Genomic DNA, 112461 nt, shown 5'->3' with positions numbered 1-112461 from the left:
AGCGCCTTGCGGATGGTGTTGTGCTGCTCAGTAGTAACCAAATTATGCTTCATGAAGCATCACTTTTATTTTCTGAGGCCACCAGATGGCACTCTATGTTTAATAAAGGGCTGGAAGCACACTGAGTTGCCATTCCTTGAGCTTTTCTTGTTGATTAATCCAAGCGCGCCATCTAGTGGGGTCATGAAATGTAGCTTCACTACTGCTCAGTATAGAATGATGTGACGATTACTCATAAACCACACAAAAGACCATAGTAAACACAGGACTCAAATGGAACGTTTTGGCATAAGCTTTTAATGTTTTTATTAAGTTTTCTAGGTTTTCTCTTTAAACTGAATTTGTTTGCTTTTTTCCCAGTAGTTTTGTGATTTTTTTTTAAATAATAATAATTATTATTCATCTGGATTTTATTTATCCTATCAGTAAAGGAGAAGAGTTGCTCAGGTAAATCAGCATTCACAGTCAAACCTTCATACATTTTAACAACAGAACTGTTTTTTTTTTTTTATAAGTCTCTTTTTCACAAATGCTGTTGAATTATTACACCTTTTTTGTTTCTTTACATGTTTCAAAAATAGAAAAGGTAAATAATAAACATTCCATTGAAATATATTTTATACAGTTCTTGACTCTATATTTTGTTTTTCCTCTCTCCAGTGTAGTGACAATAAAAATTATATCCAGCATCAGTCTTACCATAAACCCCTTCGTTAATGGAGGGAAGCCTCTCGCCTCTCTGTCTCTGGCATCCTTCTTTCTTTCTCTCCAATGGACACATAGCAACCGTTTAAGCCTGCTGAGGGGCCATCAACCAATCAATTGATCATCTGACTAATCAACCGTGTTATGGACCCCAGACCATCCTTCTAAGAGCTGTTCAAATAGCTGCATCTGGACTTATGGCATGATTTAAAAATGACTTAGAGAGAAGGCACAGCAAAATGAGCAGAAAATAACGGAAACTTAAAATGAAAAAAAAAAGTTATCCATTACCTCAGCATCCATGATTCAGTGAAAAGTTATCAGAGGTGAAAGGGAAGATGACCCAAGAATATACTGAGGAAATGTTATGAAATAAACAGAAAAATGAAAGCTAACTACCAAAACAAGCATCAAAAAGCCTTGACGCAGGTGCTCTGAAGCTTCTGGACTCTGGATTGGACTCATGAAACTGAACCCGTTTGCCTCCAGAAAGTGATCACATGGGAAAAGTGGCTTTACCGGTGAAGAATGCCCATGCTGCACAAAATAAGCACAAAAATGAAATAAAATAATAACATTTTTTAAGTTAATAAATGATTACGGAAAAAAAAGTTTATTGTGTCCTACACTGTGTCTTCTAACCTAAAAGAGAAAGGAAGAGAGGAAGACGAGAACCTTTTTTGTTTTGTTTTGTTTGTTTTTTTAAACTGTGGAGAGGCTTCCCTTCACATGGCCATTTGCATTAAAGTTAAAGTCATCGTTTTAAAATTTCCCACGCATGCATTTAGAATTCATCTCCAAAACATAGGATAGAAAAACACAAGAACAAGGGATGCAAAAAGAAGCTTCTTCCTCAAAATAGCTAACAGGGGAGGGGAGGAGGAAGAGGAGGAACGGAGAAAGATAAAGAGAGAGAGAGAGAGACAGAGAGAGAGAGAGAGAGAGAGAGAGAGAGGAGAAGTGAGGAGCATGGGATGAGAGGAGGAGCGGTTGCTGCAGGAAACACAGACTGGAGTTTTAGAGCCCAACTAGCTAACTACAAACTGGAACAAAACAAAATCTATGTTAAGCATGAACGTTCATTCTTTACTCCTCTTGGCATACATCTTCTGTAGGTAGATTTATTTCTGTTTTTCGGCTATCTAACCCATTTTCTAGTACAATGTAGGCTGGTGGGTAATTCTAATTTATAAGCTTTTGAGAGGTCTGTGGGATATTTGGCCTATTTATAATTTGAGGCTCAACCAGTTTATCAGGAAAATGCAGGCTAGTAAGGCTTTGCTGACATTAGGTAGCCAAGGTCAATTTAACTTATAGTTCACTTACTAGCTTTTCAGAAGACTGTGAGATAGCCTGTTATTTACAGTTTTAGGCTAGCTAACCAGTTTATCAGGACAATGTAGGGTAGAAGGGCTTATAGCTAGCCATGCTATCTTTGATTAAGGTTCCACTTCTTTGTTTTTCAGAGGACTGAGATATTAAAATTTCAGGCTGTTAAGTAAACAGTAAACTTGGACTATATATGCTAGTAGAGTTTAGCAGCAACTAGTGGGTCATGACAAATTTTACTTAAGATTCACTAAATAGCTTTTTAGAAAACTATGAAATATTATTTATATTTTTAGGTGAGCGGTAGCTTACCATTGTTTTGACAATGTAAGATAGTAGAGCTAGGTGGAAACTAGCTAGCCATGGTCACTTTCACTTAAAGTTCACTTAGCTCTTCAGAAGACCATGACATACTATTTATAACTTTAGGTTAGCTCACCAGTTCAGACAATTTAGGCTGTTAACCTAAGTTCCACTCATTAGTTTTTTGAGGACCCTGAGATTCTATTTATGATTTTTTTTGAGGCCAATTTTAAGTTGTGCTCAACATATATGTCAATCAATGTGAGTAGTTAATTTTAGCATATCTCTACATGCCTATACTGTCCAGACTGACTCACTAACTTCCCTAAAATAATACAAGTTGGTTTTAAATTTTAGGTCTTAGCTTGAGTCTGGCTGCTTGTTTAAATGGTAAATCCTTCAGGCAGTAAACTGCTGCTCTGCATGTGTTCAAACTTTTCTACGTGTTACTTTTGACCAATTCCAAACCAATGATGTCACGCCAGGTGTTTTTCAACGGCCATCTTGGGAAAATAAACCACTGTGTCATTCTGGATGTGGCCAGATGTATAACTTTCATGAAAGTTGTAACCCACAGAGCAGCAACCATTTCTGCCCCATTTATGTAATTCACCACCCAACAATCAGAACGTGTAAACAGGCTTTTAAAACTCCAATCAGCATTAAAGGGGCTTGTGACAGCGGGCAGAGCAGCTCCTCTGCATCTTGTCCTGATATGTTTGGTCATCGTTTTGGGTTTCAAGTAAAGTTGCACTATTGGTTAGCTCAGCTGTCAGATTTTTCACAGAGGTGTGGCTTCACTCAATTTTCACAACACACTTCCTTTTCTTACACACAGGTCATTTATAGACAAACATGCACATTCTTAGACACATTCATACACACACATAACCAAAACCCTAAAAAAGACCCTATACCATTATTGCTCTGTCCCCACTACACTGCAGTGGAAAAATGAAGGTTTCTTTTTGTCTTACTGGAACTGCACTGCCATCACTTCCTCTTCTCCTTCTCCAACTGTCATATCCTGTATCTATTATGACTTATTTAGGTTGGTTTCTGAAGCAACATGCCTTAGGAAATGTGTGGAAGGAAAGGGGTGGATCCGATTGTGATGCAGGGCTGCACCCATGTCCTATGAAACATTGAAACATTTCTGTTCTATACTTCCAAATATCAAACAAGACATTGACTATCTTTGCAGTGGCAGCTGCTCAGTTTGCTCTTGCCAACTGAGCAACAAAGATAAGCTTCACAGGTTTCTAGAGGACTTACAATTTTCCAATCTTTCAATGTCAATAAACCATTTTGCAAGTTTGTTCTTGTGTGCTTTCTTTTGTAAAAAAGGGAGCATTTTCAACTTCTATGCATGATATGATCTCCACTCATGTTAGATTTTATAAGGGACACAGACTGAATGGGAACAGCACAAGGACTGCAAGACAAAGACCCAGAAGAGCATTTGGTTGGACCATCAGGGTTTCCATGAGGTCTCAACCAGTCAACTTAGTCTTAACAGAATTAATCTTCATCAAACATTACAACCAAAATCTTGAGAAAGACTGCTGTCAGCTGAGCCTGTCTTGCAAACTGTAGTTTTAAAGTTGCGGGTGCAATGGCAAACACTATCAAGTCACATAATAGGAATGGGAGGATCCAGCCTTTTGGGAGCTTGAGCTATGCTAGAGACTAGAAGTCAAACTATCTTGGCCTCAGCTATTTTACTTTTTGTCACCCTTGTTTCTTTAATCTGTCTCTCCAAAGATTTTCAACAAATTAGGGAAATATCCCTGTACTGCTTGCCTTTAGGTAGAAACAAACAAATTTATGGACAATTCTGATTGGCGGTATTGTCTGTTAACATTGTTGGCTCAATCACATACAGTTTTATTGCTAGAAAAATCTTTATATTTATCTTCATGTCTACAATAAGAGGTTAAAGTCATGGTAGAAGTCCCCTTGTATCATTTACTCTGCAGTGACATATATTTGGACATCTATAAGGGCTGCATTTGCCCCCCTGACTAAACCCCCCAAACCCCACCTGAGACACATAACCAGTTGTTATCCAACAGCACAATGACATAAAGCCTTTAGCCCAACTGATGTGTGCATAGGCTATCTTTATGTTCACTGCATGCTCGAATACAAAAGCATTTATCGATCCATTCTTATCATCTTCATGATCATAACTGCATGTGTTACAAAACACAAAGTAATTGACATGTAAACCAAAAAACTGCAGTTGTAAGAAAATGTAAAAGAAATGCTAACAGAAACAAAAGCAACAAAATTAATGACACTGATAGAAGTGGTGTTTGCCTTGGTATAGCTACAGTACATTACGTAGGTAGGCTATTGTTATTTTTGACATTTCTTGAGCTCAACTTTACACCTTTAGGAAGACAAGTGATATCAAACACCAACTGATTCCTGTCACATACAGTACCAAATAAAAAAAGAACACCCTGGAAGCAATGACATCTAGTGCAGTGTGGAAGGACACAGTGTAAACCAAAAGGACAGAAAAATCAACTTCCAGCTTTAAGTCTTGTTGCCGGGATCGACTGAAATGATCATAATGTTCATTAGAAACTATTATCTGAAACTTGAAACCTTCCTGAAAGTACATACTGCAGCATTAGAATATCTCAACATTCCACCTCTCAGATTTTTGATACAGTATATTCCTGAGATAGGCCCTGTCTCCTATTTGATTTTTGGCTCCCTGGTATTTGTTAAGACTCCCCCAGAACGATACAGAGAATAGTATGCATGTATAAAAAAAAAAATCAAGTGTGATGACATACAGTGATTTTGATGGATAGCAAATCATAACCTTTGTGGTCCCCAAAATGCACAACATAGTGCAAACCAAACTTCATACATAACCAGCCGGGGAATTTCGTATTTTTCAGCCCTGGCCCTTCAAGTTATCAGGTTCAGGTAGCATGGCTGAATACGCTGTAAATGCTACAGTGATAATCTCTGATTTTGATTTAGGTCAGTGCCTGACCTAAGACACAATAAAATAATACATACTGGATTGACTTTGAATTATGGGGGGAAAAATATTTCCTACAGTTGAAGACTTTCAAACTTTAGAAGTATGGGAGTACCTAGGACTTTCCAAATCTGCAATTTGTCAAACAGCTTTTCTGCTGTGTTCAGTAATAATGTAAAAACAATCAAAGTTGAAAAACCCGCAGAACAAAAAAGTTTTTACTGGCAATCAAAATGTTTCTTATTTAAAACAAAGGAGCAGACCTGGCACATCTTGCATGGATTGCCAGTCCTAGCAATAAAAAAACTTAGGAGTTAGGTTACAAGATCAGAGAATTTAAATCAGTACAAAGAATATAGGTCTTAAGTTAGATCTTATGGAAGTTTTTTGTCCCCTATTAGGCCAGCAGTGTGATGATGGTTGAACACGTTCCAGTACATATGGCCAGGTTTTGTGAGGGTCCAGTCCAAATGTCAACTTTTTAAACTTGACAGCCCCAAGTGAAAATGGTGAAGTATAGCTACTGAACTTCTCTGCAGGAGAATGCATATTTGTTTGCAAATAGCAAAATATGTTTGCTTTCTGTCATTTGTTAGAATTAGATATATATATTTATATATATTTTTTATATTTTGGTTTGTTGTTATAACCTCACTGTATGTCAGCCACAAAATAAAAAAACGTACACACTTGGATGGATTATGAGACATTGGGCACCTCAGCAAAGACATGTAAAAACTCTACCGGACTGTCTGAGTCTTAGTGTGTTTGAGTGTCTTGGTAATACTTTTGTGTCTCTTTGTAGTCGCTTTGCTTCTCTTTGTTTTCATTTTGCTTCTTGTAGTCTTCTTATGTGTCTTTGTAGGAGTTTTGAGTCTCTTTGTGGTCTTTTTGTGTCTCTTTATAGTCATTTGGCATCTCTTTGTAGTTTTTTTTGCATCTTTTTGTAGTCAATTTGCTGTCTTGTAGTTGTTCTATCTATGAAGCACTTTTTGAGTCTCTTTGTGGTGGCTTTGTGTATCTTTATGACTATATTGACTAATATGCTTATCTTTTGTTGTTTTGCTTCTCTTTGTAGAATTTGTTTTAGTTGCTTTTGACATTTTTTTCAACTGTCTCTTTTTGGTCATTTTGTGTCTAAATTAATATGATCAACAATCCAAAGATGATATTGGCCACTTTAAACAGGGCTCCTATCCCTTGGGTCCCTATGGCTATTCCCTGCAGGCCTGTTTCATAATCCATCCATGCCGACAAAGATTCAAATAATTTTAGCGAAGTGGTTGGCCAACATGGTATCATAAACCAAATCCTGCTTAATACAGAGCAATAGAAATCAATAAAACAGCATCAAAAATGAACATTAATGCTCATATGAGACAAATAAAAAAGACAAAAGAGGAAAAACCAGCACAATTTACAGCATTTGATAACACATCTGTCTAGTACCTGCTAGCTTTCAGTCCACCCAAAGTGCTTCTGCCACCTTTGAAGGCATTTCCATCTTCCTGCATATTTCCTTTTGTATATCTAATTCATCTAAATCTGTATAGAGAATGTAAGAAAAACTGTTTTTCCCACAGCCAGCAGAATGTCCTTTCTTCTTATTTTTCTGGTGATGGGGTACTTGGCCAACCCTTTTTGAACACACAGAGCCAAGATGGCTGCCTCTCATCCAAGGGGAACCACTACCAATAGTAGCTACAGTTCATCCATTCATACTGCTGGTCTGACAAATGAGCTGCACACTATACATCTGTGCCTCTTTTGCTCCTACCTTGTCTCATCAGGATGTATTAGCAGGTAACAGATATAACCTAATTAGAGCAGCCTGTTGTAGGTCTTTGACTACGGTGTTTAAATACGACTTGCGGTTATTGCATATTATCTCACAAACTAATTACTAAAGTCTTTCTAATAGGATGACTTTCAAGGATAATGCATTGATACGATATGGTCTGGTTTTTATGCAAATTGTGGTATTAAAAGCCAAGGAGATTTCAATATTGTGATGTGTTATTTTGTACTTTATTTAGTGAATTATCACATTTCAATGCAGTTACACTTTCATGCAACACTAGAAGAAAGTGATTATTTTCCTGGTCCAATTTCGGAAACAAAAGCATGAAAACCTGAACGATAAGGGATGTTTAACTAAGCAAGAATGTGGCTGCATTCCAACTAAATCAAGTAGAATTAATAATTCACAAATCTCATTCATTACACAGGTGAATCCCATGTTCTCATGTATTCATGTGATTTGCTGGCAGAGTCAAAGGGCAGAAATGGTAAAGCTACAACATGTAAAAGCTCCTGGAGCAAACATTTGCAGATGACACCCTTTAATTTACTTTTAGTCATTTTAATTTGAGGTGATATATTTCCATGAAGACTTTAAATCTTTTGATTTTGTCTTTCTTTTTGTTTGATCAGGTCCTTGGCTACCATTGAGAACACAGAAGTTATATCATCTGTATTTGAAATTAATGAGGAAATTCATTTATATGTATTGAGTTTTTTTATGGCTGATGCTGATATTTTTTGCCTAAATGTGATGGTTTTTAGGCCTTAATTTCAAGACCGTTCCTGCACACAAGCGGGGTTACAAGTGTGTACAAGTGTGTATGTTCAAAAAGAAAACCAAAGAAGCCTGCACATTGTCCCATTCAGTCATAATGTTTCATTCCTCAGGCCTTCATCAGGCAAAAATCATGCAGATAAACTGTTTGTCCGATTTTATTTTATTTTATTTATTTTTTTGGAGGATTCTTTGGTTTACTTTCAGATTGTTTTTTGGCAAAAACTTTTTTATACCCTACATCAGGCCACAACGTTGGGAGGTAACATTTAGTTTTATATCACTTAAAAGTTAATGCAAAATGTAGAGTTTTTCTTTTTCTTTTAACGCCTGAAAAAAACTCAAATAATGTTGGTTGGATATGGACTTTGATATTTCTTAACTCCTGGCTATGGCCTTGTGTTTGTTCATACTTAAATGGTACATATCAATTTCATTCTAGGCCTATAGATTGCAAACTGATTTTAAGATTATCCCTAACAGCTAACTGATAATAAAGAAGGGAAATTACAAAAAGCAATTGGTCGTTGGTGAAATGAAACAATTAATTTTTAATCTGACCTAAACAAATAGTGGAACTACAGCCCTGGATGATGAGGCAGCCATCTTGTACCTTCTTAGACCTGCCTTGACCATTGTATGGGTAACAACCTCCACCTGTACCTATCCCTGACTTATCCTTGACCATAAACTTTGGATGACCTTTCTATACTTGATAGTGTGGCATTCTTGATATCAAGGTCAAGAAAAAAAAAAGGGAGAACAGACATTTTCAGTTCAAACACACTGAATCAATGACATCTCTGAGTGGACAGCACAGTTCAGGTCAACATCAGTTGGATAGTCCTGGGTCCACATTGTGACACAGACACAAGCAGCTGCCATTGGAGAGAGTTACGTATAAGGGTTCTGGTAAAAGGCTACAAGAGGAAGAAGAAAGGGAAGAAGAGGAGGAAGAAGAAGCAGAGTAGCAGCCAGGTGAGAAGTTGAAGTAATAGTAGACAAACTTGTAGTAGCAGAGTAAATACTTGCAGAAGTTCGGAGGAGTCTTCTTGGATTTCAGAGGGGGTGGGGGTCTCCTAAGGTTTCTTAAAGAAAACAAAACAGGGTAGATGTAGCAACCCTTTTTTTTTCTTAATTATTTGTGTTTTATCATTAAAAACAAAATTGATAAAATCTTTTAAACATAATTCTACTTTTCTTTTGTTGTTGCATATAACATAATTTCTCTTAAATGTTCTTGTTTAAATTCTCAATTTCTAGCCCTGTTATTCATGGGGGAGATCAGAATGGCTTGCAGAAGTCATGCAGAATATTCATGCTGGTAAACAATGTCATAAAAATGCATTTCTAATTTGCAATCGTTGCCATTTTTTGTCCCTAGAATAGTTGCTCGAAGATGTTCTCCCGCTCCTGCTGAATACCTGCTTTCTTTAAAAAGCCTCTATCTTCTTGCCCCACATCTCCAGAGGTATAGTGTATGGTCTGCAGAATCTCCCTCTTTCCCTCAGAGGGGGAGGGAGCTCCTCTTCATCCATCATGCCTTCTGAGAGTATTTTGCTGCAGAAGATGCTGTTTTGCACATATTAGCAGCCAGTTAGAGGGGGTTAAAAAGTAGCTTGGGTGATGATGACTTTGCATTGACATTGCTGCATGAAAAAAAAAAAAGAAAAAGAAATCTATGGTCTCTCTCCCCCTTTCTCATGGTCTCCCTCCATTCTCTCTCCCCCCTTTTTTAATCCATCCATTGTGTCTTTGACTGTCTTTCTTCAGGTTTTAATTGGTTTCATTCATGCCATGCAGTTTTGCTAAAGAGGAGGAGCAGCAGCGATGCTGAGATGCAGGGATGTGGGGGGGGGGGTCAAGATACTGTAAACACTCAAGAGGGAAAGAGAGAGTGAGAAAGAGAGAAAGAGGGTCAATCACATCTCTGTTTTTCATCGACACCTTCTTTTCTTAAGCAGATGTTATGGCCAGTTTCTTGTCTTTGAGGGCTTTTGTGAAACCCAAACTGGTACGATCATCCATGTGTCCGTCTTTGGGTTCATTCCATCACAAGGTGAATAAAAACTGGCTCTTTGACAGTATTTAAACTCAGCTGAACAAGAAGTACCAAGATGTCAAATGTCTCCTGGAAGATCTATCAAATTCAGTATCGGGATTATGTCAAATATACATGTGATATGGCTGATGTTTTCTGATATGTATGAGTAGATTTCAGCCTGCTGTTAGAGGTCCTGTAGCTCAGCAGAGATCAGCAGGGCAGCCCGGCCTGTGCAGCCCAGCACCAACACTGGATCGGACTCCGACAGAGCCGTAAGACATCACAATGGACCACCCTCACCTTGCATAGTGCTTTGAGTGCCAAAACAATGGCACCTTCACTGGAAGTCAGCAGTTGTCAATGAATCTTCTTGAAATTAAGAGTAAAGCAACAACGCAACTAAAATAGAGGGCATCCTTGTTGCATGGTCTGCAGATCCATGTTTGTCACGGCCCTCTGGCTGCTACTCTGGGAGCATCCATGCTGTGATTTGCTCTGCAAAGCAGCTCAAAAGAGGTGGAAATGTTTTTCTCTCCCATCTAAAAATAGCTTATATGCAATCGTAACCATTTTCTTCATCAGGATCGTCAGCCAGGTTGCATTTGAATGTGTCACACAGATGATGAAAATGTTCAGGTCAGAGTGTCAGTGATGGTTTCCGCCACCCGTCTTCTTTTTTCTCTTTCTCTCTATCTCCCTCCCTTTTTCTACAGTGAATCCCGTTGGGGGGTGGGGGGTGAAGGAGCAGCAGTTTAAAGTTTATAGATTTCCTCTTCTTGTAGGGAAAGGGGAGGGGGGGGGGTTTAGAAACTCAGCACTGAAAGGGAAAAAGAAAAGAGAAATTAGTGTGGAAAAGAAGTGAATAAGTACCAACTCTTGACGCTCAGACACCAGACCATGGCATAGAGTTTGATGGTACCCTGATGAAGGCTCAACAAACTTTTTTCAGAGTTAATGTTAAACCAATAAAAAGATCATCAAAACATCATAATCTAATTGAAAACACTGTGATTGATTGAACATTTGGTAAACTTTTGATTTTACTATATTCAAACCGTTTTTTTTTTGTTGAAGACTTTTAGTGGATTTAGTTACACCCAGGTCTGGTGCAGTTCAAGGTCAACGGCCATTTCACACAAACTGTTAGTCAATAAAATCATGCTGGTGGATAAAGTAATGTTTTCTTTTGATTTTTTAAAGAATGGCATCTGTGTATTTCTTGAATTGATTGCACCGGCTGTTCATCAGTTCAAACCTAGCGTATTTGTAATGAAAGTGTTTAAGGGTTATTTTAAGCATCACTATATTAAAGTGTGTTACTCCTTGTGAACTGGTTCTTACATATAGGAATAGTTAATAATATTTACATCCACTAACTGCTGGGTAGAACTGTTGTCTAGCTAACTAAAGCAACTGACAAAGCTAACAAAAGTCTGCTAATATTTGACCCATTTAAAGAGTAAACCAGGTAACGTTGAGTATGGTCGACATATATTAATAACAATGAATTGTTACGTTTTTAAAATACATTTCATAAAAATAAGACAACATATCCCAAATTATAAACATTATGCTAATAATATGACTAAATGAATGAATAGCGTTGGATGCATGCTCAGGGACGGCATGTAAATTTCCACATGCTGTCTCTATGTGCATGGTATCCTTTCAAAATAAACCTCCATGTTCACAGGAAACTTGATTTTGTTACCAATACTATTTTAGGTGTAGGCAACAAAACAGCTTGGTTAGGCCTTGAGTAGCCTTTGTAAAATAATTTAAAAAAAACGTTGACACAAACACTGGTCCTCCGACTGAAACTTCTGTGTTTGTTTTACCCATCACTCCCTCCCTATGTTTATTGTCTCGCTCTTGATGCTACGTGATTGCAGTGGATAGGTTTTACAATGCAGTAACATAAAAGCCTGGTGCGTATCATAGAGATGCTAAAGGGTGCCTTATGTGTCAGAATCAGACGCCAGTGGACGCTGACCAAGCTGCCTTATTTTAAACCCTGGGAATGGGAACGGGCTGCTAAAACTGTAATTTTTGGAAGTTATACTAGCTTGTGATGCTACAATGACTCTGTTTAACTGTTTAAATTGCTTTTGGACAGCAATATAAATGTTTGCTAGCAACCAACTTACAAATTGCTAGTTTTTTTACTAGTTAAGACATTTCTTAAGCTTTAATGGCACAACAAGTGAATCATTACTCTGAAACAAGTTGGTCGTTACTGAGAACTTAGGACGGACTTTTCAGTCAGTGACAGATTAATTAATAGCTGGTGCAATCCAACCCAAATCTATTGGTGTTGGCCGGTCAGATTGTTTATCACAGACTCACATTTTACAACTGACATGGGACCAATTTTACATATGACTATTAATCCCCATATCAGTTGATTTAAGGAGATAACATAAGCAAAACAATTATTTCACCCACCATCACACAAAATTTAAATTTAATCTTTTATGCAATTATTTTGATTTCCATTTCCTCTGCTGAAAATGATTTGATATCTTTCTGAGGTCCAGTGTGGAACCACATCAGATACAGGCCTGTTTCCCAAAAGCACCTTGGTAAGATCGACTGTTTGTTGGTATGCAGTACATCGACAATTTTGTCTTGTCTCAAGTTTGACGAAACAGTTTTGGTTCAAAATCTGTTTAATATCTATTTCTGGAGCTTTCAACCACACGTCACAATTAAATTAATGATTAACACCTTATTTTGTTTGAAGCCCATTATACCTTTGCACACCTTGCCACATCTATTCATGTGTCACATGTCTATGCATGGTCGTAAGTTCCACCAGGAAGAGATTTCTCCTTTAAACTGTTCAGATGTTTCATATGAATAATTTTTCAAGGCTTAACCATTTCTTAAAAACATAAAAGACTGAAGAAAAGTCCAAAATATACATTTCAATTTTGACATCTAGCTCCACCTTGACCAGCTACAACAGAATTCTACTTATACTTTAATGCATAAGCAATAATAATCTATTAATGTTACATAAAAAAATATGGCAGTCAAGGGACAGTATTCTGCAGAATGTGTACTTTTACTTTCAATACTACACTTGTCATGCAGGTCTTTAACTTGAAATAGAGTATTTCTGCTTTGTTTTATTGGTACTTTTGGCAAAAGATCTTTCATCACTGACAGGGGATAGTGACTGAGCCATCTATACATCAACTTGGCAAACTCCATCTGCAGATGAAGACAGTGAGATGTGGTTGAAGGCTCTTGACTCTGGGAAAAAGCTAATAACCAAATGTGGAGCTGATTTTTTTTTCCAATTGATGACATATAAGACAATAAATACAAAGCATGGTGCTGTAACTGCGACCATATCCAGACTACAGACTGAATCACTGTGATGTTGCATCAAAAAAAACAAAAACAAAAAAAAAACAATAATCACTTCCAGAAAGATAACTAGCCATTGATTTTATTTGTGGATATGTGAAATCTGCAAACTTGTTTGTTTCTGTTGTCATTTAATGTACCTGCTGTGTTTTTTCAGCTATGTACTTTGGTGCTTTGTCTTTGAAGAACACAATCTACCAATACACTAAGCAACATATTACTGTGGAAGGGGCCACAGCAAAACATATTTTAGCCACCTAAAGAAACCAATATGAGTTCAATTGTACACCATATTTTGAATACTTTTGCTCCTTTACCTTACACATAAACCAATCAAGGCAGTCATAGAAAAATTAAAGCAAAATTACTGTTTTTGTGGATGGAGTCTCGTGGTTTTGAGACAACAGCTTTGGCTACCCTTTCGGAAAGAGCTGTCTATTGGCAAGGTAAGGCTGTGAGATATTCTAAATATGGTGTACACTTTAACTAAAAATGATTATTTAGATGAGGCTTTAGGGTAGCTAAAAAACTAACCAATTGGGGCAACGTTTTTTTCACTGCCATTTCATTTTATTTATGTGAAACATTTTTTTTTTTTTTTTTTTTACCCGGAAATTACTGCACTGAAAACATTGTGATTCAGTCAATATAATATTGTCTTTTAACTTACTGTCTATACCAAAAGTGAACCATAATGTCAAAAGATTTAATCCCACAGATGCTAGTGGGAAAGAGGTCATCGGAGATTCTTTCAATGGGATTTACAATGTCAGCCATTGTAGGAACCCTTCCTTCTTTAATGCACAACTTTCCAAAGAGAATCCAGGTTGGGTCACAAATGTGTACACTGAAAGACTTCTACAATGGCAGACTGAGTGTTCCAACCCTAAAAACTAGTTACCAGTGGTGCTCAGTAAAAAATTAGTCTTAAACTCCCAAAATATAATACTGTACACCAAGGCAAGGAAATGATAGGCCAAACACACCACCGAAGCAAAGAAAAGACACCACTACAAAGCTAGCTCAGCCCAGCCAGCATGCAAGTACACAGAGCTCGAATGTGACACACTAACGTTTCTCTCTGTAACTCACTCACACAGATACAATCTACACAAGTCCTCGGGGGGCTGCTCAGTCCTCTGATATAGTAAATCTTTGGATGCTAATTAAGAAACTGATGAGACATCAAGGACACAAAGTTTGTGAAATCAAAAGATGTCAAAGTTGAAACCAGAGGACTGCTGCCAACCAGGACTGGGCTGAAATCCAGACCAAGAGCTGAGAGTGGAGCATCTCAGTTGGTGTGTCCTGCATATGTACAAACCAGACCTTGGCCAAATGATTTTAGCTTTTTGTTTCATCCCACTTGAGCTTAGACCAGCAGGGTTTGCTGTATCCGGTACATTTATTTTTAATTCATCTTGCTGTGGCGCAGTTTGCAAAGTGCAATTTTTCTGCACCTGTGGGGGATTAAACAAGCTGTAGCTGGTGTTTGACCCAGGTGTGGTTCACACTAAGGCTACACGAAAAGAAAAAAAAAAGGTAAGGAAATAGAGTGCGGCTCACAACACAAAAACACACAGAACATAAAACAAAATGTCACACCAACACAGAACCACACACAGGTGAGGAAACACAACACAAAGAGCAAAAACGGTGCACAGGAACAACAGTGAGGTACACATTCTTACATGGAGAAGCGATTTTGCTTCTTTCTTTCTTTCCTCCTCCTCATCACCACACTTTTCTGTCTTCCCCAAACTTTTCCTCCTCCATCTCCTCCCTCTGATGCTGCTCGGCTGACAATCCACTCAGAACACGTCATTTCACAGCACATTTTTCCCCTCCTCCCCTCCTACAATATATCACTGCAGTCTTTTTCAGTCATTTAAATGTCCGTTCCTGTCTTCCTCCTCGGTGAAATCCAGTGTCTGGCAAAACCTTTTTTTTAGGTGTGAAGGTGCTCCAATTTTAGTCATTTCCTTTTTGGTTTTTGCTGTGAGAGACTTGAGGATGGGGGGGGATGGATGGTGTGCCTCACAGAAAGAGGGACACAGTTTTTGAGGGTGGAAAGATGAGTGAACGACACAAGGAGAAGACAGGAAACACAGTCGGACAAGGAAAGCAAAATAGCATTTTTGAAGGCGGAAGCCACAAAACAGAGCACATGGCATTCACAGGGACAGAAAAGAGAGGAAAACTTTTTTACTTTTTTATCTTATCTCTCCTTTTTTCATACATACAATACATCTTTGAGGAAGCATAGGTGAACAGGGGCACAGGGGGAGAGATTGATACCTGAGTTGTGAATGGATGGAAAGGAGAGAAACATGGCAACAAGGGACAGAAACTATAGATATTTAAATGAAAAATTGTTTAAATTCTGAAGGGTGCCTCTGCAGTGTGGTTTCTCACAGGATGGTCAATCTGACTTTTACAAGGCTCTTTCGGGGCTAAAAGTAATACAAAATAGCAAGTATGTCTTATATAACAAGCATCACTGAAGCAAAATCAATCCCATCACTGGACAAGTACATAGATCCTGCAAAACCTTGGGTTATATTTAATCATTCAATTTCCATGTTTAAAAATGTGTTAAAAGTACTCTCTGGCAACATAAAAATGATACCAAAGTAAACTCAACAAGAATCTTATGTCTTTGTGGACACAGAAATTAAGTATAAAGACTGAGGAGGTCCACGTAGGGCAGGTGGGCAGACAGAAGCGAAGTGGATGACTCACATAAACATAGACTTTTGACCATAAGTCCTATGTGAAACCAAAAGTCAACACAGTTATGTGACTTTAGTGTAACTATGCAAAGCACCCTACAGAGGTACTTAATATAGCTACACATAGTAAGCACATCTACATTACTTATGTCCCATGCATAGTTATTTTAACCAAAAGCACAACCTTTTTCTAACCTTAACCAAGTACTGACGAAACTATGCAAAGTATGGAAGTTTACATCACTTACATTCTGTACATAGTTATTTTAACCAAAATGACAATTCCTAAAGTCAGTCCAAGTACTTTTGTTCTCTAAAGCGAACTAAACTGCGATGGTTTCACAAACTGTGACTGTTTACAATAGACTTTACATAGGTATTGTTTTAATGTTGCCTGCACTGAATTTCACCATATTTTGATCCCACCACCACCTAATGCTTTCTTACAAGGTCATGTACATTTTAGGTATTTATGTGCAACTGTGCTGTAATATCTACACATTTCAAAAGCATTATAGTTAAGGTTGAGAAATGATCACTGTTATCGCAAAAAATTGCTAATGTGAGGATTAGGCAACTAGTATACTTGGTTAAGGAACTTGAGAAAGAATTGCATGTCAGTTGACAGGATACAGACTCTAATCTTCTGGATGAAAGTCTAACACGCTGCCGCCCATCCAGTGCTTTGACCTCCACACCCTTACTTTCTACCAATGGCAATGTCTTTTTGCCTTTTTGGCCATATTGTCAAATCAATCTTTGACTATGAAACCAACAGCCCACTGGTTTAACCTAATGACTTGTTTCAACAGGAAATACATCCCATAAAGAAAGTAATGATAGTTTTTTCATGAGGACTTTTAGTTTCTCCAGCATTTTCAACGGATTTTGCTGTTGATACTGGACTGGCCAAAATATAAGACGAGAGAATACAATTAAAAAAGTAGGGATCGTGTTATATCCAGGGGATAGACATACTTATGCATTTCATTGGGTAGTTTTTAAATTTCACTTCAGTATTGTATCAAATTTGTATCACAATTGTATTAAAAAAATAAATCTCATTTTAAATGAAGAGACTATTGTAGTTTCCTACAGGGAGTATTGCATTATGGATTGTTTGTAACCTTAATGTTGCTAGACTAGCGAGGTTCTTTGAGTCCATTTATAGTGAGTCTTTTACAGTCAGTCAGGGACATTCGCAGAGGGGACTGTAGGGACTTTGTGGACATGGATGGACAGTGACATTTATGTCACCAGGATAAAAGCAAACACTGGCTTACATTGATACTATAAATTAGCCTATTATGCTTACATGGTGAGTATTCTTAAATAAGTGTTCATTCAGTCATGTTTGAATCAAACTAATGAAGGGATTGGGGGTGTATTGGGTTTGCTCAGAAGGGGCCCACAATTCAGTTTTGCCCAAGGACCCTTGTTGGGTAAATCTGGCCCTTATCCTCCTCTTTTGTGTAAGCTTGTATTGAATCTTTGCATTCTCACATTGCAGAGGTATCCTTCTTTTTAACTCATTGCAGTTTAAATGCAAGTGTAGCGAATAGAACAAAACAGAAGGAAATGAAAGATGACATCGGCAGGATAAGGTCACAGACATAATGAGGAAGCACACGAATGGGACGATGGAAGGGGTCATTTTGGTGAGGAGGTATCTTGGGAGGACAATGGTCTCTCCTCTCTTTTGCAGAGGAGGAGTTGAGAATAATGGAAGAAGCTGGATTTGTTTTTTTTTCATGTCTTAGCATTAGTTCACAGTTACTGCTTCTTTTTGCATATATCTGATAAGCGCAGGGCTTTCAGAACAGTTCTCTGTGAAAAGAGAAGCAAAAAAAGAAGAAAAAATCATAAGCTACGATTGTTAATATGTTTCTCTTATAAGTCTCTCAAGTTCGATAAGAAAGCAGCTATACAAGACCTACTAGAAACGTAACCCCTCCCCATCCTGCAAAAATAAACTTTCCCACCCCCTCCCAGCCCTGTTACAGTACCTAAACTTGGTCTCTTCCGACCAATAGCATCATAGCATTTTGGCATGCATAATGTCAGCACGTCCCACGTCTTCTAGCATTCAAAGAAGTGAACCTTTTTTTTTTTTTTTTTGTCCTGCATGCTTTGTTAGTGCATATGTCTGCATCTTAACACACACATCCATACACACTCTTAGTGGTCTAAATGTTATATACACATTCATTAAGCTTGAGACTAAAATCTTATCAAACCTCCTCACATTATTAATCATATCAGTATCGTTATTGCTTGCAATGGAAACCCATGCAGATTCATATACAACGCAAACTTTACATATGTACAACATCATGACAAAAGCGACCAATCAGCAGTGGCTTTGAGGAAAGTGACAGACGCACTCACAACAAGTGGACGTTGGATAGGGGGATGAAGAAAGGATGAAATGTTGAGAAACAGGTTCAGCGGAGAGATAGATGTGTGTGTTTACATCTATGTTTGTATGTTTGTGTGTGTGTGTATATGTGTGCCTACAGTGCATGTCTAATAGCATTAGGGGTTAAAAGGATTTTCCATCTAGGAATATAATCCTGAACTTCCAAAGGATTCAAACTTCTAAATAATTAATTCCTACATGATACAAGATTCTAGACTTCTGAAAAAAAAAGCTTATTTACTTCCTTGCAGACTGAGATTATGGATCGATATAAATCTCATGCCTGTGTGGTACAGAGCTAGAACCAGGAGGCAATTATGTAAGCTTAAAACTGGAGGCAGGGGGAATCACCTAGCCTGTCCAAGCACTTCACATGTCTTGTTTACAAGACATACAGGGTTACAGGGTTTCCCACACAATAATTTATTAATAGCAGATTGCCATGATTAAAACATCCGTTGCCACATTTTAATTTTATATTTTTGGAGCTGGACCGTTAGTTAGGTGCACCATTATAGTACTGATTGGTTATTGACTGCACCACACTCTTGGAGTGTAGAGTGTACTCTGGGCACAGGCGGAGCAGCAGAATGGCAGGCGCAGTGAAAGTGAAACTTAACTGTTCATTATGCTGGGTCAAAAAGTTGATGCAGTTGCTCCTCTCATCCATTGATGATCAGCTCTGACTGGATCAACAGATCAATTAACCATCCTGCGACTCAAATAGCTCCTGAGAGAAAAAAGAACCCATGACGAGTTCTTCAAAAAGATGGACAATTGTAATTCTGTGGGAAACACTTCTGTACACCAAAAGTTGGAAATTGTGAAAAATGACAACTTGAGGTTTGAGAGTTACGAGCTAGTATTTCTTGGTCAATAGCAGCTGGGATGCAGTAACTTCCTGAAGTCTTGTTGTTACTGTAATATCACTCATTTTTACATTTCTGCTCTGTACATATTAAACAAATGAAAAACATCATACAGTGTATTGTTTGCATTTGGACAGATCCTGGCAAGCTAACTAGTTCCCCCTGTCTCCAGTCTTAAATCTCAGCTGGGCTAATTCCTTTCTGGCTTAAGCTCCAAAGTAGCATATAGAAAGTATTTTTCCCCCAAATACCACACTAATTGTTTAAATAAACAATAACATACTCCTCAGGTAAAGTCTCATTTTATACTCTCACCTCCCAACACTCCCAACTTGAATGTAAAAAAGTAACAGTTGGAGAAACCTCAGCGTACAGAAACTTTCCTCCCAAAAAGGCATCTTTAAGAGACCGAAAAGTACTCTATGTCTTTTGCACCATTAAGGCTCATTTATGCTCAGCATTACATACAGGAATGGACAGAGTGTTCCATACATACATACATACATTAAGAGCTAACAGATACGGATGATATGGAGGATTACACTGGAGATCAAGGAGGCAGGGTAGCATAGTTCAAGTGAGATACGACTGTTGGAGACAACAAAGACATTTAAATAATGCCAGAACAGAATGAATCGGTGAGAAATAATAACGTATTGCAATCTATATTGAAATAAGTGAAAGGGATTGTCTGTCCTTATGTCAGGATATATATGGCCACACAGACCTCCGCCTTACAACACTGCCTTGCTTTAAAGGTACAATATTATGACCCCAACGTTGCATCATTTGTTGTTGCGATAAACTTTTGACTATGCCCTCTAGTGCCATCTACTGGCTGTATATATGCCCTCATAAAGGACGCATGGAAGTAGAGGGTAGTGACTTTTTCGACATTTGAAATGGACGTATCTATTTTTGGACATTTGGTTTAGGAGTATAAATGAGTCTTAAGTGGTTCGTCAGGCACACTGCCTTTAAACAGTGTTTAGTGGTTAATGATATTTTTTTTCTCTATTGAGAGTATAATGCAAATCAAAAGGAATGATTTACTGCTGGCTGAAAGCTCTCTGTTACTTTCTGCTGGGAGAGAAGCAAGGTGAGAGTGAGAGAGGAGGACAAGGGACTTAAACAGATATGAAATATGATATGGAAGATATGAAACTTAACCAACAGACACATAATTGCTGTCTAAAATAATGAAAGTCATTGACATTGTTCTTAAATCAATTACATTTCAGCAACATCAAAAAAAAATCCATCATAAAACAAAAAGGAAATTTATATTTAGGAGAAAAAAGCTTAATAAACTCCTTAAAAAAAAAAAAAAAAAAAAACTACACCCACTGACAGAGAGATGACATTATAATGTGATCACACAGTAAATATAAAAACTAAACTGAAAGAAATATTTCTTCCTTTCTTTCTTGCATAACCAAAAAGAAAGAAAAAAATATTCGTCCATGTTGACATTTTGTGCATCTTAGTACAGAGGTAGATGCAGGTCCAGGCACACACACACACACATAAACACACACATGCAGACACATTAAGATCCATGTGCACACTCATGTGCCGCAGATACAACACAACTGAAGAGAAACACAGTTCCAACCACCGGTGTCGCATCTATCTACATTGCATATTTCTATGTTTGTCTCTGTTGTCATGTTCCCTCTCTTCTTCCCTTGTGGCGTTTGCCGTCTGCTCTTCTTCTTCTACCATGGGCTGTCGCTCCAGTAGCCGTTCACAGTGCCTCCTACTGAGCAGCCGCAGCCGAAACAAAGAAGAGGTGGACGGACAGAGTAGGAGGGGGCAGGGAGGGGGTTGGGGGTTCAGGAGGGGCAAAAAGGGAAAGAAAGAGAAGCCAAAAACTAAAAATATTGCCACTGGCTGCTGAGTCACACTGGAGTCAGTGCAAGTAGTAACGCTGTTGGCGGTGGTGATGGTATTGGTGGCGGGATGACTTGAGGAAAAACCACACTTCTCACTCTCAAGCTGAGCTGCAATGTCCAAAACTTTCCCGGAAAAAGAGAAAGCCAATCACCCCGCCACCTTAAAGATACTTTTGATGATTTACTTTTTTCTGAGAATGCTGTGAGAAGATGTATATCAGTCTCTTGTCTGTGCATTAAGAACGCAGCTGGAATCAGGATGTTGTTAGCCTAGCTTAGCATTAAGACTGGATGCAGGGCAGCTAGCCTTGCTCTGCTGTTCTTTGTACTTTTAGCACATTAACACCACCTAAACCACACATATTCCATGTTAAGACAGAGTCTACCAAGATGTTTCCCCCTGCTTTTTAGTCTTTGTGCTAGGCTAGGCTAACTGCACCCTCATGCTACACTGTAAAAATAAATTATTTTGTTATTTGCTTTTAAAAATGAGTGTGTGGGCTGCCTTCAATTTCTAAGCTGACCTAATTTGAGAAGTTGAGGTAATTTTGTAATGATTCCAACTTGTCTCCTCACATTGAGTCAACTTGAAGGTTTTACTGCAGCCCAGACACTAACTTTTTAAAGGTTAGAAAAACAGATTACTTATGGAGTGATTAACACACAGATTTAAGAGTGGTATCAATCTTATAATCTCACTCTCAGAGAGAAAGCAAATAAGCTTTGTCCTTAACCTTAACTTGTGACGGAATGAAAGCACAACAGAGAAATGAGAAGTGATCATCCCTTTCTTCTGACTTTGCAGCTCAGCCTTTTGCCAAGAGCCCAGGTGAGAGTATATGAAGAGCAGTTGAGGGGTGATGGCATGGTAAAGATCAGACCCTACTGCTGTAGTTTCCATAATGCCTTCCCTGGAGATCTTTGTGAGGCTAAAGCTAAAAGTTCAGTTGTTCACCTACATCTTTTTTGTCTCATTCCCTGTCGCTGTTTTTATTGACTTATTTTACAAAATATATCTCATGCACCAGCTCTGCAGTGTTGAGTGACAACTGAGTCAATACCAGCTCTGCTCCCCTAGCCATCCCATAATCCCCTCTGACAGTGATTCCCAACCTTTATAGATTGTGATCAATTAAAACAAAAATGCCTTAAATTTCTCCAATTAGGGCCTTAGCTAAGATAGAGGTCTGAGGTCATGTTGTAGGTCATGCACAACACCACTGTTAATTCTGGGAAATGGGAATTTCTGGCACTTGGTGGATAAAAACACTGATTCTTATAATAATAATAATACTAATTCACTACTTTCAGGCTAATTACAGGATTGTACATTAATTACATTATCCTGAAATATTCATTATCTATGGAGCTTCCATCATATAAATATGGACTTAGACCTCAACAGCAGCAAATTAAAACAGAAAGAGATCTTTTATCATTTCTCAACTGCTGGTTTATCTTCCTCAGGTTGGGAACCACCGTCTTATGTCCTGCATCCCACCTTGATAGATGCATACACGCTTCTTAACAAGTGTTCCACCGCTGTCCATGCTATAAAAAAAAAATTAAAAAAACATAATTTTTCGTCACATTCTCCTGCAGTACATCCTGCAAGTCTTTAGGGTCTGAGGAATCTGAGGCCTGAGGAGGAAGCAGGAGAAAGAAGGAGGGGATGCTGCTGCTTTCATTGGTTGACTGATGATATGACCTAGGATCTATTGAGACTCCCTCTCTCCACTCTCCCTGTACTAAAGAGATACACTCAGAACAAACACAGTTTGCACATATGTGTAACAGAGGTTGTTTGATCTCAGTGTGACACAAAGAACTGACCATCAAAAGCCTACACAGCTTTTTTCAAAGGTGCAGAGGTGCTACATTTTGGGGTATTTCCTTGACTTTAAATATACAAAAATGTCTTTTTTTCAGTCTACTTGAAGGTATAGCGTATGTTCTTATTCTGGGGATTCTCATGTAAAAACATGCATGCTGCAGTAATATGTTAGTGTGTGTGTGTGTGTGTGTGTGTGTGTGTGTGTGTGTGTGTGTGTGTGTGTGTGTGTGTGTGTATGGGTTTGACTGTGTGCATTCTGAGGCTTTATATTAGAAAAGTCGCTTATTCGTAGCTACTCTTAAGTATCAGTCTTAAAGCATTGAAGTGCAAGTGCAGTGTCGAGATACAGGCAAGAAGTAGCACAGGGAAAGCTAAAGGTCAACTAACTATCATATCAGTCTAAACTAACCTAGACTCTATCCCTGTTAGTAAGGCAGGTGTGTTAGTGTGTGTTTGTGTGTTTTAAAATACATTTGCCTAAGCGTCTATCTCAGCTTTATCCTTAAGGTTTAGCTATTCTGTGGTTTTAAAATAGGACCCTCTAGTGCCTAGAAGAACTCTTATTCCTTGTTTCTATCAAGAGGAAAATGTGATGAATGGTGATGAAAGAGCAGCTAAGATGAATCAAATGTCCATGATGCACTCCTTCCAAGTTGATGCTTTTTTTTTTTTTTTTTGCATGTTCCCCAGGAAAAAAAGAAGTATTGTTGCTGTTGTTGACATTTTGTTGTTTGTTTTTTGGCTATGCTACAAGATGGAGGGGATGGGGGAGTGGCATCGCCTAAGGCCCGGCGGCTCGAAGGGCTCGAAGGTGGAGTTGGTGATGGGGGTGAGGCGCAGCGGGGCGCCCGTCATCCCGGAGATATTATTGAGGCTGCGCGACTTCTCATAACCCGTGGCTACATGAAGATGACAAGCACAGGTGGGAGGGAAGAGGTTAGACCGGAGATATGGAGAGTCATTCAGATTAGCAAATGAAACAGTCAGCATGAATTTTCATGATGTGGTAAAAAATTGTAATGAAGAGAATGTGTGGGATTAAAGTAATTAAAGTAATGTGATGATATGTCGATGTATGTTATGATTGCATTGCACATCAGAAATTGCAAATATAAACAATTTGTTACAGTTACAAGCATTTGTAAATGAAACAAAGTTGGAAAAGAAGAGATAACTCAAAACGAAACCAGCCCAAACCAAGTAAAATATTTAAGACCAAAGGAGGAAGTTAGAAAAAGACGGATAGACAGACAGACAGATGGACGGAGGGACAAACAGATGGACAGACAGACAGAGACAGGACAAAACAGGAATATTGGTTACGAAAATCAGCTATCAGTTGCCACAATATCCCGTAGACACCTATAGGTGGCGCTCTGCGGCACCGCCATGAACTGTGTAGGGGAGGGAGGATGCACTAGTCCAGTGGACGAACACTTTGATCTGAATACATTGTGGATGATTTTCTTTAATACTTGTACATCCACTGGACCACCTGCTCTGGGATTCCCAAAAGCACATCAGTGGTGGTACTCTTTGTTCAGGAACATGAAACACAGCCAGACTGGGTGGTTTAATGATTTCTGGGAAACTCAGAGCAAGTCAGGTGGGTAAATCATCTGGAGCTGAGCGCAGTTAGAAATACACACTACCCTCCACTTCAATCTTAAAAAAAACTTCACTGACGAGATTTTGATCTCAGAGTCCAGGTGTTTTAGCCAGTCTACCAGTATGAACAGACTGCTAACAGGGACACGGTCAGTTAGACAGAAAGACAGACAGACAGACCGACTGAAGACAAACCCTTCTCCAAAGTCAGGGTCAATGTGTTTCTCTTCATTTAGGTGGTAATACTGAACATTTTTGAAAGCCTACAGCCACGCTAGCTCTGTGCTTTGAGCTAATTGCTCATAGCAGCATGCTTAGTGGACTTAATGTTTACCATCTCTTTTAACATGTTATGCTAACATTTGCGAATTAGTACTAAACACAAAGTAAAAAGGCTGAAAGGCTGAAGCTGATGGGATTTTTTTTTTTGTTGCTGTTGGTTTGTTTGTTTTTTTATGGTCAGGTAAAGAAACAGGAAGTAGCACAGCGATGTGATATTTCAGCATGTTGGATGAATTTAATTGCCCGAGAATGTGGTGAGACTATCTGACTGGAACATGCCTTTCCCAACTTTTAAAGAAGAGGCCCTGCATAAAACTTGGAATACATTGATATATGACTGCTCATCCTCCATGAATTTGTGTTATAGACTGTCAGTTACTTGATTTTTTAAGTTGTAATGTGGTATAGAGACCAATAGCAATATATTGGCTGAAATTCATGTACAACCCAATCACCAGAATTTTTGTTTTGTTTTTTTTCTACATTGTACCTCTCTGTAAACCACAGATATGTTACATTTGTAAATTATTTAGTTGTGGACCTTGAAACTTTATATGTCTTAACAAACACTGTGGTGAAAGTGTGGTTAGGTTTAGGGGCAAAAGCCACTTATTATGGTTAGGAAATATCAAGTTTTGGCTTAAAACATTCATATTTGGAGGTGAAAAATATCAATGCCAACATTTCCGTCTGGTTTTCACATTAACATTGTCAACAGTCAAAATTAAGGCAGCAGGGACAAAGATATTCCTTGTTGTAGCAAAAAAACGGACGCTATAAATTTAGTGCTGAATATTGTTGCGGCTTTCAGAGTGCAGCCGTGCAATGGCCATGTTGGAAAAATATTTCCGGCTGGGTATCTTGTACTGCAGATCAGCTATTTTGAGCAGTCTTTTGAAACCCTCATTTTCCATGGTTTTTGTGGGAATCATATCCATGGCCAAGTAAAATGTCACTGCATCAGTTACCTATTTCCTTACTTGTCCTGTCATATGGAGTGCCTTTCTCAAATACCTTCATTAGAGTTGTTTTTCTTGGCTGTGTAGCCTCTGCCTGTGTGAGTGTAGCTGCTGCTGATGCACTCATGTGATATTCCCTCACTGTTTTACTGTCACCATACTCTTTCGGGTGTTTTCTTTTGAGGTGGTTAAAAAGGTTTATTCTGTTGCCATCTGACGTGCAACTTTATCTGCAAACTTTGCAAAGATCTGTCATTTGCACTGTGTCGGTTTTGGAAAATTCATACAGGTTCCATATTACTGATGTCGAGCTTTTTGTGGGGTCCAACTTCTCCATGTTTTCATCCATGCTGCTACATTTGATGTAAAGGGTAAGGGGCTACTGGAGGCATGTTTGAGCCATAGAACTGCAACTGAGAATGTGCACTGTATCACGACAACAGTTTCTCTGTGAACACAGATTGTGGAGACATTTTAACCATTCTTACTGTATATCATCATATCGCACAACCCTAGTCCAAACTGTGTAATGGCAACACTCTTTATTACCATACACATCTTCATTGTATGCAAACGCATTAATATATCTAAGTTAACCCTGAAAAAGACAATGATCTGGCTGATTAACTTAGACAGTTTTTTATATTAAAAATGATTCATATTTCATACAGCCAGAGAAATACTTAAAATGACTTTCTTATTCCTGAATGACTTTGTTCAGTAGTCAAAGACTGAGCTGTCTTCCTAAAAGTCTGAGAAACCCCAGTGTAAATGCAGATAGTGGGGGCTCCCACAGGGGGTGCTGTACTGTGATGGGCTCAAGAGTTAAGAAGCAAATCCATATATTTTAAAGAATCTGTTGTGTGAGTGTGTTTATAATGGAATTCCAAATGAAACAAGAATTAAAGCACTCTGGTCCCCCACCTGCCTCTGAGTTAACTTCAAAAGATTTTATTTCTGTCTGGGATCTGATATGTCACTAGCAAATTCACTGGAGCGTATTAAGTTGGAAGGTCAGTTAGTTAGAAAGGTAATCAGGGCTGGATTTAAAAAAAAAAAAAAAATCTCTCTTTTCTTTAAAAAAAAAATCTTTCTTTAGATTTTTGGATTGATTTACAATGAAGTCATTATGTAGAATAAATCAACCTTTGAGTTTTACTGAACCAAATAATTATGTTTTCGATTTCGATGGAATCAGGACGTAGAAGTGCTTCCAGGAAATCCAACAACAAATAGACCATCCAACAGACACAATGGAGTCTATTGATAGGTGTCTTTAAAGTAGGAATGCTAAAACAGAGCTAATGTGATTCGACTGGATAGGATAAAAGGGTGCAAATTAACTACTCCGCAGTGCTACCTTGAGCAACTGTCATTTATTGATAAGAATAAGACATCACACTGTTTAAAAGGGTTGGCTTGCTGTCACCCACATCACATAAATCTTAATGTTGTGTTCAGACAGACATTAGCACCCTGTTTCTTCCACTTCCAATTAAGTAAAAGAATAATATCATCAGCCTATACACTAATATCCACTATTATTTTGAATATAAGACTTTTAATGTTCTACTATTATTATGAATATGACAGTATTCTGACTTCGATACTAGTCAGTGTGACCACAAATTGCAGCTTTATCATTTTTGCCATTCCAAGAAATACCTGGCATTAAATGTGGTCATGTCTGAGCTGGCATGTTGTGATTGCTACTTTCTGAATCTCTGTTTAAAACTTAATGTCCTTGGACAAGTCTTGGGAAACGCTGACAGTACTAAGTACTAAAGGGTATCCTTACTTTGCATCCTCATCACAATGGCTACAACAATAAACAACTACAAATCAATACTTGCACAACCCACCAACATATGATACACCAGAGTTTTAATTACTCATCAACACCTCTCAGGAAGGATGTGTCCTTGGGAGGTTAGTCTGGGATCAGTGTCAGTGCTGCAGAAAGTTGGACTGTGCATAAAGAGGAAGTGAGGCCACGATCTGAGCAAGGGCAAACTCAGCCAACAGTACTTAGAACAGGATTGGTCAAGAGCTTTCTGATTTGCACTGCAGTGATGACTTCAGGGAGCCTTAAAGTTATAACAAAATGTATCTCTTAGGTGTAAATCTCACCTGCTGTAGGCTTAAGAGATCATAGTAAGAGTAAGCTTGAACTTGTGTCACTTGTGTCACAGTGGAGTCCAGTAAAGACCCAATTGTACAATTTATGTTAACAAGTAATCTGAAAGTGAATATGTTAAATTGCAAAATAACATATTTGATACTATTATTTTTTGGGTGGGGTATGGCTTATTGTATATTTTCAGACAGGATGTGGGTTTAACGAAACTTCTACATTTTGAAATAAAGTTTTTTTTTTTATTATTTGCTTCTTATTTTGAGAAAAATGTGGGTTTTCAAGGGTTATTTTGTAGGGACTTGTGGACTAAATTACCACCTTTAATACCTTGCTTTATTTAAAAAAATCCAAACCCGGGTTTTATTAGAATGGGAGATAGGCTTGATTTGGTTTCAGATCTGTGCATTAAAAGAAAAGTAAACCTGCAATTCAGTCATGACACTATCTCCTCTTCAGTGGGCAAGAACATTTTCAGGGAGATTTTCAACTGTATCCTTTTTATCCCCCTTAGCTCCTGGTCCAGTTCATTGTAAGATGCAAACTGGCAGTACTGAAGCCCCCCTGAAATTGATGATTATTTTGACAACAGGCATCAGCCAATTACTGGTGTAGGCTACTTGTAGTCAGGGTCAGGAAGTAACGGTAATATGTATTTACAATACAAAATATGAGTAACTATACTATCTTACAGTTTAAATTGGTTGTTTTCTGAATAGAGGTACTGTCTTTAAAATAGAGTACTTGTTTTTGTTTTATTGGACAGTGTCAGTGTCTAAGTGGGAATCAAGCCAGTATCAGCAACAAAATCAGTTTGATTTCACTGTTTTTTATAATGTGCCCCAGAGATGATGTTTTTCTCTAGGCCGACGCAGAACTTCACTTTGCCCTGGTTCCCTTCTCAAAAAGCCTATTGGATTTTTCCACTAGATTTTGGATTACCTTTGGAAAATAAGCTCTGCGATTAAAAAAAAAAAAACAACAAACATTTATGATACTTTAGGATGATATCCTGCAAGATAATATTCACAAATAAGCACCACATTTAGGATTATTGGAGCCTAAATGTTATCGCTATGTGTAAAAAGCTATTGTCATGCTATAAAGGCACCACACTATGGTCATGTTGGCACCGCTACAAGACGTTATGACTTTGTGTGGAGAAACGTAGAAAGAAAGTAAGTACTGGCCGATCTTTTAAGCAGTTAGGTCTCCAGTCGAGTGCACAGCTGACGTGTAGCGACAGGGTTTGTTTCCATGACATAAAAGGGCATATTTAACAGATTCAATGTGAATATAAAAAGAAGAGCGCTTGCTGTTAAGACACCATTTAATATTTATATGGCGCATTTACATTTTATTTTTTTTAAAAAGTGTGCACAGTGCAGCTGTCACATGACAATAGCTGAGGAGATGTACAGCCAGGACACTGGCACGTTATTTTGATATGTAAATATGAGACACCTAAAAACAAACTCAGCAAGACAATTTGGAAGTACTCCAAAAGTAATCTAAAGTATTTAAATATGTTACTTAGTGTGAGTAATCCAAAAGAATAAGTAAAAAAAAAAAGATATCTTGGGGCATGTATTCAGTGATCTCTAGAGGAATATGTTTTAAAAGTAGCCCTCCCAAAAATGACTGTACTATCATATGCCACAGGCATGTGCTTTGATTCTAAAACATCATTCTGAAATGAATGACCAATGTGTTTCAGCACAATGCAGCTTCATATATGCTTTGTGCATGTGCGTGTGTTTGCATGTTTACTATGTAAAAGCACATATTCTGTTCTGTTTAAAAAGCTGTGTTAGCAACGTCAAGTCCTGTAACTACAAGAATAAATCAGTGGCACTGCAGCTCTTAGCTGATTGGAACCCCCAACCCCTGCACGTAAGCGCGTGCGCACGTGCGCGCACACACACACACACACACACACACACACACACACACACTCTCTCTCTTATGGATAAGCAGCAGTGTTAGAATGAATCTGATCAATATCCTACAGTTTCTTACATACGGCAGCAGTTCGACCTGTCATCCCTGATCAGGTTATCACCAGCTTGTAAATATGATTCTGATTTTGACCACAGATATGCCTGATCAACATTTACTAGCAATAGAAAAGCAATGGCGAAACACTATTGATCAGTGCTAACATACCTTAGTAAAGATTTGGATGCAGAGAGAGCTTCAGCATGGCTCTCACTGTACATGCTGTCGATCTGAAAGGTGCTTAGCATCTATAATGAGTGTCTCTCTGCAGTTTGCTCTGCAGTAGATGCAGCATGAAGCAGCTTCAGTTATGGTCTGACACTTAATGTGCTGTGCTCATGGCCTTTGAAGCTACTTCATTGTGTATTACCCTCAAGTGATAAAACTGTCTGGCTTTATTCATTTACTGCATTATATGAAGACATTATGGAGAACTGCATGTGATTAGTAAATTACAATTTGTCTGTTACACTAGCCCTTCAAAATTGGCCTTGTTATAATGAAAGTGTATAGTAAGCGGAGCGGAATATGGCTGACCTGACACTTTACTGAATAGCTTTTTAATGATAATGTAATTGGAAAACATTTTAAGATATGAATCACAAAAATAAGCTCATACCTCACAATACAAAATGCTACATTAACAAAGGATTGGAGGGTAAGTTTAAAATAGTTACAAGACACTAGTTGCATTGTTACAAGATGATCAGTGGTTTTAATGTTGTGGCTGATTGGTGTCTATTCAAATGTGTATAGCTCCAGTATACAAGTTTAGAATTGGACTTGGACTCTAGATTCTATCTTTGACCATTTTAAAAGCAGAAATGTCACTACTGGTTGAGCTAAGTTGGAACTGTAACTGGTAAATTGTGCAAAATAAAGGTCAAGTTTCAATGATGCTGGATCCTACAGTTTCCATCAATGCAATATGATCGCATTCTTCACCCGAGCCTTGGTCGTTCAAACTCCACACCCTCAGTTTGTAACAAAAGGTAACTCTAAACCCCATAACTATGCAATTGTTTTCACAGGTTGAGTAGGAAATCTCATAATGCGTCAAATGAACTTCATGTGTGCGTCTTTAGGACTTAATGACCAGAGTAAAAAAAGTGAATAAAAAAAACGAAAGCCAGTGGGAAAAGGCAATAAAAATAGCAAGGTAATACCTACTTAGCGCAGCCGATACTGCGAGTTGTTGTAGTCATTTTTTGAGTTCAGGCTAAACCCATACAAGCATATTGCTATTCAGCCCCTCAAGGATATTGTGAAGTCCCTACTGTGACAGTTAGTGCAAATCCAACAAATCTTCATAAATTTTGCATGGTCTTGCAATTTTGTCCAATTACTACAGCTTTTCTACATAGTTGACCAGTCACTGTACTTTCTTTTGAGTTTCACCAATCAGAGCAGTCCCCTACACCACATCACTAAAGTCACTTTGTTTCTGGACATGATCCAGACATGTGTGACACAAATGTCTCACATTTATCTGCAAAAATGTTCTCCAGATGACTGTGCATGGAAATTCTCTAATGTTCTGCACCAGAACAGGGCTAAACTGTTTTACACCATGTGTTAGCCCTGTGGTGGATCACAAACTACATTGACTGACACATAAAACACCTATAGAGTGGCAGAAACATATGGACAAAAGACAAGACAAATCACTAGGACAGAGTTTGTTGCATTAACTTCTATTTCTCTTGCTAAAAGAATCAAGGTGAATTAGATTAAGTATGCAGCGATAGGGGTAATGTTAGTTTAGTGTAAATCACAAACTAATAATAATTTGATTTTTTTTTGTTATTGGAGTGAAGTTAGCTTCGATTTTAATGCATTATTAAAAAAAAAAAAATCTTGTTTACTCAAATTCAAATGCTTCTGCACTTTTATTGCAAAAACAGCCTGTAAACATGCATGCATACATTGCTATTTTTTTGTAAGAAACTGCTGAGAAATTAAACATTTAAGGCTGCAGCAATCCCAAAAAAGCCTGACACATCCTGACGCGACTGGCTATGAAACTAAAATAACTCAAGTTAACCAATGAATTTATTTCTTGACCCAGAACAGTTCCAAGTTTTTCACAGTTAAACTTTTGATTTCTGAAGCAGGAAGCTAAGCGAGCGCTCACAGCTTATCTGTTAGCTGAGCTGTGATGGTGACTCGTTGTACATACCTCCACTCAGTCAGACTTTAGTAACACAACGCAGGGGGAGAGACTGAGGAGGGTAGCCTGAGGATGGGATGGATACACCAGTGTTAGAATGGGATGTGGAATCATGAGGGAGGAGGGAACGGAAAGGGGATGGGGGAGGGGGGGGCAAGGGATGATGGGAGAAGGAGGGAGAGGAAGGGAAGCACAAGGAAGAATGAATGGGATGGAATGAGGTGACTGTATCTTTAGGCCAAAATTGACTTTGAGGGTCAAAGGACGGAGGGTGTCGTATGCGGATGAATTGTAAAGTCTCTTGAGGTGAATTTGTGATTCATGACATTGGGCAGTATAAATAAAGCTGACTTGAGAAACTATCAACACAAGTCTGTGCAGAGGAAGGAATTATAATTTATGTTTAATATTCAATCTTAATTGCTAAAACGACATTACAAGGCCCAACTCACTTGATTATATTTGTCTTATAGCTTATTTACACCTGGTGTTGACATGCGTTTCTGTGATTCAAACACATGGTGGACTGCCAAAAATCATCACCCTTCACACCTATGCCAATAATGAGTCTCCAGCTCACAATATTTGCTTGGATTTCATTACTGCCTGTGTAACTTTAACTATAAGGTCAAAGGTCCCTCCACAAAGTTATTACATCCACACTTTTGCAGCTGCTTAATTGCATGTTGTGTTGGTAAAGCTGAAGATATAACTGTCAGCACAATCCAACAGTCTTCCATAGGGTGAAATGATGGGTCAAGTCACGAAATGGCCAAGTCACAGAGTTAGCGCACTGTCTCTGAAAAAACCAACAAGTACTGCACTGATGATTAAGTCCTTGTTGTGGATGCATCAGGATGCATTAACATTTACACCACAAAAGATATTTGGTCAAATTCTGCAAGTGGTTTGAGTGATCGGATTATATTACATGTTTGAGTTAGTTACCACTAACTGTATATAAAGATGGACTACATAACAGCTACCCCAGAGTTAAGCCAAAACATGTCAATCTCCCCCTGGTGACTGGCTGCAGTATAGGTCATAAACCCCTCCCCTCTTTGTTAGTGAATGGGACATGGGCCAAACTAAAAACTCAAAGTACACGTCAAATAAATTTCTCCCAACAATGATTTCTGTCATTGAAGGTAGTTCTCATCAGCCTGATGTTTGTTCAAGTGATTGTTTTTCTGAGTTTGGTTTTATTAAGTTATTTAATTAAAAAAAAGAAAAGAAAAGGGAATTTTCCGTCATGATTGACAGCTGTGTTTGCTAATCGCTTACGCTCAATGGCACTGCTCATGATTGGTTGGATGTGTGTTTTGGCAGGAACTCCACTGTGGAAATCTGTACTGTAATATTGTGCTAGATGTTACAAGGTACATATAGTCATACTGTAGTGGCCATATCCTGGACTTTTGGCTTCACTTAAGCATAGCAGTGTGAGGTGAGGATACACCATCCATCTTTATATATAGTCTATGATTTACACTGGTATTTAGTGCTGTCCACTTGTAATTGGATCACCTAGGACACATGTTAACACCAGGTGTAAACAGGCACTGACATTTCAACTGCACCTAGACTGAACATCATCCGATGTAACAGACCTGTCAGCATTACTTCCCCAGAAAGACTAAATGAATGCTGCATGCAGCTCCACAATGAAATGAGACTGTAACCATTCTAAAAAAAATCAAATTTGCGGTAGAGTTGTGGTGCTTGGCCAATGTTGCAAGGTCACACAAACTTGGACTGGCTAATGATAGGCCTATGCTTCTTTCTTTTATCTTTGCCATGGCAACCTATATCAGTGAAGCAGAAAATCTGGTTTTGGTTTCTTAAAGTTATTTGTTGACAGTAATTGACTGTAAAAGGTATAGACTAACATCAGCATTATCCTTTCACAAATTATGGTTCAACATGTCGAATACAGTTGCTAGATCTGTAATTATTGATGCTGACAGGACCATTACATTTGATGATGTTCAGTCTCGGCAGATAGAAATCCCTCTGCAGTATTTGTGTATTTTGTTTTTATGAGTTACATAACTCGACATTTGTTTGTGAATACTTATGAGACTGTTTTAACACCACAATGAAAGAACATGTCACCCAGTGCAACAGTGTTGCTAACTGGTGTGTTTTTAATGAATAGAGCTCTGTGGCACAGAGGGAGAAGATATGTAAGGCCTCAGACACACAAACAATACTTGTTAATAGGATCACTTTAGTGTTGGTTTGGGATTTGTTGACAATAAGATAAATATAAATGATCACCAGATATTTTAAATCCAACACTTGTTCACTATCTGGAGACCTGCTGATAGAAACAACGGTATAAACCGCAGAGAGTTTCTTTTTGTCAGTTATTCTTACTGCCACTGTCCTGCCGACAAAGCCAAATATTGCTGTACTTTGTTTAATTTTCAGTCACAAATATTGAGTAGAGTGGTATCTAAGATGTGTGATGATTGCTATGGGTTAATGAGATTCCTCCGGGTAAAGGGAGAAAAGAAGAACATGTAAAAATGGAGGGATGAAAGGGTTAGGATGGGAAGAGGAGTCCAGGGATACCAAGGGACAAGGTGGAAGGAAGAAAAGGGGATGGCAAAGACATAGGGGTGAGGGGGGGTTACACAGAAGTGAACAACTAGGGCAAATATTATCCCGACAACAATCTGCATGCAAAAAATATCAACATGTGTTTCAGTGAATGGCAAAAATCCTCATTATTTCTAGTTACTTGGCAATAATAAAAGCCTTTGTGCTTATTAGACACAGTGTGGTCACACACACGTGAAATCTGATTTTGTCATTTGAAACCACATGTGGATTTTAGATTGCCAAGACATAATATTTGCACAATTACAGACATAAAACAATGCAATATGACATTACCAAACACACTGAACCTGAAAAAGTACATACATGCAACATGTATGTATGTAACATGTGACATAGCTCATACACGACGTAGAAGAGGACAGAAAGAGAGAAAAGACACACACACACACAGACACATACACATACACACACTCAATTAGAACAAAGAAAATAAAGGAAACTGTAAAGAGAAATTGCTGTGTCATATGAACACCATTAATGATAACAGTATGAAAACACATGAATACATAAACCATGAAATACACTATAGCTATGCAGAGAGATGCATATGCAGAACATTTATAAGGATAATAAGGGGCGTAGAATCCTATTCAAGGAAAATATCATGGTTATATGAATGATCCAATAGTGAAGGTCCTGTTTACCCAAACAAACAGACATTACTGAGATGTGGGGGACAAAAAAAGGACTTTGAGTTAAACGAAATGGGTATTAAATAACTTTCTGTGATACTTGCTGAAACTGTCACTATATTAGTAGCACGAGACAGATGGTCTGTGAAAAAAAGACATTTCTTTGCCTCCTCTTAGAGCTTGTAATGGCATTTGCAAGAATCCACCTCACGTGAGCAAACGAAGAAAGAAGAAAACAAACAGAGCCAGGGAGTCTCTAAAGCAGCTGTCAATCATGTCACTTAACAAATTTTGGTGTACTGTTTAGCTGTCAGACAAGAAAGTTTGTGACCCTTCTGCCATATTGGAAATATGAAAAAGAACCACTGCCCTACAGCTGGACCAAATTTCTCATTTTACAGCTGAACAGTACACTAAAATATGTTTTTGAAAACACGTCAGGCAAGAAATAGCCATACAGTAAAAGAATCTTGATTCACATGTCATCAAAGCTACCCAGTTTAACATTTTGACCGCAGTTCACAGGCAGTGATCAACATGACTGAAGGCTGCTTTAGAGACTCTCAGCTGTAATTGGTTGATTTTAGTGGCCTGCGGTAATTTCTTGCAAGTGCTATTAGAAGCACTATGAGGAGGTGGGACATAATTCTTTTTTAATTTTTTTTAATTCACAGACTGATGTAGTGACAGTTTTAGCACATAGGACAAAAAGTTATTTTCACAAAAGTTACCAGCTGTATCTTTAATGAGTCTAAAGGTCTACAGTGGCTGAGAGAGCTCGACCCACACAACCCAAGAAAGAATAAGCAAATCCGCAAGCACATGAAAAAAACATCTTCATCACTTTGACAACCGCTACATTATACTTAGGTGCCATTTACACAGCAACTATTTTAGCATGAAACGTTAAACTTTTGTTGCGGCATGGCCTTTTGTTAAAATGACAACAGCGTTTTGGGGGCCTGAAAATTGAAGAGTGTAATCTTTTGAAAACGCTACCACATCTGTCACTATGTAAACTGGCAATGTGTAGATCCTGTGACATCACGGTCGCTCTTTGTGCTTGCGCATTACGTTTTCAGATAGGTGCTTAGTGATCTTCTGTGGTGTGTTATTACAAATTTACACCACCAACTACTGGCTTGGCATGCAAACTACAGCGTTTAAGGTTGTTTTTGTGGATCCATGTGCATGAGGATAGTTTTCACATGTTTAAAGATTATTTTTTGGGGCTTTTATTGCCTTTAATGGACAGGACAGTTTAAGCGTGAAAGCGGGAGAGAGAGAGTGGGTGACATGCAGCAAAGGGTTGAGGCCAGAAACAAATCCGCGGCCTCTGCGGGGAGACACAACCTCTGCACATGGGCTGAACACTATGAACAGAGTTTTTTTTAAAACACAAAGAATGGACTTTTCCATTCTGAGAAAGGCTGGTCTCATCTAAATGTGGCCTTCGACAAAAGAAACAGCCTCCAGGAAACTGACAATTCGCCCAACCTTTTGCTGACAACCATAAATCAACACAATGGCCTGTCAAGCTTTGGATTTCTGCTTATGTTTAAGTGTTGTACTAAGAGTTGTAGCAAGAGAGAAAATTGGCATTTAAATAATTTAAAGAGAAATAAGGAATGGATTACATAGTGTGCTTATCCACTCTACTGCAAGCTGCAATCATAGGCATGTCCTGTGAACTATCTACAGAAGTGTCACTTTCTCTGGTGCTGTCATATTTTCAAGGCTATCAAAGCCAAGAATCAGCATGTCATTAATTAACACAAAGAGACTGTGACGTTAAAAGTTACTTTAAAAAAATGACCCATTCACGACCACCACCAGACAGCATTATTAGAGGAGTTTTATACTTCAGCAACCCAGTTTACATTAGCCAAGAAAGCGCTACGTTCGTCAAAAAAAAAAAAAAATCTATATAGATATTTATCATGATATGTATTTCGATAATGCTACTCTTTTCCTGCCAGAGTATCTTTATTAAGTTGCCAGCCAGTGCCAGCATTTTTGGTCACATTTACTAATCTTTCAAAACCTCCAGAATATTTTGTGTTTTGAATATATAAAACATGAATACATCAAGATAAAGAACAGATCTTAAGCTTTCATACACAAAAAAATCATATAGTTCAAGCTTCTTCTTCTAATCAACATCTAAATTTGTGCATTTTCATTAAAAAAACAAACAACGTTTTGGACAAAAAGCTTAGAAAATCGCATTTTTGTCAAAGAAAGTCATTTTCAAGAGCAAAATCAATTTCATTTTAGCACCACAGCTACAAAACAGTCCCTAAGTAACGGCTTTGCTGTGAAATGCAATGCAGTGAAATGCATACACTGCAATTTTCAACTTGCCAAAAGTAATTGCAGCTGCTATCTTGTCACTGAAAGGTTGATTCTGCCTTAAAATGACTATATTTAATTCACAGTGATTACATTTGACAGACTGTAGCTCACTAAGACCTCTTTTACCTGTTTAAATACCTTTAAAAGACAAATGCAATGCATAAAATGAAATTTCTAACTTGCCAAAAAGTGATTGCAGCTGTTATCTTGCCACAGAAAGGTTGTTTCTGCCTCAAAATGACTAGATATAATTCACAGTCATTATATTTGACAGACTGTAGCCCACTCAGTCCTCTTTATCTTTTTAAATACCTTTAAAAGACCAATGCAGCAAATAAAATGCTAATTTCAGCTTGCCAAAAAGTGATTGCAGCTCCTACGTTGCCACTAAAAGGTTGTTCTTGCCTCAAAATAATTTGATCAAAACTTTAATTATAAGATCTTATTAATAAATCATTCAGCCATCAGAACAATTTATGTCATACCGCTAAAGTGATAACACTTTATATGTAGTTTTTTTTTTGTTTCGGGGACCTATGTGCAGTTTTTGAGTCTCCATTGTTGCCAAGTGCATGCTCACTGCAGGAAATCTTGGGTTTCTCTGTATCATACTGTAAAAGGAAAGCAGCTGCAATCACTTTTTGGCAAGTTAAAATTTATTTTATACATTTTATGCATTGCATAAAATGTATAAAATAAATTTAAATGTATTTACAAGGGTAAAAATGACTGGAGTGATTACTATTAGTCAAATACAACCCCCAAGAATTTAATCCAGTCATTTTTAGGGAGAAACAACCTTTCAGTAACAAAATAGCAGCTGCAGTCACTTTTTGGCAGGTTGAAAATTGCATTTTATTTGTTGCATTGGTCTTAAAAAGGTATTTACATGGGTACAAAGGACTGGTGAGCTTACAGTGTGTCAAATATAAATCAAGTGATTTTTGACAAGAAACAACCTTACAGTAACAACATTACAACTGCAATCACTTTTTGGCAAGTTGAAAATGCATTTTATTTGTTGCATTGGTCTTTTAAAGGTATTTACACAGGTAAAAGGGCCTGGGTGTGCTAATAATCTGTCAGATATATCACTATGAATGAAATTAAGTCATTTTAAGGCAGAGGCAGCCTTTCAGTGGCAAGTTAGGAGCTGCAATCAGGTTTTTATGTGTTGTATTTGCTTTTTAAAGGTATTTCAACAGGTAAAAGAAGGAAAAAAACTGGAGTGGTTATAAACTCGGGCATAGAGCAGGTAATATAATGCAGGCTGACAAGGATAATAGTAGATAATACCTTTATTTTTAAATTACCCATCCATAAAGTATGATAGTACCTTCCAAATGTAAAAAAATGTTTTAGACATATAACAACATTATTGTCTATAATCGTGTAAATGTCATGCCTGATTAAACTATAAATATCAAATGTTAAAATTGGGTTTCAAGAAAGTTGCACAAAGACATACCTATGCTCTTACCACGGACATAAAGTTATGTGCATTTACATGCTACTACTGTTTGATCCATACTGGGCGATACAGCTTTAACAGGCTATGTGTGCTACTGCGTATGGCAATCAGTTTCTAGCAGACAATCACTTTTTGGCACGACAATGGCCAGTGTCAGCAGTGTTTACAGTTACTGAGAGCAGTAAGCATGAGAATAAATGATAATAACCTACATTTGCGCTGTGTTCCCTGATGTTCCAAATAAGTTGCTGAATGTCTGAAAAGCCGCATAATAGCGATAAGTTCGGCAAATTAGTAGTCCTCTTCTCCCGTAGCCTTGGGACCTTGTTTGTTTGTTATGGGACATAGAAATGTTGTTTTATTGCACAACATCTGTAACAGTGTCCCCTATGCTACAGTGAAAACACTGATTGACGGACAATGGCGGGGAAAGAGTTTAAAAAAAGAAAAGAAAAAGAAACAATGCTTGGCCCAACGGGGGATCAGGTCAGGCACGGCAGCCTACCGAGCCTATTATACGCTGTTTTGAATTTCTCCTCACCTCGGCGCACACACCTCAGCACAAACTAAACTTACAATGAAAAATGGGCATGTACGGTGATGCATATCCCCCTGCTGCTGACTGACAGATGTCTAACAACTTCTGCTCTATGACACAACACGGCAGGCAACCTGTTTGAGTCTTTCTAGGTCTATCCAAAGAGTAAAAACTACCTTAGTTTATCATCGTCATCAACGCACTTTTTATCGCGACCCCCTATCGAGATGGTTTTATCACCCAGCCGTTGTGTCTCACATGGATCATCAATTGGTAAGGATACTCACATCTGGCCTGAGACATCAGCTTTAACTTTATTCGTTTAACATGGAGCAATCATGTGCATATTTAACGGGGTAGTTTTGGTTTTTTGAAGTTGGGCGGAGATAATTATCTAAGTCAGTATATTACATACTGTAGATGGCTGTCGCCATGCTCCCTATTGAAGGAACAGATGGGACTACCGCCCCATAAGTTTAGTTAGGTATTGCTGTGGATGGGGGTTGAGAGCAAAATTAATTTTAGCCACTTAAAGACCAACCTAATGAGAAATCAGTCTAGGTTTACGCTCCATGTTCAATACAATATTTTCACTGCTTAACCTTGCCATCAGACAGCCTTTTCTTTTGGCGCTACATTTTGTCAACCTTCTATATTCCTTTGCAAAACCACCAAACTGTGCCATACACTGTATTATGCTGTCTGATGGGGAGGTGAAGTGGTGAAAATATTCAAAATATAGCGTCCACTTAGACTGAGGGATGTTCTTTTTTTTTTTTCTTTTGGTAGGCTTTTTTTTTCCTCTTTTCAACCTGTAGGGACTGTTGTGGCACAATTAAAACTTTTCATCCTTCATGTTTTGATCATTTTGGCTGTGTTCATGCATGTGGCATAAATTTGGGCAAATTTGTGTATTTTTGTTTAATTTTGGAATTTCCAGTTCAGCATGTTAATCAGTTTCTTACATTCACCTGAAAACTCTGTTATGTTTTGACGATTTGCAGTGTTCTGTATTTGCTTGCGTTTCCCTTTTGTATCCAGTTAATGTGCTGTCAGAGCGATGAATGAGCTTCTTATTTTGCTTTTCTGTTCATAATTACCTACTTCTGTGTGTTTTCTCAAGTTGCAGAGTGCAAGTTCTCTCAGCCACATTTAAAAATACTTACATTACATGTTTTGTTCGAAACATCTTAGATTTCTACTATACAATAAGTTGAAAGTAAGCAAAGTATACAATACTAAAATACAGTAAGATAAAATATCTTAAATCAAGGCATTATATGCTTGTTTTTTGAGGGGCAATCTTCTGACTTGTTTTAAGCTATTTTGTCCTTTTGCAGCTGTGTCTGTTTTAAGATACAATTTCCAAAACGTATATCCGTATTCTAAGACAATGGCACTAGCATTTGCTATTTTATTCTTATTATTGAGAAAATAACTGTTGGATCTTGTATTTAGACAGATGTGCTTGTTTGTTAGCCTGGCCATACTAGTTTCAGATGTCTGTAGTCCTTTGAGATGAGATATTTTTACCTGTTATAAAAAAAAAAAATCTTGAAAGAAATTCCTGTTCTGTTGGCAGATAATTTTGGTGACTTTAAGTAATATTTCCCCCCGTTTTATTCCCTTCCCACCTTGCAGGGTTACTTGCAAGGTTTTAAATTCATAACTTCTGCTCTATAACCGCAATCGATATAATCGATAAGTTTACACTTTCCGTGGTCAACATGTTTCTCCTCCGGACACAACTGTAGCTCAACTGTTGTTGTAGCACTCAGGTAATAAAATAATGTGAGTGCAATCCAATAGGCCTTGGGGGATCCCGACTACCAATAATGATTAAATACCAGCCTTAAGGCCATCGATCACTGGTTAGAAAAAAAGGAACATGAAAGAAAAACAGACTTGTGTAAATGAGAGATAAACAGAATGAAACTAGCGAAAGGTGAGTATGAAATAGTATGTTGGTGTTAGAGCAAAAGGGAGAAGAGGGTGAAAAAAGATGAGGGTATCTCCACTCTGTTGTGGTGCAGCATATCTCCTTACATCAGTGAGCCTCTAAGTAAGACTCAGGAGTCAGTTCAGGCCAATGGTACATGTCTGTCAATGAAGAGAATCAATACTTTTGCTTCTGAGAACAAGGAGGAGGAGGACTGGGAGAAAAAGAGAAAGAGAATTATGGTGGAAAAAAACAACGGGAGACAGGACAACAGCCAAAGAGACCATGAAATACAAAGAAAGGGAGTGATTAATGCAACATTTCATTCTTCTGTTCGACCTCCACCCACTCACTGATTAGGTTTCCCAATGAGAGCTGAGATAGACGTGTACAGTATCATAATGCAGTGTGTGTCTGCTGCCTTTGAAACTAATGCAGTCAGGAGGAGGAAGCAATGTGCAGTCTCGGCCTTTGGAGGCACTAGTGGCACTGCACCAGCGTTCGCTCTAGAGCTACCTCTCTGCAGGTTTTTTTTTTTTTTTTCTGAAAGAGAGCAGGCAGTGTTCTCCTCTTTGCATCCTAGCAGGCAGGACACTCTCTTAACGTGTCCTATTTTGGACTGAGACAGCGAGAAACCTCGACAAGTTGCGTCACAAAGACAGATTTGTGATGGGATTCTTTCTCGGAATAGGACAGTAAAGTGACTAGAGGCATCAGTCCAACCATGCCTAAAGACAGAGGGTTTATACCTTTTCTGAATGGTCAAACTGTACTGTTGGACAATAATGTTGTTATCCTGCAAACACTCAGATGTCAGTCAATGAAGATTTTTTGCATCTGATGACAAGGTTTTAAAAAGCCTCACTTTCCAAGGTTAGGGAAAGGTTGTGGCCAAAGCATTTGCAGGTCTGATGCCGCATTTTCACTGCATGACTCTGCTCAACTGACTTTTGGTACCAGGTCCTTTTCTCTATTTCCACTGTAGATAGTCCCCCTCTTAGTGCAGGATTACCAACTGAGTGGCATGGAGACTACCCTGACATCTTCAACAGGACACTTGCTGAATCCTTTCATATGCAACCTGTAACAGTTTGGGTCTGTGCTTCTTGGATAATGAGGGTTTTGAGGGTGCTGGAGGCAGTAAAGCTAGTCAAAAGCATACAGCCTCATTAGTCTGGGGTTTCCACGATGCTCGTCGTTCATTACAAAACACACATTAACCTTAACCTAAAGCCTGGCTGTACGGCCACTATTTCATCATACAAGAGAAAATAGTAAGTACACACAGTGACTTTACGGTTGAGTTGGGAGGCTCAAGGATGACAGGAGCTTGGCTACAGGCATCCGTACAGCTCAACTGACTTTGAGGATAGACAAGGCGCCATCAATTGACGTAACTTAATAACACAATATGTCTTAAAGGTACATTTCACAATTTCAACGGTTACAAACAAAACAGGGGAACATCTGCACATCAGTTGTATGCCATAAAGTGCGTAGTACACACTGTTTTTGTGCACGCTGCTTTTTTAAAAAAAATATCTGGGTTGAGTGAATAAAAAGATTGCGGGCACTAGTGACGGTATCGCAGAAAGTTCCTTGTTGCAGAAGTGACAGTGACATTCTACAATGTTTCAACTTGGAACCTCAAATGAGGTTATACCAAAAAGAACCGGGTACTATCCACAACTTTTGTCAATGGAAAACCACAAAGGAGCATGTTGAGTTTAGTATCATGCAGTGGAAATGCAGCATATAATAGGGCGCAAACTCACAGTCTACTGCATGAAGGTCCATGTTCATCCACCACCTTGACTCTTACCTCCGTCATCAATCCAATTCTCATTCAATTCAATTCTTAAATTTAGTGTCACCATGCCACTGCGGTAATGGCTATTTATGTTTTTCTAAAGGGACAACTGTATTAAATGTGTGATTTATTGTGTTGCTTGCTATATAATAACTGCTTTTGATCAGAGATACTAACACATTATCATATCAGAATGCAGTTTTCTATGTTGTCTGATATCTAGTCCAGTGTTGTGGTATCATATCAGTGGATCCCTAGACTGTCCTTGTAGGTAAAATGGACAATTTGACCCTTCTTTGTTACCCTCTAATGTTTGTTTTCTTGCCGTATCATGATAGAAACATCATCATGCATACAGCTCGGAGTAATGTCTAAATAATTTTAGATTGGCAGTGTGTGTGCAAATGAGGCTTAAGTCTCTGCAAAGCCATTTTCGCATATGTCTTTTACACATGTAGCACGCAGCGGGAGATTGTGTCCATGGTGTTCTAACCTACTGGAAATACTCTGATTGATTAAGTTGAGGGGTGGTTCCTGGGTAAGTTGTGCAAAAGGCAGGACACAACATGGATTATACTGTGGCCATGTAACTAGTGTGTAATTTTGATAACAAAGTCTCTTGATGTTCCATATACCTGACACTGCAAGCGTGAGCAGCCTGTGAGCATTGCAGAACCTGTTTTTTTTCCTGTGCCCATGTTAATAACATAGAGCAGCCACTCTCCCTGCATGAGCACCGCTTGTCAGATGCATCTCAGCTGCTGCTCAGGCGCAACACATCTAGAGAAATGAAGGCTTGCCAATTTTTTCCATGGTTGTTAGCAACTGATGTTTTAGTAATTAAATTGACCCTATACCACCTTTCACCATAGTTTCAATGTTTTTTCTCTGTCATAGACATGAGGAAATACAAATATATGTTTTAGTCAACCTCTCCTGTTTCCGTTTCAAAATAAAAGCCCTCTGACAATGTTTCTGTTGACAGAATCCCATTAGTTGATGACACAAGGAATTTTATTGTGAGACATTTGCAAGACTATGTTGTTGACGATGCAGGAGCTTGCATGGCTTCATAAATGAGTGGAATATGTGCTTAGAATTGTGTGGAATAAAGTACTCATAGCAGCAGGCAGCCCTGCAGAAGCAACGCAGAAACAACACTGCCAGTGTAAACATCATAAGCGTGTAGGACGCAGCAGTTCAGCGAGGCTGTCATACGCTACTCATGCATGTAGTGTGTTCAAGGCATGATGATTTCGGCTTCAGCCCATAATGACTGAAGGTTCCAAATCTTGTATTCTCTCAAATTAGATATTTTTGTTACTGTTTTTGTATAAATGACCCCCCACCCTCTGATGTTTTTATTTTCTTATTAAGATTTTGTGTGAGCCATGTGATAGAAACGTCATCAGCACACCCACTCACTCTGTGAAATCTTACACAACTACCAGCTCCAGTCACACATGGGCTCTATTGGACATTACATAAACTTTGTATGAGGGAGCTAGCAGGAGAAAGTCTGCTTAATGTGCGTTTTAATGCATTCTCACATACAGCTCCTCTGGGTAATTTCTGGATAATTTCATGTTGGCACTGGATGTGAGAAAGGGGTTTAAATAAATGAGTGAGTGTACGCTTGCAGCTAACTTTCCATTTAAAAAATATATTGGTAAAAATTTTGACAGCAGACCAAGTTTGCCCAAGGTAGTGCAAAAGTTACTTTTCTGCATCATGATTTATTTTGATTCTTACTTCCCTGTTGCAAGCAAAAAGATCTTGCCTGTCTTTATAAAATGCAGACATAACTAAACATAAGTATTGGTATCAGTTTTACTGTTTATGATCAACAACTTTACATATAATACCAACAGTTAATATGTTAAATCTTGGCTTTACAATTATGAGCTATCACATATTTTTCTTGTCATCCATTAAGTGTTGTTTGGCACTTTTCTTTCCTTTTTTTGGTTTAGATAACACCCATTACGCATTGGCATGATTTACCTCACAAAAGGTTTAATTGCACCACCATTTGTTTCCCTTGGCTTCACTGCATGGTTCATAAAATGCAGCACACTGTATCAATATGAATCAATAAAGCAATCAAACACCAAGCCTTGACCCAAAATGCTTTGCCGCACCAAGTCCCAGAATTCCCCTGTCCACTGTTTCCGTAGCAACAGCAGGGAGATAAGGAGAAAGTGAGGGAGCAGGAAGAAAAGAGAGTGGAGGGATGGTGGGGTAACGATCGAAGAATGGGAAAGTAAGACAGAATGATTAACACTGATAAAATAAACATGACGTACAAACATAAAAGTTTAAAAGTAACATACTGAACAGAGAATTAACTAATAACTATCATCAATGAGGTGAAAAAATTCATTTTAAAGATATCAGCACATTTCCAACACTAACATATAGATAGATAGATAGATCAGGGTGTTTTCATGCACTGTTTGTACGTATTCCTACGAAAAGTAATGCACAATAATTAATATGTAGGCTATATCGCATAATTATGAGCTAGTAATTTGTGGATTACCCATCTAATTGGGAAGACTGTGATCATGTGACCTATGACAAGAGTAAATAAGATAGATAGACAGATAGATAGATAGACAGATAGACAGACAGATAGATAGATAGATAGACCAGGCTGTTGTCATACCTATAAAAAGTAATACACCATAATTTGTATATCACGTAATCAGGATCCAGTCATTTGCGTATAACCCAAATAATCTAGAAAGCTGCAATCAGATGACCAATGCGCTGATGGGAGTAAACAAGGGAGTCATCTGCATAAGGACGCAGGTAACAGGTAACATAATGTAAATTTACGTTAACTGTTTAAATTTACATTAAGTACGTAACCTCATTTGTGGGGCACTAATTTACCAATTCCATATATTCCAAACCTTGTATATGAATTTTTGGAAGCTATCATATGAACCGTTCTATGAGGACGTGTTCCATATATAGAAAGATAGACGGGCTGTTCTAATACACTGTCAAGATGAATACCTACGAAAAGTAATGTGACACAAGTCTCATATATTGCATAATCATTAGCTAGTAATTTGTGTACAGTCCACAAAGTTCAGAAGACTTAAGGGACCAATGCATTGATGGGAGTGAAAAAAAAAGTAGTAGGATGCAGGCTGGAGTGACCGATGGGTCCAAAAACATATTTTCCCAGGAGTGTTTGGAATTGTGTGAAACCAGAGAACTCTGAGTCATTTTAAGGTATGTTGTCACCAAGTTTCTTTTCCTAAACCTACTCGAAGTAACTATAGTTGCTGAAACCTAACCTATATAAATTTACATTGAATGTGCAACCTACATAAGTTTACTTCTGGTAATTTGAAGATACCCAGACATGTTTCTTTTTCTAACCTTAACCAAGGTAACTTTACTTGCCTAAACCTAAACAAGGTAATTTCATGTAAAGTGTGTAATGTATTTCGCTGGATGGTAATTTGTTGGATATCATATAAACTATTGTATGTGCATTTTTGCAAGATATCACACAAACCGTTGCATGAAAACATTTAGATAGATAGATAGATAGATAGATAGATAGATAGATAGAAAGATAGATAGATAGATAGATAGATAGACAGATTGATAAATAGATAGATAAGCAAAGACAGATGGCCTAAGCCTCAGATATATAATTAGACAAGCTGGAGAGTAAGAGCAAGAGAGGTCTTTCTAATTGTTTGACCTCCTGTGACTTGTGCCCTTGAGCCAGGATCACCAAAAGGTCAAAGCATTGCATTTCATAAAATTAAACCATGACCAAGCTACAAACCACAGGACTCCCTATGGCAGGGGCGAAGCAAAGGTAGATGTTGAAGAGATTTGCATTAATCAGGATTTCTGTTATAGTGCAGTCAGTTATATCGTTCTTACTTCAGCATTTTTGAACTAGAAGAAGCAGCTTGCGCCCCTGCCTTATTGCTTGCAAGGAACAAGAGCCAGGAAAAAAAGCGGAAGAAAAGGAGCAAACACGTTGCAGAGAAGAGGGAAAAAACAGCATTACAATGCGATGCTTTCCTTTCAGAATGCCTCCAAAATGCTCAAGTCTTTCGTTCTTCCCGCCCACCGCAACCATAGATCTGTTCGAGTTGGGTTACAGTGACAGCAATGTCATTCAGATCTGTAATTAATCCCGTCTAAGTACAGCATGATCTGCGATAATGTCAGCGAGAGGAAGGGAGGAAGGAAAGAGGAGTGTCGTAGAAGGATTGGAAGAGAGCCCTGGTGGCATTTTTAAAAGCAAAAGTCTGGCAACCATTTTTAAATGTGAGTGAACTCTTGAGGTGTGCTCGATTGATCTTGCCAAGAAACCTGACCAGTTACAATAAGAACATTTTTTCCCAGAGGTAGTCAGCTCATATTTTTCGAGTGCATTCGAAGCTTTTAGCATAAAGCGAAGAAAGTTACAGTACAGTAAGAGGCCATCACAGCACAGCAAACAGTGCCACCACTATGCTTGCCACCACAGCCCTTCAGCGTTGTTCCAATACTTACCTGGATGTGTGTGTGTGTCTTTTTGGGATACAGTTTTGTCTGTCTTTCTTTCTCCCTGCTCATCTATCTGCTGCTCTGTCAAACAACCTGATAGATCTTTGGTGTTTTTTGTACTAGAAATGCTAACTTTAGCTGTCTTGTTAGCTTACGTAGACCTTCGAAGCACTACAGCAGTCAGTGTTTAAGCCCAGCCTGAGAGAGAGTAGACACGGCTCAGCTGCAAAAGACACTTTTTTTTCATTTTAAAGTGCAATTGGGAACTTTTTTTTCTGTAAATAATCAAAATTGTTCCCTGAAAGATCCAATCAGCCCAGGGCCTGATGCAATGGTTGGAGCCAAGTCTGCTGTAAAAAACAAACAAACAGTGGTCTCTGTTGGCTGAGCTGTAAAAACTGACCTGAGCTCAGTTCCAGAGAAGAGGACAGAGGAAACCGACCAACCAACCAATCAGCAACCAGCTCTCACTGGCCTGGCCGGGCAAGGAGCCAACCGGTGCGCAGCAGTCGCTTTCACTCTGGCACCCATTTCATAACACGTTTAACTGAATTACCATTTATTACTCTATTTCTATTTTTTTTTTTATACTTTTGTTAAATTATTTTGTAAAAAAAACTAAGTATTTTCATGCAAAATACTTGTTTTTAATTCCCAATAATATAATAGTTGATTGATGTCAATATGACAATAAGTCATTATTGCACTGTAAAGTGTGCAAATCAAAGTATCATAACGCAAAGTATGGAAAGACCAGGCACCCGCTCCCCAAAAGCAGTCTGGGAATAAGAGCTCCTTGGCCCATTTGGAACCAGACTGACTTTTGGAGCCAAAGTGCTTTCAGGGAGGGGGAAACATGATGCCCCCTATCTGTAAGTACCAGAGTGAGAAGAGACTGGGTGAGAGGAGGAGAAGGAGGAGGAAGAGGAGGAGCAGGAAGAGGGGAAGACAGCTACACACGGAATACAGACACACACAGAAAAAGGACGGACACACAGACAGAAACAAACAAAGAAAAAAAATAGAGAAACAGACAGACAAACAGACAGATGGATAGTGTAACACAGACCAACAAGAGCCAACGTACAAACGCATGACCTGACACAACCTGGGGAGGGAGACAGTAACACAACAACAACAAAATAACAACAACAGCAACAGCACGCATCACACATGTACCCGCACTGTGAACTTTAACCTTTACACCCACTCTGACCCCGGGACCTGCTCACCCTGGTGGTTACAACATACTGGAGGTGTAAAGAGGGAGGCCATATCTCTCTCTCTCTCTCTCTCTCTCTCTCTCTCTCACACACACACACACACACACACACACACACACGCACACTAATAATCAGTACATAGACGCGTGCATTTAATCACACAGTCATACTCGCAGACTGAGTGTGAGCAGTTGGGTAAGCAGTGCAAGGATGTGTGTGTGTGTGTGTGTTTGTGTGTGTGTGTGTGTTTACTGAACAATGATTCCTGTTGCAGCGATTTGGCTACTTTGTCAGCTGACGTTGTTTATGATCAGTAAAACTCACTTATCAGCCTATAGTCTATAGTCTGCCTTCACATCGAACATAATGTGTAACTATGACATTATATTTGTGTCACGTTTCTGAGCAGGAGATGGGACATGGGCAGTGAAAAGTAATTTTTGCAAGCACATAATGGAGAAATCATCATGCAAGAATAATTGAACTTGAAAAAAACAAAAAACATTTATTTGCATGTTAATTATTACCCACAGCTCCTCTCAGTTACTCTGTTTTGTGCACTCTCAAGCTTGCCTGCAAGCTTATTAAGGGGCTGGTTACACAGCAACAGTTCTTGCATGAAACGTTTAACTTTAGTTGAGATCTGGCCTTTCATTCACACAACAATGGCCTTTTGGGCCTGAAAACATAAACTTGTAAAGTCGGGTTCCAGAGTGTAATTATTAAAAAAGCCACCCCTTCTGTTGCCATGTAAACTTGCAATGCAACGGTAACATCACAGCTACACTTTGTGCATTACGATTCAGACAAACAGTCATGCACAAGTAGAAGGACAACAATAACAACAATGGCGGACTACCAAGCTGCGTTAGTGCTGCTGACGATACTGAGTTTAGTATCGTCAAAGGCATAGGCCTACAACATTCTTGTTGCATAAATGAGCCTAGATGCTAGTGGACATTTCCTCAACTCATATCAAGCCAGGCAAATTCACATAAGATTTTAAAGGTTTTTGATTTTGTTTCCAGCAAGGGATATGGTTATTAGTTTTCAAAAGTGTATTGCTGCAACATGTGGTCACATTTGGGCAAAACTTAAGTAGTTTAAAACTTAAGTATTTTCACATGAGCCGTCATTATTTCCAATCAAATGCAACGTAGGCGTGTTATGGAGCGATAATGGAAATGCGAGCCCCTTATAAGTGGGAGCAGCTACGTATGAAGGATTTCTGGGAGGTGATAGTCCACGATTTCACAGGGGAATTGTTGATTCAAAACTTCTGGATTATTTGCTCAACTTTTGAAGAGTTTGCAATGCAATAACACCTCTTGTAGGTCCTGCTGCATCATGAGGGAGCCAATTTCTACTGACAAGCACATAGTTAGCATCATGTGATCTATAAAAGCCAAAAAAAAGTGTTTCCATTGCAGTTCTGCAAAATATGGCTTTTTTGATTCACTTGAAATATCATTTCATGTGAGTGTAAATTTTAAAACATTTTTTTTGCAATAAGGTTTTTTTTTCTTGAAATTGACTCGTTTCGATGAGGTTTATTTTATATTCACAATTTCAATTTGCGCATTGGCGTGTTAATGGAAACATGTGTTAAAGTTGGCATTTACGCATAGCCTACACCCCAGGTACAGCGTTGATTCAGTGCAGAAATCGTTTGGAATATATCCATGCCAAATATTTGGTTCTAGCAGTTTGATGATGTGGTGACTTCCAGAGGGCAAGTAGGTGAGTGAGTGGCTCCTATGCTAACAGCTAACTCAGCTGTCAGCCAGGATGTGCTACATATAGTCAGTCATAATGATGTTTTGCCGTTTTGAATGGCAGTGTATCCAGGGCCATGGGGGTCCTGAGGGAGAGATTGGTAGCTGGATGGAGCAGGTGCACATCACTAATTCACACAGTTTTGATTACATTTATACATACTTTTATGAATCTTTATAAATAATAAGATGTTAAAAGTGAAAATGATCATTCTCTCCAAAATCATGCCTATAAAAAGTAATGTTCTGACATTACCAAAATGTCCCATTGCGTGCACAAAATTGATCCACAAATATAACTCCATATACTTTACCTGTATATATATGTATGTTGTTTGTACTGTCTGTGCAAAGAGATGTTCTGTAGTATGGATTGTGCGTATAATTAGCTTTATGCTACATTAATTTGTTTGATATAAATCCTTTGTGGCCCAATTAAAACAGACAAGTTGATGCTTGGGTCAAGCCTTTGGCTGTGTATGGACAACAAATATATTCACACACATGCATGCACACACACACCACGCATATGCCCCCCTCCCTACACACCACTATTATTCATCATATGATGCTGAACCACACTTAAAAGCTTTACAATAACAAGCAACCTGCATGCACCTTATACATTCAACCAGTGTGTGTGTTTGTATGTATGTGTGTGTGTGGAATTGTAACAATATAAAAAGCCTATCATGTGTGTGTGTGTGTGTGTGTGTGTGTGTGTGTGTGTGTGTGTGTGTGTGTGTGTGTTGTCTGTTGTGAGGCTTCATATTGTCTGTCCTGATGTTAATATTGTTTATGAGGTTGAAACTCTTGTTTTCTTTACTTTTTCACTTGATTGTTCTTTTTTTTTAAAAAAAAATCTAATTTATTTTTAATCCTCCACTTTACTGTCATATTTTACTGTGCACATGTGCTGTGTGCTTTAGTCTTAGTTTTACCTATTGTATGGTCTTTTCTAATCTATACTCATCTAATGTAGTTTATATTAATTTGACCTATTTTAGTGCAGTCTAAACTATGCAAATTTAATCTAGTCTGTTCTCATCTGTTCTAATCTTATCCGACTTTATTATAATCTAATATAGTCTGATCTAGTCTAATATAGCCTAATGCAATGTAGTTTAGTCTAGTCTAATTAAATCAGGTTAAATGTAATCTAAATTATTATAATCTAGTTTTATCTGGTCTAACTGAATCTAGTCTAGTTGAATGTAATCTAGTCTGCTTTAAAGGGTAACTTTGGTATTTTTCAACCTGTGTTATATTTATCCATGTTTTTGTGTGTAGGCGACTATTGGGAACAACAATTTTTTAAATCAAATTTTTGAAATGTAATATAATACTTGCTGGCAATAGTGCACCCCCAAATTATGGCAACTAAAAGTGTTTGGTTTTGCCACTGACAGGCTCAGATTGTTATTTTAAGTGTTAAGGGACAAAATTATGTAACAATCCCAACAGAGGTCGACCATTTATTGTCACTCCAGCCATACAGTGCATGAAAAGAACGAAAAGAAGAATTCAGGTCTCGCTGATCATTAAATAAAAACACTATAATAAATAAAACACAAGATTGTTGAACAAGAAACGGTCACAAAATCGTTGTCACCAAACCCACCAAACTCCATGTACATAAACAATCATTTAAGCGTGTATAGAGTTAAGGTTTTACTTTGACCGAACCAGAGTTGTTTTTTGTTCTAACAGTGGAAATACAAACCAAGACAGCTTTTGTAAGTTTTACTTTGTCTCTGTTAGTGGACGTACATTGGCGGTGCTCATTTGCACGCAGGCTATTTAGCCACTGTGGCTTCAGTAGCCTCACTCAGTACTTAACCAGTATCAAAAATTGTTGCTCCCGTTAGTCACTTAGATGCAAAACATTGCAAAATAGGGTCCAGGTGAATTTTTTTTTTATAAAGGTTACCCTATAAATCTATTTTAGTCTGAATCTAATCTAGTGTCATTTAGTCAAACCCATTTGAGTTTAATGTAATCTCCTCTAATCAGTTTAAATACACTCCCAAACAAGTCTGACCCAGCCGCCTCTAATCAAGCTGGCTTTAATGGAATCATTGGTTTGTCAGTGAGTTGAAGCTGTATTACTGACTGTGTGGAAGTGTTACCTCCGTGTTTCTACGGTTTGATCCAAGAGGAGGTGGAGTGAACACTGAGCTCCTGCTGGAGCAGAGGGCCCTCCGGCTTGAACCACTCCTCTCCCAGGGAGGAGGTCACACTGCTGGACTCTGAGCAATCTTTGTGTGAATTTCGTTGTGTGTTTGTGTGAGCAAGTCAGGGGAAATAGCATGTTGGGAGTGTTTAGAGGAGTGTATAGGGTGTTGAATAAAAAGGTTAGCGGGAGAAGGTGTCAGTGGGTAGGATGATAGCAGGAACATGGAGGGGAAAAATGAAACAAGGATGAGGCAGGAAAACAGGAAAAAGGAGAAGCAATAAGAGAAAAAGGTGAAGGAAAATGGGATGTCAAAAGCAGAAGAAAGAATAAAATGTTGGGAGGAGAGAGAAAGGAAGAATGAAGAGTTAATGATGTGCAGCTTGGGAAAGTGAGAGAGATAAACTGTGGAGTGAGTGACAGACTGAGAGAGAGATGGAGCGAGCAGAACAGTGAGGATGCTGGATGTGATGACTGAGAACAGAGTGACACTCATCTGATCGGACCGTTCTGCCAGATCAGATTCAAAACACTGAACATTTAAACACAACGAGTTTCATTTCAAAACAACACATCCAGACACAAACATTTCAACATTCTGACACTGCAAGTCAGCACATGATGGTAATTGGTAATACTGGAGATATTTTATATTCTTATTATCGTCAATCAAATCCCATGAAAACACCAGAGTTAACTATGACTGCATCCTATGAACAAGTATTATGTGCAGGGCTGTGTAAATAATATTTTATTATAAATTACCATTTTGGCTTTCCTCGATGTTCAAAATAAGGAAAATTGCGATATAATTATGTTGTGCCATATGAGTTATCCACCAGTGTTGCTCCTGTTTTGTTGAACTTAAATTAATACAGTAGCTAATAAAAATTTTATGGATTATCACTGGGGCTGTCGGTGTTAATGCGTTAATCATAATGCAGTTGAGGTCCGTACATAATACGTTTTTCTTTTTTAAATTGTGTTAACCCTTTGGAACCTGGATTGACAACGGTTTTACTTGTGCTGCTTTCAGATGCATTTTAAGAGCTATTAACAAAAGACAGCAGGCTCAAATATGGATGTTGCTGCAAAGGAGCTACAAATTCTAAACAGCGGATGTTTCACACTCATCTTCCCCCTGGCAGCACAGACGATCTCTGCAATCAGCACAGTTTCAAGGTGGACACATGAGATCAGGTTATTGTTGTGTTCAAATGGATGTTTGGACCAAATTTGAAAAAAAAAAAAAATCAAGGTCACATCGACTTCGACCTTTGATAATCAAATTGGATTTTTTTTCACTTGGACTTTGCACCAGATTTGAATAAATTCCCCCCAGACGTTCTTCAGGATGTATGGTGGATAAAACATTGCTAAAATGATACCTAAATGATGCTAAAATGATTTCATACACAAATGACTCAATCTATCTGTCAGATTTTTGGGAAAGTGCTGGTCAAAGGCAACAGAAAGTAAAAAACGATGTGCAAGCTATGAAGCCTTAGCTGCGCTTTCTGGAGATTAAACTTACATTCACACAGACGTGCACAAATGAAGCCTGAATTTTGAGGAGAAAGGACCCAATTACCATTTTTGTGAGGTGTAACGGAAAAATAATAACATGAGTAGTGTAACAAATTACTGTAAAATCTGAAAAGTTGATCTCACTTAAAATAACCTTGGAAACTGATTACCTTGAAAAAGGAAAGTAAGTTATAAATCTGAATATATGTATACTTTATAACTAATTGGAGTTTACTTAAAATTTAATTGTGAAGTTAATTTTGAGAAGTTGCTGCAACTTAAAAATGACAAGTGGAATGACCTTGTTATTTCTCAGTGTTAGAAACTTCAGTTAATCAAGTTAGTCAACTTGATCATGACAAAGAGAACTGAGCCAATGATGAAGTTAGGATATCTGTGTGTTCTGTTTTGTTAACCTGTTTAAGAAAACAAAAATATTTGCTTGCAACCAGCAGACGACAGATATACAGCACAATAAACGTGGTGAACTGAAGCTGCTAAAACACACGTGTTGATATAATTAAACATCATTTAAGTTGCAACAAATTCACAAAATTAAGTAAATATGACTAAATTTTAAGTAAGCATAACAATTAGATATAAAGTTAATATAAATTAAAATGATTAGTTATTGTTACTTGCATTTTTTAATTCAATTGGTTTCCTTTTTTTTCCAAAGAAAAATCAACTTGTCAGATCTCACAGTGTTTTTCATGGGTTTCAGAAATGGCATTCAACAGAATGCTTACACCTGGTGAATGAGTGGAGTTTATGAAACTGTGGCTAAATTAGATTTTTTTCAGTAACTTTTTTTTCTCTCCGCATTTTTTTTCAGGAAATTCGCCTTGTCAGATTTCACAGTGTAATAAGTTATACCATTACTTTTGAGGAGTAACTATTAATGAGCAATAAATTACACTTCATGACAAACAAGTCCAACACTGATCCCAGGGACTCATTGAAAACTTGTCAGTATGTCTTCTCATGCCATTTGTTGACCTTCATCCAGCCCAAACCCTCCTCTATGAGGTTATGCGGTAATAACATCATCACACGTTCACAACAAAAGTCTCAATTCATGAGGCCACCTGATACCAGGAAAGCATTTAGGATTTTAGCTAATATGAGCAAACTACTGATGATAATCTTCTTTTGTTTTTTCTGCAATTTTGCACATCAATTTGTCATGTCATTATAGTTCTTTATTATGAAAAAGCCAAAAAACCAAAGAGGGCCTGTAAAAAGAATGTTATGTTAGAATTGTTTATATGCTGCTTTATTTATTTGTTTACAATAAAAAAAAATTCCTGCACTCATTTTTGAAAAAGCATTGTAAAACAGTAAAATGTTCTGCCTTTAATTTTGTTTGAGGGATCCAAAAAAGTTATGATTTTATTTTATTTTTTTTTTATTAAAAAATTGTTATCGGCCGAAATATCTGTGTTGGGATTTTTAACTCCCTAATATTGGTATCAGCACCAAAGAAATTCGTATCAGTCACGCCCTACTATTCATGTTTTTTTTGTTGGTTTTTTTTTTTAGATTATTTTTGGGGCTTTTTGCCTTTATTCAATAGGACAGCTTAAGTGTGAAAGGGAATTGACACCATGGCCGCTGTGGGTGCCCCTTTTCATGGGATTTGTTGACAGTCAAAAATGTTTTCCATATCCACATTGTATACCTCTCTGTACCAAACAAGTAACACTATAAGGGAAGTGCTTTGAAATGAAACAGTTTAGCTGTACGTACACAGTTGAACACACAGAAGACGGAACAGACACACAGAATGTAACCCCGCATGTGGTGTTGCTGTTGACCCACCTCAGTGAGGAATCATCTGCAGAGTCTAAATAAAGCATTATTCGACCACAATTCACAAAAAACAACTTGCCATGAATACTTTGTGTTAGAGTACAATCCAGTTTATTCAACAGCAGCGCACATGGCAGTGCTGCAGCAGCCTCTGCAGGAGCTCTGCAGTACAGATGCAGGAGAAATGCATGAAGGAGGAGTTCTACTACAGCTGGAGTTTGACGGTGTGAATGAGAGGAATTGTTGTATTAAACTGTTATTTGTGCCGCAGGAGAGAGCGCTTCATGTTGTTGGTGTGAAGGGAGGGAGCCTTGTGGTGATGCTGGGCTCTCACACAGAGATATGTGGAGGGGGGGGGGTCACATGTTATGTGTGTTATGTGTCTCAGTTTTAGTAAAGAGACATCTTGAGTGCTTTTTATGTCCTATTATTATGTATTTTTTAGCTTCTCTGTAGGGTGCTTCCTTTGCACAGACTGTATCAGCATGTGTGTCTGTGACTGCATTAGGTGTTCCTATTATTTTGTCCACCACCTGTATGCATGTTTTTAATTGGACACGTGTGTGCTCCTGTGATTGTTGGTGTTTATGCACACTTGACACACTTCTCAGCACACCCCGTTTAGGACCATGCATCGAGCGACGGCCCGCTGCTGTCGCTCAAGTACCACCCCGCTCCCCCTCCTCCCCCAGCCTCTGTCCTCCGCCTCCCCCCCTCCCCCCTCCTACCTTTCCGAACGTTCCCGTCCGTCGTGCGCTGGAACTCCCCGGCGCTCAGCAGGAAGCAGGCCCGGTCGTGCGGGTAGCGCTCGCGGCTGGTGGTGGAGCCGAGGCCCCCCGTGGCCGGGCTGCGCTCGTCCCCGAGGACCTGGTCGATGGTGGGGCAGTCCTCGTTGGCCAGGGCCGCCGCATTAGCTGCCGCATCGCCATTCTGCTTGGAATCTGGGAGGGGGGATTCGATAGGAAGGGGAGCAGGGAGGAGGCGACGGGGGAGGAGGAGGAAAATTGAGAAATGGTGCAGGGAGAGAGGAAGAAAAAGTTGTTGTGAAGAAGGTAAAAAAAGAGGAGAGGAAACGTGGAGGGCATAAAGGGGGAAGATGATAAGAAGGAAATAGAAATGGAAAGGAGGTGGGAGGAAAGCATGAGAGAGGAGAGAAGAGGATAAGAAACAGAGAAGATATAAGAAGAAGAACAATACAGAGGAAAACAAAAAAGATATGGAAGGAAGAAGAGAAAAGGGGAGAGAGCGGGAAAAGAGAAGAACAAACGTAGAGAGACAAGGGTACAGAAGAGATACCAGGGTGAGGGAAAAGAGAGGGGGGTGGGGTGGAGAGGAGAAAAGAGGAGAGGAGAGAAAACAAAAAAAGATGTGGAGAGGAGATGAGAAGAGACAGAAGGAGAGGAAAGGGGATAGAAGGAGAGAATTAGAGAGAAGAAGGGGGGGGGTACAGAAAAGTGAGAGGAAAACAAGGAAACAAAAAAGGAGAAAAGAGCAGGAGAAAACGAAAGGAAATGTGGAATAGTCAGGAGGAAAAGAGGAAAGGAAATGGGAGGAGAGGATGCGAGAGAAGAAAAAGAAGAGATAGAGGGAGAGAGGTGAGGTATCATGGAGGGGATACAGAACAGATATCAAAACGAGGGAGATAAAAAATGGGGAGGAGAAAAAGAAGAAGAGGGGAGAAAAGAAAAGCGGAAACATCGAGAAGGATACAGAAAATATATCAAATTGAGAGAGAAAAAGGAAGGAAGCAAAAACAAACAGCAAGGAAAACAGAAGGGAAAAGGTGAGAAAAAGGGAGATGGGAGGAGAGGATGAGAGAGGAAGGGTAGTGAGGAAAGGATACAGAAAAGATGTCAGAATGAGAGAAAATGGGGAAGAGAGCAACAACAAACAGAGTATGTGTGAGAGACGGGAAAGAGAGAGGGAGTGCGGGGAAGTTGGGATAGAGTGAGGAGGAGGGGATGTAAAGGAAGAGAAGATTAATGGCCGGGAGAGAGGAGGAGGAGGAGGATGCAGGGGGTGGACCCATTGAGAGAAAGAGGGAAGGTAAGGTTGAGAGCATAAAAGCAATAAAAATGGAAAAGGGAGATAAGAGCGGAGGTGGTGAGGAGCGAGTCAGAGGAAAACAAGGAGAAGGGATTTAGAGATGAGAAAAGGAGAAACGGGATGAAAGAGGAGTGGAAAGGGAAAAAATGATTAGGAGGTAAAAAAGAAAATAAAAGGGGAAAAGAGAGGATGAAGGAACGACAGAGGAGAGGGGGAAGGGGGGGGTAGAGGAACGTTAGTGCCTTGTGATAGCTATCCTGATCACATGACCAACACACTGCAGCAGAGCAGGCTGCACACACACACACGCCTCACACACGCTTCACACACTCACGCATAGCATTTAACAGCACTAAACGAGAGACTAAACAAAGGAGGGGAAAACAACATATAGCGGACTGTACACACAAGCACACACAAACACACACACACACACACACACACAAAAGGGGAGATGGCTACAGGGGAAACTGTTTGTAGCTGTCAACACAGCTGTCAAATCTAATCTGATATGATTTACTGCTCAACAGTTACAGATACAGGCCAGAGGGGTGGACACACACAAACACACACACACACACAGGACACGGTCTCCACACAATAAACTGGACGTGTTGTCGACCATGTCCGAAATGTTTTGCGTTTGTGCTTTCTAGCTGTCCTGAATGGCCACACAGCCATCAGAAGACAGAGCGAGCAGCCCGCCCTCGCAGAAACCACACACTGAATGTGGGGAGAACAGAGACAGTCTGTCCTGGAAGACATTTATCGTGTCGCAGTTGTTCACCTGAAAAGTTTTGGACTCTCTGGCTCTCCCTACTGACAATATTCATCAAAGCTGATTTCAAAGATTTGATATCAAAGTTCATAAAAGTTAATATTTAAGCATTTTGTTCATGTTGAAATAAAAAAGCAAGTGCAGATGGTATTTTTTAGTTGTGCCACTGATGCTGCGATTTGTTCATACAGACTTAAAGGGATAGTTTGGATTTTTTTTAAATGTGGTTATATGAGGTATCCAAAGTCAGCTTATGTGAGCAAATGCTGTTCGATCTGGCTTCCGTTAGCTGTGTGTCTATTTTAATTCATCTATTTTAATTTATTCTTTTTCTTTAATTTTCTTTAGTTTAATTGTATTATTAGTACTATAATTTCTGTGTTTACCGCTTTTATTTTTTCAAATTGCATTTACTATTAGTGGTATTGGTTGTTATTGTTATTTTTGTTTTGTAATTATTTTTCTCTTAATTAAACTCTACTTTAAATTTTGTCTGGTCTCAGTTCTGCATTACTGTTTGGCTCTTATTGTTATGTTGCTTCTGCAAGAACACCCCACACCAACAGGTAGCACCTGATACCAGAAACCTGAATGTGCCCCTCATGACAGGAGCTGTCAATCAAAACTGACAACAGTGTCAGGGTGGAGAAACACGGTTTCCATCCCAAACAAAGCCGAAAAAGACCCTCTGAAAAAGGCCAACAGTCAAAGAAAAGCTTACAGCGGCCTGCAAACCGGCCACTTGATTGATTGATTGATTGACAGGAAGGTGAGTGAATATAGGATTAAAAAAAAATCCCAAAACACACTACAGTTTGTTTGATTGTCATGGTATATAAATCAGCCTACCATGAGCATTCATTTACAACAATGAATATGGTATACAGGTTTTTATTTCATTTAAAATTTGACAACCTAATGTTTTTTTATTTATTTATTTTATTTTTAAAAAAATATTTCAAAGTTAAAAAGTTTAATTTAAAAGTTAAAAACAAAAGACCCCCTTGCTGCTTTCATTGTGTTTTATTGTTTTGAATTAAAAAGAATTTTCTTTATTAAAACAAGATTTGGTCCTCAGAAAATCAAGATGAGGCTTGAAAAAGGGGGAATCATCCTATAATGAGGGTCGTCCTATATTCAGGTCAAAACGGTATTATTATTAACATTAGTAGTAGTAATAGTAGTGTACAGTGGATGGCCCTTAGTTTGGAGAAGTGGCAGGAGCGCAGACACAGACGCAAAGCAATGTCCAAAATGTATTTTGGCCATCTAAAAAAAAAGTCAAACCAGAAAAACAAACATGCAAATGTACTTTCCAGAGGGGACACAACTAACAGCTGATTTTATAAGGTGACTAAAACACCATTTTGTCGCTGACCCCTCCACAGCAGTGCATTGCTTAGCTTCTGTGTCAGACTCCAGCCGACTTCTCCACACTGGGGGCATGCTGACTGACATCTACTGTTTGTAATACACTTACTATGGATAAGTACCCCATATAACCCCACTTCAAAAAATCCAAACTATCCCTTCAATGTGATCAATTGCATTTTGCACATCTTTGGTGTAAAAACGCGCAGAACCAAAGAGTAGGAACATATGGTATGTAATAATGCATGTGCAAATGCTTACTTAGAAGCAAGTATTTAAGTGCTCAAACACACGCGCACACACACACACACACACACACACACACACTGATTACATGTCAGTTTGCTGTCAGACACTGTGCTGGCAAGCCAATCTCAGGGCTATTCATAGTTCTAAACCTTAAATCCTGTAAAGGCACACACTGCGACTCCACCACAAGCAGCAAACAGCCACACACACACACACACACACACACACACACACACACACACACACACACACACACATTGGTGCATCAGTGCAGATGATGGACATGTCAATTAAAACAGCAGTGCAGAGACGAGATGACCTGGATCAATGTTTCGACAGGCAGAATATACTGTATATCTATAAAGACCCAATCCAGGATTATCTGAACATGTCAGCCCTGGTGGTACGGCATCCGGATGTGAGAGGGAAGAGATGGATTTTTCGAGAAAATGTAATAAGCCTTTTTTTTCAGCTCTCTCGTCCCATCGTAAATTAAAATCTATTTTAGTGTTCTCCTCTCTAGGAAGAACGAGGACATCAGCAAGTTATTTACAGCTTCAAAACTTGTTAGATACACACTCCTCACATTACTTCAGTGCTTGAAATCTGACCTCTGGTCATCTGTTTGATGAGAAAGTGAAAAAAAAAAAACTTTTTATATAACTATTTTTGTTAAAGCCACTCCAGTGATTAAGGACCAATGCCATTTCTAATTTTTACCCCTACCCCTTATTTTGGAATGTACGTTTGCCTCTCAGAACAGTTAGAAGGGGCAATGGCTGAAATCTTCTATGAAATGGGATAACTCTTCAAGACTGTGATACAGCATTAAAATCATCATTGTCACTGATGGCGTTTACATAATAGACATGACTATGGCAACAATGGTTTTATCACAATGACATTGTCATTTATCAGATTGACATTTAGACACTTTTAATTCGTCCACAACATTAGTTTCATGCTATTGATTGATCAACCAAGTCATCAAATAAAAAAAGGACATTGCTTCATTCCAAGGCATTACTAGCTTTGCTCCATAGGCTAATATTAGCAACCCATGCTTCTACCCTGCCGGGTTGCATTAATATTAAAGGAGTGCCAAAAGTGCAGCAATTTTGCTGTTGGATTTTAGTTAAATTTGGGGCATCACATGTCATCAAAGGGGGAATACACCATGTAAATATAACAAAATGTGTGACTGTCATGCACAAATCAGCAATAACAATGCCACTTTAGCATGCTAGATAGTTAGCCACTGAGGCATTAGCATACTACTAGTATTTTTTGTAATGTTTGTTATAAAGATAATGACCATAATACATTGAAAAGAAATAAACTAAGAGAACACTGCTTATCGTACTTTTTAAAACTTTAAGAAGAAAATATATGTGGGTTTCTTTCAATGGTTAAGTGTACAATTGGCATTCGCATGCTGCTTAGCAATAGACAAGGGAATTTATCACCTCCAGCTATGATCAGCATTGATGTGAACGCGATACTCAGATGACCACACTAATTTCAGCTCCTTTATCAGCGAGATGCTATGACGGACCACCACTGCTTAACTGTTCTCTCCTACCCCTAAGCAGCGCAAACATTGATCCAAACAAGTCTGCGCCACATTCTTTACTGTTTACCCATTCTCCGGTCCATCTACGATGTCACACAGACACACCAACAAAACAACCCACAAACACACACACACACACACACACACACACACACACGCTGACACAAAGTCACACTCGTTTGCTGCAGCACTGTGTTTAGAGGTCTGTCACTGGCAATGGGAATGCAGTCTATAGCCCAGTTTTAGCAGGTTTACCCATGGTTGAAAAACCTGCATGTATGCACTAATTTTGATGGGAAAGGGCTATAAGTGGCAGGGACAAGGGGTGTATTGGGATTAAGCCTAACTTTAGAAAACGTAAAGCAAGAAGAAAAAGATGAGTCATCTGATACAAAAACAAATCATTTCTAAACCAACGCAAGCCATGTTCAACAAAACATCCAAGCCCATACACACAAATACACAAACACATCCCTAAACCTCTATGGCTCAACCACAGCCATCCAAACCCTTTGGAGTGACTTTCACGATGCTCAATTGATGTGTTTTGGGACAAGATGTGATATTGGTTCAAATTAGATAAGTGATTTAGACATCTGTTTTACTAGCACTATTTAAATTAGTGTTGAAACAATTTTAACCAATTCACATAATGCTTGAAGGGAGGCAACTCTCTTGATAATTATTTGTTTCAGTCAATTATTGAGCAAAAACATCTGCTGAGAATCTGTTTATAGCTTTAAATACTGCTTAACTTTTTGTCTGATTGTTAATTGTTAACTAATAAATGTAGGTTTCAAGCTGTTGGCAAGGCAAGAACTTTGTGAAGAAGTCACTTCTGGCTTTGACTATGCATTTTATGCATTCAGCATTTTTCAATATTTTATGACAATTTATAGACTACACAAGTCATCACTTAATCCAAAAGAAAACTGAGAGATAATCTCCATCAAAAGGTTTGATCCTGGGACAAAGAGAGACAATCAGTGTTGTAGAGGTGAAAGATTTGGACATTTTTTTTGCCCTCCACAATCAGATTCTTTGTTTTCAGAAATTCTTAAATATATTTCATTCAGTTTACTTACAAAATGTTGTTGTTTTAAATACTTTTTTTGACCTTCACATTCACATGCTATGAACTTTTAAGCATGCACACATGATATCAGGTCTGGTCAAACACTCACCTGCCCTGTTGATCTCAATGATCTCCTCCTGTGCCAGTGGGCAGTCTCCAGTACCCATCATGCTGCCAGATCCCACCATGCCCGGCCCAAGCACATTGCCCATCAGCCTGTGTGGCGAAGCGGTTGCCATGGCAAGGGCATCTGGCTTGCAGTAGTTGGGGCTGCCGGGCTGTGGTGCTCGGGGGATGTGCTTGTTCCTCTTCTTGGGGAGCTTCTGCTTGGCCATGGCCAGGGAGTAGTACATGCCGAAGTTGTTGACGATGACGGGCACAGGCATGGCGATGGTTAGCACACCAGCCAAGGCGCAGAGGGCACCCACCAGCATTCCTGACCATGTCTCAGGGTACATATCCCCGTATCCCAGTGTGGTCATGGTCACCACAGCCCACCAGAACCCGATTGGGATGTTCTTGAAGTTGGTGTGAGCCGCAGCTGTCGGATCATCTGGGTCGGCACCGATGCGTTCCGCATAATAGATCATGGTAGCAAAGATGAGGACGCCCAGCGCCAGGAAGATGATGAGCAGCAGGAACTCGTTGGTGCTAGCCCGCAGAGTGTGGCCCAGGACCCTTAAACCAACAAAGTGGCGGGTTAGCTTGAATATACGCAGGATACGGACAAAGCGCACCACACGCAGGAAGCTCAGCACGTCTTTGGCTGTTTTGGAGGAGAGGCCGCTCAGCGCCACCTCCAGGTAAAAGGGCACAATGGCCACAAAGTCTATGATGTTCAGGGCGCTGCGGAAGAACTCTGCCTTGTCAGGACAGAAGACAACACGCGCCATCACCTCGATGGTGAACCAAATGACGCAGACACCCTCCACATATGTCAGCCAGCCATCTGTGACTACCTCATACACTATCTGCAGAAAAGAAGAAGAAATAAAAGTGATGTTAGTAGATTCTAAATACCTTTTCTCATTCATTTATTCATTCATTACAAGGGACATGCCCAGAGGCACAATACCATGTTCACCAAAAACTTACTTCTTAAACTATACATAATAGATTGTGGATACCCAACCTGAGCTTGAGGGGACCCAACTGTACCCAACGCAAATTTTCAAATCTTAGGATAGCAGAGGAATGACCTACCCTGCTCTACCTATGATTGGCTATTTGTTGCCTTCATTGGTTGGATTGGTTTGGTTTTGCCAAGAGGAATGGTACTAGTTAGGGTTACGGTAAGAATGTCAAGGTAAGCCTTTTATAGGCAGAGTAAGGCATGCCATCCCTTTACCATCCTAGGATTCACAAAAGATAAATATTTAGGCTGGATGATGTTTGGGGATGTTCATTTAGTGAAGGGACACAGACGCATTTAACAGACAAAAAAAAGAAAGTTGTTGTGATGCTTTTGGGGGTCGGGTTCTTCGAAATATGCGGCTCTCTAAAACAAAAGGAACGAAAAAATGCTGTAACTCATATAATTGTCATCCTAACTAACCGGGTTTTAAAAGACGACATCGCATCACCACAATGCTCACTTCCCTCCGTTGGCTTTCTGTTCGTTTTAGAGTTGATTTTAAGATTTTGATCACTTTTAAAGCTTGTTTGGGTCTGGCCCCAAGCTACATAACAGAAATGTTGATCCCTTATAAGCCAGCTCACAGCCTCAGATCCTCAGGTGGGGCCCTTCTGTCCGTTATAAAGTTGAGGCTTAAATCTAAAAAACGATCACACTAAATAGTACCAGCAAAAAGTCCTTGCCCTTTCTGACCACAAATCCTGATGAAACAGCATCAGCTATGAAACCCAGTTTAATATTGGTTTATAAAAGAGACCTTTCACGTCTCTCATCCTGTACAACTGTACTGTCTAATAAGCCTGTTAGACACTTCTCTATTGAGCATAGGCAACTATTACACCACTAAACTCTTCTTTATGTCATGAGTAACCTCCTAACAATTAAAGTTATGTCTTACTATAGGGGCATTCCACCATTTTTTACATAGAAATTTCAGTTTACTAGTATAGAGCTGCACTGTTTTTTAGGTTGCAGGGAGTGTCTTATATGACTATGGTGGATGTTACATCATGGGAAATATAGGACCAAGCATTTTGGGGACTATAAACCAGGATTGTTCTGCCTAGGCTTTGTGTTTTTGATCATTCATTTTTTGTAAATCTGTCTCATGAACCAACTCCATCGAACAGCAATAGATCACTGCAGTGTCCCGTAGAGTGGCATTAACATCTCTAAACTTAAAAAAAAAAAACAATTCACTAAAATTTCAGCGTACCTCCTCATGCGTCACATTGCCAATGGTGACGTTCTCTGTTTTGTTGTAGATGGTGTTGAAGGCTTCATGGGTCTCCAGACAGAAGGTGGAGATGGAGAGGAGGATGAAGAAAAGCGAGGCCAACGCCACATACTGCAGAGAGAAAAAAAAAAGGGGGGGGGGGGGATTACAATTTATTTTATTACAATTTGCAGCACGTCAAACATGCATCATCTTATGGTATTTTATTATTTCTAAAGGAAATGGTCACATCTGCACACTAACATCTCACTGGCCAGTTTACGCCACTCATTAGTATTTCATGTGACTGCTGGTACAGTAAGAGGGGTTTTGGGCCATTGCAGTATGAAGAAAGCAGTGGTTGTGCTGACAGGCTGCAGAAAGGGGGCGCCAATAACACACAGAGTAGAGTGGAGGAAGACTGTTAATTCAGTGCAAATGTCCTGACTGCTGCAATCCCATTGATAAGAGCACAGTCAGAGACAGAGAGGGAGGGAGAGGAGGATGATGGATGGAGAGTGTAAAAGTAATGAGGTACACGGGGTATCTGTGTGTGTGTGTGTGTGTGTTTGAAAGAGAGAAAGTAAGAAAAAAGATACACAGTGAATGTGACTACAAAATAAGTGGGTACGCAAACACTGGGGGAATAAGGAGATGTATATGTTACTGAAGACCCACGTGTCATGTATCATAGAGCGGATGCTGATCTTCCACATGCAAGTTGTCTTTTCTCCATCTGCATAGGATCAATGATCACATTTATGTCATAGGCACCGGATGCACACACACACATTCCATCAACCTTGCAACTGCCAAATCATTCATGCATTTTATATGGCGCATTATCAGTCGTTTTCTGTACAGTGCTCACGTGTGTGTGATGAGATTTCCTTTTCTCTGCAGCATCCCCCTGCCCCCTACGATTCCTTGCCCTCCCATCTCTCTCTCAGCCCCCCCCTCCCTCTTTCACTGCGCTCGATGCAGTGAGCTGCCTGGATGTGTTGGGGTCCTCCCAGCATGTGCGGAGTAGCAGTAGTCGTCTTCCTAAATGCTGGGATTAATGTCAATGTTCGTTCACATGTATGCAAATCTCAAGGACTCCGAACATACTTTAGGTTTGTTTCTTAAAGCCTTTTACTCCCTTTTAACCCTGATGTTTGTTCTCCCCAGTGTTTTGCATCGCAATCATGCAGATACTGAGCTGCCCAGATATTAGCAAACAGTTTCCATTGACATTATCTCACATCATAGAAATCTGCATATGACATTTTTAGTCTGAGTAGTATTGACCAGTCATGGTTGAGCAGCAGGTAAACAGCCCGTGTGAAGAGCAAACGACGCAGAATGCATTGGCTGAAATGTAATTTTGACCACCACCAGTTTTCAACGGCTTCCCTTTTTATTAGGGCTCCCAAACGATTTATTTTAAAAAATCAGGATTAATCACAGAATTTCAATATTAAATCGCAATTAATCACATTTTCTAATAATGTTTTCTTTTCTTTTTTTTTTTTTTTTATTGTTTTCTGATCTGACCCTCCTATGAACAGGACGATGTCATTTGTCTGTGCCCTCCACAGATGTCACATGAGACTGTTGAAAAATGAGATGATTTTCTGATCTGACATCTCTACGGTTTAGCAAACATGACTTGATTAAGATTAAGAAAAGAGCACGGTCATGCAACATAGAGGCAATGATAAGTTACATTTCAGGCTGTTTCTATGCACTGCTTGTACATTTTCCTATGAAAAATTTTGTACTGAAATTTGTTCATATTTGATGTCATCATAAGCCAGTAATCAGTGTACTTGTTTTCATCCCAACTAATCAAATACCGCTGCTTTGTCACTGGAACTACACGTCAAAATATAATCCAGTAGGTGCACTCCTGCATCAGTTCTGGATGTTTGGGAACAGCGTGTCAAGTTCACCTTTCTCCTTTCAAAATACACTTCTATATATCAGTTTATCTTAGGGCTGTCAACCAATTAATTGTTTTAATAATTACTTGCAGAATTTCAAAAGTGAATCGTGATTAATCGCCTTTTTTAATTGCATGTTTTCAATTGCATGCTTTCAATTTTTATTATTTTGCAATTTTAAACATTTTTGAAGTCCAAATCTACAAGGTAAAGCAATTCTTAACAGATTGTCTTGGGAAAAAAAAGAGACAAGAAAAAAAACCTACATGGGACTAGCATTAAGTGGGCATGTCTGTAAAGGGGAAACTCATGGGTACCAACAGAACTCATTTTCTTTCAGATATCATGAGGTCACCATTTTTTCATCACCAAAAATTAGACTAAATCTCGAGCATTATTTAGCCCTGTTACTGAGAAGCTAGCATGACATTGTTGGTCCCGCCGGCCTTCCAGTTCCAGTATCACCAGTCTAGCTTTAAAACTCAGCCTGATACAGCCTCTTAAATACAGAGGATGTCAATAAGCGTGAAAATAAATTGCATTACTTATGGACCTTTATAGCATTGTGATTAAAGCATTATTAAAGCAATGTTAGTCCAAAATTCACTCTATTTTTAGCTCTGTTATAAAAATATGACTCTTTAGCAGCTAAATACCTCATCGTTTTCACCAACTACTCACTAAATGTGTGTGTTTGCTGCCAAGCAGGTAGTGTACAGTAGCTTTTTACAGCTTTGCTTGATGTGAGCACTGAGACTGAGCCAGAACAGTAAAGTTTTGAGCCAGAAAAACAAAATATTAAACCTGAGTTGCTGGAAGAAATGAATTTACTCAACAGAGCTGAGGAGAGCTGTGTCTGTGGTCACCACACATGACCATTTACATATTACACACTCTATTTATAAGTTTTTGTTTGGAAAATATTGATTAGTGGAGCTTTAAAAGTCAGCTTAAACTGAAAAAATGTACTATAAACATATCATAAACAGATACAAACACATTTTATAGTCACCATATTTTCACTCCCCCATTGGTATCTCGTCTTGCAGAAACGCCAATACATACCGCAGAAGTGAATGGAATTAAGATTAATTCAAGTCATAAAATTTACGAACAACATGTTTTTCCAGAAATTGTCTCCTAGTATATGAAGATAACCCTGAAAAAGACTTCAGTATAGACAGTTTTGTTTCTTTCTTCTAAAGAAATAGTCTGTATGAAATCTGCGGTAAACACTACAAAAAAATATTTGTTTCTCTTTGAAGGTGGAGGTGGAAAAATTAACGACTCAAAAATACTCAAAACCCGGGCAAATAAAAGCATTATTATTTACATGAATAGATGCCTCTAAAGTTAAAAGACAATTGTGTTTTTTTTTGTTTTTTTCTAATCTAATATGGGTGAACTGACACTTAAAGTTAAGGTAAAAAAGGTTAAAAAAAATTATTATTACAAAATATTTTTCTTAGAAGCCTGGAATTTCTTGTCATATTTTTAATGTAAATTAAAAAAAAATCAGTTGTCATTCAAAATTGAATCTGTGACACGCTTATGAAACAAGAAAAATGGCTGGCCTCTCTCTGTCCAAAGGTAACAAACCAGCAGAGCCTCCAATAATAATAATAATAATAATAATAATAATAATAAATAAATTAAAAATGTTATTATTATTAACATTATTGTTAATATTATTATTATTATTATCATTATTATATACATTAGATGGAGCTTCAAATGAACCAAATAAAAAAAATTGCAAGCAAATAATTTAGAATACAATGAAACAGAGGAGAATGAAACATTGTAATAAAATACAGGAGGCAACTTGGAGTTACTTAAAAGCAATACTAAAAAAATAAATCTTTCGACTCATCTCTGGTTGCGCATTTAACAGTTTATATCCAGAAAAAGATAGGGTTCTCTGAAAATCCAAACTGTTGGTACATTTAATGTTGTAGTGCTTGATGACCTGCAGGCTGCGGAAAAGTAGCAGAGAGAGAGAGAGAGAGATAGTCAACCAAGGCTGAGTGGACATAAAGCATTTTTCCTTTTGAGCACCAGCATCTTTTTTCAATTGTTTCCTACGAGGAGAGCATATGTGGCCGTTTGCAGCCGCCTTGAGAAAAAACGCTGCGCCCAGCATCTTTTTTTCAGAGCACTTCGACTTTTTTGTGCCGCTGCTCAGAGCGCTTCGGGTTGAAAATCTCTAAACTTTTTAGAAAAGCACTGGTGTTCCCAGCAACCTTCCAGCATTTTTCTGCCTTAAAAAATGCTCTGTGGACACTCAGCCTAAGTGGGTGCTGATTGACTCTAAAATGGCGGGGGTGCCCGTGAGCCAAAGATCTTCTTTGTGTTCTCTATTACTTGTTTTGGGTTAGAGTCTGGCAGTGGCATTATGTGCCAACAACAGTCTGTTCAGGTGCAAGATTTAATCTTTTGGTGATCTCAGTGCCACATTGTGCATTCTGAAATTCAATTTGTAATCTATGAAGACACCTGAATGTTTTGGCTCTGGTAGAACCAGTTTTGCAAGTTATAAGGCACTATATAGTTGTAATTTGCACATACAGCCTAAATAACTTAAAGAAAGTATTTCAAAACTGGGCTGCCTATGCATAAAGATGAAGTTTTTTAAATTGGTGTTACATAAAGTAGAAGGTAGAAGGTAGATTGATTGGTCATTTTTTTAAAACTTTGTTTTAAAAATGAAATTTAATTTGTCCTTGATCCCGCTACATCTTTGGAGTTGAAGGATTAGAGAAAACAGAGAAAAGGGGTTTTGGCATTAATTTTCTTTTGTTAAACAGGTTGAAAAACTACAACTACCAGAAGGCACTGCACCACCACAGACCAATAAATGCTCTCGCTGGTTCCTGTTCACAAACTCCCTCTATTACAGCTAAAAAGGGAACTAAATTATGTTTCTGAAAACATTTGATGTGAGAGGTATGTAAGTAAGCTAGTTTTTCAGCCTCCATTTTCACTATGCAGGAAACAGTAACAGACACCCACTTCCTGTTCACAAACCCTCATGATAAACTAAAATATGTTTCTGAAAAAAATTAAGAGAGAAATAGGCAGTGCAGTAACATAGTTTTAGTCAATATTTGTCAGCACTGTCTACTTTTACAGTTTGATTGGAGTTTGGTTTGAGAAAGAGAAAGGTCCAGTCTTGTCTCTTACTTCGATATTCTTTGTGTCCATGGTGGCAGCATGGGTGACAGGCAGTTTGAAAATGTGGAAATACAGAGTGTAGTTCAAGCAACAACCCAAGAGCTGGTGAAACTCTGCCGTGCAAGATTTAGATACTATTTAGATGGAGGAAGGTCTACCACAGTACATTTACACATAATTCCTACATTGTCATGATAAAAAGCTGATTGAAAATCAGTGAAGTAGCCCCTTAAGTACTTATGCTGTATGACTATGAGCATTCTGTTAAAGAATTGCGACTGTTAGGGTCATTGGATGCTATAGAGAAATACAACAATGTGTCATCTGCATAGCTATGAAATGCCACACCATGATGGTGAATAATCCGCCCAAGTGAGAGCATGTGCAGTGAGAATTGACCCGATAAACTGGACATTTTGCCTCAGCAGGGAGAGCACTGGTGTAACTAATCACATTAACGATGGCGCCATTCCATCACCGATATTATTATTATTAACCCACTTAAGAAGATTTTAAACCAGTCTTGTTCATACATGTATAAGTATTATATCAATTATGTGTGCAAATGTTTGTGTGTGTGTGTGTGTGTGTGTGTGCGTCAGGTCAGTGAAGAAGACAGACAGATGAAGTCTTTCTCTAATCCTCGGGGAACACATCAACTCCCACAGCTTATTATCATGGTCTAATTTAACGCCGCTATCTAGAGCTGCCCTGGATACATACATACACACACACACACACACACACACACACGTTCTGGAGCATTTTCAGGATGTTAGAGAGTTATTAAAAGCAGATACAGAAGGATACACAGCATAACCATCTCCTCATTTAATTCTACAACTTGCCTTGGCAAGCTCCTTCTTTAACTAAATGCTGCACTTAAAAAATGTTTTAATCTATTGTTGGTCAGTATAAAATTCAGTAGACATTGAATATGCATGTGACCATGCTGCAGCATTGCTCTCCCTCTGAATTATTTTGGTATTATTTGCAGTTTGGTAGATGCAGGGGAGGTTTAGGCAAGTAAAGTTACAGTTACAATGAGTCAAGGGTCACAAAAGTTCACACGGTCACGAACACCAACCTACTTGGGAAAAGTCTCAGAGGAAAGTTCTGTGTTTTGTGACCCATCCACCAACCCAATCTGACCCATTACGGGTACCACCTCCATCAACTGATTGGTCGCGTGATTGCAGAACTACCAAATCAATATTTATACACTAAATACTGGCTCATGATTAAGTAGGATGTGTATCAATAGGCCCTGTGCACAAGTACAGTGATGCACATCTGGTTTTGCCAGTGGTTAGCATACTCGTTTCTGCTTTATTTAGCGTCTCAGTCAGCACAGACAACAAGTGCTGCATGTAACAAAAAACGGTACAATGCACATGAGTCTTACAAGTTTCTGAGAACTGTGGTAAGCTCAGATGATTATTACTGTGTGACACTTTACTCAGCTCTGGGTCAATAAAACAGCAATTTGAGCTTTACCGCTTTCCAAAAAACACCAGCCTTTGTGAAATGTGGATGCACAAAATCAGAAGGACAGGGTTTTTGGTGACTCCATGCACAAAGGCATGTAGCTGTCTTTCTATGGATAATGATGTTTTCTCAATTGCTGAGAGTAGACAAGTATTAGCAGTAAACTCTGTCCCATCATTGTTTGAGGAAGAGCTGCACAGGCCAACACAAAGCCACCAAAGTCTGGAACCTGGCCCAACCAGGACTTAGAACAAACCATCTGAATGGTCTTGTGCCACAACCATAGGGCAAGCTGTGCTGTCTTTGTGGACCTGCGGTAGTATGAAGGTATGATGAGGGAAATAGAGGCACAGAGGCAGCAGCTGGTGGTGCATCACTTTTCGTAGGGAAATGTACAAGCAGTGCATGAGAACAGACTCTCTGGGGACCATGAACCAAACTGTAAAGTAATCCATTCAGTAGTTGTTGAGATACTCAATCCTGAAACGGTCACCCTCAAAGTATTGAGAAACATGCAGTAAATATCATACAAAATGAATGGCCATATATTTAATCTTTTGTTGTTGAGATATTACAGTGCGTGACAAAGTCGTAAACTGATCGGCCAGTTAACCAACCAACTTAACATTTCAAGATTCAAAATTCAAGACTGAAGAAGGTTTATTGTTATTCCAAAACATGAGGTTCATGAGAGGGAATGAAACTAAATACTTAGGTCTCGGTAAAGCAACAATAAAATAGGACACTTAAATTTTAAAACCAGAAGAAACAACAAAAATACAATGAAAAAAAGCAATAGTTAAGATTAATAAAGCAGGTCTCTAGTATTAGCAAGAATGAAAACAGTACAATTTTAAAAATGCAAATGCACTCCAGACCCATGCATGTCAAACTTCTCTTATGTCCAGCCAACCCATTATCAGTCTGAACTCGTCGTTGCATTTGGACGCGTCTGCCTTCTGGACATCCGCAAGCGTATAATATTAACACCTTTCTGACTGCATACTCATCCTGCACCGCCCAGCCGTGGTCCAGTTGGACGCAGAAGTCACATTCGTACTCTGAAAGCACTAACAGAGTGGTGCTATTTGACGAGTTCAGAGTGAGAACGGGCTGGTCCACCTAAAAATTTGTCTTTTTGTTTGTTGGGTATTCATTGAAAAAAACACCTTTAATCCGAATATGTCAGATGGACAATCAGATTTGAATGGTGTACAAAGATGTGTAATGAATCGCGCCTTAACATAAATTACACTTACATTGACTTCCTATGTGACAGGCGACTTTTTCTTGAAATTGTCGATTTTATCTTTGAACAGATCATATCAAGCTATGAATACGGGTGTTTTCAGTGACATACATTACAGAAGCTTTCTATTTCTGTTGTTAGATGACAGTCTGCATATGAGATCTTTCAGAGGGAAACTCCTTCTACCAGCCAAATACTAAGGAAATGTGTCTGGCTGGTGAGTCTTTCTGCTCTGCCAGACACTTTGGCAGGTAACCAGCCATCATTTGGCGTCAGTCGGCTGGTAAAATAATGTGATTGTCTAACTGGTGATATGCTTTGGTACAACTGTGGCCAGCTGAGTGTTGAAAAGAAAGTTTTAACTCGGTTATTTTGACTTTCACAAATGAAGATTGACACGCACGTGGATTTTCCGAGTAAAGATGATGCATTATATCAATACCTGCAAACAGACTACTGACCAATCAGATAAAACTTTAGTCCTTGTTCCTAAGTGACAAACAAACAAACAAACAAGAGCAGCAGATAGTAATTTGTCTTTAACAGAACTATTATATTTAATGAGACACATTTAACGACTTATTTAGATCATCAGGGAACAAGAAGGAAATATAGTGTCATTTATTCCCATGCTCGCTCTATACGGTAACCGCAAAACACCGCTGTCAGCAGGCTTCAGGTCAACGCCCCCCCTCTCTCCGTGCAATAAAGCCGTTACTTAGGGATTGTTCTGTAGCTGTGGTGCTTCCTGACATTTTGGGGAATGTTCCAGACTATAGTTCCACTATAACTTAAACATAATATTATTTTCAGCATTATTTTTGTACAATTCAAGTGAACATAAGAAATAGAAGGAAAAAAAATGTTAAAATTAAATTGATTTTGTTCTTGAAAATGACTTTCTTTTACAAAAATGCAATTTTCTCAGCTTTTTGTCCGAATTCATCAGACAATCCGAAATATTTGTAATGTTGAAGAATAGGAAGGATAATTTATAACCAACTTTTAGGTTACATATTAAGGTTTAGGTTACATAATACATTTAGAAAAAGGAAGACATTTGAGAATATAGAACAAAAGTGACACACACATTATTCAACAACTTCACATACTTTACACAAGGGTTTTCTTGGTCGGCCAGATTACCTGTATATTTATTTTAGCCTCTTTCTATCTTCCTATCAGTTTCCACTGAATGATTTTAAGGGAAAAAAAGAAAAACGTAAAACAAAAGGTATTAAAATAAAAAAAAAGCTCCCAGTATATGAAACACTCCAAACATCTACATTCTACATGTTATTAACCTACAAGACACAAGGAACACCAGAGTTCTCCCTGCTTTCTCTTCTTTCCTTCATACTTCCCTGCTCCATCCTCTCCATCACATTCCCTCGCTCCTGTCAGTCATACACAGTGACCTAAATCTCTTTCCTTACCTCCTCCCCTGGACAATCTCTTCTCTTTCTTTAGCTTTCTCTCTTTATCTTCTTCATCGCTGACGACTCCTCTCCCTCCTGCCGCTGCTATTTCCTCCACTATTTCTGTCGCTCTTTTTATACCTTCTCTTTCATATGTGTTCTTCCCTTTCTGTCATCTCTTGGTACCGTTAGATCTCACCTTATTCAATTCCTGTTTTTGCTCCCTTCTCAGTTCTTTCTGTCTTTTCGTCCTTTGTGTAAACTGAAAAGGATAGCTAGCAGTGACAACCCCAGACAGTTATTACCCAACTCTGCAGCTCCTCTGTAGGTATCTCTGTTGCCACCTTTAGCTATATATATGGTTGTGCATCTCCTAACTGTTTCCAGCTTTCTTTGTTATGGAATTCTTGTGAATTCCATATCAATTAGTGGAAGTTCAAAACCCTTAAAAGAGTGGGGTGAGGTTTAGGGGTTTTCATTTGGATCAATATCCAAAATTTAAACCTATGGGAACAAAGTTGATGGCCATGACCAATGTGTGTCATTGTTTTTTATGTTTATTATATTTTGGGGAGAAGGGTTTTTGTTTTTTTTAATTTTTTTTAAGAATGATTTTGTATGCTCTTGTTGAAAAATAATGATTTGGATTATTACAATTTGGTAATTGGGTATTCAATGTATATCCTGGAGGATAGATTACCCAAATAAGGGTATGTAATCAGCAATAATCACTTATAAATGTAGTTATGTTTTGATGACTATTCTCTACAGATAATCAATAATATAAAGGTGTGATCCTATCCATGATAGGATATTAAAAACCAACTAAAACCACTACTGGTCCTGACTGAGTTCTTGATGGTCTTTGATGGTTTGACATGCTGGTGTGACCAGCCTATCAAGCTGCGCACATTCATCACTCTTTATGCATATCCCATGACAGAAGACTTAACTGATTTAATGAACTTTGCTTTTCATACTTCCCCCCCATTACAGTGTTATTTCTCCATTCTCAAGGACATTGATTTGATTTCAATTTTTCAGGAACTTTATTGGATAAACCAGCTAAAGTAACCATCACAAGCTGGTATGACCAGATAAAACATCAGTTGGTCAAACAACTTAACCATCTTAAGCTGGTCAAGTTGTCTGGGTTTTTTTTTTAGCAGGGGACCAGGACCAAAGCTAAATAAATTGAATAATGTTGCTCTGTGCCTGCTAGATATTGAAACAGGCACTTGCTCATGTGATAGCTATTGCAGATCATAGTACAGGTATGCATGTCTGTTGGCCTTTATGGTGCCCAAAAGTCAGCAAATGCAGCTATATACATATTGCTGACATGTAACTATCAGGCTGTTAGCTAAATTATACAAATAAGAACAAACACAGACCAAATACAAGCTTGTTAAAAGCATTTAAGTGGTCTTAGACAGGTTTGCTTGTGTTAGCATAAAGGAAGGAATAACACTAAAACATCATCCGGTGACTCAGAAAATACTCATTACCTAAGTACTTAGCTAATAATGTCAATAACAAGAGAAAGGGAAAGGACGAAGACAGTTAAAAGCAAGTGTGCAAGTCAGCGGAAGAACGAGATGTAAAGAAAGGGGGGGACGATAGTGAAAAAGAAGGATTTTTTTTCTGTAGAAAAAAAGAAAATGAGGCAAGAAAAAAAAGCGCTCTCAGCTTGGGACAGAGGATCAAAAACTTCTAATTAGAGTCATTTAGCCTGGCTGGGCTCGCAATCTGTGCCCAAACTCATCACACTGATCCCACACTGACCCATATGCCGGCGGGGAGGAGAGAACGAAAAAAGGTGGAAAGGCTACTAACAAAACACACAGAAACATAAAGAGAACGATGTAATGCATCAGATGTAAGCTGAGACCTCCAGCTGGTGGATTTACTGATATACTACTAAGAAAGTGTGAGAAAATATCACCAAAGGGCCGTTCGTTCATCGACACAGATGCTTTATACCAGAAGTTATACCAGTAGCTCTAAAGTGATACTAGTACCAATAGAGTACTTTACTCTCTTTAAGTGGTACTAAATGTTTTAACCCTTTGACCTGAGCAAATTAGTTTGCTTTCTTTCAAAAACATCCAAGAGCAGCAGGCAACCTAATAAGAAATGGCCCAAAAATTAGCAGAAAAACATAACAAGAATATCATATAATTATATTACATTACTGGAAAATAGGGGAAAAAAAAGAAAAATGTGACATAAATCACACAAAAAACAAATGAAAAAAACAACAACTACAAGATAACCCTATAAAAGTTCTAAAAATATGATCATTCTTTTTTCTGTAACATAATCTTGAATATGTAATTACGAGAATTGCAACTATAGTTTTCTGGACCTTTTTCTCTATTTTTTTAAATTTTTTTGCAGTTTGCAGGATGGCCAAGTTGCTCATTGTGTTTTTGCTGTTTTGTGAAAGAAATCAAACCAATTTTTGTCAGGTTTCAAAGTTTAAAATGCTTGTGAAAGGCGTCTCAGTGCAGCACAAGAAAACTGATGATGGTCTTGGTGTTAAAGGGTTAAAATGTAAAATAATGGAATTGAAATGTAACAAGCTGAATTTGACACACTGTTCCTAATAATACAAAAAAGATGCATCTATAGCGCATTATATTTTCCCGTGACAAATCTGCGGTATTTGACCAGTTGGGATGAAAACGGTAACACAGATTACTGGCTCAAGATTACATCACATATGTACAAATTTCAGTGCAGAACTTCTCGTAGGAAAATGTACAAACACTGCATGAAAACAGCCTGAAATGTAACGTATCCTTGCAACTAAGCTGAATGACCGTGCTCTTAAGTCATGATTGCTAAATCATGAAGAAGTCAGATCAGAAAACCTTTTTTTTTCTTTTTCAACAGTCTTGTGTAACAGCTGCATAAGGCACAGACAAATGACATCATCCTATCCATAGGAGGGTCAAATCAGAAAACACTTTTACGAGTTGCTCTAGAGGGCAGTTACAAAAGATGCAGTGCTGAGTAATTTGGACTTTTGGAAAATAAGGAAAGGCTTTGGATTTGCCGGACACTAAGGTCCCCTGTGAACATCACCTAACAAAGGATGGTAATACAAGTAAATATAATGTATTGCATCAATTTAAACTGTATCCACTTGGACCACAGTTTGTGGTGAAAAAAACAAAACAAAAAAAAAACTGCAGCTGAATTATTCTGATACTTCATAAATTATATCACAGTTTATCTCCTGTAACAGTGACGCAGCATTCGGGATGTCCTCTCCTCTACTGCAGAGAAGACACACACTCACACACACATGCACGCACGCACACACACACACACACACACACACACACACACACAGACACACACACACACACACAGTGTCCCTTGTAAAGGTGACTTCACTACAAATAGCCTGGCTGAAGATTTGCATACTGTTTACTCCCCAGGAAGAGGATACAGCAGTACATTGGCTGGGGTCCCTTTGCGTGCGCGCACACACACACACACACACACACACACAAATCTTAAGCGTGAGTTCTGCCAAGTCAGTAAGAATCTAACTGGACTTACTGTGTGAATATGTGTGTATGTGATGCAGTGGAAGATGAAAGACATGGCAGTAGAGGTGGAGGTGAGAGACAGCCTGTATGTGGTCTTGTAGCTGTGTGTTGTTTCAGACAGCAGGAATTGGTGCACTGCATTAGTTCTCAGTGCGCTACAGTAGCCAGTAGCCGGGACGTCTCAGCACACCTCCCTCTGTGGATTTCCCCTCTTGTCCCACTTCATTCTCCCTCTTTAAACTCATTTATCTCTGGCTCTTTATCGTGTTGTTTGTCTGGCTGCCTGTGTCTTCTCTGCAGCACGTGGCTTTCTGCATCCCCCAACCTGTTTGCTGTCTCATCATCTCTCCTTGCCGCTGACAGATGGCAACATGCAGGAGGTGTCAAAGATCAACTTCAACACAAACAAGCATAAAGATCTGACTATACTGCGGTGGATTCTGTAATGAATAATATTACAAGAGCTTTTTAGGTCTTAACGTTCATCCAGGAGTTTGGGCAGTGTATGAACTTCTCTTTTTCATTGGGCCATTTCTCTCGTGTACAACTGACAGCAACATCATGACTGCTTCTTAGGAAGACAATGTGCATGAATATGACTACCACAAAAGCATGCAAAAGACACCAAGTTCCTGGAGAGAGTTTATGGAGAAAGAGAATATGACTGCAGGCTTTTCATCCAGCTTTTGGGTTTGTCCGCTGACTGTCCAGGGGGACTTCAGAATTCATTTTGTGTCTGCTCATTTGTAGTAGTTCAATTCATTGCAAATTTGTTTGGGAGTATGCACAAATAAAGTCTTTATCTGAAGTTAGAGAGGCCCAAAGGCCTTCTAGAGCAGAAGGCCATGGCAACAGTAGGTTGCAGGTCCATTCTGAATGGACTGCAAGTCACTCCTGACCATGTCAAGTTTGTGAAAAACACCCTTTATTTTGAAGTACAGTGATTATTATTATGAGACCTGTTGTTTTTATTTAATAAGGGGGTGGCTGACTTAGTGGGGTTTTTTCATTTTGTTTTTTAACCCTCCCCAAAGCTAGTAATATTTTGTAATATTAAGATAAAATGCATTAAGCGTTTGTACCACAGTTTCTGGCATGTGATAGATTGTGTTGTTTTTGATGGTTTTTATTTTGGAGGGCCTGCCAGTTTGGAAGGTATGTTTTCTTCAAAACTAACCATAACAGGAAAAACATGTTACCAAAAGATTAACAAATTTCATTTAATTCAAACAATATTTTTTAAAATGTCATTATAAGAGTACTTTTTTAAACTCCATTGTAACCATTTTATTAACTGTTATTGTACCAGTAGTGTATTCAACTTTATTATATGACAGTAGCTACTTGTTTTAAACCTGCTGTAACTGCAGTTCATTCAATTATGTTGCATTTTAGCAGTCAACATTAGTTTAAAGGGCATTCCAAAATACTGAAATATATATAGCATATCACGATATAGCCTTAAAATATTGCAATATTATTTTATATGACTTTCAAGGGGGCAGCCCTTGATTATACCTCATGTGTTGCATGAGAGTTTGCAAATGGATGTTTTGATATACCGCAGTTTTTCTGTCGTTAATTAATAGGTAGAGCCTGTAAATAGGTTCTAAAGTATCTGATGTTATTTCTAAATATGTACTATATGCATCATTTGCAATATATATTTGATCATGTACATGGAACCAGAAACGTGTCGCTAAAGCTCATTCTACTTCTGTCCTTTCTTCCTTCTATTAATGCCCTCTCTCTTTCCCTCCTTGTTCCCTCTCTCCTTAGAGAGATGGACAAAGCAGCCTGCTACAGCCAACCGGCCTCAGCCTTACACAAAACTCCCAAAGCACTCTGGTAGTAATTGCAGTCAGGCCTTCACCAGACGTATGCGTAAGCAAAGCTGGACTGCACTGAATCAGCAAGGAGGGGGAATGAGGTGGTGGTGGTGTTGGAGGGAAGAGGATCGATGGGACTCTTTTGGATGAAAAACAAAAGAGCCTTGATGTCTTTTCATTATAAATCAATAGATTAAATCCCATCAATCACAACACATCTCCATAACTCATACCGCAGTCAGGTGGAGTTTGGATGTTCTATCCACCCAGCGCCTCAGTATGCCCTGGTGCCGGACGCTACGAGAATAACTTGGTAAGCTCATTTAGGGAGAAAAAGACATATTTTCTTGGCTAATTTAATCTGCTAAGCAAGGCAGTTTGTGCTTGAATAGATCGGGCAGACTGAGAGAAAGAGAGAGAGAGAGAGAAGTGGAGGGAGAGCGGACAAGTTACAGGCTAATGTAATGCCTGGAGCTCCCCACTGCGCTATAATGACATGGACCAACGGATACCTAAGGTACAAGAATGGAAGGAAGGCAGGAGGAGGAGGAGAGGTGCTGTCACACAGCGACAGGGCTCTGGCACTGAGAAAGCCACCCATCCGTACACTGGCTACAGTACTAAAACAGCCCTGAGCCCCACTGTGAAACCTGCTGCATCTGAGTGTGTGCGCATCTACACACACTTGGTTGGTTTAATAAGCCTAAAAGGGCTTTGTTAGACTATACTTTAAATGTGCACTGTGCACTTGTATGATGGACAAAAAGGACATTTTGACAATAGGAACCAAATGAAGACACCTCAACAAGAAACAAAGCAAAAACTCGCAAGAACGATGAAAAAGCAGGACCCCCCCGCCCAAGATAATCCTGTAAAAAGAGACCAGTGTGAGAATGATTTCCCTCCTCCTTCCTCCCCTGCTCTGCTGGAGCGCTGCTGCAGGCCGCAGACTGCTGCAGTGCTTCGCTCAGTGCAGAGGTAGCTTCAATACACTAAGTAGGAAGGACGGAGCTCTGCCAAATAGTGCCCCAAGGCTGCCAAAGCTCAGAGAGAGGGCCAAAAGTAGCTGCTGCCAGAAAGTGAATACCACGCGTACCTGGGGGAGAGAACAGGCCAGTAGGGGCACTGAGTTCCACTTCCTGCTATTGATACAGCTCACCTGCATAGCTTTCAATAACCACTATGACAATCTGTGTAGTTTCTAATAAAAAAAGTTCCAAAATATAAAAACTGACCCTTTTCGTCATCAGTTCACACATCTTTTTGTCTTTCACTAGATACTGTAAAGGAGCCATTTAGTGATGGGCAGAGCAAGCAGCTGTACTGCTTATGACTGCTTATCTCTAGTCTCACTGCTCTTTAGTGTGGATCTCCTTAGGGAATGTGTTTTTTGTTGGATTTAATAGGATTTTGGATGAGTAAGGGATAATCTAGGGTGTGCCTACCACTCTGGTAGCAACTAATGGGGATCCAGTTTCACAAATAAATAAACAAATAAATAACCACACAATATTTCTTGAAGTTCATGACACTCTCTATCTTGACATTTACAAATGATGGCGTAATTCTCATAAGTGTGAACCGTAAAAAAAACAACTCCCTGCTGTCCACTGTTGACAATTTGAAAACACTTATCAGACTTTTTAAGGAAGTTTGGAACAGTAAAAGATTCACTGGCTGCACATCTGTATCGGCTGATATTCGCAGCCTATCGGTAAATATGATGACATCCGCCAATTGGCAGTGGGCGATGTTTTTCTGTTGTATCACACCAATTTTACACAAGTTTAAAAGGAGGGCTCGAGTTTAACAGTGTACAGTCGTCCTGGGAACACCTTCGGGATGAAAGGACTTGCCCTCAGTGCACATCAAGGGATGCACCCTATTGTTTACCCAATAATGCTTCATTGGTAAATAGCAGGACTGGGCAATAAATCTATTTTATTGATTAATACGAATTTGTGGTTTAGTACGATTTTTAAAATAAAAATCTAGATTTTCTTCTAAACTTCCTCTGCCGCTCTCTTTGGGTTTACGCCCTCCCCTCGCACTCACACAGAAAAACCCACACATACACACACACACACACACACACAGCAACATGACAGAAAGCATTAATGATAATAAAGACTATAATCCCTAAGAGGCACGGTCTTGTCAGTCGTTTGGAACTGGTTCGGTTTTGCAACGTCAGATCTCAAACAAAAGCAACTAAAGGCAGCAGCATGACCAATTCATTTCAACGTGTCAAATGGAGATTAAAACTTATTTGAGTTATTTCTTTGTTTCTTTCTTTATTTGAAGTTTGGTTTTAAGAGGGAAAAAAAATTTAAAACCGTAAATCGAGTTTGGGGATGGCACCGCAACCTCCAGATCCAAGGACCATCCCTTCTACCATCTGAGCCACGACCGCCCCGTACATTGTGAACAACAAATGTGTTAAATTTGGCAGGAGAAGCGCTAGTTAACATTAGCTATTAGCTGCTAGCCGTTTGCTAACAAAGGGCTTATGATGTGTTCTATTCAGTAAAAATGAGTGTTGGGCTAAGGTATATTATAATGTTATCAAGATGTAAAAAATTATTTTTGTTTACAGAGAAACTTGAATAAATACAGCTGTTTGAAGTTTTTTTTATTTTTATTTTCACAGCAATATAAAATAGATATTAGAGAGAGAATTATAATATATTTAATATAATAAAATGCTTTTTAAGCTGTTACAAAAAACATGATTATCATGGAAAAGAAGATTATATTAGATTAGATATATAGATTTATAGGATTGAATTTGTGCTCATTCAAAGAGAGCGTAATGAATGACTGCTTTAAAACAGTTCAGTTAATTTTTTGCAATGGAGATTTTTTTATTTTTTTATTTCTTGGCACAAAAGGGAGAATATATAATATCACAAACAAACAAAAAAACAAAAGCATCAAAAACACATCAGTATCAGCTATCAGTTAAAATGTGATTTTAAATATTCGATGCAGAGTTTCACTAGTTGTGCATCTCTAATTCACTTAGTAATTGGGCATTTCAGCGCAGTGGAATAAGCCATTAACACATTGTAATATTATGACATTTTAATGCTAGCATGCTAAATGCTAATTAGCCCTATACATCAAGTACAGCTGATGCTGATGGGAATAATTTGCCAGACATTTGCTCATAAACCAAAGTATTACACAACATTTGAAGAGAGAATCATCCTTAGTAATAGAGGCATTATTGCGGAGAGCAGCATGAAAGGGGACTGGATGACTGAAGCCTCCCACTGTCTTCCACAATGACTGACAGCCTGGCCCCGCCTGCCTGCCTCATATTGATGTTTTAACTGGCCGGTTAGATGAGGTCATCAGCTGAGGAGAGCACTCTGCTAAGGTCATTTATTGATCATCTTTCTTTTCCATGTGTTTCTGTGTTTGTTTCTGTGTGCTGGTATATCAGTGTGGGCGGTCTTGGCTTGTGAAAAACAGAAGCAGGCGAATTACCGAGAGGGCCATGACTTAGGTGAGATCCCTGCAGATCTGAGCGCCTTTATACAGTAATTGTATCTCTGTGTGACTGCAAATGAAATAAGGCAGTGAGGCTAAAAGGGGAGAGGTCTTTATGTTTTTGTCTTGAAACTCTGCAGCAAAGAGAGAACTGCTGCAGATGCAAGACTGGGGATGTAGTTCAACTGCCAACCCACTGACCCACACACACACACACACACAGACTCACACCTACACAATACTGCAGAGCCCCAAGGACTAAGCAGCTGGTTGGCCTCCCAGGCAGTGGCACTCCCAAGAGGGGACCGGGGGGGCTACCCTGATACAATTGCTGGCACCGCGATTGTCCCCCTTTGGCAAAAATAACTGGAGGGTGACATTACTGTCTGTGAAAATCTGTACTCTTTTTTTTTTAACCCTTTAAAACATGAGTTAATTTCTTTCAAAAACTTGGGAAGCAGGCAATGAGCAACCTCAGTGAAAATTACCCAAAATTTAGATAGTAAAAAGTTACAAAATACTACCAGAAAATCATTAAAGAAAGAAAGAAAGGTGAAAAACATAAATAAACAAGGAATTGACCTGGAAAAAGTCCTTAATAAAAATAATTATAAAATAATTACAATAATAATGTAACAATTTTAAATATATGGTTATGATGATTATAAATACAGTTTTGCAGACATTTTTCCTTAATTAAAAAAAAATCTAAATCCACTAACTTATTTCAATTTCGCGAAACATTTCTTACCAAGTTGCTCATGGTCTTTTTAAAAAATGTTGAAATACTTGTGAAAGTAGTCTGAGTGCAACTAAAAGGGTTAAGGTAGAGTTATGGTAGTGATGTCTTTTGCAAACAGGCAAAGTAATACCTCCATTGGTACAAACTATGTCAATATAGCTTGTTGACAAGGGGGCTAAATAACTTTCTGTCAGTGTCAATCAGGGTTCTCCTTCTTGTTAAAGGTATATATATTTGTCTTTTTTTAGAAAGGACAACCAGCCTATTTGTGGAAAATAATTCGCCAAGCATCTACAGATACATAACACACTAAAACAGGTTGTTGGGGAACTCAAAATGTGAAAAAGAAAATCCAGTATCAGTCGTGCTCTAGCTGTGGCATAAAAGGATCTCACCCCGTTAAATAATTTAGGGCAGCTGACAACAAACCTAAAAGCAGAATTAGTTCAAAAAAGCACAGAGAAAAAGCAACACATTTCAACAAGCAAAACTTTCCTGGTTATTCCCTATGACAGATTAGATGCATCTATTTATCAATCCATTGTTAATGTAAATCAGAGAAGATATTTCTGTTTCCACCATGCTTTATTCCAGAGAGTATATGTTTTATTCTCATTTCCAGCTTATTATGTTCCAAAAGGACAGCTTGACAAGATGGTTTTTCACAGCTAAAAGGTTTTCTTCTGCACAGCACCTGCAATATGACGATTACTTCTGTGTTTCATCAGCTACACCAAGACACATCAGGGAATAAGCTCGGGTGTTTTCGCCTGTTCACATCTTTCACTTCTCTCTATCAGCCCATCCATTTTCTAAATCTCCCCACGTTTTACCTCCCTCTCTTTCTCTTGTTAGTGTGAGCAATCCTTTGTCCTCGATGCACTCTTGTGGCGAGGTGCAGTGTCTTACATCTAAGAGTTTTTTGGCAATGTCAGTGGGTTGGTCAGCCACTTTGGTCAGACTGAAATATCTCAACGGCTATTTGATGGATTGCCATGATATTTGATACACATATTCACAGTTCCCAGAGGACGAATCCTCCTGATTTTGTTTATCTCAGTGGACCAAAGGCTGGCGCATCCTCCGAGTGCACTGCTTTAAATGCCTTGTAGTCTAACCACATTAAAAGGCAAGCTGTTCCAAACAGCTACACTCACAGGGGTGGGGCAAATATCCTGCTGTCATGGAGAGCGGCGAGACGCATTAATCGTTTAAACGGGTGCATACTATTAGACAGTCTCTCCTCGAAGGCTTTAAAGCTGGGGTATGCAGTTTTCTAGACAGGCAAAGAAATGGCAGAATTTGAAGAGACACCGTCCTCCTGCAGCTCTTTCCTCTCTGACCTAAGCCCCTCCCACCAGACGCACATATGCATATGCTTCATACAGTAACCCTGTGTTTCACATACACTGATTTATTTACCCTTACTTAAACAAGAGCTCTCTCTCTCTCTCTCTGTATAAGCCCACAAATGAGACAAGAATTCACTAGCTTCCAAACCACAGTCCCTCCAAAACACTACCTATGGACTTCCTCATCAGAGGGAGGGCGGGCAGCGGCTCCGGGTACAGACCTTCAGTCAGCAACTGTAGTGGCTCCAATTTAGCAGTCACAGCAGGTTGTCTGATCCATCAGTCCATTTTCATTCCAAAGTCATCAATTACTACTGCTTTTGCAGTGCTTTTGGCGTAACATCCTGACACCAAAAGCTGCCTTTTGTGGCATTATAATTTGCCACCGGGCAGTGTCAGCTGAGAACACGGCTAAACAGAACTGTTTGTAGTGGTATGATAAGCCAACGGATGGTCAGAAAAGACCTGCCGCATCAACATGATATGCAGCCGGATGGTACCTGTCACATCCACAAGATACGCCATTGGATGGCTTTCATGTTTAGTCTGGTGTACACTTCCCAGCTGAATGTGTTTTTTTCTACACCTTACTATGTGCCCTATTTTTCCTAAACCTAACTTTGTGCATTTGTTGCCATGTGCTAACCACTTGCAGCATCATGCCAGCATGTACATGTTTTGACGTCACAGTAGCAGCATCCTGGAACATCAACAGCAGATGCAGAAGGATACCAAGAGCGTAATATGTAGATGTTAAAGTTAACATCTACGTTAAGTTAAAGTTGGTAACTTGTGACAACTTGGAATGAGAACGTGCTGGTTAGTCTTTTGCTCAGGGTAGCAGGAGGCTAAACTATTAGCAGAACTGTCTCTCCATAACTGACAGACTTTGCTGATATTGACGTGTTTTATGTTGTTTATTGTAAGACCTTCTTTTACACTATTTTGAAAAGTCTGTCTTGCTTTGTTGGATTGATTTGCAGTGTAGGCAGTGAATGCCAATGCTAGAAGAGCAACTTTCCATGCAGGATTCACACCATAAAATCAAGCTTTCACCATCTGAAGAGATGGTCATGCACATCTGCATTTGTAAAACAGCCAATAGGAACACCCTCTACAGTTAGTAGTTACCACCGTAAAGTTATCACAGACATCTGTCCATGCTGCTTTCTATCATTTACTGTTCTCCAGTCTGTCTGTGATGTTGAACAGACACATCACAGCAATCCCTACACATACAAAAAGGCATACTTGTCTGCTGCTGTTAGGTGTAAAAAGCTTTACTCAACTGGCAATGAGAAAGCAGTCCATAGCCTATCTTTGGTGGGTTTACCCGTGCTTGAAAAACCTGTGTGCATGCGCTAATTTTGGTGGGAAAGGGGTATATGTTAAAAGGTCAAGTTCGATGGCTGTGCGTACTGGGTGTCTTTGCAAGAGGTTTGTGTTAGACCATTGGGAATTGGGTACCATCGCACATTTCACCTATACATTTCCTTGGCAAGTAGAAAGTCCTTCAACCAATGCAGGGATTTTTTGGGGGTTCAAGCAATTACTCAGGAACTCAATTCAGACACTGGTTCCTCCAATTAAAACTGAAGTAACTGCAGTTCCTGTCAGCAGGCCATGCACCTTGTTTGGGCCCTGATACACTAAGTTGATGGCCGGCGTTCAGTCAATGTCGGGCTGTTGGTGAGCGTATTAATGCCTAGAACACAGTGCATATGTGTCGCAGCAACAACACTGCAAGTGCAGACACCATGAGCACTCAAGACGCAGCAGTTGGGCAAGGTTGCCGTCACACTCAGCTCAAGCACACTGTAGCGTGTTCCAGGTGTTCGCCCTATAGTTTTGTTGGCATGTCCCACACATTGGGCAATACCCCCAAGCCCATTAGCTGTAGTCTTTGCAGTGTGTTCATGTGCAACTTTTTGGCCAAGACACAGGTGATTTGAGGCAACGCAACAACCAGCCTTTGTCGCCACCACTTCTTTGATGTCGGTTTGGTGTGCCTGTGTCTATAAATAAATCAATGACGTTGGACATATCGCGTGTGCACAAATGGATCTGCAAAATCTTCCCCACAGATATTCGGAAGATGTTCCAAAAACATAATGAAAGATGTCCTTTCCTTTTCGGAAACACACACAAAAACAAATTCAGGAAGTAAATAATGGAGTGGAAGGTTAGTGGTTTGGTTAAGCCTCACGGTCAGGAAGGATTTTCTACAAATGGAGGAAGATGTCTGCCACGGCATCAAAAAGTGAACTGCTCCGAGGTTTCCGGAGGACACAGGTGATTTGCATTAGCGAGAGAAGAGGGAATGAATTGCATGGCTTTCTCCTTCACTATTTTTTTTCTTTTTTTTGTACACTTAGCCTTTCGAATGCAGTACATTTCCGCTGCATCATACACTGATGTAAAGAAATGCCTGGAGGTACATTAACTAGCCGGCATCCGCCATCACTTAATTCCTTTCTTCCTTCCTTTCCTACTTTCTTTCATTCGTTTTTCATTCCTCTTTTCCTTCTTTTTTTCCCTCATTAATTCCGTTGTTTCTTTCTTTCTTTTTGTCAAATACACTGACGGGCTACGTGATGAAACTGCAAACATAGTAAGAAAAGACAATAAAAAATAGGGTATAGTGTTCGAACATGTGTGTGCTCAAGAGTGTGTATGTGTGTGTCTACGCATAGCTCTGTCCCTTGAGTGATTTAAGAACGGCACAAGACCTTAGGGACAACAAGAATGAGAGCAGGATAATGGAATATGATGCAGAGGGACAAACCAAAGACGGGAGATGATGAGTCCAATATAAGCACAGATATCATTTTCTTACAATACAACCATTAAAACAAATGTTTTGTTTTGATATCCGACACTCTTTTGACTGCCTGCACTTCTTTACATTTCTGTCACTCAGGCACCCAGCACCGCTCCATCTCTCCTCCCGTCTCCCCGGTACTCCTTCACCCACACAGCTCACTGAGGTGAGGCAGGCAAACAAAAGGCGGTGCACTTTTTTCTGCTTAGTTCTCCTGTTCTCCCTCATCGCTGCAGTGCTCCACAATGCCATTCACATTTGTCCTTGCAGAAATGTTCCTCGATTTTGCTGTGTCCTCTCCTCCCCTCCCCTCCCCTCCCCTCCCCTCCCCATCTTCTCCTGAAATAAAAATACCTTTCCTTCAGTCGTAACTTTGGATATTCAACACAAGTCAACCAATCTCAAACCTTGCAGGGAGCAAGGGGTTGAGAGCAAAAAAAGGCTCCTGACCAAACGGGGGACAAAAAGTGTTCATGGTTTGTGAAAATATTTTAACATCTAGTCGTGAGCAAAGTCATTTTTCTCAAGATTTAATACTCAAGCAGAGCTAAGAGAGGAGAGTCACTGTAGGATTTCTAGTCTGGTTTTCAACATTGAAACTTTCTGAGATGGGGTGAATGACGTAAACATACCACTGCTTGGACATAAAATATCCTTGTTGGCACATTTAGGATGATTGTCCTTCTGCAATATTATAAAAAAAATACCTTTAAAGCTGAAAGTCAGCACTTTAACTTCATAGACAATGTTTTATTTTGAGACTGTCCTCAACAGGACGTATCTACAGCCAGGTTAAGACTCATTTATATTACCTTTATGTGCGAAAATAGAAACCTCTGTTTCGAACGTTGTAAACGCCCCTGCTTTCATGCTTCCATGCGTCCTTTATGTTGGTATAAATACTACAGCCAATAGATGGCACTAGAAGGCAGAGTCAAAGGTTTCAGACAACAACAAACCAGTGGTGGAAGAAGTATTCAGATCCTTTACCAAAGTAAAAGTATCAGTACCACCTTGTGAAAATACACTGTTACAAGTAAAAGTACTGCATTAAAAATGGTATTAAAGTAAAAGTCAGTAAGTGTAATCAGGAAAATGTTCTTAAAGTATGAGAAGCAGAAATACCCAGTGCAGAAAAAACTTTTAAAAAGAACACATAAAATCAAAATTGATTTAAAAAAAGAAAAAAAAACACTACAAACTCAAAATTATTGAAAAAGAAAAAAATCCATAAAAATCAAAGTTATAAAAAGTTTTAAAAAAAAATTAAAAACAAAAACAAAATTTCAAAATTATATAAAGGAAAACACACCCCTTAACTCAAAATTATAAATAAATAAACAAAAGAAGAAAAAAACAAAATTATAAACAAAATAGAAAATAACATCCCCCAAAACTCAAAATTATTAAAAACAGGAAAAAGAAAAAAGAAAATGACTTAAATGTCAAAACAGTTGAAAATTAATATTCAGCGAATCGACTGATTGTTAATCAACTAATTGTTTAAACTGTACTTGTAAAAACTTGTAACTTGTAATTTAGTTCACAACAAAACATCATAATTTATAAACCCTACTTGTGTTTTTTATGCAAAAAATCCTAATTCGTAAAGTAATTCAAGCTGTCAGATAAATGTAGTAACGTAAAAGTGTAAAATAGCATGAAAATAAAATACTTGAGTAAAATATGATTACATAATCTGCTGCCACAAATACATTTTCTATTTCTGGAGTTGGATTGTTAATTGGGAGAGCTACTGAATATATATAGATGTTTTAGTTTAATAGCACCATACTGTCGGAGCACAGAGCACACTCGAGACAGAGCAGCAGAACTTCAGGTGCACTGAAAGTTAAAACTGTTGATTACCCTGGATCTTGCTTTCACTTAAAAACAGCTGCTCCTCTCATCCATCAATCTGATAGGATAAAATCAGCTCTGAACGGATAGACCAATCAATTACACACCCTGTGAGTCACAATCCGCTGCTGAGGAAAAAAATTACTCATGGAGAGCTCGGTCTGCACTGCATTCATAGACCCACAAAAACCTCATACCTCACGGATCCAAAATGACAAAAAGTGACACACACGTATTTCAAAGAAATTAAAGGCCTCAGCGTAGCTGTAGACTTGCTATAATACTTTATCATGCATCTTTTTAAAAACCTTTGTTTACAGACAAGAGTATTTAAAGGATGTATTCCTGTCCACACTGAAACTTGAAACACACAAACTGTACACACACTCTGTAAATTCACTGAGCACCTGAGTCCAATCTGATTATGTGTGCATTTGTAAAGCAGCGGTCAGCAACCTATTCATCTCCATCATCAAATAACACACGTGCACATATTCCCCTGCATCAAAACACACGCACACGCACCTGCAGAGATTTCTCAGCACAAAACAGAAAGGGAAAGATTAAAGCAGATGAATTTATAGAGGCCCAAATGGAACATCACACGATACCAGAATTGAAAGAAGAGGGGAAGAGAGGAATGAATCGGAGGGGGGGGGGGCAAAAGGAGAGATGCATCTGTGTATTTTCCCTCACAGAATTCTCAGCTTCTTCATCACTTATGCAATAATCCTTCCTTTACCTCTCTCTCTCTCATCCCCTACTCCTCTTCATATTCATCTACTCATCGTCCTCCTCTCCTCCATGTCTTTATGTCACCTTCTGAACGCCGTGCTGCAGCATTACACAGCTGTCACTCTGGGATTCTCCTTTTCTTCACTCAGCTTGTCCCGCAGTATGCATCACACAAAACCAATCAATCAACAGTGTGGCATGAGAGAGCACAACGAGCATACAGGAAGCCTTTAAGTAATCATTGTATTATCAATGCAGAGCATGAGGACTGACAAGGAGGTTTATGGCATGACTTTGTGTGTGTGTGTGTGTGTGTGTGTGTGTGTGTGTGTGTGTGTGTGTGTGTGCGCGTGCGTGTGTCATAGACTGCACAAAAGCAATGGATGTAACCACCACAACGTCCCTCACTGGGTAAGTTTCCATGAACCCTTAAATTGCGTAAATTGAAATTGCTAATATAAAATACCGTCTGATAGAAACAAATCAATTTCGAAAAACAAAATCCAATTTAGGGCAAATAAGTTTTTACGCTTGCATAAGTTGTTATTTCAGGCAATTTGAAAAAGACGTATTACACAAAACTACAATGGAAACACTTTTTTGGCTTTCCTAGGTCACATGATGCTATGGCTATATGCTATGCTTGTCAGTAGGAACTTTTCTCGCTAACATTGCTAGGAGAGCAGAGCTGTGTACATTTCACTGCAGCAGACGTGTATGCCATTCTGTATGCATGTGTGCGTTGCTGTTTTTTTTTCTGTTTTTTTTTTTGGTTGTTTTGGTGTGTTATGTTCAACAAAAAATCAAAAAAAAGGATAGCAAATTGTAGAAAGCTGCATAGAGGCCAGTTAAAATGTTACGGGGCTTACTTCTTTTTATCTATTTCTTACTTACATAGTCTCTTTTTCAAATTAATTTGGATCGATGTTTGAGTGCTGCTTGGGTGGAGATGGACCTTATTTTTCAAAGGTCCATCATTGCATCACTCTCCACCATACATCGCTGTACAGCTGTCATGAACAGGAAAATAAGCTATGGCGATATGAAGAGATAAAATACAGCTGACTCTGCATTGAAATCTAAAGAAAGAAAAAATGGACCCGCTTTCTCTCTTCCCCTTCCTTCCGTATCCCCCAATCACTTTATCTCTTCCTCTTTTTCTTATGGAAAAACGAGAGCCAGTTTGTGGTTTGAAGAAAAAAAGATGACGCAAACCTACTTAGTAAAACAGCACCCACTTCTTTCTGTTTAATCCTATGTGCCTCCACTGTGGTGTTTAATGATCAAATGATCAGGAGACAAATAGTCAGACTGTTGATAATTCCCACGCAGCATAGTTACTTAGCTCTTCAATGATTAGTGCTTTTTCTTGCTCCACATTTATCCTCATCTAGCGATAGCTTGTCATAAAGTAAAATTATAAGTGAAACCACAAGCACAGCCAAAAAGACTAATGTCAAACATTTTTATCTTCTTTTACAGTGGCTTTTTGTCCAAGTACTAGTCAGTAGTTATTCATACTTTTTACTTTCTCGTGGATCTTTCATTCTGCAATTGTTCCACTTCACATACAGTGTAAACTTGTTTCAAAAGAATGATTCAACATTTTGGTTACTCAGCATCTCAAAAGTGAGATGACAAGACTGATACTACTCTCATGCCTGACCTTTAAAAGTCACTCATTAACATATTGTATCTGGTGTTAAAGTTTGAACAGGCTCCGTGGAAGGTTCAGTGTGACAGCAGCAATAATGTAATATAGTCAACAAACTAATGGTGCTAATGGTGGGTCATAAATGTGCAACTTTTTTTGTTTTGCCAAGACTATATACTGTAACAAACAAAGCCAGAGACTGTGTTGTATTAAGTTGATGTGAGCTGTAAATTCACCACTATTTAGCAGAGGGTCTCTCTTCTCTCCTTCTCTGTGCTGCCGCCTGCATGTCTGCAACTTCCTGTACCAAACAGTGGTGTGAAAGTTGAGAGGGCTCACTCTGACGCAAAATCTGGGAACCAAAAGTACACTGCTCAGCTGACCTGACTTGCAACACAAAGGAAAAAAAAGGAACTGCTCGTCTTGAAGCAGTCAACTGAGGTCTCTGGCTGACTGATAGGCAATGCAGTACTTGGTCGGTGCTGCCTTGCTGGACAGTTTGACCGCTCTGATTGGTTGTTTTCGTCATGCCATAGAATGCCATTAAAAAGCACAAGAAAGAAGAACATGATTTTTTTCACAGATTATCTGTCTCGTGTATTTTGCAGAACATAGTGACAGTTATAGTAAATATGACTTATTAAAACTATAAAATAAATAAACTATAAACTATGATATAAACTTATTTTCCTAAAAGTTATCAACTACAGATTTAAGCTACAATAATCTTTTTAATATTGATATGCAGCTTTAAGTCAAACAGTGTAGACTTGTTTTGTTCTTGTTCTTTCATTTTGCACTAAAATAGATTATTTATGTGTCTGAAGTGCAGAATATCTTGTTTTTAAATAAATTCATTATATATATTCCCTAAAAAGTAAAACAGTTATCCCTGTTATGGCTCTGACACCCTGAGGCCCCTCCAGCTCTTGTGTGCCTGCTGTTTGCTACAGCGCCCCCCGCAGAGCGCCACCATGAACACTGCCGCAGGGTGCTCTTCCTCTCTGAAAAGAGACAAGCTGTGTGTTTGTGTATGTGAGACTGCACCAGGGGCTCGTCTCCTAGAGTGTGCATCAGAGGCGCTGTAACACCTCTACCCCCACCAGGGGGACGAGGTGTGTGTGTGTGTGTGTGCGTGTGTGTCTGTGTGTGTGTGTCGAAATGACAGAGTGAAAGAAGGCTATATTTAGAGGGAGAGGAAGGAGTAGAGGAGGAGGAGGGTCGGGAGGGAGAAAGGGATCCTCTAATGTGTTTTTGGGCTACTTGAGGAAGAAGATTCACAGAGGAAGCTGCGGTTTCCACTGTGTTTGGTACATTGAAGGTTGTACATTCATGGAGCCTGTGTAAAAGAATCATGTCTGTTTCCAAACTTTGGCACCGCTGCTTTCCCCTATATTCCCCTAAGGAGGAATTGTTTGGAAAATCCTGAGATTACAACAATTAAATTCAGTTTATTCAGCTTCTCATGGGACTTAATAAGAACATCTGCACTTCTCACTTTGTATCTGAGTACATAAAAATATTGCAGTCTACACAAAAATGATCATTATTTTTTGTGTCTTTCCAGAAGTCTGCTGGTTCTGTGTCAGCCCATTATTTAACAGTAATGTATTCATCATGCTTTTAAAGGGACAGTACTGATCCTTTCAAAGTGGGGTTGTATGTGGTACTTATCCATAATAGGAGTATTACATACAGTAGATGCTGGGTAATGTACTGCTGCAGACGGGTCAGCAACAAAATGTATTTTAGCCACCCAAAAATGGTAAAATGGTACAAGAAAATTACCTTGAAATTGGTAAAAAAATAACTAATTTAATTTCTACTACTAATACCACTACTTCTGTGAAAGCTAATAATAATAATAATAATAATCAATCAATCAATCAATCAATCAATTAATTTATTAATTAAATTACAAAAAGGGAAAAGTGTAAAAGTGTAAGATTTAATAGGAAAAGTGTCCAGAATATCCAGAGAATAATATTTATAATGACTTTAATTTTAAAATTATGTTACAGAAAAATATATGTATGTTAATATAAAATTTCAGAACTTTTGGGAGTCTTTTTTTGTTTTATGCTTTTTCTTTTATTGCTTATTTTCAGGTCATTTTCTTGTAACATTTTATTTTTACCATTTTCTTCCTAATTTTTTGGCCTTCTCCTCGTGTTTTTGAGTGACATCAAACCAACGTGTCCAGGTTTTAAATGGTTAAATACCAGAGTCACACAATAAAACAAGCAAAATAACTGTTCAAGGCAGCATAAAACCAGCAGCTCCTGTGTTCAGCAATGTTAAATGTTGAAAATGTTGAAATTATGTTAAATCACTACTTTTATCAGTGGAGTCTGGCTTTGAAGAGAGCAATATAACAACTTGATCTTACAGTTAGAAATCACTGTCTGACATTAAGGTAAAGCAGTGAAAATACTCTGCCACCTACTGTATGTAACACACTCTCTATGGATAAGCACTCCATAGAACCCCACTTCTAAAAAGCTGAACTTTCCCTTTAATGGCACATGTCTGTACAAGCTGTCTGCTCTATGGTTTGTTATTCCGTGGCGTGGTGTGTACTGAATGTTACAGTGATACTGTTAGTTCGGTCAAACGCCTATGAAAGGTTTCCTCGGGTCAATAACTCCCCTGAGAAAGCTCTTCAAATGTCATGTTTGTCATGAATAAATAAAGTCACGCTGACCGCAGTGTGTGTGTGTGTGTGTGTGTGTGTGCTTGCGTGAGTGTGTGTGAACTGATACATAAGTAGGGCTTTGCCTGTGATGTGTTCGTGCATATTTATGTGATATTTTGAATTACACCATTTTGACAGTTACAGCACACAGCTGTGGTTCAAGTAGAGGTTTACCACACTGCTGTCATATTCTAAGTTGCTCACAGCTCATCACGAGTTTTGAAGAAAACAAATTTTAAGGAGACTGTACGTTAAACTCCTCACCACTTAGTACCATGATTATTCTACACCTTCCTGCAAGAAAATAAAGGTGTCGAATTAATTTTATAGTCAAGATTTGAACACATTCTAGCTTTTAATCTGCCATATCAATTATGCCAATGTTTGTATTTTTAGTCATATTAGGTGGACAATAAAGACCAGATCATATTAATCATGCTGACAAGTGTATTCTATTTAGATAAGTTGGACAATAAAGGCCAGACAGTAATAAAAACAGGGTCAATAAACACCAGGTTGCACTTTAATGGCTCACATGCTAAGTTCAGCACGGATCGCAAATATGCAACATATTTTGCCAACACTAGATATCAACAAAAGCCAGACACTGTAACATAAACTTTTTGTAAACTGTAAATTCACCACCTCTACACCTATGGGGCAGTCTTTATCTCCCTCTGTGCCACTGCTTCCATGTCCGCAAGTGCAAAGAGAAGTGTGAAAGTCAAGAGAACTGACTCCACAGCAAAATCTGGGGGCCAGAATGTCCCCAGAAGTACAGTACTCTGAAAATAAAAAATGACTGGCTCCCCCTGAAGTAATCTATGTCGACTGAGGGTCTCCGACTGATGAGTCGAGCCTCCGACCTTCAAGGGGAAGCCCTATCTAAGACTCTTGCACTATGCAAAACACAACCTCAAACCTTGAGTCTGAAACACCCAGTACAACAACATGGAGCTCCAGGAAATACACTCCACCAAATGTGAGTTTGTGGCTGGATATGTAGTGGATGAAATGTTGCCTATCTCAGCAAAGAACAATAATAATAATAATAATAATAATAATAATAATAATAATAACAATAAACTTTATTTATATAGCACTTTTCTTAACAAGGTTACAAAGTACTTTGGAGATTATTCAGCCCCACTACGGAGAGGCTTTTGAAAAGAGTAATATTAACCATTTTTGAGTAAGGAGCCCAACACTGTTGCTACGTATGATACGTATGAAATGTGTAAATGTCATTTATTCATGGTTTACAAGAATGTATAATGCCTTCATGTTCTTGCGGTGACTCGGCTGGCCTTGGACAAGCTCCACCTCCTCACAGTTTTGTGACTGGAGTCAGTCAGGTAGGATGATGACGGTGCTGAAAATATCCATCTTGCTATCTTCAACAAGCTGCATTCAATTTCCTAAAGGATCTCAAACCCAAAGCGAATTTGCAGTCTGCACACTACTTCAGCACTTGAGCGCTGGACAACGTCTGCTTCAGCAGCTGCTTCACCAAAGTGCCAACAAACAATTACCAGCAAAACAAGCGCTCCTAAATTAAAATTGCGCTCTAAAGTCGATTCAGCACTTCTCCACCTCCAGCGATGCTTCTATTTTCATGTCGCAGCCTGGTGCCAGCGACCCACATCAGCCACTTCAGCGCTGGGTAGCACCACAGGGGAACAAACAGCACATGTAAAGCTTTTCATTTTTCATAGGACAGCTCTGTTAGCTGAAATCTACACCTTCTATCAGCTTCCTCAGCAGTGAACAGCTCAGCAGCTCAGCACACTGACAGGATTCATGCACTTCGAGCACTCAGCCAGGATTCTCTGACACGTGCAGGGGATCAAACCAAGCACACCCAGTGGGTATTTGGAGGAATTTCAACATGTTAGAACTTTATCAAAGTGTCACTACTGCAGAACAACTACATTTTCTTCAGGTGTGCTTAGAACATGAACACTAAAATTATTCAAAGAGGCTGTCAAGGATGTTTCAATTACTGTATGTTTCAATTGTGTTGCAGTGTGGGGAATTCATTAGGGACACTTTTAGTTTGAATGTGATGATTTGTAATTTGTGTAAAATGACGTGTTGATCCCATTAAAAAAAAAAAAACAAAACTGGGAAATCAATTGCCTTGAAAGGAAAATTAAATAGTTATGTTTACTTAATATGCAATTGTTAAATGTACTTATACTTATAGCTGTATTTACTTAATTTTGTGGTGTTGTTGCAACTTTAAAATGACAAGTGAAATTACCTTTTTTTTAAGTGTTAGCAACTTGAGTAAACCAAGTTAGTCTGGCTTAACTTGATTATCGCAAAAAAAAATAATTATTTAATGGTGACGTTACGTTTTTTTTTTTAGTTATGTGCTGTAATTCTCTTATACACTGAATTAATTTTTAGCTCATTTCCTCTTTGGTTGCTCATTGCCTTCTCCCCATGTTTTTGAAGTAGACTTAAGTTAACTTAACTATAAATATAAAGTTAATATAGATTCATACTAAAAGTTATATTTACTTAACTTTTTCAAGACAATCTGTTTTCTAATAATTTAGGGTAGAAACATAATGTCTGTATGGCAATCCATCCAACAGTTGTTGACACATTTAAATTTGGAGCAAAATAGTGGACCAACAAACTACTGCCATCACAAGAGCCACACAGCTAGCACGGCTAAAACGACTGGAAAAAAAAGTTTTAAAAAAAGTCCAGAGTGGGTTTAAAACAGACCAGGCTAGAAAAAGGACAGCATCACAACAGTCTGTTTAAGTGCCTGGAACAATGTTTTATGGACATCACTGCCACTAGTCTTATGTAGTCAGATGAATCTCCACAGCACAAAGTCGAACAGATCGGTAAACTAGTGAAGTAAGTAGGCGGGTTTACATTAACCCTGAAATTGCACAAACTGAAACTAAACCTTTTTTTGGCTTCTATAGGTCACATGATGCTATCTACTGTATGTGCCTGTCAGTAGGAACTGGCTCCCTCATGATACAGCAGGAACTACAAGAGGTATTACTGCAAAAGTTGAGCAGATCATCCGGAAGTTTTGAATCAACAATTCTTCTGTGAAATCGTGGACTGTCGCTTCCCAGAAGTCCCTCATACGTTTCGGCCTCTAGGTATAAGGGGCTTGCCTTTCCATTATCACTCGCATAACACACCTACGTGGCCTTGGATTGGAAATAATGATGGCCAGTGCGGTGGCTGCAAATGAAATAAAGCTGCTAATTTTTTGAACATCCACTCAAGTCACATAAAATCACTCAGTGGAAATGCAGTCAACTTGCAATTGTGTTTTATCAACATTTCGTAAATATCACTTACGTTCTGCGCAAATCTGTAATGGAAACCCGCCTTGTGTCACTGATGTATGTCGCTGCTCAGGTAAAAATATGTGGCAAATCAACTCTTACAGGCCATTTCAGACAAACAATCAACATCTGGCTTAACTGTCCTGCACTGGGCTTTTCTGATAGAATGTGATAAACGTAAATAGTGGAATGAAGAGAAAATAACCCTAAGCCTAAATAGTTGGCTAATGGCAGGTTTCTAGCCACAGTCTACATCCAGCGAGTCAGGCTACACCGCCACAAAAACTCACAAAAAGGCAGCTGGTGGTTGGTTTTTCAAAGTATCTGTCTTTGAAACCACAGAATGCTGTTCATTGTTGTTTAGGTAGGAGAATTAGTTGCAAAAGGAAACTGAACGATTGCAAAGCAAGCGCCAAGAATTTGTGGACGAAAATAATGCATAATATACAAACCATCCAACCCACTATAATGTCCCACAGAGTATAGCTGCTAAATGCAGGCCAGTTTTCTACCACAGCATAAAATTTACATCCAATTCCAATATTTAGTGCCAATGCAGGAGGTTATGTGCGCTTTATGTAGCAAAGTGGAAAATAAAGGTTGGAGGACAGTATAGTGCGCTTTAGTGCCTTCAGTGATAGCACAATCTCAACCACTAATTCATCTCTAACTGTAGAGATCCATTACCTTTCCTTGCTGACAAAGTGAGAAGAACATTTATCACAAGCACAACCCCCCCTAACAACAATGATTAATGAAGGGAAGATTGGTGATATTTTGTCTTTTTTATTGTCAATAAATCTTGTGAAAAGATAAAAACTCATAGTGAGCTGAACCTACTAACAAGTATCGTGTGTATAAGGCTGATATATATCTTCATCTTCTGTGTGAAAGAGCTCCATTGTCGCCCCAAAACTATTAGAAGCAAATCAATGAGCCACATTGTTGTTATGACAGTAAAAAGTCTGTTTGGGAGATATTTGCTAAAAACTACAATGGACCACGTTTTTTTTTTAAATAAATGAAACATTAGGTACATGATTTTAAAACTGTCTTCAGACAAGAACGAAAAGGCTTAGGGCTGAATGAATATTAAATGGTTGAATGCATTGTTGGTTTTGGTCCTTTCATATGATTTGTCAACAAACAAACCCAATCAGCAGACAAAAATATTGGCTCTGTACATTTCTGCATACTACAGATAGGTTATATTTTTTTGGTAATATGTGACAGATACATTGCAACTTTAGGTTTCAGCAGTGCTGTTGTTAGGTTAAGGTGCAAAAACCACCTGGTTATGTAATGAAAGAAAATCATGATTTGGCCTAAAATACCCAGTTTGGGGGACAAAATCCCTGCTGGAAAAGAAGCAATGTCTTGTAAAAAACAATTGCTTTGCATGCCTTTATTCCAGCAGGAAATGCAATGATGTTGTGATTGACAATAACTGCTTTTCGTGGCACTATCCTGACTGAAAATGCAGTGATGTGTCTGCGAAAGAAGATCAAAACACAGCAATGTCTCAGTAAAAAACAAACCTCTTGCCGTGGCACTATCCTGCTGGAAATGCAGCTTTGTAAAGCAAATACTTTTCGTGGCACTATCCAAATTGGAAATGCAGCTTTGTTTTAGTTTATCCCTGCTGGAAAAACAGTTCACTAAAATGCAACAACTTTTGTTGTTTGTTGGTCCAGAACAGTGGTCTGCATCTTGGCACGTGTCCTGCCAAGGTGACACACCATCCGCTCCACCTCATGAAAAGTCTGGTCATACACTACGACACATTAGCAACCTTTATTTAATACACAGGAAACATGCAAATGTAGCATCTTCATGTATTGCAGAAATGCACAATGCAAACGTTTTCCTCCGGTGACTGGTTTGAAAATACTGCACTGAGCATTTTGCTCTCAGGAAGCTTTCTTGCTGCAATCTCAGCAGCTCCTTGTGGTTTTCTTAAAACCCGATCTGTTCTTTAGACGCAGGCACCAAAACAGTGAGGAGGGAAGGGTGTTCAAACCGAGCCAGTAGGGTAGAAGATCAGCTGCATTTCTTACTTCCCTCACACACACACACACACACACCGCACAGCATGTCACAGCAGATCATTCTGCAGTAATCTGCTGCATGTGTGAGTGTACTGTGTACGTCGAGGCTACCGAGGCTTACTGAGCATGCTATTTTCTCTGCTCGATTAGCTGCTTTTGTGCAAGTGTGTGTCTCTGCATTCAATCAGTGTCTGTGTGTGTGTGTTTGCATGTGTGTTACTGACCCCCCGTGAGGCGAGAGGACAGTGGAGATCACTCAGAGGTTAAACGCTTTATTTCTTGACATGTCATCAAATACAGTATGGTGTCCCTCTCTCCCTCTCTGCAGCCTCTCCTCTTACATTCACGCTTCTTTCTCTCTCTCTCTCTCTCTCTCTCTCTCTCTCTCTCTCTCTCCTGCAATGGGCGACACAGAGAAAGAAAGCTCTGTCGCAGCATTATCCTGAAAAGCACAGAGGGGGAAGGGGGACCCTGGTGGATATATTGCCTATAGCGCAACAAACCACTAGAGAGGGAGGGGATAGAGAGAGAGAGCGGTGCGAAAGGTTTTAAAAAAACAGGAGGAGCGAAGACTCCGAAAAAAATATCACGAGAGAGAAAGATGGGAAGATTCTGAGAACCGCTGAAGTGTGTGTGATTTAATATCATCATCTGGTTGTCATTGTTTTGCTGCAGGTGCCGAGATTGTGCAGTGACGTTACCACCTCTCTTACCACTGAAGGTCGGAAGCACCTGCTCTATAAATAACATTGGCTAAGTCATTGTTTTTGGGTGAATCAGTTAATAAACGGGGCCAGATTCCACCCACTGACCACCTGTCACCTACACTCTTAAAGGAGTAGTTCGACATTTTGAGCATTAGACATTGCTTTGCCTTTTTTTTTAAAGTTAAGTCAGGGAATGGGAAGCCTTGCTTGGTGTAAAGACTGGAAGCAGGAATACACCTGCTGCTGTTTTCTTCTGGCTGTGAATCGAGTGATTAGAATATAACTTGCAGTTTTTGTAACAAAAACTATATTTCTGTAGAATATGTTCAATGGATAATATACAGTTCAGCAGGGGGAGGTGTGGTGGGGTCTGAGGAGTCAGGAGCGCTGGGGGAAGTTTCACTGGATCGCGGGCTGTTGCTCGTTCTACGGGCTGTGCCTCTGCTTTTTTTTATTGCCCGCCACCCATGACACCACAGTGACGATAAAAGTATAGAAGCGGATCAAGAGACGCACCCACTCCTCTCTTGTTCTCTCAAACTAAAATCTGACCAAACGGAAAAATTAGGCAGTGCTGACTGAGTGTAAACCAAGGTAATGTCACTGCACTGCCAATTTCTCTCCTAAAATGTTTTCAGAAACTTATTTTAATGCCCTTTTTAGCTGTAATGGGAGAGTTTGTGAACAGGAAGTAGGCGCAATATTGCTTCCTGCACAGTGAAAAAGAAGGCTTAAAAAACAGAAAACAAATTTTCAACAAATTGTTTTGTTTTTCCACACAAACGTTTAATGTCAAGCAGGTCGTGCACATTATCTGCAGGAGCAATTGTTACATTATTATAAGGGTGATGAGTAAAAATAACTCACATGTGAAACAAAGCCTCAGAGAATGAGGTCAGAATGACATTAACAGAGCCACAATTGACTGCGTGTGGCAGTACAATAAGTATGTGTAAGTGTGTGTTGGTATTTTCTTCTCTCCTTGAGGGACTGGGAATTGCCATCGCACCCCGCTGCGTGAAGGGATGGAGAGATGGAGAGAGAGAGAGAGAGAGAGAGAGAGGAATGTGTGTGGGAAGGTTTTGCTTACAAAGGAACACCATTCAGCTGAGACATCCACCTGAATGAGGCGAGCTGAGACATACGGCCTGATCGATAAACGGATACGAGCGTCCCAGCCTGCCGAGCTCAGCAGAAAGAGGGGGGGAGAAAGGGGCAGCGGGAACGAAATCGAGGGGGTGCAGAAAGTGATCCCCATCCCCTTTTCTACTTGTTCTTCCTTTACTGCTTCTTACTCTCAATTAATCCCCCTTTCTCCTCCACCTCCCCTCACCAAAACAAACCCCCCCCTTCTCCGTGTCTCTCCCTCCTTCTCTGCAGCAGACTACAGCGCAGTCAGCTACTACGGGGACTGCAGTGTTACGCTATAGCACAAGCAGAGAGCTGGAGAGAACGATGAAGGGGGTGGGGGGCGCTGAGGAGGGAGAGGACACGGGGGGGGGCTGAGTAGCGATAATAAGCAATCCAGCACTCAGCTCTGAAATCGTGGTAATAAAGCAGCACGAGCTGTCACTGGTGATGACTAGGGGCTGTAAGAAAGGAGGACAGGAGGAAAGAGAACGATGGAAAAGAGATGGAAAGCGGTGCTACCTCTGCAAGGACGCTGCGTATTCTTAATGAACAGATGCGTGAATTGATCGAGTGATCCAATCGCTCATTTTTGAATGTCCAACATAAGACGCTGGCAGGACGAGCAGCTTCGCCCTCGTCGTTCTCCAGCGAGCTAATCAGCTAAAACCGAGCGGGACCGCCTGACCTCAGCCTACCTGAGCTCTGCTGCTGCACTCGCTGCCCCCCTCCGCCCCCCCCCCACCTATCTTTATGTCACCGCGCTGGCACCGAAACTATTGACTGCAACACTTTCAAAGTCACCTCAAATGTCATACCGATGCCCCCCCCCCCCACCCCCCGCGTTCAATTTGTCTTTTTTTTCCACTGTCAGTCCCCATTTGGTTCTTCGATCTCTTGTTTGGCTGCTATTTAATTTTCTGACCTGTCCGGTTTGGTGCATGAAAGCTGCACAAGGAAAGACTCTGGCCAAGCCTCACAGATAGGCTCGGGCGGTATTACAGTATTAAGGTATACCAGGGTATTCACAAATCCATAAGGTATGTGTGAGAGTATTGCTTTTCTTAACATTTTGTTGGGTGGGATTAGTGCCACACACTTATAAGGTATGAAGTATGAACTTCATGCTAGTAGTATGACGATAGACCTACTGGCAATTACCAACACCCCCAGCTGCACATTTGGGACTCCTCCTGTACATTAAAAGTACAAATACACAGACACACTCAAGTAATGTCAGTTCAGCCTGCTGAGAACATCTGAGTCAGTATAACATCAGTGGTGGCTCTTTACTTGTGCTGTGCAAGAGTGGAAGCACCCGCAGGAATATGCATGCTTCTCTGCAAACTTTGATACTGATAACAAAAATCTGTCACTACAACCCAGAAGAAATGTTGGTATTGTACATTTCTGCAAACCATGTTACTTTTGCACCTTATTGTGCAGTGATTATACAATGCTATGGTTAACATGTGGTTAGGTTTAGATGAATGTCAGTCGTGTTTTTTAGTTGCCTATCTCAGGTCAGGACAACCTTGCATCCAGCCAAGAGTATTTATTTTTATTTTATGTTACTGTCAAACATTTTTAACATTCTTGTTTTCTATGAAACCTGTGCATGGAAACTGCATTACGGTCAAGGTTTGTTGCAGGACATTTCTGAGATTTTAGAAAGTTTCTAGGATTTTGGGACATTTTTAGGATTTTAGAAAGTTTTTAGAATTTTAAGACATTTCTAGGATTTAAGCTTGATTCCAGGACTTTAGGATGTTCCTAGAATTTTAGAATGTTTCCAGGATTTTAGGACATTTCTAGGCATTACGGTAAGGTAAGGGGAATATCATGGTTAATATTTAATTGCAGGATTGTCGCAGCATGCAGACTGCTTTCCCCTGTATGAAAGTCAGACATACTGTACACCCATCCACATGCTTATCTTTCACCTTGCTACTTGAAGGGCACATTGCTTTCTGCATAGACACTCAACGTTGGCATTGGACATGAATGGCAAGGTGCTGAATCATCAAATCATCCGAATTTAGACATGAATAATGAGCTGCAACATGCTTCTCCAGGCTACATGTTCTTATAATTGTATAGATTTTGAGTGTTATATGCATGTTTTTTTCTAAATTTTCCCACAAACTCCCTGCTCAGGCCACAGGTGCTCTATGAACCCCTTGGTGGACAAGTGTTGCTCTAGACATTGTGAGCATGTAGTAAATGTGTCTCCATTTGTGTGTCTCCATCCTAAGTCAGGGAGAGCGACTGAGTCAATATGCTGTCTCTGCGCATACAGCAGAGTCCACGGAAAACACCTCAACTTCCACTGATCCTGGTCAGCACTGGCCTCTGCCTCTGTAAACGCCTATGGATTTGTAGAGGATTAAGCAGAGGAAGACACGGGTGAGAGGTAGAGCACTGACTGCACAGGTGGAGGAAAGGCTGAAAATGAGGAGGGGAAGGAGAAAAAGAGAGAAAATCCAGTTCACAGGAAGAAATGAGAGAAATGGAGCAATATAAAAAAGATAGCATGACAGCAGGAGAAAGGGTGAAAACCAAAGACTGAATCACTAACTGATTGGAAAGATAAGGATACAAGTTAAATCTAAGTAGTCTAGTAATTTATGAACAGCCCACCAGGACCAGAAGTTCAAACTAGTTAGGACCTCACTGTGGAAGGGACTCAACCTTTTATGATCCTGAGAGTCACTTTGTCAATCTGTTGTGTCCCTTGTCCCCTGTACCACCCTAACCCAATCACAAGTTAAAAACACCCGATACTTTGCATTTGCACATTTATATGTGACAATATGTTGAAACTTAATCTATGGTTCGGTTTAGGCACAAAAACCACTTAATAATAAAAGAAAAATATCATATTTTGGCTAAAAATACCCATTTCTTTGGGCAAAGTCTAGGGTTGGGAATCACCAAATGCCATATGATATAATATTATGTTTACACCACGATACACTAATATTGTGATTTTAAATATGTAGCGATATGCTGATTCAATCCATTGTTTTCCATACAAAGTTTTAAAATTTGAATGGGCTCTGCAGGTTGTTTAGTGCAACAGCAGCATTCACTTAATAAAATAAACATGCCAATGGCGCAAACTATGGGTTGCAGATGTGCAGCAATATTTTTTGCAGACGCTAGATATCAAACAGAAGCCAGAGACTGTATCGTATTAAGATGCTGTGAACTGTAAATTCACCACTTCTAAGCAAAGATTCTCTTCTCATCTGTGCTGGTGCCTGCATGTCTGCAGCACGCAGCACCTCCGTGTATCAAAGAGAAGCATGGAAATCAAGAGTACTCACTCCACAACAAGATCTGGGGACCAAAACGTCTCTAGAAATACATGGCTCGTGAAAAAAAACAAGTGCTCGACTTGAGCCAGTCTCAGTTGATGAAGGGTGTCCAACTGTTGATTTGAATCTCTGACATTAAGGGGCAGCACTACTGGAAACTCAGCAATAACTCCCTAAAACACAACTGGTTTTGCTGTTTGTCGGTTGTGAAACAGTGGTCTGCAGCTTTGCATTCCCTTCACCAACTCAAATATATCACTTTAGAAATGCTGATATGATACGTATTATGATACGTACTGGTTTGCAGAAATGTACAATGCCAACATTATTCCTCTGGTGACTGACTTCCACCCCTGACCCCCTGCGTCATCACATACTGCAACTCCACAACTCTGCACCACTCTCCACACCAGCATATTTTAATCACCGTGAGAGAAGTCAGGCAGAAATCAAGGCCGTTCATACCCTTAAACTAACGTTAACCACTGGACACAAACTCCAGTCTATGGCATGTATTCAATCCATGCCAGTCCACCACCCTGATCCCTTCAACTTGATCCTCTTTGCTACATAAAGGGTGCACTGTGTCCTGCATTAGTACATGACGTATGTTACTGGCAGAATGATTGCAATGGCAAGGGCCCTGCAAAGACAAGACGTTTATGTATTAGTTTGATTCAATAAAGCCCTCACAGACACCTTTCCTCATGTTGCTGTCAGAATACTGCTGCATGCTCTCCATGCTGAGAGCACCGTGTCTTTTTTTAAGCCATAAAAAGTTCTCCTCTGTCGCTCATGCCAAATTCAAACCAGCTACAACATTAGCTCTAATATTTAGAGGCTAAAAATGACATTTGATTCATTATTCTTCAGTCTAGACTGTGTGTTCACAGCAAAGGAATGAAAACAGATATTTTACAGTGTAGCGCACCAGTGTTTGCTTCATCATCTACCCAAACACACACAGGCACTCCGGTAATGCAGTCGCCATCACCTGCCAGCATACTTTAAGTACACTCATGAGTAATGCATCCATGCGCTCACCTATGCACACACAGAAAAACACACACGCACAAACCCAGCAATCTTATGGAGGAACTGTGAGGCTGCTGCTATTTACAGGATTTTGTTATTGTTTCATCAACAGTAGAGAGGGCAGATAGACGGAGGCACCAACATTTGGATTTCCACTCAGTCACTTAGTGATTAAGTTGATTATCGGACTGTAAAACAATTTACACCAAATGTGGACTGATAGTGGAGAGAACTTGGTCCCAAATTAGGGTCACGTCTAATTAAATCACATTTTTTGCTGGAGAAATAATTTGGCACACACAGCCAGGAGAAAAGAGAGACAGGGAGAGAGATGGATGGATTGATGCGCACAGACAAGTGCAGTGGCCAGATCTTCAAACAGTGATATCAGTGGGGGGATTAACCCTTCAAAACCTCGATCAGCATCACTTTTCTTGTGCTGCATGCAAGTATTTAAAGCTTTGAGACCTGAGCAAAGTGGATGGATTTCTTTTAAATACACGGGGGGAAATGGCAATGAGCAAATTGGCAACAATTGCTCCAGTAAATGCGAGAAATTAGTAGATTTGGAAAAATATTTTTAAATAGCTAGCGAAAACTTTCTGGAGAATTAAATTTATAATTATTAAGTTCATATATTTAAAAATAAAAAGTTTAAAAAAAAACAACAGAATAATCAAATATTTTAAAGCATTTTTAGGTCATTTCCGTGTTTTCTCACTCTTTTTAAAAAAACCTTTTTCCTGTTTTTGGTTTTGTTTGTTGTGTTTTGTATTGGCTAATTTTAGGTACCGTTTTTGTACTTTGTATTAATTTCTTACCAATTGCTGGGTCATTTCCTCTTAAATTGCTCGTTGCCTTCTTCCCATGTTTTTGACAAAAATCAAGCCAATTTGCCCGGGTTTGAAAGGGTTTTAAGGAAGAACAGTGGCGGGGAAACTAAATGGAAGAGAGAACAGGCGAAAACACAGCAGCGAATTTGAATATTTGGAGACACCCCATTCCTCTAAAACAATTTGGGATGAACTTTACGCGCAACAATGCGCGGTGGCCAAAAGCGTGCCAAACGAGGATATGAGAGCGCAGCGCCGGAGAGACAAAGAAAGAAAGAAAACACCAAAAAACGCGAACTCACCCGGGCGTATTTGGAGGAGTAGGGGTCCTCGAACAGCGCCCACATGTTGGGTTGCCACACCTCCCACCACGTCGCCCTGCGGCCGTCCTCCTGCATGCACAGCCGCTTCAGGTCTCCGTCCGCCCCGCCGGTGAGCGCCGGGTCATCCTCTGGTGCGTCCGGCTCGGGGGTTTCGAAGCTGTCCAGGGCTTCCTCTGCGTCGCGGTGCTGCCGGTAGTTCATCCAGCAGCACGCCTCCACGTCCGTCTCATCGATGCCCCAGAAGGCGAGCTCCTCCTCGAAGAGCGGCCCGCACACATCGTTCGGGCAGTGGAGCTTGCCGGTGCGGTAGTAGTTGAGGATGAAGGCGAAGGTAGCCGGGTGGCGGTCGAAGAAGAACTCGTCGGACTTGGGGTCGTAGTCGAAGTTGCTGTAGGCGTCGGGTTCGGTCAGCCAAGACAAGCGCGTCCCCGGCAGCGTCTTCAGGGTGCTCCGGTAGGTCTCGTGTCGGATCCCGCCGCAGTTGATCACGATCTTCTCGCTATCTGACGCCGAGCAAGTCATGGCTGCGCTGGAGCATGCTTCGGTCGGTGCGCCCGACTGCTGCTGCGGCTACTGCCCTTCCCCATCCACCGCCGGTCCCCGCTTTGTAGGCTACTGTTATACCGTCCCGGCAAGGAGTCACAGGGGCAACTGAGAGGAGGAGGAGAGAGGAGAGGGAGGAGGAGTCTGCGCGCGTGTGTGTGAGAGAGAGAGTTGGAGAGAGAGGTGTGTGTGTCTCAAAGTGTGTGTATGACAGAGAGAGAGAGGGAGGGAGGGAGAATATGTGGGATGCGGATTTTATGAATCAATAGATTTGCCCGCTGAATGACTGACCGGCTGATTGACTGGCTGATTGAATTCTTATTACTGGATCATTTGATGTTATTAAGGTCAAATCTGCCGTTGCTGCTGAACAAATCTATTCACATTCTGCACTTTTTGGCTCTGTGCTTCTGTTCAGTCTGCTGCATCCTTGGACTCAACTGCAAAGACAGAAGATTTATTGAACTGAGAAGCAGAGAGAAACAGACAGTTCTTCTTTTATGCTGCAAAAGCGCACAGAATGCACTGAGGTTATGGTCACCTGAATATCACAGCCGCTGTTGAACAAACCTGCTACATGCCACCGATCTTCAGGTTTCAGTCTTTCCGCTAGATCAGGGACACTTAACTTGCTTTGGGGGGCACTTCTGCAAAATGACAGGAGGTCAGGGGCCAGTCACAGCAGCCCCATGTATGATTTAAGGACATTTCTAGGATTTTTTGAAGTTTTAAGGATTTTAGGATATTTCAAGGATTTTCATACATTCCAGGATATTAGGACATTTCTAGAATTTTAGGACACATCTCTTTTTTTCACTGTTTCTAGGATTTCAGAACATTTCTGACATTTTAGGACATTTCAGGATTTCAGGACATTTCTCTGATTTTAGGACATGGGTTTTAGGACATTTAGGATTGTAAGACGTTTTGGGGTTTTAGGATGTGTAGGATTTTAGGACATATCTAAGATTTTTGCGCATTTCCAGGATTTTAGGACATTTCAGGACATTAGAGACCTCTCATGTTGAGGTGGGGGGATCCTCCACTGGCACCTTTTTGATAAAGAAGCTCTATTTCAATACTGTTTTATGTACACTTGCACCTTATGCATACTAAAAGTGCAAAAACAATTTCCTGTGTGAATCACTTTTTTTAATGTGAATTAGAAAATGGTTGGCACCTCTAACGGGGGCCAGATTTGGCCCTTGGGCTGTAAACTGAGTATCACTACTCTAGGTGTTCAGCCTGCTGCAGGGATTTGCCTTCACTTCTCAGCACCATCTATTGTCTGCAGAGGTGGAAAAAGTACTCACATCCTTTACTTGAGTGAAAACACCAATACCACACTGTAAAAATACTCTGTTACAAGTAGAAGTCCTGCATTCAGAACCTTACATAAGTAAAATTATGTTCTTAAAATTATTATGATCAGCAAATGTATGTAAAGTCAGTTGTTTGTGCTACAATCTGATGCCGTCCTTCTGCGTTTTGTGCGCACGCGACCATCCGCAGCCCTTGCACCAAATAAGTTAATTTGACACATTTGGATTTTTTGGGATAATTTTCTAGTAGCTTTCTCTCTCTCTCTCTCTCTCTCTCTCTCTCTCTATATATATATATATATATATATATATATATATATATATATATATATACACACACATTTTTTAGCTAATTTTCAGGCAATTTTCTTGTCACCTATTAATAATTTCTTGCAGTTTGCAGTACGTTTGATGCCGAGATGCTGATTGCCTGTTTTTAAAGGGAATCAAACCAGTCTTCTCAGATTTTTAAGGTTTAAAAGCTTGTGAAAAGTGTCAAAATGGTTTTAAAGGGCTTAACCAATGGGGTGTTCAAATGGGCCAGTCAGCCAATGCGGGGCAGGCCAGCCAGTTCTGTGGCAAGAAAAAAATAATGATAAAAAATCCACCAGCTGACTGGCCCACATAAGCATCATTGGCCCACTGGGACAGTGCCCGGTATGCCAGATGGCCAGTCCACCCATGGGGCTGGATCCACCTTGCTCCTCTTTAATTACCTCCAGCCCTGTCCAAATATGGTCAACTCTGGCTCCAAAAAACTAAGATTTTGTGATGGCTAAGGTGAAGAACCCAAGTCTTCAACATGTCAGTCCACAAACCAAAGGGGGACATTATGATGGCTGTTATAGTTTATGTAGTAAATCTCTAGTTTGACTCTAGATGTTAATGAGAACTTTGAAAAGACTTAGACTCAGTGATGGTGCAACCCAACACAGGACACTGGAAGTTAAAAATGGGCGGATACATTTTACCTGAGTCAGGACATGTGAACATTAAAATGGACTTAAAGGTGCTCATTCCATAAAAAAAGTCTTAAATTATTAATACCATTATGTGTCAGCATTTTTGTTTATGTTGTAACTGATAAACATCGATCACATATCTGCAGTTAACATACACATTTTACAGGTCAAAGATCTCACAGAGAAGGGAAATACTGAGTGCCAGCTACTAAACACTCTGTTTAAGATTTGTTTTAGTGTCCTGCATGAAAATGAGTCTCCTTTACCAGAGCTCATCTGTCCTCCTTCTCTCTCTCTCTCTCTCTCTGCTGCATCACTCCCTTCCTCCACACTGTCTTTCAATCTACTAAAACACTTGGCTCAATTAGAGTGGAGCAGGAGAGGTATGATAGAGTGTTTCACGCCCACCGCCCCTTCCCTCTCTCCCTTTTTTCCTTTCCAAGATAGTCCCTCCACCACCAGCAGCAAGAGACGAGAGAGAGAGAGAGAGAGAGAGAGCAGGAGCAGAACGAGTATTTGCTGAGCTCCACAAAATGGGGGGAAAAGACTGCAGACCGTCAGATCATTAGTGCTCTCCCATTTTCCCTTTTTCTCTCTCCTCTCACTCTTTCTCTCTCACACGGTGTATTCTCTCCATTTCTCTCCACCTCCCCTTATCATCTCCAAGGCTTGTCCTCTCTCTCTCTCTCTCTCTCTCTCTCTCTCTCTCTCTCTCTTCTAGTGCAGAGCTAATATGCTGTGTTGGTCTGTTGAGAACAGTCTGCAGCACTGTGCTCTGCTGTATAGGATCCACTACAACGTCACTGGAGCGCATCCACAT

General features: G+C 39.3%; 1 protein-coding gene across 7 annotated transcripts; it reads right to left on the bottom strand.

Annotated features, from left to right (window-relative positions):
* Positions 1-276: 276 nt before the first annotated feature.
* On the bottom strand, positions 277-109517 carry LOC121957289 (voltage-gated potassium channel KCNC1-like). 7 transcript variants are annotated; one of them, XR_015779635.1, is made up of 7 exons: positions 108794-109516; positions 66095-66226; positions 63853-64714; positions 57380-57592; positions 15030-17897; positions 9344-10780; positions 277-9007 (listed from the first exon to the last, which is right to left on the bottom strand). XR_015779635.1 is itself a non-coding variant. In XM_088091040.1 (5 exons), exons 1-5 carry the CDS (start codon positions 109334-109336, stop codon positions 10767-10769), a joined length of 1764 nt encoding a protein of 587 aa, XP_087947166.1. In that variant the 5' UTR covers positions 109337-109516; the 3' UTR covers positions 277-10766. The 7 variants fall into 7 exon arrangements, 5 of the variants coding, with proteins under 5 accessions (XP_087947166.1, XP_042361782.2, XP_042361783.2 ...); XR_015779634.1 differs by having other exon boundaries at positions 277-10780; XM_088091040.1 differs by lacking the exon at positions 15030-17897 and having other exon boundaries at positions 277-10780.
* Between the last annotated feature and the right edge of the window lie 2944 nt (positions 109518-112461).

Source organism: Plectropomus leopardus, chromosome 18 (genome assembly GCF_026936395.1).
Source record: "Plectropomus leopardus strain MGB_pleo_1.0 chromosome 18, ASM2693639v1, whole genome shotgun sequence".
NCBI lineage: Eukaryota > Metazoa > Chordata > Actinopteri > Perciformes > Serranidae > Plectropomus > Plectropomus leopardus.
This window is presented reverse-complemented; position numbering and strand designations above follow the sequence as displayed.

What these genes read in the sequence shown, in the direction of transcription:
- LOC121957289 (XM_088091039.1), bottom strand. Translation starts at nt 109,336, where the DNA reads ATGACTTGCTCGGCGTCAGATAGCGAGAAGATCGTGATCAACTGCGGC. An exon ending in CATTGAGATCAACAGGGCAG is followed by an intron (nt 57,593 to 63,852) that starts GTGAGTGTTTGA and finishes CCCCCCTCCCAG; the next exon opens with ATTCCAAGCAGAATGGCGAT. An exon ending in GGACGGGAACGTTCGGAAAG is followed by an intron (nt 23,987 to 57,379) that starts GTAGGAGGGGGG and finishes ATCTTCATGTAG; the next exon opens with CCACGGGTTATGAGAAGTCG.